The sequence below is a fragment of the Epinephelus lanceolatus genome, chromosome 21, assembly GCF_041903045.1.
Source record: "Epinephelus lanceolatus isolate andai-2023 chromosome 21, ASM4190304v1, whole genome shotgun sequence".
Classification (NCBI taxonomy): Eukaryota; Metazoa; Chordata; class Actinopteri; order Perciformes; family Serranidae; genus Epinephelus; species Epinephelus lanceolatus.
In genome coordinates, this window is record NC_135754.1 from 34240702 (window position 1) to 34350000 (window position 109299).

The following is a 109299-nucleotide window of genomic DNA, read 5'->3' on the forward strand; positions in this document are numbered from 1 at the left end:
ATTGTTTAGTTTAGTGTCGTTTCTTTGCATATTTTCTTAATACAATGAGGCACTTTTATTTTAATGTCTGTATTGTATCTTGTTTGTGTTGTATGTTTTTCTAACGAACTTCTAAACAGGTTATATGTTGTAAACAATGTGGTGATTGTTATCTAAGTATAAGAGTTGAGAAATTGTGCAGCCACAAAGCAGGAAATAGCCTATAAAATATCAATATGGTGCAAAAGTATAGGCAACACAGAATATAAGCAGGAATAATTTTGTTCATAAAAGATTAAATTGCTTTAATGAAATGTTGTGATTCCCCTCAGTAAATCAAACAACATCAGTTTGGATCTTCGCCTGAAAAGTGTTTTCTCTTCGTGCCGGACGTGTTGAGCACGTGGTACAAATATCCGAGGAGCACCTGAATGCATCAGAGAAGACAAGCGACGCTCGCGCTGGATGTTGGTAGTTGACGGAGTGTGACAAGTGACAGCTAACATGTAAGTTTTATGTATTTATGTCAATATTTCATCAAAAATGTGAGTTTGCTGAGACTTGTTGGAGTAAAAACAGTTGTGTGTGTTAAAGTAAACATTATATAACCGTTCGGGTGCGGTCTTTGTGACTCATTACTTTCGCTTTCTTTATTTCAACGTTTTAATTAAGCTAACATGAACGCTAACTGCCCTTTAAAAGTTTAGATTAACGTTAAATGGCGTCCGGAGAGAGAAGGCGGTCGTTTCAACATAAAGTGTAATGTTTTTAACGATGGGCACAGTGTTTTGGAGTTAAATATGACTGCGTAATCGAGTTGATGACAACTGAAAGTAAATTTCTAACGACGTCAAAACAACAACAGGAAAACGGAACTCTGTTAAAAACACCGGAGCTTCTTTCTGTCACGACACCTGCTGTCATCAGTCAGGCTCCTGCTGTGTTTCATCATCGCTCTTTATATGTGTACTGGCTGTAGTTCAGCATGGCAGAGGCAGATGACCCCACAGCGCGGATCTTCTCCCAGGTGGTGTTCACGGACACCCCTCAGACATACCCGCCTTCGACCCCCGTCACCTGCAGCTACACCCTCAATACTGCTTTCCAGCCAAACCCCAGGGACTGGGTGGGCATCTTTAAGGTGAGGAAACAATATCTGCTTTTATGTCTTTATGATGTGCTGAATGGGCCTAAGCAGGATTTCCTCAAGTACTGTCCTTAAGTGCAAATTTGAGGTTCTTAATGTGAGTATTTCTGTTTTATGCAATTTCATACTTCTACTCAGCTGCATTTGTCTCGCAGCTTTAGTTGTGTCCATACCTCTCCTCCACCACATATCTCCAGATGTACTGATTTTGAATGTTTGTGATTATCAGAATTTGATTTATTGCCAAGAAAATTTGATTAAAAGTAAGTCTGGCAAAAATCAAGACACATATATATAGGATATAATAAAGAAACAACAAAAATATGACAAAAAATACCATTAAAAATACGCACAACACAGGCTATCTGGATTAAAATATATATATAAATTAAAATTAACTGAATGATGAAGTGTTTCTGTATGTGTTAAGAAAATTCTCCGTCTTCTTAAGCGAAATAAACTCCTCAAAAACCCTCTTGGGTCAGCTGGAACATGCATCGTCACAAAGCTGAAAACAGCTGTTTTTGTGACACCATGAAACTTTTTAGAGATACATGGTTCTCACAGGGCAGCCACACCACAAGTACGTGATGATCTCATATGCATTGCTGTAGATTAAACTACCCTATCATATAATAATAAGTTAAAATTAGCACAACCTTTAACATTAACAGCAGTAAAAGGCAACGTACACATGAATGCAGCAGGAATAATAATCCAAAAACATCTTATATAATACTAAAACACTCACAGGAACATTTTACTGCACAACAAACACTTGTATTCTTTAAACTTAAGGTAAAGTCTGCTGATAATACTTTTACTTAAGCAACATTTACTGGATCTGACTACTTGTTCCACTACTGTCTACGTGGTGCCACTGCATCTGAGTTTTGTCTGACTTTTCTTATACAGGTCGGGTGGAGCACAACAAAGGATTATCATACCTTTGTGTGGGTGGAGCCGTGTCTGGATGTGGTAGGGCAGGAGTCAGCGACGAGGCAAGCTGTTTTTAAGGGTGAGAAATAGTTTCACTCTTACCGCAGAGTGCAAATGCTTGGTCATGTCTGCAGTGTACACTTCCTGTCACCTTTCTGAACACTCAGAGTGTGTAGTGTGTAAACAGTTTGAGCATAATTATTGACGCAAGCTGTTAAATCTGTTTTTATGAGCTGCTGTGGCATACTGTACGCCTGATCCTCTGGCTCAGTGTTGTTGACATCATATCAGCTGTGGTCAAATCCTCAGATTCAGATTTTGTCGAGGTGATCTGGCAATTTTAGTGACTTTTAGATAAATGGTCCCTGATCTTTTTGGCTTGTGACCCCCTATAATAAAGTGATGTCTACTCGTGACGTGTCATGACAGGTTTTAGCCCCAGTGTGGACCTGAACTGTTCATTTTCCTTCAGAGATAGTTTCATTTCAGGCCCCAAAGAGCTGAAGGTATTCAATGTCTCACGTGATAAAAGCAAATATTACTGGAGAGCCAGAAAACACAATGTTGTGTAACAGAAATCTATTTTTGCTTATCTTGTGACCCTTAACATTTATCTTGGAAGCCCCAGGACTGTCCTGGCCTCACACTGAAGATCATTTAATGACATTTGCTGCTCTAATGATATTTATAGATTCCACAAAGACTCCTGTAAACATCTGGATAAAGTATTTTGTCTGCTGCACAATGACAGAGATTTTTATATTATTTCTTAGGTTGCAGCTAACACAAATGATATCTCCTTGCAATATTTAAAAGCTTTATTATCAGTTATATTTTTCTATATTGATGCTACTTTCGATTTTTTTACATTTTCATACAGAATAAAGTCCTCATATTATTCTTGTGTCACAAAACTAGAAAGGAGATATGTTATTTCCAGCTGCTTAGATTGGAAATAGAGTCATAACTTGAGAAACTGGTCAAAAATGTCATCATGCAGGGGACATTATATCATTTAGATTATTAAAGGAGTCTTTGAGGATTCTGGAAATACTTTCAGAACAGAGCATCGTGTTTTAAACAATAGTCTGGGTTTTTCAAAGAGAGACCAGTATTTATTTTCACAGGAAAACAGATGTTTAGAGCTGGAACTCAAATGTTTTTTTAATAGATTTAATTTCTGAACTTTTAACACTAAGATCACACAAACACTGACATAAAAATACTGGACAGGAAAAAAAAGAAAAAGACGACAACAAAAAATAAAAAACAGATAGATGATATAATAATAATGATGATAAGAAATTCTAAGCAGAATGAAAACACACTGCCAGCCAGAGAATAAACACTACAATTATATGCCAGTTTGTAATGTTTTAATTCTCATACTTTTTACATCAAAATTATTCTCTTAATTAGTGCATTTTTTTTATACTCTTACTATCATGGTTGACTGATTTCACTGCTTTGAAAAGTCAAAATTTATTTATGCACATGAATTAAAAAAAATATATGTAAAATATTTAAAAAATCTAACAAATAATAAGAGAACATTTTCTCTATTTTTTAAATGTATTATTTATTTTTGTGATTTTTTTAGTACTATTTTTTCTATTCTTTTTTAAAATTGTATTTTATTTGAAATGATTGAAAATGTAGGGCAAGATAGTGGGTAAGGGTCAATAGGGAGAGAGGTATTGATACACGCGTGTTGATGTGTGATGTCAATGTGTCGTATCTGGTAATCAGTCCTTTGAAATTATTTTATATTTATCAGAATTAAACTTTGTTATCTTTCATATTTAAAACATAAAAATGTATGTGAGATGATAAAATGTGAAATTATCTCCCCAAAAAGGTTTAAAAAAAGGAAAAACATTTTTTCTATGCAGTTACATCCTAATTAGATGCTTAAGAAAGGCAGCTGCACCGGAAAGGACAAGTTAAGCCAACAGAATGTATCTTAAGATAAGATTTCTGATTGTAAGATGTGTGCACACCTGAATGTGTGACCAGTTTAAGACACAACATGGGTTTTTTAGATATTGTAATGGGCCCTTTTCACCATTCTCTGACATATTACACACTAAAAAACTGATTTATTGACAGTTTAATCAACAGTGAGGCCTGTGGTAGAATAATTTAATTGTTCCTGTCCCATCAGAGTACTACCTGCCCAAGGATGAGATCGAGTTCTACCAGTTCTGCTATGTTGACAGTACTGGTCAGGTGCGGGGAGCCAGCACTCCTTTCTGTTTCAAGAGCCCGGTGGAGCAAAGCATCGAGAGCAGCCCGGATGATGAACTCCTCGTTATTACAACACAGGTATTAAATGCAAAGGACAGATGTGAAGCTAAAGCCAGCGACTGTATCTCTAACTGCTCAACAGGGCGATAGCACCGTGTAAACAATCAGACAATAAATGACTGTGGAAATATTTGATAATAAACTCGTATTTTTAAACTCACAGTTACTGATTGATTGTGAAGCTCTGTGAAAAGATAAAGTGTTTATATGTAGTGAAACAGTCCGAGGGTGAAAGTAAATAAGGCTTTATATTGATTTAATGTGTTTTTGTGAACCCAGGAGCAGGTCGAACAGAGCGTACGTGAGAGAGCTGAGCTGCAGAAAGACCTGGATCAGATAAGAGAGGAAAATGAAACCCTAAAAACCGATCTACAGGAAAAACAGCAAGAGGCTGCAAGCTTGAAGGTTTGTTGAGAGCAGATGAACACATTTGCTCATTGCACAACAGAAAGAAATAGTTAAACAGACATTGAACTTTGATGTTTGACACAGTTTGATTTATTTCCACAGGGGCAGATTGAACAGAAGGAGAAAGAAATGAGTCAGCTGTCCAAAGAAATGGATCAAATCAAGGAACAAAATGAAGACTTGAAAAGCACTTTACAGCAGCAGCAGAAAGAATCTGACAACTTGAAGGTTTGTTTGCAGTTCAAGTGTGAAATCTAAACTCCGTATTACCGCATATGTGCCAAATCTCACTTTGATGTTCCTACCAGACGGAGATGTTGATCCAAAAGACAAAGCAGATGGATTTACAGCAACATGAGCAGAAACAACGGAGTCAAAGCTTGAGTGTAGACGGAGAATCAAAGCAAAATGAAGTGAGATAATGTTTTCTCTTTAACTGTTCAAGGCTCAGACAAAATCTTGTATTATCTACTTATTGTTTAATTTTTTTTTAGAAACAAGCTCAGGAGAAATACGACCGAGCTGTGATGAAGATCAACCTGCTCAAAGAGGAGCGTGAGGAGCTGAAGGGGAGGGTTGACTCTCAGTGTGTGGAGATCGTCACGTGAGTCAAATCTGCACGTTTAAGTTGAACTTGGTATGCAATTGTCTCTGGCAACTAATGGCTGTTTTTTGTGTGTTTTTTAGACTAAATTCCAAACTCAGAGAAAAACAGAGAGAACTGCTCAACATGAACGACAGCATCCAGCTCCTTCAGGTAAATCTACTTTGTAGTGCAACACGTTAAAGCATAAAGCTGCTGAATTCTATATTTTTATTTCTGTTAACAGACCTCAACAATATTAACCTGTCTTTTAAGACCTTCTGACTTCCATACACTGTCTTTAACGCTTAGCCCCGAGCCCATTGGTTCCTACTGAAGACAAATAAATGTAGTTTAATTTTTTCAAAGTCTCATCAATTTCCTGAAACAGTTGGGCGCTGTAGTTTTAGTCAGATGTTGATGAAAAAGGAGGAAATGGTGCATTTATTGGGGACTATCTGTGCGTCCCAATACCCACATTAACATTCTATTTAGTACACCAGAAAAAGATTTAGTGTGTCAAATGCAATATGGCAAAAATACCAGGATGTTCAACTACATCTGGTCCGATTTCACAGTATGTAAGCCAGCATTAGTTTCTGGCTAGTCTGACCCACAATCCTCTGCGCAGAGGAAGACACATCACACTGACTGAGCTGCAAACAGATGACATTTTGACAGGTAACTGACAGCTCTTAGAAGCTGTAATGAAGGATTACGGCACGTTCAAGTGACCGATGATCGGCTGAATAGTAATAATAGGGGTACGACAACATGACATAACTATGAAAATAACGATGACAGAGAAATTCCACTATCGTAAATGTAATATGTCAGAATCTGCAATGTATGCAGCTATAACTTAAAAGTTGAACTACATACAACGCCAAGTAATAACAGCAGAGCTCTCCAGGTTGATCTCAGGTTGTATGAACAAGAGGGTCAAAGTTCAGGGAGTAGTGTTATGAAGAAGCAGTATATCCTGATTGTGTGCATACTGCATGCAACAGTACGTACTTTTAAAGTACCTACTAAGACTAACAGTAAAAAGTGTGTGATTCACAATGCACCCTGTTGTCCACATTTGGTGCTCTAGTGAGTACCTGTGGCAGCAGGATGGTGTGTGTGGGACTGAGTCAAAATAAACTACAGTGTGTGTGTGTGTGTGTTCTTGATAATGAAGGAACATGACATCCTGTGCACCAGAGTGACTCATTGGTGTGTTTTTATGCCTGCGTGCCAGCATCCGTCATGGCTGGAGGCATTATGCTTTGGGGTTGTCCATCTCTTTCTCATGAACGCGATAACTCAAAAACGCCCTGAGGGAATGTCTTCAAATTGGCACAAATGTCCACTTGGACTCAGCTATGAACTGTTGAGAATTTGGTGGTCGAACGGAAAGGTAACTGTGACCTTACAAAACATGTTTTTGGCCATAGCTTAAAGCTATAGTGCGTAACTTGTACAGGTCAGTAAATGTCCGTTTCACCCAAGCCACTACTAGAGGAGATGACACAATGCTGATTAAATCGATCGGCTCCTCTAACATCTCGCGGGATTTTTCAATATATATCATTTTTAGTATGCGTGTCGACCGGCGACATTCCTGCGCTGGCACACAGGAAATGCTTCCTCACAACAAGAAGGGAGGGGGAGGAAGAGCGGAGAGTGTCATAGCAAGAGGTAGAGCACAGGTAGAAAGAGAAAGCAACATGGCGGAGAAGCAGCCGAGACACGGTTCAGAAGTGGATCCTACCACAAAGGCAAGTGTTACTCTGTGTACACGGAAGTGCCGCCGGCTTATTAGTTGTAATAACGCATTATCCGCTGGGAGGCGACAGAACTTACGCACTATAGCTTTAAGGATTCATAAACTAATTATGACAAAATTTCACACAAATGCCTAACAGGATATAATAATGAAGTGATGGCATTTTGCAACCAAATGGTCAAATGTCAACTTCACTGTGACATCAGAACGTGCAAAAACACTTTTCAGTCAGGTACTGAATCAGTGACATTAATCTTTGGTGTCCATCTTGATACTGAGCTGATTATATAGATCTTCTGTGTTGCCGGGTGGAAGATATGTGTGACGCATCCATGTTTTCACAGACATGGATGTAAATCATAAGTGCGACTCGACTGGTTCGCAGAGGTGTTCAACTGTGAGACGGAAATTCTAGTTAATAGTTTTTGGATGACAGTGGAGCTCTATGGCACAGAGGGAAGAAAATATAACAGGCTTTGATACACACTCAATATCTGTTAGTAGAAAACTACAGTATGTTAACAGCGTTTTCGATTAAGGAGGGATAGTAAAGGTAACAGCACAGACCATAACTTCTAACTACCCTGCCAGTCAATCAGACTGACATCACAAGTTAAATCGGCTCAGGAATGAAATGCATGTCATTATAAACACCATGACTGCTGCACTGACATGATCAATATAAGAAAAGGTCAGGTGAAGATGATCAAAACTTTGTTCCTGTACTCAAATGTGTGCTTTACCTTTGGCAGGTGGACCTTCAGACAAGTGAGAAAGAGAAGGAGAGGCTCTCTGCAGAGCTGCAAAAGCTGCAAAGCCTCACACACAACATGGAGGACATGAAGAGAGAGAACCAGGAGTTATGTAGGAGGCTGTCGCAGCAGGAGGCGGTGCAGAACTGTCCAGATGATGACCTGAGGGTAAAAGAAAAAAAGGCTTAAATTTTTTAAATAGAAACAATACTGACGTGACTTTTCCTTTATGTTAAATGCTTCATGTCCTCCTCAGGCGCGGTGTCAGACTCTCGTCAGCCAGCTACAGGACGCTCAGGCAAAGCTGGCGGCTGAGAGGGAGGAGACCAAAAACGCCAAGAGACAAGCTGAATATCTGGACAGAGACCTGCAGCAAGTCAGAGACCAGCTGGAGAGAGTGGTCTCATCGTTGGAGCAGGCAGAACGAAGAAGTGGCAAACGAGAGGTAAACTCAAAGGTGCTGTTTTTCAGATAATAGTGTGATTCCAACAGCTTGTGGAAAGGCCCCTTCCTGTTCCAACATGACAACGCCCTGTGCACACCCAAGCAAACTTTATGTAGTAATTTACAACAGAGAAGTTACAAGAAGGACAAAAGGAGGAAGTGAAAGAATGTAAGAAAGACAACAAAATGTAAACCAATCAGACAAAATAACAAAGATAAAGAGACAGTCAAAGACAATAAATGGGTTTTAAGATGTTTTTTAAATATGTTGCTTCTCTGAGACTCTGAGGGAGGTCGTCTAAACGTCGTGCACAAAGCCAGCTCCATAGAATAATGGTTTCGTATTTTTGTTGGTATTACAGAAACATGTTTCTTCACTGCAATTAGGAAATAACCATTTTTTATCCTAGGACAGGAATGTTTCTAATACATAACCATCCTAACTTAGGGATTTCACAAGTTATGACTCCTAAGTCAGGATTGCCTAGACCAGGGATACTCAACTTGCTTTGCCTGGGGGCCAACTTTTGCAAAATGGCAGGAGGCCAGGCACAGGTCAGGTATGTGCAGAGGCGATTCTAGGATTTGAGGACATTTGGGGCTTAGCCTGGGCTGCATTTTGGGATGTGGGGGATCCTCCCTTGGCACTTGTTTGATCAACAAGCTCTAATTTGATGCTTTTTAACACACTCTGGTGCCATATTTACATTTAAAGTACAGAAAATTTCCAGTGTTATTCAATTTATTTTCATTATGAATAAGAAAAGACCCCGAGGTACTTGAGGTCTTTTCTTATTCATAATGAAAAATGTCTCGGGGTCTTATTCACGAGTGAGGGTATACTGGAGCATGAGATGAATAAGCAGTGCTGCGGGAGCTGCCCTGGGATGTCCTGGTGAAGAGGGAGCTGAGCCAGAAGGCGAAGCTTTTCATTTACTGGTCCATGTACGTCCCAACCCTCATCTATGGTCATGAGCTCTGGGTAGTGACCAAAAGAGTGAGATCAAGGATACAAGCAGCCAAAATGACTTTCCTCTGTAGGGTGTCTGGACTCCGCCTTAGAGAGGAGCTCTGACATCCAGAGGGAGCTCAGAGTAGAGCTGCTGCTCGTTCGCGTCGAAGGCGCCAGTTGAGGTGGTTCAACATCTGATCAGGATCCTCCTGGGCGCCTCCTGTTAGAGGTGTTCCAGGGACGTCCAGCAGGGAGGAGGCCCCGGGCAGACCCAGAACACGCTGGAAGGATTATATATCTTGTCTGGCCTGGGAACGCCTCGAGATCCCCCAGGAGGAGCTGGAAAGCGTTGCTGGGGAGAGGGACGTCTGGAGTACTTTGCTCAGCCTGCTGGTCAAAAAAATGTGTCCATGTGTCGCAGTGACAGTGAAGATGAGGAACAATATGAACACTGGAGTATAAAGCTTGAAAGGCTTCTCAAACCGTATAATGACACTTTGAATTATAATAAATAATTCAAATTAATTAACTGATTAGAATTAATAATTTATTACTAGAATAATTGAGAAGCAAACTTCCCAAAAAGATGGGGTTTCCTCTCCTCCAACAGAAAAATAAAATTGAACACCTGAAGTTTTTTGTCCATGACAGCAAGTCAGTGACAAGTGCGAGCCGTTCTTATGGCAACTCCTATCAAAGACACAGGGATGATTTCTGAGATGAGATGGGACAAAGCCATGAGTTTAGGAACAGCTTCTGTAGCTGGAAGACCGTATTTTTCTTTTCTCTGAAAGTTAAGAAAAGATGTGCAGTTAGGATGTTTTTTCTCCCACATTTTAAAAACTATGGCTTTTTCCCTTCTTTATTTTTCAGCTGCAGCTCAGAGAGGCACATGAAGTCATCGCAGATAAAGACGGCCTCATGGAGGAGAAGGAACACATGATGCTGCTGTTGACAAAGGAGAAAGACGAGCTCGCCAGAGAAAACCAGGTACCTTCACACAAACGTCGTCTTCACTCAGCACACAGATCAACTCAAAGGGTCACATTGGTCATTAAACTGTATTTATCTTGTCAGAATCTCATGAGTGATATCGAGGGGCTGCGCAGAATTTGTGCCGAATTGCAAGCAGCTCCCCCGGCCGACACACCACACATGCAGCCTGAGACCACCTCACTAGCTACCACCACATCAACCACCCATGAGTGGCAGCAGCAGGAGACACCTGAGCAGTCTGGGGACCTGTATGAGAACATAGGTGAGTAACTGAAGTCACTTTCTTGCTGTTTTTATAACAGGAAAACACGATAAAAGATAAAAATCAGTGTGTTTTTCTTAAAAGGGACTATAAAAGGGACAAAGGGTACAACATTTTCCCACTTACCCCAGGTGGTGTAGATATTTTCTTACCTGAGGTTTGCAGATATCAGAGACTTCTGCCGTCATTTGTGTTCAATGGAAGTGAATGGATTTTCCATTGTAGAGCTTTAAGGAATGTAAAATGGTGATGGAAACACGTCTTTTCCAGGAACTTTGTTCTGGTTACTTGACATGAATCTTAGGTGATATGACGATATATACTGTCTACACTGTTTTTACTGCCAAAGATTTTGCCACACTCTCTATACAGAAGCAGCTTTAACATCTCTGGGTGAATTAGACCCAACTCAGTGAGCAGGGCTGCTTTGTGAACTTACACGACTAACGTGATGAAGTAACTCAACTTTTCAGGTATTTAATTTGTTGGATTTACTTAAAAAAAGACATAAGTAACGCTTTTTATCCATTCACTTTTTCCCAATTGATTTTCTAGAAAATTTACTGTATCACAATTAAGGCAGGGTGTTGTTTAAAAAAATGACGAAAACAGTACAAATTCCATTAACCTTAAAGTGATACCAACACCAATAGAGTTCCTTATTCGATACCCATCACCTGAATGAAAGAATTCAGTTGTGTAAAATGCCACCGGACTGGGTTGGGATCTGGGTACAAAAATGATCAATACTACTTGGTACTGGGTTATTTCTGCTGATACCTTAAAGACAGATCTTTTCTTCTGTCTGTCTATCTTTTGTCGTCTTCTTTTCTCTGTTGTTTGTCATGTATTTAGGGCTGCAATGATTAGTCGACTAATCGATGACTAATTGATTAAAATAATCGGTGACTATTTTAGTAGTCGACTAATCGGTCATTTTATAATAGGACAGTACTATAAAAGTACCCCAAAATACTCTTATTGCAGCTTCTTACGTTCTAATATTGGCAGCTTTACACACTCTCCCATGACGGTGAACTAAAACCCTTTGGCGTGAGAACGAAACAAGACATTAGATGACATCATTTTGGGGTTTAGGAGAGAGACCGATGTTTTTAAACATTTGACAACTAATCAAAGAAATAATCGACAGATTAGTCGACAATGAAAATAATCGTTAGTTGCAGCCCTATATGTATTTCTTTGTTTTTATTGAATATTTCTCCCGATTGGTTTGTTTTTCTGCTTATTCTGTTTGCTTCAATTTGTTTGTTTTTTCCTTTTTTGATATTGTTTTTCTTCTTAAGCCGAAGGGAGATGTATCACACAAGCTTGTGGCTTCTTGACCTCTCCTGACACATCTCTCATTTTTCCATTATCTGTATTTCATGCTGTCTTACATATGTGCAATAAAAGTAATTTAAAAAAAACATGGTGATACAAATTCATGTACATCCAGCTTGTCTACAGATCCCTAAAAAGTCTACAAATGTCTTAAATTCAGATTTGATGGGTCTTAAATATTTTCGGTCACATTACCGTGAAAATGAGTATTTACAATCATTGGACAGACCAAAGAAATTTCATATGAGGTGGCTTTAAAAAGGTCTTAAAAAGTCTTGGTTATATCTGTAGAAACCCTGATATCATGATGGAGGATTGCATCCATAATCACCCACTTCTCCTTAACACGTGCACATGAACAAATTATTCCCCCAAACAAAAAGTTGCAGTAACAGTAATTGTTTTAATAAATGTGGTGTTAACTGATTTCCCTTTCGTTGCAGGGAGAGCTCCAGACCAAGAGGAAGAGGTGAGACTTATCACTCCTATGACTGCTATCCAAATATGTCAGTGAGCTGTAGCTGCGCACGCTCTTATATTTTCCTTCTAATATTTCCACTCAGTGTTTGCTAAGAAGCACTTTACATGTTTCTCTGACACTAACAACAAATTGTAAAAAACAAAAAACAGTAGGAAATGGAAACTTGTAGCAGAGCCAGCTAGTTAACAATCAATTTAACACAACCTAGTATTGAAACAAACTAATTCAGATTAAAGAAGCTGGACTCAGGCAACTCTCAACTCCAAAACCTCCCTCCCCTCACTCTGGATATCCGGGCGTGACTCAGTTGTTTACTGTTTATTTTCGAAGGAGGACTTAAAACATAATCCGCTCCCTATTCTGTTACCCCTTCTGATCTCTATTTCTGTACCCCGGCAGGCTCTGGTGTGCCGTCACTGCCAGGAGAGCTTCCCCTGCATAACCCGACACGAACTGGAGCAGCATGAGCAGAGTCACCGAGTGTGTCCCTTCTGCACCATGATCTGCGACAACATGGAGCAGTCTGTGTTTGAGGATCACGTCTACGGGCACGAGCTGTGAGAACGGCACGCTTGAGTCATACACCTGCAGAAACCATGTCTTACAATGTTGGGTGGTCGTGTAAAAGGACCATGCCAATATTTTTGCACACCTTAAAGGCAAATTACATAGACTTTATATCATTGTTGATCGGTTTTCAAAGCATACTCAAGTTTTTGGGCTTTTTTCCAAGTCGTTAGTGTCCATCATGCTGAAAGAATCAGCTGGCAGAGACATTGAAACTGCCTTAGTAATATAATCCATCTCAGAGAACATCATGTTCTATTTTTTTATGTCAAATGTCATCTAATTTGCACATTAATGCACTTAGAAGTAAATTACCGCACAACATTTGGGCATCATTTGAAATGTTTTGACACTTTTAGAGTTTCTGTATCGAGACACAAAACCTGTGTTTTAATTTGACAAATGAAGCCAAAGTTCTAAAATGTTGAAGTTGGCCGTTGAATTCACAGATCTGGCGTCCACAATTTTTGTTTTACTAATAATAAATATCATTGGCAACAGTCCACAACGCGCACAGATGTTGCTGGTTGTGCTTCCCTCAGTGTCTGTGTGTATCAGAGATTTTATTGACCTCAACTTCCTCCCTAAATCACCACAACTCCTGCACAAAACAGTCTCCACCTGGAAGTCAAAAGTCTGTGCGTGTAGCATAGCCAATGATTCAATTAAAAGATTAAAATTTGTGAGCGCGCTAACGGACGTTTGCTGCTTGATGGCAGCGACATCAAATCTGCCTGGGTTTCACTATGTAATCCACCACAGTGAACATTGTGTCCTCATTTATTTTTGGTCAGATTATCATCACACAGTGATGCATTTAAAAGTGGAGAGGGTTTTGAAGCTCTGCAGTGGACTGCCACACAAGTGAAGGGGGTATCGTTTGAAATATTCTGATACTTGTGCTGATATAATATCTCTATTACGTCACCTTTATTTTCAAATGTTGAATGTTGTCTAAACACATATTTTGCCTCGATAAAATAGTCTTAAACTGGCCATTAAACTCACAAATTGGGCAAGCGTGAGTGATTTAAAGGACTTTTGCTCCTGAATGGCCCAAGTCCAGACCTTTGAATCTGCCCAGTCCACAGAATTGACAGTGCACTGCTTAGCACATAACGGTGAGGGCTGAAAGAGCTGTTTAAATCGAGTGTAATCTGTCAGCCAGCAGCAGCTACTAGCAAATGTTAGCTGACAAACCAAACAACTTCGGCGGCAAAAGCCACGGTTAGAAAACAAGTGCCTTCATGGACGGTAGTGTTCACAATATGACTTTATGCAAGCCTGAGTGACATCATCAGCTCTCTGTCTTATCAGTCTTCTTTGACTTGTTTGTATTTGTATGGGCCACGTGGTCGTGGTGACTTTAAAACACCGCTCTTGCTGCTGAAATTTAGCGGCGAAAGTGGCATTTCTGCCGCCTACCGTAACTGCCAAATGATGTGCATACTTTCCCTGCTTGGCGCGCTGCAGGTGTACACCGGAGTGCATAGGTGTGGACACATTTGCCCAGCATCGTGACACGAAACAGGCAGTTTCCACTTGAAATAAAAAGCAACCAATGAGTGCCATAAGGGGACTAACAATTAGCCAATCTGTGCCATGGGTGGGACTAAATGCCATAGTAAAGATGTTGTCAAGTGTTGTGCCATAGCCAGAAGAGTAATTACAACAATACCAAGTGCCATAGATAAAACAGACACTGCTATCAAAGCTGTTGTAAATCCATCTTCTCAATATTGAGTCTGTAGCAAGTGCTTGGGGAAAATCGAATCCCCCTCCCCCACGGAAATCTGTTAATGTGGCCGAGTGTAACGAGTTGACAATTGTGTCTGATATCAGGAAATATTCCTCCCTTTGTTTGGCATAAAGATGACAAATTTCCAGTTTAAGTCAGGAACTATTCGACCAAAGAAAACATGAACAAGATCATGAATTCGACCAGACATTTGACATCAGTTTTCAGTGTCATCTCTGTGGTTTGTCAGTGTAATGGACACATTTCAGTTACTACTGTAGTTCATTACTTTTATAAGATAACTTGTGATGTTAGCTACATTAAACGGGCCTCAAATTTCTGACAGCTGACTTTCATATTGCACTAAATTAAAAACCATATGGTATGCTTTGGAACATAAACAGCAGTGAGGAATATATGACGTGTAGTAAAAAGGCTAAAACATGCTCAAAGCATTAAATGCTTATTTAAATAGATGAAGTTAGAATTTAGAATAAGTGGCATGTCACATTTAAAACGTAATATATTAACCACAATTCTGTATTCTGCAATTATTGTGATCTAATATAACCAGATCATCCTATTTAAGTGCTTATGTAACTGCTGATTCCTGCTGCTTTAAAATGTGTATGAAGGAGTGAAGTGTTGATATGTGGATGAGCAAGGTGAGAAGTGAATCTATGTACATGATGTAATCAAATGATTAAATGTAAGTGCATTTAAATGATCCTGCTGATATAATAAAAATAAATCCGAACGCAGCTGATGTCTTTAGAAGTTATTCTTTATGCATCAAAATTTTAACAGTTCTTCTGTACATTTAACCATAAACCGCCCATAAACCGTGACACCAGCAACGCCACACTCAGGTTCACACACAGCGTAGTGTCTCATAGTGTGTGTGCAGTCGTTGCATGAAAGTAGCTGAGGAAAGTTTCCCCCTCCACGTGTCCAGAAAGTGATCTCAGAGCGAGTTCACCCCCGCCAACTCCGTCACATGAGCCTCCCCACCTTTTGGCACATTTTGTTTACCAACATGTCTCTAATGCTGTCGCCAGCTGGTGGTCCTAAGGCGTCATCTGATTGGCCTCCTCTGGTGTGACGTCACGGGAGGTGAGCTCAGAGAAAAGAGCGGGCAGCCAGTACTGAGCTTCTCCGGCTGCCTGAGAGTCCAACCAGGCCAAGCCTTCTTTCAGCAGGTGATCCTGGGAATATGGAGAGTGGAGGTCAACAGTGTTTCTGCAGAGTTAGAGTTTTGAAAACCTATTTAAAGGTCCAGTGTGTAGAATTTAGGGGAATATATATATATATTTATGTTCTCTGCTGCTGTCCTCTTTCCCTCCCGTATAGATCTGCCAGGTGTGCTGCATCAGTTAACAAGACGCATTGCACCTGGCATAGAGGAGGTGGTTAAGGGCTCCTGTGCAGCAGCAGAGGAGAGAGGCCTCTAGTGTGGGGACTGCTGGTCCTGCTGCCTGTCAGCGTGGCATTTTTGTTGTCTTGCTTGCTTGTTTTATTTGTAATAAATCCCAAGTGTTTTAAAGGTGTTTATTTTAGATTAGTGTTGTAGGGCCGCCTCAGGGTGAGGCGTAACAGTGTGATGTCTCCCAACAGCCCACAGTCACACATAAAACATTTTATAACCAACCACTGCGGGCAAGAGAAAATATTTAAGGCTATGTTAATAGAATCAAAGACTTTTAAACACTGAATACAGGGTTGTTTTTTATAGTGTTCTAGACCTGCAGATATCCTGCTCTAGAGCACAAGTAGCAGCATGAGTGACCTGAAACAAGCTGAGTACACTCACCAGGACGTGACAGGCCCGTTCCTTCTCCCATTTCAGACTGTCCTTGATCTCACTCACTGTGACGAACCCCTTTTTCTACAAATGGACAAAGAAACAGATATGACTCTGCACCAAACGGCCGTGTTCTCTCTATTTGGAATAAAAAGCCCTTTTCAGAGGGAAAATGTGTAAAAATATCTGTCTAGATCTCTGGTAAAATAATGGCTATGCCTCTGTGATTGTTTTATTCAAACATGACAGGAACATTACGGACAGAGCTGCAGAGCCCACAATATTTGGCACCTGATGGTGAGAGAGAAGAAGTCGTCTCCTCTGTTTCTCATCATGATGACACTACATTAAGCAGTAAGCTGGAACACAGCGACATCAAGTGGTAGAGTTGAGGACTTGTTATGCAGTTGAATTTCTTTTTCTGCCAGTAACTTATTCTTAAAGGTATACTATGTAATCTCTCTCAATCATCACTTATGACCCACTCTCAGTGTGTGGCTGTGCATTTTTCTGCACAGACTCTGCCCTCTGCCTGGATTCTTTATTTTCCTCTCATTTTCTGTGTACACCCCACAGCGCTCAGGTGAGGTTGGAGCTTTATAAAATAGTAGCGACCAGGTATCAGACCATTAGCAGCCAACATCCAAGAGACACAGCACTAAAAAAAACACACATGGCAAGGTGAAACTGCAAAGAAGAGTGACTCTGGCTTTGGCTTTTACTTTCATTAGCAAGCGCGTTTCCAAACAGTAACAGAAGCTGCATAGCAAACTCTTATTCATCACAACATGAAGGGAAAATCTAACTTTTTCTACCTTTTTTTCCCTTAAGCATAAGGGATGGAAGTTATTTCAGTGCTCTTTGAGGTTGCATATTTAATATTTCTCTCTTTATTTCATCTTCTGCAGCTGTAGCTTTAATGTTAATGACCAAAATATGACTCGGGGACTCGAACATGAGACCATTGTGTAAATGTGTTTGCAATTTTACATTTCAAAGTGCATGCCTGAAAAGGTCTTTCTACTAATGAAGACCACAGAGTCCTGAAAATGTCAGAGATAAAACAACAGGATTAATAAACCTGAGTGGCAAATTCATACTCAAAGCTAAGCTTATCTGAAATTATGTTGCTGTGGCGCTCACTATAATCATCAATCATCAATCATCAATGGATTTCCAAAGTTAAAAATATTTTTGATGATTGTGGTTTATCGTACTTATGGCATGACGCTGGACGGATGAACCCTAAATATTTAAAATTAATGATTGAACGTAGATTATCTGACATGGAACTACAGAGATGGCATGAGAAATTACAAAGTAACCCTTTATGTGATAGTTATAAATTGTTTAAAACTGATTTCACTTTTGAACCTTATCTGATTATGTTAAGACCTGCCGAAAGAGTTTGTCTAAGTTTCGGTGTGGAAATCATAAGTTACCTATCTCTGAGCGCAGGTATGATCGTGAAAATGTCCCCCGGAAATGTACTCTTTGTTTGACTGGCAATCGAGGAGACGAATATCATTATGTACTTGTGTGTTCTTTTTTTGATAAAGAGAGAAGAGAGTTGGTCGGACAGTTCTATAGAGCAAATCCAAATATTTATAAGTTTCAAAAGTTAATGTCATCTCGAAAAGTAAAGGTCTTGTCAAATTTGTTGAAACTTTTAAAGAAAATCTTGAATAGTTTCTCTTGATTTGCTTTGACTTGTATGTATGTACACAAATTCTGTTTTATTTATTTTGTTGTGCATTGGCTGCCGCCTGTCCTGATTTGTTAATGTTATTTTTTTTTTGTCTGCCCCTTATACCCCGGGGAGGGGTCAAAAGGAATAAATAAATGAAAATGAAAAAAAAAATCAACCCAAAAGCTGCGTCTTACCTCGGCCAGCTGCAGAACTACAGTGTGGTCCATGTTGAGCTCTGCTGGGACCGACTGCACCAAGTAAGAACCACCAACAGGAATCATCCCAAAGCCGTTCCCCATCACCTTCAGTTTCTTTATCGCTCTCATCAAGTCATCTCTGTGAAGCACATATTTTACAATTTTAATACATCACACAGCTTAAGACCGACATATAAATTATATAAACATGATTTTCTCTGACACATGAAATATTAGAGTAGTGACACTTACTGGCTCACATCCTGTGCGTATTTACCTCTTCCCTTCAGTACTCTCTGATGGAGTTCATCCAAAGTAATGAGCCCTGAAATAAAGAACACATGTCAACATTTAAAAGCCAGAGACATTATGAATCGTGCAGGTATCAATGACTCGATTAATTGTTAATTACTGTATTGTCATGCTCAGTTCCTCTGATTGCAGACATTTTTGTCACCTCTTTGTCACCAGTCAATCACAACGATTTCCAGAGAAATTACAAACCTCCATTTCTGTGTTTCAGGGCCAGACACACTTCAATAATCTGTACGCCGAGCTCATAGTAGAAGTCACCTACGCCGAGCATCTCAGACCAGAAACCTTTACCAGCTGTTGAAGATATGAGAAGTTATTTTCATCTTTAACACAAACACTCTTTTATATTTTTACAAATTATATTCCAACTGTTTCTCACAGGCAAGTGGGTCGACTCCAATGGTGGCACACATCTCCTGAAACTGAACCCTGAACTGTGAGTTCTTCCTGATTTCTTGTTTATGCTTGCTGGCAAACTCCTCCAGGTTGGACTTGAAGGTTTCCAGCTGCTTCGACATCTGGAGGAAAACAGAGACACTTGAGGAAATGCAAAGCAGGAGAATATCAACAGACAAAAATCGGGATACAGAATAAATACATGGCAAATGTACATTTGTAATGAGAGGAGGAGACTGTGTTAAAAATATTTTTATTGACTGTCTAAGAATTATTTGTTTGTTAGTTATGAATATGACATTCATCATACAGGCATTAATTATTATTTTGTTAATATAAACAGACAAAAACATTTTTTATTTGAAATTAATAAGTTTATTAAGCAACTAAAATTACTAGTTATTAATTTTAAATAAAAAATAAATTAATAAAAAAAAATGTTGCATGTATAAAAGTTTTCAATGCTTATATATCTAAAAAAACAAGAAGCAAGAACTCACTTGTACAATCTGGTCTTCTGCAAGAACAGTTCCTCTCTCCTTATATTTGGCCTGAACAGAACAAAAAGAACACAGGTGAGACACTGAAGAGTTTTCCTAAATAAATGAGTTAATGTAAAAACACAGAAATATTCATGAACTGTAACTGCACCTCTGCGAGCTTCTTCTTAGCGATAGCTCCCGCACCAACTCCTCTCCGATGCATCCTGCTGATGTGGCTCCAAACTTTTAATGAAGAATCCGAGCAACGACTGTGTTTACCGCAGAAATATGTCGGGTAAAACTATTTAAAGTCCACAGCTAGCTTAGGTTGGGACTAAGCTAACGTTAGCTGCGATGATATTCCTTGTTTTTCTCACTTTAGTTCACAATTCTCCCCAAAATGCGAACTTCTTCGACAACATCAGCCTTTAAAGTAGCTGTCCGCTACTACAGTTAACTTAAAAAAAGATGTTAATGTGTAATATTCCGTAAACATAGGAAAGTTAATGCGATATCTGAAGCTACTTTAGTACAACTGTTTCCATTTTGATTGCCAGGAAGTACAGTACTTCCGCGTCGGTGACGTCAACACTTACTGTTATATCGCCCCCTGGTGTCTTGGCGGGTACTGCAGGTCAGTGTGGGAACTACAACGGTAACAACAAAATACATCACTTTATAAAAGAGTCAAGAGACTTGGGAAAATAAATGGAACAAGTAAAATATATATTTTCAAAGGAAAATATACAAAAATTCCAGTTTATTTCAAAACAACAGCAACAGAGACATGAGGTAATGTAGGGACTTGGCTTTTTTGTCTAACTTTGGAAGATATTTTCCATCCTAAACTCAAATATGTGGATATTTTACTTTACCATTTTATTTGAGGGTGAGTCTTTGTCTTTGAATCAATTGTAGTCATTATACTTAAAACCATTTATTCCATCGCTTAAAATATTCCAGTTCTTGATTCCTGATTCTATAAGTTATCCTTTCCGTTTCTGAGATGTTGTCTACATTTATCTTCCAGCTGTTAAGTGAAGGCGCGGTGGATTTTAACCAGTTCCTTGTTATCTGCTTCATAGTTGCAATTCTAAGTATCCTATATAAGTATCTGTCTATTTCTGATGTGAGTTCAGGTGGTGATATACCTAAAATAATACTCTTTGATTCAAATGTCTGTTGAATTTGGAATGTTTTCATGATTGAAATCATAATTAATTGCCAGAACGTTTTTAGTATTGGGCAGAATAAGAAGACATGTGAGTGATTTGCATTCTTTTTGCCACAGCTTCTCCAACAGTCTGGTTTAATGGATATTGTAAATTTTGATTGCATTATTGGTGTGATAAAGAATTATTTTTTTTAGGATTTTTTTTTTTTTTATTTTCACCTCCCAAATTAGCTACTTAAATATACAAATGTATATTTTCTTGTTGATGTGTTGAAAGAAGTCTTTCAAACTGTATGCCTTGTTTTTTTAATTTAATTTCATTTCATTTCATTTCATTTTATTTTATTGTATTTTATTTAGTGCTTTGTTGTATGTTAGGTAGTCTTGTGTGACATCTTGGTCAAATGACTACACATGAAAAATAGCCTCTTGGCTAATTCTGGCATATTTATACCATGTGTATTTATTAATTTTCACTGTCCCATCTTAAATAAACTGAACTGAACCTGAAACTGAATGAACTTCATACTAAACAATACCAGAAATCATGAAGATTAGGTAAATGAAAATGACAATGTCACACCATATAATATTAGAAATGACTACTGCAGCACCAAAATTAGATGTCAGTGATGGAAAAAGTACTCACATCCTTTACCTGAGTAGAAGCAGAAATGCTATCATACCATCAAACACTGCATTACAAGTCAAAGTCCAGAATTCAAATTGTTACTTTTGCACAGAAGTGTTTATTATAATATTAAATGATATTGTTGCTCTCTCACTACTACTTTTTTAATGTCATAACTGATTAAAAGTGAAGGTAATTTTAACCACTTTATACACTGTTGGGTTGCCTGCTTTAATGTATAACAATAAATATAATTTCATAAACTTATTGTATTAAAAGTAATTTAATCTGTTAAACCTACTGCAAATAACATTTATGTAAGATATAAATGTTGTGGAGTAAAAATATGAAGCAGCATTCAGTCGGATAACTGAAGTAAAATACCTTGAAGACTAACTTTCCATCACTGATCTACAGTTCATCAGCCTTTAGATGCTGCTACATGTTTCTGGATTTTATTCTTTCACCAAATCTTTTCTTTCCAACCAACCAAGACCAAAAAAATCACAACTTTCCGGGTTTAATAAACTTAAATATTAGATATAAATATTAGTTTAACAGCAAACTGTGTTGCTGTTTGCATTTGTCTCGGTGTATAACAGCTTGTCAGTATCTATAAAGCACTCTGCATTAACCTGCATGAGAGGTGCTATACAAATAAACTGACTGATTTATGTAAAGATCATTCAGAGGAAAAGTGACTTATTCTTCTGTGTATTTTTGGGAAAATATAATTTAGGGTTTGTGAGACTGACCTCATCTCTTTAGGCTGTTTGCCTATGCGAGCAGCTCCATCAGCCAGAGGAGCACAGGTTCAAACACCACCTTCATAATGATCTTGACAAGACAGACATGTTTAATTAAACGAAAGCTGGTTAAGAAAAATGTCCTAAATACTTCTGTCTAAAAGCAGATGGGAAAATATAAATCAGCTTAAATCAAGTGTGTGAACAGCTGCACGAAATTAATTCTTAAGTACATTTCTTCACCTTTAAATTGAGATATCTTTAAAACATGCAATAAGAAATGCTTTAAGCTCCTTCCCCCGGTGGTTTTCCTTCATAAAACAGGCTCTAACACAGTTTTCTCAGAGGTAAAATGTGTCACTGAGATAGAAAACACATTTTAGTTCCAGCACATTGAAGCATCAGTGAAACACACATCCACAGGTGACTCCTGATGAGAGCAGCGCTGTCATAAATGTGCTGAGTGCTGGTTTTTACGTTCCTAAAGAGTTGGTGCTGAGTAACCAACCCACAGGAAAAGATTCATGGACCATTAAAGTAATGAAGAAGTGACACTTTAGCAGCAGATGAAAAACTAATGGTTTGTTGATAATACATGTGGATACAGATGTAGAGTGTTGGTCTAAATGCTCTACATGTTCAGTGTCAGGATGACTGACTGATGCTGATCTGAGGGGGAGAAACTTCCTACAAAAAAATAAAAAACAAGATAAAATAAAATAAATAAAATAAAATAAGAAGACTAAGATTAAATTAAATTAAATTAAATTAAATTACATTTAAATTAAATTAAATTAATCCATAATCTATCAGAGGTTTGGGTCAACAGCTAAATAAACACAATTCATCCATTACTTATTTTGCAAAAGAAACGACGGATCAGTCATGGGGCAGGATATAGGCATCATAGAAACTCATTATTCTCACAGTCAAAACTCTTAAATTTTAAAGATCTTGTGGAATCACAGACAGCACAAATAATATTTAAAGCACAATTAAACAACGGTTCTGACGGTTCATCCTCAGGAGAACATGACCGATGTTTCATCACAGTCCAACACTTGGTGACACATTTCAGTAAAAACCAGCTGCTGACCCGACCTCATGGTGGCGCTACAGGAACACTCAGGATGACACGCCCTCCAGGACGTTGTGATGTCATGATGACAACAGTTAAAACAAACTCAGCCAATCCCGGTGAATTCTGTGCGAGCTGCAACTTTGACCAATCACTGTAGCTTTACTGCAAATGTGATGTAACACAGGTCAGACCTGATGTCATCGTGGAGCTGCGTGCAGCGTTATGATTCTCTGCTCATCATCAGACCTCTGAGTGTCTCACAGTGTCAGAGCTAACTGTTAGCATCACGCGGCTAACGTTACCCAACAGTTATTAACGACAGAGTCAAGACGTTTTACCGGCAGATTAACGGCTCTGTGTCAGATGTTACCTGCCTCTCACAGAGGCGGTCCTTCAGCGCTGCATCAAACAGCAGCTGAACAGCGGTAACCCAACACATTATAACTCTGTGGCAAACACTAAATGTTCATAATGATCATAAGATCAAAAATCTGACAGGACGTCAAAATTGTTTTTGCAATTTTCACTCTATTTCCCTAATTCACTTTATTTTATGACCTCATCATGGAAGTTTGAAACACTTGAATATAAACATGAAAATAATGTGATGAATCAAACAGAACTCAGGATCCATTTAATGAAAAAAAAAGTTTATATTCTTTTATTTATTTGTTTGTATAAAAGCACGTGATGACGCAGCTGCACTGATGACATCACGACCAATAGGCGGAGCAGGTGAGGTCACGTGGTCACAGGTGCACAGGACAAATGACTGAAGCGTCTGATGAGAGGAGAGTCGGAGCTGCAGCCGGAGGTGAGTTCAGCCCTTCACACAGTCACTTCTTCATTCACTCATTCACCCAGTCATCCTGTCACTGATCCTCTCAGCTGTGTTCAGGCTGCAGACCGCTGCTGCTTCACCAGTATTTCCGGTGCAGATCGGTCACAGAAACACGTTTTAAATCCCGCAGCACGATCCGAGACCCGCACGTGCGTCGATGTGAGTGTGTTCAGAGTGTGCTGAACTGTGATGTGCACATGCACAGACTCTGTGAACAAAAGTGCGCGCGCTGTAAGAAACGGAACAGTTTTCAGTTTGATTTTCCTCTGACTTCATATGCTCATGTTTCATTCTGCAGAAACACTGATAAACAACACCAACAAAAAAGATGCTGATGATACTGATGATGATGATGATGATGAAGATGTCTGCTCAGATGTTCTTTAAGTGTGAAAGTTTGATTTTATGCTGAAACCTGAAATGAGTCAAACACAGAGCTGGTTCTCTTCTCACAGTTATTGTTCTATAGAGACATCAGATTAATATCTGAACTCAGCAGATAATAATGATGATGATGATGATGATGATGATAATAATAACCTTATTTATGCAGCGTCTTTAAATCAGACTTTACAGACACAGGAAGTTCTAAACTAAACAGGAAGTCAGAGGAGAGAAGGCGGGGCTGAGGGGATGTGATGTCATCTGTTTGGAACAATGAGAAGTCGAGTCAGATGTTTGAACTTTACCGTTAAAGATCAGACGCCGCTGAAGAGTCTTAAACTCAGTTTGTTCTTCAGTTTTAAAAAGTTTAAACTTCAGGAGTGAAAAATGTCATCTGATTAATGTTCGTTAGAAACAGTGACGGTCCTCAGTGAAGGTTGTCCACATTGTCCTCGTTGTCCACTACCAGACAGACTGCCAAAATAAGGCCCTGTTTACATGGATACTGATACAAATAAAAACAGATTTTTTATTTATCCCGTATAAAAATAATTCCGGGTTTACACGATCAGTTGTGAAAACGATATCCCTATTTACATGAAAACGCAAAAATGGCAGCTTTTTGCTGGAATTAGCCAGGCCAGTAGGTGGTGATACGCCATATGTCAAACACCATAGAAGAACGTTCTGCGCATGCACAGTGATTTGTTTTCCTCTTGGCGCTAGTGATAAAAACAATGATAAACATTTTAACCTTATGCAGCATAGTTAGCTGTTATACACTTACTAATATTGGGCACAGCAGACGTCTTTGTGCGCCGATGTAGCGGTGATGTTGATGCAGCAGTGCTAAGTTCATTTGTAAGCTCGTAAGTAGTCCCAAAAGTGCTAACAAAACGTAAACAACCTGGCATATATCTGCCATTGTTGTCGTGGTTCCCGGGCGCCTAATGGGCATGCACGAACTGGGTTGCAACATCATCGTTTTCCAAAATCTTTGTCTATCCTGTTTACACGTCTCCATAGAAACGGATATTTTTAAAACTTTCACTTTGGAAGCCGCTTTTTGAAAATCTCTGTTTTCGTTGAGAGTGTGTACATGATAGGTGCTAACGCAAAGATAAATACCTGTTTTAAGAAATATACGGAACTGTATAAACACGCCCTAAGAGTCAGGTAGTTGCAATGAAGACGGACTGTTCCTTTAATGTTGCAGAGTGAGGAGTAGGAGGAGGAGTAGGAGGAGGAGAGTGATGGGGGAGTCTCGGCTGATCGCGGAGGAGCTGCTGGCTCTTTGTCTCCAGAGGATCACCATGGAGGAGAACACTGTGAGCACAGAGCGAGGTGAGACGACCGATCTGATCCAGGGACAGTTTGTACCTCAGTCGCTGTGACATCATTATGACGTTCGTACGGGTGGAGGAGGTTTGAGACGTTTTTATGCTCCTGTGATAATCAGAGGAGTCTCCGATGTGTCCTCCTTTGTCTGTTTTATTTGTCCCTGTTTGTTGGAAGAGCACTGGCAGAGACACAGACAGGAAGTGATGAAACGATGAGTGGACTTCACCCTGTCTCATGTCTCCTGATCACAAACCTCCTGCACTGTCTCAGTCTGAGCATATGATGATGATGATGTGTCCGTCTGTCCCTCCAGAGATCGTTGACGTGCTGAAGAACTTTGAGACGGTCAGGAAGCGCTGGCTGCACGCCGAGCTGGAGCTGAAGAAATACAAAGAGCTGCTGGTGAAGTCTGACGTGGCCAAAGCTGCTCTGGAGGTCAAACTGAAACACGCTCGAAACCAGCTGGACGTGGAGATGAAGAAACGCTACAAGGTTGAAGGCGACTATCAGTACCTGGTGAGTCTCTGCACGCGAACACAGGAAGGCTGAGTCCAAATGTCCAGACGTCACCACACTGACAGACTCACAGACTTTATGGGCACGTTGGTCTGGGAGGGCTGAGGGCTCCAAACCTACGATTCCCGCAGTCCACAGGGGCCTGAAGTGGGTTTATATAGGGGCGCTGTCAGCACTGTTTCACTGTTCTCTGTGTCTCTGATTGGCAGCAGAGGCAGATGCAGCTCATGTGTGACATCCTAGTCCACGACAGTAAATCCAGCGCCTGTCTGAACAACGAGCAAAAGTCTCTGTTAGCGACGTTTGAACAGAAAGGAACAAACATGACTCTGCACAAGAGCAGCAAACGGTAAGACATCGTACGGTTAACTGTACTTCAGGGTCAAACCCAAGGTCACAGCTTGTCCTTTACCACAAAGTTAAATTAAAGGTCACAGTTTGCCCTTTACTACAGTGTCAAATCAAAGGTCACAGTTTGTCCTTTACTACAGTGTCAAATCCAAGGTCACAGTTTGTCCTTTACTACAGGGTTAAATCAAAGGTCAGAGTTTGTCCTTTACTGCAGGGTCAAATCCAAGGTCACAGTTTGACCTTATATTTGATCTGGTAGTAACGATCATAGTTTGTCCTTTACTACAGTGTCAAATCCAAGGTCACAGTTTGTCCTTTACTACAGGGTCAAATCCAAGGTCACAGTTTGTTCTTTACTACAGGGTCAAATCCAGTGTCACAGTTTGTCCTTTACTACAGGGTTAAATCAAAGGCCACAGTTTGTCCTTTACTACAGGGTTAAATCAAAGGTCACAGTTTGTCCTTTACTACAGGGTTAAATCAAAGGCCACAGTTTGTCCTTTACTACAGTGTCAAATCCAAGGTCACAGTTTGTCCTTTACTACAGTGTTAAATCCAAGGTCACAGTGTCAAATCCAGTGTCACAGTTTGTCCTTTACTACAGTGTCAAATCCAAGGTCACAGTTTGTCCTTTACTACAGGGTTAAATCAAAGGTCAGAGTTTGTCCTTTACTGCAGGGTCAAATCCAAGGTCACAGTTTGACCTTATATTTGATCTTGTAGTAACGGTTATAGTTTGTCCTTTACTACAGTGTCAAATCCAAGGTCACAGTTTGTCCTTTACTACAGGGTCAAATCCAAGGTCACAGTTTGTCCTTTACTACAGGGTTAAATCAAAGGCCACAGTTTGTCCTTTACTATAGTGTCAAATCAAAGGTCACAGTTTGTCCTTTACTACAGGGTTAAATCAAAGGTCACAGTTTGACCTTATATTTGACCTTGTAGTAACGGTCGCAGCTTGTCCTTTACTGGAGGGTCAAATCAAAGGTCACAGTTTGACCTTTACTGTAGGGTTAAATCAAAGGTCACAGTTTGACCTTTGATTTGACCTTGTAGTTAAGGTCACAGTTTGTTCTGTACTATAGGGTTACATCAAAGGTCACAGTTTGTCCTTTACTACAGGGTTTAATCAAAGGTCACAGTTTGACCCCTCAGACGTCACTGCATTACAAACCAACATGACTGTTTAAAGGTTATTACTACATGGGCCCAGGAACACTTTGGAAAACCACTGTCAATAAACACACCACTGCATCTACCAATGACAGTTCAGACTCTATCATGCTCCGCCCACTTCTCTGGGCCTGAGCTGACAAAGTGGTCTGATGAGTTCAGACGTCAGTAAAAGACCATTGGTTGGTTCTCCGCAGCAGTGACATCACATAATAATAAAAAGAGTAAACCTGTCGTTAGATCTCTGATGGTGATGAAATCTTTCTGTCTGACTCCTTCAGGTTGTGTGTGATCGACGAGTCATCTTTCCTGTCGCACTCTGACATCAGCTACGATCGGACAGACGATGACGTGGTACGAACTTTAATCTGAACACAGGAGGATGTATGGTTTAAACACCGTCTTCTTAACAACCAGCTGATTCAGAGATATTCAGATTAGATATCCTGAACAGAAGACAGACGGTGCGTCAGTGTTTCCTGTTGGTTCAGGAAACATGATGATGTAAAACGTTTCATTGTGTTGTAGGACCTGGACACGAGCGTGATCAAACCTCTGAGGTCTCGAGCCAGAGAGCGGAGGGTAACTGTGACACTTCCACCTTCACATGTTCCTCAGTGTGTTTGTCTTTTGTTCTGACGTTCTGATGGTTCTCTGCAGCGCTCATCGATGGGACCGGCTGTTGGCGCCGCCGCTGGGAGGCGAGGGAGAAGTGGGAACGTGTCTGCAGAGCTGCTGGATAGAAAAGCTGTGGTGGAAGAGGCCCTGAGACCTGTAACTAAAATCAAACTGCAGCTCAGTGCAGGAAAAACTGAAGCTTCACTTTGATCTGATCAATCACACACGACATGTCGGACATGTTCTGACTGTGTGTTTGTACGACTGTTCACGAAATGTTGAATAAGAATAATTTGCACATGAGTCATAAATGAAAATAACCGTTAGATGCAGTCCTGGTCTGCACCTTCTTAAACCTCCAGGTTCACGTTGTCGCAACAAAGACGCTCAGACTGACAGAAGTTTCTCCTGTTAAAAACATGACGGAGCCTAACGTTGAGTTTGTGTGTGACTCAGGAGGTGGAGGCGATTGTGAAGGCGTCTGTGATGACTCCTGAGACCGGAGCTCAGATCCAGACCCCTGAGCAGCCGGTCCAGCCCCTCCCCCAGGAGTCAGTCGGAGGAGGTGAGTCTCAAACTGTTGATCAGGGCTCAGTGGTTCGGTCCATCACATTGACAGGACTCTGACTGTTAGCATCAGATGCTGAAAACCACGCAGTTTAAATAAAGTTTCCGCTGATGGTCCACCTTAGGCCTGTGCTACAAAGCAGGATTTTAAGATTACAGTTCGTCGTTTACATCCGGCGCCACTGACATTTTACTGTCTCGTCAACAGACACTGACACTGGATGCACCAACTCTTTATTTTCTCCACCCGTCACGCTGCCTTGTGTCTCTCCATGTGGATTTTGTTTGATTAGAAGTCGATCTGTTTTTATTCATGCGCTCCAGATGATCCGACAGCAGGTCGCTCTTTGTTTCTTTAGCTCGCCTGGAGTAGGTCCTGTGTTTGTCACCTGTGGCGCCCTCTAGTGTTTATATACTGCAGCTGCTTGGAGTATTTCATTTTGTCTTCATGAATCAGCTGTTCTTCATCCACTGCTGAGCTTTCAGAGTAAACAGACACTGTTTTATTAACATAAAATTAAACTGGTTTAAAGTCGTACACCGGACCAACAAGACCCGACTCTAATCCAGCTGCAAGTCACTGAACTCTGAGCTGAAGTCTGTTTTTCTAAAAATAATGGTTGTATGTCTGAACTAAGAATTAAACCCTGTGTTCCTCAGACCAAACGTCCGTGTGGTTCCCCTCTGATGAGACGATGATGGAGCCTGAGACTGAAGCAAAGATGGAGGAGAGCACCGCCTTCAGAGCGTCGTACACCTGCACCACTGAGAAAACCCTGAAACATGTCTTCCTGTCTAAAACTGTATGAACACACACAGAGCAAGTGTTTAGGAGAGTTTATAAAAGACAAACAGCAGTTAACCTGTAGAGTCTGATTTGTAACTGTCAAATGTTGACGACTGATCCTTCAGTGTTTGTGTGAGTCAGAAATACTGATGTGAGTGAAGGTCGGTCAGAACATCACGTACCTGCTGGTATCTGTCAGATAAATGTAAATCTGTATAGAGGCGCACTGATCTGAGGAATAATGTTAATCATGTGTGATGATGTAACGGACGGAGATTACAGGTGGTCAGACTCAGATTAGGATCAGGTCAGACTTCAGTATCATTTACATCTGCCTCCCTCCAGGTGATCCGGCCAGAGACGTGCTCGCCGTGCGGTAAGAGGATCCGTTTTGGGAAGATGGCGGTGAAGTGCAGGAACTGCCGTGCAGTCGCTCATCCAGAGTGCAAACAGAAACTCAGTGACAGCTGCTCAGCCACAGCCACGACAGGAAGTTCAGCTCAGCAGGTACCTCCGAGATTTTTAACGCTAAAGCTTAAAAAAAAAAAAAAAAAAACCTGCAGCAAAGCCCCTCCCACCAGACGACCACGGGCACATGCACACACCTCCTACAGTAACAGTGTTTCCCATACATCAGTTTATTTCATTCTCTTTTTTTCCCCCGTTAAAGGGTAGTGCCCCTCACTCCCTTCACCTCACCCCTCCACCTCGCTCCCTCTGCCTCACTCCTCCACCTTGCTCCCTATGCCTCCCTCCTCCACCTCGCTCCCTCTGCCTCACTCTTCCACATCACTCCTCCTCACTCCTCCATCTCACTCCCTCCATCTCACTCCTCGACATCCCTCTGCCTCACTTCACCTCGCTCCCTCAGCCTCACTCACTCCCTCCGCCTCACTGTCCACCTCGCTCCCTTCGCCTCACTCCTCCACCTCGCTCCCTTCGCCTCATTCTCCACCTCGCTCCCTCAGCCTCACTTGCCAAACGACAAGAGGAGCAGGTTCACAGAACCACAGCAGGTCACTGAGTGTGTTTCTACCGTTTTTTTTCCCCGTTAAAGGGGTTTTTTTGGGGAGTTTTTCCTTATCCGCTGCGAGGGTCATAAGGACAGAGGGATGTCGTATGCTGTAAAGCCCTGTGAGGCAAATTGTGATTTGTGATATTGGGCTTTATAAATAAAATTGATTGATTGATTAACTTCATACGACCTTTGTTCTCCTCAGAACTCGTTGGAGAGTTTTGCCCCGCTGACCCATCCCAGAATTCCCAAACTGATGGTGGAGTGTGTGGCTGAGATTGAGAGGAGAGGGCTGGAGGAGGTGAGATCATCCTCACGTTCTTTAAGGCTGTGAGCTAACCTGTGTTGTTCCATCTGGTTCACGAGGAACGTCTCTGCTGTCTGCAGAGAGGACTTTACAGAGTACCTGGAGGAGAACGTCTGGTGAAGGAGCTCAGAGATAGATTCATCCAGGGGAAGACTCCACTCATGCTCAGTAAGGTCTATGATGTCCATGTTCTGTGCGGTCTCCTCAAAGACTTCCTGAGGAGACTGAAAGAACCTCTGGTCACCTTCAGACTGCACAGAACCTTCATGGAGGCCTCAGGTACAGAGACCGAGGCTACTCACAGAGTTAGACCATGTTTACTATCAGCCAATCAGCATGCTCTCAACCAATCAGCACACAGTGAACTCATGTTACATCTCAACCAATCAGCATCCACTTTTAGGATTTTAACTGGAATAGAGAACATGCCTGTGTAGTTAGGACACGCCTGTGTAGTTAGACCACGTCTGTGAAGTTAGAACACGTCTGTGTATTTAGAACATGTCTGTGTAGGTAGAATACGTCTGTGTGGTTAGAACACATCTGTGTAGTTAGAACACGTCTGTGTAGGTAGAACACGTCTGTGAAGTTAGAACACGTCTGTGTAGTTAGAACACGTCTGTGTAGTTAGAACACGTCTGTGTAGGTAGAGCAAGTCTGTGTAGTTAGAACACGTCTGTGTAGGTAGAACACGTCTGTGAAGTTAGAACACGTCTGTGTATTTAGAACACGTCTGTGTAGGTAGAATACGTCTGTGTAGGTAGAGCAAGTCTGTGTAGGTAGAGCATGTATGTGATAATATAATATAATGTCCCCTGTGTGGTTCTATGTTCTAGAGTTGGCCGATGAAGACAACAGAACTGCCATCATGTTTCAGGCGATAGCAGAACTTCCAAAGACCAACAGAGACACTCTGGCTTTCCTCATGCTTCACTTACACAAGTAAGAACCTTCAGCTGTTCTCTGTTGTTCTTGGATGGAACCAAACAAAAACAGGAGCTGTGTTTTATGTTGATCCATGAAATCTTTGTTCATGTGAAAGAACACCAATGTGCAGAGAACTGTCAGCATGTTCTTCAGTCAGAAACTCAGAAGTTTTAACGCTGACATCATCGTTATAAGAATGTTTTATTGAATATGTTCTTTTTGATCTGTTTGTTTGGGTTCCTTACCTTGAAGAACAGGAACAGGTTAGCAGGTACTGTCAGAATAAGAAGGGAACCTGCAGACACAGATCTGAACACTCTTTCCGAAGTGTAAAAAGTCAGTGATAAAGGCAATCTGGTCAGTTCTCTCTGATTTGAGTCACCTTTTGTTCACTGAGTTCAGGTTCCTTAATTCAGTCTCAGATCTACCAAGACACAGGACCAGTAGATTTAAGAACCCATTGATCTGTTGAAGAATATTATGTTACAGGGGTTATTTTATGTTCTGATAGTGTGTCACACACATCATGACAGGAAGTTAGTTTGATCCAGACTGTACCCGTTCTCTCTATTCTTCGGTTCTTCAGGGTGATGAGGAGTCCTCAGTGTCAGATGGACCAGAACAATCTGGCCAGGGTGTTCGGACCGACCATCGTGGGACATGGGATGTCTGAGCCGACTCCAACGACCATCATGAGCGACACCAACACTCAGCCAAAGGTTCGTCTGGTTCTAAAGGTCTCATTCAGAGAACATAGATCTTACAATAACTGGGTTTTATCATTGTGAGGTTTTTTTTTTAATGTCAGATAAATATTAAGAATGTTTGGACAGCGTGTTTCAGCTGAAGCAACAGCTCACGTTTCTTAGACAACCAAGAGGACTTAAACCCTGATCAGTGTTTACAAGGAGCGATCAGGTCCGTCTTTACCCTCAGTGGTTCTCTAAGTCCGTCCCTCTTGTCTCAGGTTGTTTGCAGCATGTTGTCCCTCCCTGAATCTTACTGGAGACGTGTCCTCACCGTGCAGACACATCAGACCTTGTCCTCCACCACTGTGACCTCCACCCAGGACAATGGACACGGTGGGTTCTGTTTCTAAATGATGTCCATTGTCCCTCCAGTGGACGAGTAGTTTTAATGTCCCTGTGTTGCTGTGTTTAATGTATTTTCCAGGTCGGCTGTTTAAACCTCTGACGTCTCCGGAGTTGAGCAGTTACTATAAAACTCAGAGCAGAGGATCTGTGAGAGGTCGGATGAGGAACCTGGGGAACGCTCTGACCAACACGTAAGACCTCATCAGACCAGCTCCGCCCTTCAGCGTCCTTCTCCACCTCCTGTTCCTCTGATTCTGTTCTGTGTTTGTCTTCAGGGGTCGAACAGAACCGGGCCGGAGGTTCTTCACTTCACCCAGCTGATCTCTGACCTGCTGACCGCAAACACATCCAGACCGCACACAGTGAGTACTACACACTCCCCCACCACACAGCACCAGCAGGTAGATCACCATCAGCAGGTAGAACACCACCAGCAGGTGAAACACCATCAGCAGGTAGATCACCATCAGCAGGTAGATCATCATCAGCAGGTAGAACACCATCAGCAGGTAGATCACCATCAGCAGGTAGAACACCATCAGCAGGTAGATCACATCAGCAGGTAGAACACCATCAGCAGGTAGAACACCATCAGCAGGTAGATCACATCAGCAGGTAGAACACCACCAGCAGGTAGAACACCATCAGCAGGTAGATCACATCAGCAGGTAGAACACCACCAGCAGGTAGAACACCATCAGCAGGTAGATCACATCAGCAGATAGAACACCACCAGCAGGTAGAACACCACCAGCAGGTAGATCACATCAACAGGTAGAACACCATCAGCAGGTCGATCATCAGCAGGTCAATCACCACCAGCAGGTAGATCACCACCAGCAGGTAGATCACCACCAGCAGGTAGAACACCACCAGCAGGTAGATCACCACCAGCAGGTAGAACACCATCAGCAGGTAGATCACCACCAGCAGGTAGATCACCACCAGCAGGTAGAACACCATCAGCAGGTAGATCACCACCAGCAGGTAGAACACCATCAGCAGGTAGATCACCACCAGCAGGTAGAACACCATCAGCAGGTAGATCACCATCAGATTTTACTGCAGTACAGCAGCTGATGTTTAGTGGACTGATGACATGATGTTTTAACTGTCAATAATAACACACGTCAGTTATTCATGATTGTTTGTCGTCAGCACCATCAGGGGGGACTGGTCAGACTGGTCAAAGTGGTCTGCCTGACGCTCACAGACGTCTGAACAGGAGCACCAATCACAGGACAGCTTCCTCCCGTAGACGCTCAGAACCAGTGAAATGTAAATCTGTCAGAACACTGTGTGACCCTGTGTGTGTGACTGTGTGTACCTGAGCAGTAGAACGTGTCTCAGGCTGTAAACTGGACTCTGATGTTCCTGAGTTCTGATTTAAACTGTGAAAAATAGAAAATGTTCTGTAAGAAACTTTAAATAAACAAAATGTTATTATTGTTGTTTTTCTGATATTGTTTGTTTGTTTACAGAGGGAGAGGTCACAACAGTAAGCAATCACCAGTAATGTTCTCCAGAGGATAAACCCTCCTGATGTTACAGACTGTTTTAAAACAAAATCTACATGTTGAAAGCACAGAATGTTCTCCAGGTTCTCCTGAAAATAATACCAGTCTGTAGAATCACCAACTCTGTCTGTCTGTCTGTCTGACTGTCTCCACCTGCCGTCTGTCTCGTTGTCTCCACCTCCTGGACTGCCGATGGACAGATTTGTCCCTCAGAGGCTGCCGTACTACAGCCAGAGGTAAACAGGAAGTAGTGTTGTCTTTGTATAGATGACACAAACATTTTATTCTTGTTTCAAAAAATAAAAACTAAATGTTTTCATCTTTAACAACAGGTCCTGGTTCCTGTTTATGATTTATTATTACTGCCACCTGGTGGTCACACTGAGACTTCATCAGTCAGTCAGTCAGTCAGTCAATCAATCAATCAATCAATCAATCAATCAATGAAACAGAGTGAGTAAATAAAGGTTTAATTTAAATGCTGAAATTAAAAAAAGCTGCTGAGACGTTTGTGTCTCTGGGATTTTTCCTGAAGACGTAAACAAAAACAAACTTTGTTTACTTCACTGATGAAAAATCAGAAGCCTCAAAGTGTTGAATCGTTATTGGTGGATCTGTAACACGATCAGTGACATCACTTCCTGTCGTTGGGCTGGATAAGGAGAGTTTTTGTCTCACTTTGCCACTCCAACACATCGTCCAGAGGACAGCGTCCATCCTGACAGAGACAGAGAGTCAGAGACATGAGTTATTGTGACGGTCTGAGCGTGTGCAGAACTGCAGCGTCAGACTCAGTGTTCATACAGACTGTCAGACCTTCATCATGTCTGTTCACACTGTGACTCACTGCTGCAGACACACTGTGGGCCCCGAGGCCCCGGAGGTCAGGGATCAGATGTCAGGGTTACCTGGTTGGTGATGTGTGTGTCGGCTCCGTGTAGTAACAACAGCTGGACGGTCTTAGATCTGTTGAGTCGAACGGCATCATGAAGAGGAGTGTCTCCCTCCTGAAACATGACATCACCATCATCATCATCATCACTTTCATCATCATCACCGTCATCATCATCATCACCATCACATTATAATCACTGTCACCATCCTCACCATCATCATTATCATCATCATCACCATCACCAGGTATATGAGTGTCCTGATACAGTTTATTAAATGATTGATGGAGCTCAGTGTAAGGTCAAACAGCTGCTCCCTGTCTTGAATCTTCAGAGTGAAATCAGAGCTGAGTGCAGTTTGACAGATGACCACCGGGTGTCACTGTCTCCACATCTACTGAGTCCATCAGGTGAGGACACCTGGTGGACATGAAGTGTATCACAGTATAAGAGTGATAGTGAGCTGATGGGAGGAGGAGACAGACTGAAGTCGTCTCTGCTGCTCTGAGGACACGTCATAGTGTGTCAGGAGGGACACGTGTGTGTGTATCTCTAATCGACCATAAACTTTCTCTCTGCTCCGTCTGTCTCACGAACTCTGTATCATCCAGTGTTTGGACAATGTTTCTCCTTCCTCTTTGTCTTTCAGCCATTCCTCCTCTGATGAAAAAGCAAACTCCCCCTCCCTCCATCCTCCCTCCGTCCTCCCTCCTCTGTGCTCTTCCTCCTCACAGTTTGTCTCCCCAGCATCTATCTTACAGGCCATACACATGCTGTGTCTTTAACCGCCTGGAAGACGTGAGGTCGGTGCTGGGTGCTACTCTTGTGACTTTTCTGCTTTCAAGAGTGTGGCGACAGGTTGTATCTGAGGTTGCTAAGCAACCATAACCAGCAGCGTATCACAGGCATGTGTTCCTCATCCTGAGACGCATCAGGATCCAGTCTGAACTTTAACACCAGAACTTCATCACTCAGAGTGATTCTGAGTACGACCTCTGACCTCTGACCTGTGTGTGTGTGTGTGTGTGTGTGTGTGTTTATTGGACCCACCCTGTCCTGCTTGTTGATGTCAGCTCCACAGTGAATCAGGTGTTCAGCACAGTCGTTATGTCCGGTCCTCACAGAGACATGAAGAGGAGTACTGTCCAGCTGACACACACACACACACACACACACACACACACAATCATATTACAGTTTATCTTTCTGTCAGACGTGTTGTTCCAACAGGTTCTGTAGCTCAGGTTCCTCTGCTGCTCCAGATTTGTCCTCAGTCACTGGTTCAGTGTCCACACAGGTTCGTGCACATGTTAACACACTCTGTATCATACGTGTGTTTGGACATGTTTTTTTTTGTTTACAGACAAAATCTTTGTGAGTCCCTTTCAGTCCGTTCAGTACCTGAGACCAACCAATAAGGAACCACCGCTGAGAGTGATGTCACTGTGAAATATGATGATGTCATAACAACCCATCAGAATGGTTGTTTATATTAAAAACTCCACGTCACCTATAAAAAAGAAACTCGACTGGTTTGTCTGTAGTCACCGAAAACAATCAAAGTTCAGGTTCCTTGTAGAACAAAGTTCAGATTACAAGGTTCAGGTTCTGTGTAGAACTAAGTTCAGGTTCTGTGTAGAACAAAGTTCAGATTACAAGGTTCAGGTTCTGTGTAGAACTAAGTTCAGGTTCTGTGTAGGACAAAGTTCAGGTTCTTTGTAGAACAAAGTTCAGATTACAAAATTCAGGTTCTGTGTAGAACTAAGTTCAGGTTCTGTGTAGAACAAAATTCAGGTTCTGTGTAGAACAAAGTTCAGATTACAAAATTCAGGTTCTGTGTAGAACTAAGTTCAGGTTCTGTGTAGAACAAAGTTCAGGTTCTGTGTAGAACTAAGTTCAGGTTCTGTGTAGAACAAAGTTCAGGTTCTGTGTAGAACTAAATTCAGGTTCTGTGTAGAACTAAGTTCAGTTTTCATGTAGAACAAAGTTTGAGTGTTACTGTGTGTAGTAGTTGTAGTGTGTGTGTAGTGTTACCCTGTCTGTTGCAGTGTAGTCTCCTCCATGGTTCAGCAGCAGTTTGAGGACAGACAGATGTCCTCCCCGACAGGCCGAGTGGACACAGGTGGACCACAGCTGGACAGAAACAGAACATTAGAACCACAATTGATACTGGATTAAACCATGTTCTAACAGTGGATTAAACATGCTCTAACAGTGGATTAAATCATGTTCTAACACTGGATTAAACCATGTTCTAACACTGGATTAAACATGCTCTAACAGTGGATTAAACCATGTTCTAACAGTGGATTAAACATGCTCTAACAGTGGATTAAACCATGTTCTAACAGTGGATTAAACATGCTCTAACAGTGGATTAAACCATATTCCACCAGTGGATTAAACCATGGTCCAACAGTGGATTAAACCATGTTCCAACAGTGGATTAAACATGTTCTAACAGTGGATTAAACCATGTTCTAACAGTGGATTAAACATGTTCCAACAGTGGATTAAACCATGTTCTAACAGTGGATTAAACATGCTCTAACAGTGGATTAAACCATGTTCTAACAGTGGATTAAACCATGTTCTAACAGTGGATTAAACATGCTCTAACAGTGGATTAAACCATGTTCTAACAGTGGATTAAACCATGTTCCAACAGTGGATTAAACCATGTTCCACCAGTGGATTAAACCATGTTCCAACAGTGGATTAAACCATGTTCCAACAGTGGATTAAACATGTTCTAACAGTGGATTAAACCATGTTCTAACAGTGGATTAAACCATGTTCTAACAGTGGATTAAACATGTTCCAACAGTGGATTAAACCATGTTCTAACAGTGGATTAAACCATGTTCTAACAGTGGATTAAACCATGTTCTAACAGTGGATTAAACATGCTCTAACAGTGGATTAAACCATGTTCTAACAGTGGATTAAACCATGTTCTAACAGTGGATTAAACATGCTCTAACAGTGGATTAAACCATGTTCTAACAGTGGATTAAACCATGTTCTAACAGTGGATTAAACCATGTTCCACCAGTGGATTAAACCATGTTCCAACAGTGGATTAAACCATGTTCCAACAGTGGATTAAACCATGTTCTAACACTGGATTAAACCATGTTCTAACACTGGATTAAGACAGAACCTTGTCTCTGCTGTGGACGTTGGCTCCAGCCTCCATCAATTTAGAGACGACCTCTGTGTGACCCTGGGAACTCGCTCTGTGCAGACCTGTACGCTCAAACTGTGATCAGAGGAAACAGAAACATGATGAGAACATGATTAGGAACATGATGAGGAACATGTTGAGAACACAAACATGTCGAGAACACGTTGAGGAACATGATGGGGAACATGTTGAGGAACATGTTGAGGTACATGTTGAGAACATGTTGAGGAACATGATGAGGAACATGATGGGGAACATGTTGAGGAACATGTTGAGGAACATGTTGAGAACATGTTGAGGAAGATGCTGAGGAACATGTTGAGGAACATGTTGAGAACATGACTGTTGTTTTCACACAGAACATGAACAGCAGCTGTCAGGAGGAAGTCGGGGGTTTATTTGAATAAACTGCATTTTTCAGAGCCAATAGAAGCGGCGGAGTGTTGATGACTCACCGAGTCACAGGCGTTGACGTCTCCACCTGTTGACAGGTACCTGTCGATCACCAGCAGCTGCTTCTGATCACAGGCCGTAAAGAAATCCTCTTCGTCCACATAGTACGGCTGAAAGACACCGACAGAGTCTATCAGTGACGACATCATTGAGCAACACACTCATTCACCTTCTGATGTCTCCACTTCCTGTTTCCTCACCTGTCTCCAGTTAACGAGTTAATGAGTCGTTAAACATGAAGCAGGAAGAAACAGAGACGGGGATGGAAACAGGAAGTTGTGACTGCTCATCTTCTTTGCTGTCTGTCGTCACCTGTACAGGTGTGCGTGTGTGTGCGTGCGTGTGTGTGTGTGTGTTACCACGGCAGCAGGAGGAGCAGCAGCAGCAGGACGAGTTCTCACAGCAGCTCTCTGCTCCCTCTTGCTCCTCCTCAGCAGCAGGAGGTTCTGGAGGTCAGCAGGAGTCTCCAGGAGGAGTCGACCAGATCGGTCCGTCTGGACGGGGACAAACAGACGGACACTGTGTCACATGGAGACACACAGGTACTGCACACACTACTACTGCTGAACACTGCCCCTGCTGGTACTACAGTGCTACTGCAGCTCTGACTGAACCACTTCCTGTGATGGTCCAGGTTCAAGTCCTGGTCCTGGTTCTGATTCTGGTTCAGGTCCTGGTTCTGGCCCTGGTTTCATATTTCAGATAAATGTAGTGTCTTTGGACTCACTGATCACCACAGTATTGATTATTATTGATCATCAGAATCAGATGAACCAGTTCAGCAGCAGCTGGTTTCCTGTTTCCTGTTGTTCATCAACTATCAGCCAATGAGATGACAGTTCTGCTCTGACCTTGAGTCTGATTGGACGATCCGAGTCCTGCTTCTCCTGAGAGACGGACGACTCGTAGCCTCCGTCGTTCACCTGCTGAGGACACACAGAGACGTCTTTATTCTGTGACTTTGAATCATAAAACTTTATTTAAAGTGTGAAACAGGAAACTGACTCCAGAAACAGAGGTGACCTCTGACCTCTGTCTTATAAAACTTTATTGGCAGCAGCCTCAGTTTACAGCTGAGTGTGTGTGTGTGTGTGTGTGTGTGTGTGTGTGTGTGTCTGTGTCTGTGTCTGTGTCTGTGTGTGAGTGTGAGTTGACCATGACCTTCTCTGGTGTCATTTTATTGGCCAATCACTTCCAAAAGGGGGCGGGGTCAGAGGTCAGCAGGGGGTCATGTGGTCTCGTTTTGAATCAAATTAACAGACTGAAAACTGTTTTAGTAAAATATGTGTGGACAGTTTGTCCTCAGACACACACACACACACACACACACACACTTCACTGTAGAAACACTTTAATCTCACTCACAGTTATTTTATTTATTCAGTTTATTATACTTGTTTTATATTTGTTATATTCAGTTTGTTCTTTATTATATTTATTATATTTATCCTGTCTGTTTCCTCCATCCCTCAGAGCATTAAATAAGACGTTGACCCTGAAGGAAGAAAAGACATGAAAACTTCCTCAGAGACACAAACAGACAGACAGACAGTTGGTTACCATGACAGCGACAGGTGGACTGGAGCCAATCGTTAAACTGCTGCTGATGTCATTTTATTATCCAGAGGTCAGAGGTCAGACAGCACTCATATTAATCATTTAAAATAAAAACTAAACAGCAGCTCGTTGATGTGATTGATCAGATTGATCAGCCTTTGAAGGAGTCAGATGTTGAACATGTTGTTTATAATAAAAACAACAATTATATTTAATTAATAATTTTTCCATGTTTCTATAAATCTGATGTGAAGAGAGGAAACAAAAAGAAGAAAAATATTAAAGTTTGATTCTCAGTTTAATAGAAAACACTTTTCCTTACCACCATCATCTCCTCCTCCTCCTCTTCCTCCTCCTTCTCCTCTTCCTCACAGCTGATCAGCTCAGATCTGACAGTAGAAGCAAAAACAATAAGGATCTATTAATTTCTACTGACATCAAACACACAAAGAATTCATCTTCATCCAGTTGCACCATCTTCAACCCCATCATCGTTATCATCACCATCATACAGATGATCAGTTATAGATGATCAGTTTATGGATTATCACAGATTCAGAATGAATTCTGAGGCTGATTTCTGAATTTAGAGAATAAAATCATCTTGAATTAAAGGTTGAACAAAAAAATTATTCAGAGATTAAAAAAAATGTTTCCATTGATAATGATGAAGTTTACTTTAGTTTAGTTTAGTTTATTTTGCACAGTTTAAAAATACACAAGAATAACAGATAAATAGTACATGGTGCAGGAAGAGACGAAAAACCCAGTAGGCTTATTTGAAGCCTCCACCTAAGTTTTAAAATTTCACAATGTTATGTAGAGCACGAAATTAACATACAAAAAATGATGATGGCAAACTAAATATACAAAATATATATAGTCATAAAAATAATAAAAATCAAAATAAATACATATGAACGTGAATGTGTGATGTGTGTGTTTTGAGTGGACTCATGAGCAAACAATAATGGTACATGTGAGTGACACAAAAACAAACAAATAAATAATGAAATAAATAAAGTAAAATAAGAACCAGATACATGAACAATAATACATTAGGGAAAATAGTTACAATACAGCAGTTAAATGATCTTTTAAACATCTTTTGTAACATTTTAAAGAGGAAGATTTTTTTACCAGGTGGAAAAAAACATTCCATAATTTAGTGCCCCTAAACCTTATTGAAAATTGACCTCTACGAGTGAGAAATTTAGGAGGATGAAGATCTGAGGAGTGGCGGGTTGAGTCAGAGTGAATCTGTGAATTTGAATTAAAGTAAATCTTAAACTGCTCAGGAATATTCCCTTCCCTTAACTGAATTTTATAAACAAAAACACATATTTGAAAAATATTAATATCATAAATAGTAAGAATCTGGAGTTTCTGAAATAGAGGAGCGGATGAGATGTGAGGCTGTGATCGAGTTGCAATCCTAACAAAATGTTTCTGGAGAACCAAAATTTTGTGGAGAGTAGTAGGAAAAGTATTCGCCCAAACTATATTACAATATGAAAGATAGGGATAAATTAAACTGTAATAGAGAGTAAGGAGACAGCCTGTTGTAACCAGATGACTAACGTGCCTTATTATACCAATAGATTTATTTATTTTTCTGGTGACCCAGTCAGTTTGTTCTCTCCAATTCAATTTCTCATGAACAATAATTTCTAAGTTTGAGTTATTGATCCTTTTATTGATCCTCAGATGGAAGTTTAACTGTTACAGCAGCACAAAATACACACACACACACACACACACACACACACACAGAAGGGGTTAGTTAATAATTAAAGGTTCATACAACTGATTAAAAAATGAAATGTGACCTTAACAGGCGACACCAGAGTCATATCTTTAACACATGATACTGTCGTCTGTATGAACACTGACATACATGATGTCATGATGAAGCAGTGACATGTTAACACAGTGTGATGTCACACAGCAGAGTTGTGAGTCATCAGGTCTACTGTCATCATAATATTAATAATATAATTTATAAAAAAAACTTGAAGGGAAACAAGATTTAATGATTAAATGTGGTTAAACAACCAACACACAAACATCATTATCAATAATCAATCATCAATAAATAAATGTTTTCTCACCTCTGTGGCTCCATGAAGAAAAGATTAAAGATCAGCTTCCTGTTTGGAGATCAGGACACAATGAGGAACGTCGCCTCCATCAGTCCTCCTTATATATGCACACACACACACACACACACACACACACACGCGTCTGTGTGTTGACCTCTGACCTGCAGGTTGACCTCAGAGGAGTCAGCTGATGACCCGTCTGCCCTTCAGTCAGCAGAAGAAGTTTTATTAGAGCAAACTGATCCTGTATCGGAGGATAAAAACAGAGCTGAACAGAGTCCAGAGATATTTAAACTTTATAACTGAAAAAATTAATTGTTCTAATAAGGTTGTGACAGGAGCAACAACAGACTGAGAAACACCTGTTACACACACACACACACACACACACACACACACAGTTCATCTCTGCATCTAAAAATCACAGTTCAGACTCGACCACATATCAACAACGTCCAGAAACAGCTCCGCCCACTTCTCTGGGCCCATCAGCTGTGATGGATGGAGGTGCATCATGGGTAACTTCCAGTCTGTGATGGATGGAGGTGCATCATGGGTAACTTCCAGTCTGTGATGGATAGAGTTGCATCATGGGTAATCTCTCAAGACAGATTCTGCAATTTACATTGTAGAATCTGTCGGCAGCCCTGTGTGAAAGACGACTGGGGGGGCTTTGAGTTTGAACGATGCTGTGCTTTAGCCAATCACAATGGAGGGGGCGTGGCCGAGACATGCAGGTGTCCCCAGGAAATTCAAGATTCAAGAGATTCAAGATTCATTTTTTAGTCCTGAAGGAAATTTGTGTTAGACATGCACAGGCTGCTACCTAGGACATAACACATAACATAAACAAGAAACACAAGCGCTAACAGTGCAGACATAAAGACATAAAGTGCGGTCGTAAAGTGCATACCTAAAGTCCATACCCACATACTCCGTACAGACATACAATCATAAAGTGCATACCTAAGTGCATACATACATACATACATACATACATACATACATAATTACCGGCCTGTGTTCAACAGGGTAATGGATAGTGGAATGAATGAAAATTTATACCTATTCAAAAACCTTTTTTTATTTTTTACTGGGATTCAGTAACGTCTGTCAGAGGGTAACAGTTCGTCTGCCAGAGGGTAACAGTTCGTATTCTGAATTTAACACATGAGAGGGGTCCTCAATTATTTTCCTGGCTTGTCTGAGTACAGTGTCTTCAAATACTGCTTGGATTGTGGGGTGCTCCCTCACCCCCATCACTTTCAGTGCACTGAGAGCTAGTCTGTTGATTTGGGACTTTAATTTCACAGTTAAATTTCCAAACCAAACAGAAATTGCATAGCGAAATATACTCTCAATCACAGCACGATAGAAAAGCAACATCACCTTCTGTTGGACACCAAACACCCTAAGTCTACGTAGAAAGTGAAGTCGCTGCTGGATCCTAGTACACACACTGTTCACATGGACATTCCAGGACAAACTGCTGTCAATATTCACACCCAAATATTTGTATGAATCAACCTGAGCAATATTGACATTATGAATGAGTAATGGAGTATGGTCCCCCACATGACCAGGGTCAAAGACTATTTCTTCTGTTTTCTTTGTGTTAATAGTGAGGTGGTGGTCCTCACACCACTGTACAAAGTTGTTTACCTCCTGCTTGTACACAGAGGTGTTTATTTCTGTATCCAGTAGACACAGGATGGCAGTGTCATCTGAAAATTTAATGAAAGAAACACTAGGGTGACTGCTGATACAGTCATTTGTGTATACCGTAAATAAAGGGGGAGAACTCACACACCCTTGAGGAACTCCTGTATTAATTGTTTTTGACTGGGATGTTGTCTGGTTCACTCTGACCTGTTGGGTCCTATTGGTTAAAAAAGAGTGATACCATCTGATGATATAAGGGTTAACAGACATCTGTTGAAGTTTACTAAGAAGGATGTGTGGCTGCACTGTGTTAAAGGCGGAGCTGAAGTCAACAAACAGTAATCTGGCATAGGCCTTGGGATTTTCAAGATGTTGCAAAATTGAGTGTGTTATAGTAAGAATTGCGTTATCAGTGCCACGGTTGTATCTATAGGCAAACTGATATGGATCTAACTGTCCGTGTAAGTTTGACTTCAGCTTCCCCACCATCAACTTATGTGCATCAAAATGTGTACCTACAGAAACAGCAAGCTCCGCGTCCATAGCGATCGCTCCACCCAAAACGCCATTTCGTCAACTTGAAAAAATTTTTTTTTTTCCAGCAGATGTCTGAGTTACAACATGACTGAGCTAACTGGAGTAGTTTCACATCGTATCCGACACCGGGAGGCTTTTAACAGATGACGTCCTGATGTTAGCTTTGCTAACTGTCCCTGTCAGCTGCAGCCACTGATGCTTTCTAGACATCGTGATTTCCCATAACTGAATAAATACCACACATAGCAACACAAAACTGCTTTGCTAGCTCAATCATGTTGTAACTAAGATATCCGCTTGAAAAAATATTTTATTCATGGACCGTTTATTGAGTTAATACCTTATTTTTATACAGTCTATGGTTATTACAGACACTGCTAACGGCTAACGTTAACAGCTAACGGTTAGCCCAGCTAATCTACGATGTTATTATTGTTATTAATTACAAAACGTGCACATGGAAATAGTAACGTTTGTTCAGTCATTGTGTTTATAAACTTAACAAACATCAGATTAGTCTACACAGTGATATAGTGACGTGGAAAATATGATATATAGCTAAACTCTGCCGGTTTTCTGCCCTAAGTATTTGTAAACAACAAGGCGATTCCCTGGGGGCACCGCCGGAAGTGAAGAGCGTGAGCGATCGCCGAGGCCCCTGCACTTCCGTTAGTTGAAAAACTACGGGCTGTGCCTCCAGAGGTAATGGAAGAAAAAAAAAAGGATTTTATTTATTTATTTATTTATTTATTTTTTTTTTTACCGATGGATTTCCAGATTGCATCATGGGAAACTTCCTGTCTGTGATGGATGGAGGTGCATCATGGGTAACTTCCTGTCTGTGATGGATGGAGGTGCATCATGGGTAACTTCCTCTCTGTGATGGATGGAGGTGCATCATGGGTAACTTCCTGTCTGTAATGGATGGAGGTGCATCATGGGTAATGTCACACCTGTGAAGGCTCCATGAATGATGAAAGGTCCATCCAGGTTTTGGAGCAACATATGCTGCCATCCAGACACTGTCTCTTTCAGGGATGTCCCGTCTTATTTCAGCGAGACAATGAGTCACATTGTGACGTGTTCCAACAGCGTAGCTTCGCAGTGACAGAGTGCAGGTACCAGACTGACCTGCCTGCAGTCCACACCTGTCTCCCACTGAACATGTGTGGAACATGATGAAGCGTCGACCCCGGAGAGGTGCATCATGGGACTGTTGAGACACTGAAGTCAGATAAACTTCAACACTCAGTGTCCTCACTTTGCAAACACTGACTGAGGTGATGATGTCACGCAGTGACAGGAAACAGGCTCCTGTTAATGATTCTTTAATCTGTTACCTGTTTAACTGAGGAGGGTCACACACAGGTGTTTCCCCCTCTGCTGTTGCTGCTGTCACAACTTTATTAGAACAATATAATTTCTCAGTTTGAATATTAAATGTGTCTGGACTGTACTTAAATGAAGCTCATCACAGTCTGTGTTTATTTCAGTTTCACAGACTGATCCAGAATGAGTGTTGAACCATCAGCAGCAGAATTAAAGACACTGAACTTGTATGAACACATGAAGTACGACTAGTGACAGTAGAAGAAGAAAGTGTGATCTGTGAGGTGAGAGGTGAGACTAAACATGAAGACGTACTGGTACAAATAATAATAATAATGATAATAAAGATGACGATGATGATGAAGCAGATGAGTCCTTGGTCTGATGAAGGATCACCTTTTTATTTTATATCAGCAGAAGAATAAAAACATCTGATGGTTGAATTAAAGCTGTTCTGACAGTATTCAGGACTACGTTTCCCATGAATCCTGTGTGTCCTTCTGTCCCAGTGGAGGGAGGAGAGTGGGAGGAGGAACAGGAGGAGGAGGAGGAGGAGGAGGACGAGGAGGAGGAGGAGGAGGGGGGAGTTTGGGAAAGAATGTGTGGAATTCATTTCCTGTTCTGCAGCTCAGAGTCAAAGTGGACGAGGAGTTGGAGTCATGGCCGAGTGTGAACACTGTGATCTGAGCACCATGAAGGAGCGCTGACTCCTCTGTGCTCCTGCTGGATTATCGTCTCCAGGACCTCCACCCTGAGGAGGACGGAGCGGGACGCAGGGAGGGGGGGTCCACCATGGCCGAGCCCCTGCTGAAGAGAACCTTCTCCAGGCTGAGAGGCAAAGACAGATCCAGGAGGAAGACGGACCCCAAAGAGAGCGGTGAGGAGCCCACAACACTTTATTCACTCTGTACACCTCCACCTTCATCTGTTGGGGTTAGTGACGGGGTTAAAGTTCACTGGTTAGTGTTAATGTTAGTGATGACTGTTAACTGTTGGTGAACCGAGCGTGAACGTCCTGTTTACTAAAACGTCTTCTCTCTGCTGATCTGAGGTCACATCAACAAACTAAACTTTGTTCCTTAAACAGATCAAACCTATGAGAGTCCCTCTGACCCTTTACTGCAGTTACAGTGCTGATGCCACAGTGTAGAGATACAAATGTTACTGAAGTAAAAGTACAACAGTATCACTCAGAGTACTCTTCATGTGGAGTAACATATACTGTATGATATTAATGTGTTATCATTACTGATGTGTTAACAGTTTGATGCTGCAGCTGCTGGAGCTCATTTTAATATTTCTCTGCAGTACTGCAGTACACGTATGAAGCAGCAGAACGTACAAGTACATGTTGAGCTGCTGTAAAAACCTTCATCAGACTCAGAGACAGAAGCAGAAATACTTTACTGATCCCTGAGGGGAGAAACTGTGGTTCGTTACATTCGCTCTGATGTAGAGAGTTATAGAAGAAGAAATAACAAGTATAAAGTACAAAGTGTGAAAAATATCAAATAAAACATGTGCAATGTGCTGAGGATGTAAAGTGAGTAGAACATATAAGAACATGTTCTGTATGCTATAAAACTACAATAATACAATATCACATTACTGATTATATAAAGTTAGAAATATAAAAATATGTGTATAATGTTAAAATGCACAAAACAATATTTACATAAGAAGGAAAAAGAAAAAATGAATACAAGATGTGCAGCATGTTAAACATTCAGGATGTATGTGGAACAGTCTGTGAGCTGAGGACGCTTAATGTGAATGTTCTCATGTGAAGGAAACATGAAACATTAAAACATGTTCTCATGTGAAGGAAACATGAAACATTAGAACATTACAACATGTTCTCGTGTGAAGGAAACATGAAACATTAGAAACATTAGAACATGTTCTCGTGTGAAGGAAACATGAAACATTATAACAAGTTCTCATGTGAAGGAAACATGAAACATTAGAAACATTAGAACATGTTCTCATGTGAAGGAAACATGAAACATTATAACAAGTTCTCATGTGAAGGAAGCATGAAACATTAGAAACATTACAACATGTTCTCATGTGAAGGAAACATGAAACATTATAACAAGTTCTCATGTGAAGGAAACATTAGAAACATTACAACATGTTCTCGTGTGAAGGAAACATGAAACATTATAACAAGTTCTCATGTGAAGGAAACATGAAACATTAGAAACATTAGAACATGTTCTCATGTGAAGGAAACATGAAACATTAGAAACATTACAACATGTTCTCGTGTGAAGGAAACATGAAACATTAAAACATGTTCTTGTGTTGAGGAAACATGAAACATTAGAACATGTTCTCATGTGAGGGAAACATGAAACATTACAACATGTTCTCATGTTGAGGAAACATGAAACATTAAAACATGTTCTTGTGTGGAGGAAACATGAAACATTAGAATATGTTCTCATGCAAAGGAAACATGAAACATTAGAACATGTTCTTATGCTGAGGAAACATAAAAAACAGAACATGTTCTCATGTAAAGAAAACATGAAACATTAAAACACGTTCTCATGTGAAGGAAACATAAAACATTAAAACAAGTTCTTATGTGAAGGAAACATGAAACATTAGAAACATTAGAACATATTCTCGTGCGAAGGAAACATGAAACAACATGTTCTTGTGTGAAGGAAACATGAAACATTAGAACAAGTTCTCATGTGAAGAAAACATGAAACATTAAAACATGTTCTCGTGTGAAGGAAACATGAAACATTAAAACATGTTCTCATGTGAAGGAAACATGAAACATTAAAACAAGTTCTCATGTGAAGGAAACATGAAACATTAGAACATGTTCTCATGTGAAGGAATCATGAAACATTAGAACATGTTCTCATGTGAAGGAAACATGAAACAGAACATGTTCTCGTGTTGAGGAAACATGTTACAGCTGTGATGTGTGTGTATGATGTGTTTGTGTTTGTGTATGATGTGTGTGTGTTTGTATGATGTGTGTGTGTATGATACCATGTTCAGCATCTGTCAGTCCTCCCTACAGACTGTGAGATCTGATCAGTCTGATAAGTTTAGTGCAGCTCCACTGTGTCACATGGATTGGATAAACATCATGTTTGATGTCTGCAGACTGTATGATGACGTACGGTGCCAACTGAGTCACACGCTATGATGTCACAGCTTCACACTGAGTGATGCTGCAGGGTTATTACTTCAACTGTGAAGGACAACAGAGAGGCTCATACTAATACATAACCTGAAGTTCTGTGGGTACGATATACTGCAGTGTGTGTGTGTGTGTGTGTGTGTGTGTGTGTGTTTGCTAGCTGCTAGGTGTATCACCTGGCAGCTGTAGCTCCGCCTCTATATCCTTCCATGCTTCGTCCTTCTTTACCCGATCATGGTCAGAGCTGGAGGACACGTCACAAGACTTCACAAGGTTTTCCTCACATTTCTTTTAGTGCTTCAGTTTTGCCTCCATGGCGAGCTGCTGTCCGTCTGTTTGTTTGGCTCATTTCATGCTGCATTTCTATTGGTTGGTTAGCAGATGTAGGTGGTAACAGCAGTCACACTGTCAGAATTTTATCCCAGGCTGTCTTTGATCACAGACCGTGATGACAACCATCCTTGAACCTCTCTGTGTGATGTAGGACCACCGTTTTAGAGCCGCCACCAAAGATATCGACACGTTTCTTTAACGCTGGTTGTCTTTAGTCTGCAGACTTTAGCTTAGCATGTTAGCATACTAACATGAGCTAATCATCAGTGAACACAGAGTCCAGCTGAGGTTGAACGTCGTCAGACTCATCAACATGTTTAACTGATGATGAAAAGTCAGAGTTATGATGGTTTGTCCTGAATGATGACATCACAGCGTTTCAGTTCATCTCTGCTCTCCCACAATGCAACAGTTCACATCTGGCCTAGAGACTCAGTCAGCTGCTGCTGTTGCTGTGGCAACCGTGAGTCAACAAACAAAGAGCTGAACTCTGTTGTTTGTTTTTTTCTGATTAGACCACTTTGGTTCTTGACCTGGTTCTGTTCAGAGTTCTGGGGACTTTGGTTCAGAACCACTGTAATCAGACGTGTCATCAGCAGAGGGAGGGACACAACAAGGTAAACAGTAGAAGCAAGATGGCGGCTGTCAGTGATCACCTGATGTTCAGTTGACCTGTAGAATATGACACGCCCATGATTCTCACTTCAGGTGTGTTCGGTTCAGGTGAGAACCGACCCCTCAGGTTCTGAACCAGGTTATTTTAGGTCCTAATGTTCTGAATGGTTCATGTGACAATAAGAACCAGAACCAGAACTGAACCGGTTCCATGTTGAGGAACAGAAGAAATCCTCTGTCGTGGTCAGAGCAGCTTCGTTGTCATGGATACAGCCATGAGCGGGACAAACAGACCTGTGTTAATAAAGTCAGGTACAGAGGCTGATGAGACAAACAGGTAGAGGTCATAGGTCAGATCAGACAGGTGTGTTTAACAGATCATGGAGTCCTCCTCTTCATCAATCAGTCAAATCAGAGTCATGTGATCAGAGTCACGCAGCTCATCTGCAGACACAATGAGACCTTTTCACTGAACTTCACCTCTAAAATCTGAACATTTAAACTCCACATCACATCACATCTGTGACATCACATCTGATCTGTGACATCACATCTGACCTGTCTGTGACATCATGTGACTGGTTTTCAGGAGGAAAACGATGCTGATTAAATGTCACTATTTTGAGCTCAGATTTTTATTTTATTTATTGATTTATTTGACTAGAGCATTCGTCAGCCATGATGTGTCCAAGGACCGTTGGAAATTTTAAAATCCATTGATAATTTCAGTTTTTCCAGTTCCTGGCTGATGAATTGGTCATTTCGGTGAATTTCAAAGAAAACAACTCCTCCTGCATTTTCTTCTTTACAAACTGGTGATAAGGTCTCAGTAGCTCAGTGGTTACAGTGGGCGTCCCACGTACAGAGACAATGTCCTTCTGCAGCAGCCGTGGGTTTGATTCCAGCCCCCCCCAAACAGTCCCTAAGTGGATCTGAAGAGTTATTAAATATAAGGAGATGTCTCTGAGCCGACACCGCTGCTATCTGCTCTTCTTCTACACATTTTAATGATCAACTTCCTGAAGACTAACTGGGTCACTTCCTGTCATTAGACCTGAGTGTGTGTGTGTGTGTATGTATGTGTGTGTGTGTGTGTGTGTGTGTATGTGGTCGCTTCCTGTTTATTGTTTATTTGAGTGTTGTCTTGTCGTAGTTAACAGTTTAAACTCAGGACTGTTTTACATGAAGAAGTCGACAAGTTTCAAACATTCAAAGATTCAAATCAAAGAAACAAAGATTCACTTTAAAATCTAAGACACTGAAAACAAACCCAACATTTAGAGAAGTTAGAGACGACTCCTAAAGCTGCAGGGCACACTGACACTGTCACACTGTTACACACACACACACTGGCACACACTAACACACTGTGATACTGTGTGTTAGTGTGTGTGTGTGTGTGTGTGTGTTGAGACAGTAATGAATAGTGAATAGTCAGCAGTGTGTGTTTAGTCTTAAATACAGAGAGTTCATTGACATCTGCAAACTCACAGCTGTTTATTCTTCACCTCCCCCCTCTACTCCCCCCACCCCTCCCTCCTCTCCTCTCCTTCCCTCCCCTTTCTCCTCCTCCCCTCCCCCCTCCCCTCAGTGATCAGTATTTCTCAGGCTTCTGAGAATTAAAAACAGATGCTTTATTATTAGCTCGCTCAGTCACACAGTCACACGTTCACACATTCACACAGTCTCAGTCCGCCATCAGCTCCTCTTTGGCTTCATTCAGACGACAGGAAGTGGAGGCCGACCTCTGGAGAGTATCACTTCCTGTCCAGTCAGAGCAGTTGTACAGACACAGTAAGAGACAGAGACAATCTGAGGTGTAGACGATTATCACTGATCACTGCTTCAACAGACGAGGTCGGTCCTGATCAGTTTATTGATCACTGATAAACCTCGTCTGACTCTGAACTCATCAGTTCATCAGTCCTTCTGTCCTCTGATTTACAGATTAAACCAAACTCTATTAAAGCCCATTCAGTCTGAACTCAGCTCCACAGCAGAAATATTGACCCCATATGAGTCAGTTCTCAGCCTCAGATCCTCAGGTGGGTTCTCCTGGTCTCCTCACCTGTGTTCAGAACAGCAATACTGAATCCATCCTGATCATCATCAGCATCATCAGCATGGTCTTCTTCTTCTTCTCCACCACATCATTGTCGTCATGGTTATAGTCGTTGTGTGATTCTTTAGGTTCTTGAGGATGTTCCAGGGGTCCTGGAAGAGGTCACAGTGGTTCTTTGGGTTCTTGCAGATGTCCCAGGGGTCCTGGAGGAGGTCACAGTGGTTCTTTGGGTTCTTGTAGATGTTCCAGGGGTCCTGGAGGAGGTCACAGTGGTTCTTTGGGTTCTTGAGGATGTCCCAGGGGTCCTGGAAGAGGTCAAAGTGGTTCTTTAGGTTCTTGAGGATGTTCCGGGCATCCTGGAAGAGGTCACAGTGGTTCTTTAGGTTCTTGCAGATGTCCCAGGGGTCCTGGAGGAGGTCGCAGTGGTTCTTTAGGTTCTTGCAGATGTCCCAGGGGTCCTGGAGGAGGTCGCAGTGGTTCTTTAGGTTCTTGAGGATGTTCCGGGGGTTCTGGAAGAGGTCACAGTGGTTCTTTAGGTTCTTGAGGATGTTCCGGGCATCCTGGAAGAGGTCACAGTGGTTCTTTAGGTTCTTGCAGATGTCCCAGGGGTCCTGGAGGAGGTCGCAGTGGTTCTTTAGGTTCTTGCAGATGTCCCAGGGGTCCTGGAGGAGGTCGCAGTGGTTCTTTAGGTTCTTGAGGATGTCCCAGGGGTCCTGGAAGAGGTCACAGTGGTTCTTTAGGTTCTTGAGGATGTTCCGGGCATCCTGGAAGAGGTCACAGTGGTTCTTTAGGTTCTTGCAGATGTCCCAGGGGTCCTGGAGGAGGTCGCAGTGGTTCTTTAGGTTCTTGCAGATGTCCCAGGGGTCCTGGAGGAGGTCGCAGTGGTTCTTTAGGTTCTTGAGGATGTTCCGGGGGTTCTGGAAGAGGTCACAGTGGTTCTTGAGGTTCTTGTAGATGTTCCAGGGGTCCTGGAAGAGGTCACAGTGGTTCTTTAGGTTCTTGCAGATGTCCCAGGGGTCCTGGAGGAGGTCACAGTGGTTCTTTGGGTTCTTGAGGATGTTCCAGGGGTTCTGGAGGAGGTCACAGTGGTTCTTTAGGTTATTGCAGATGTTCCACGGGTCCTGGAGGAGGTCACAGTGGTCCTTTAGGTTCTTGAGGATGTTCCAGGGGCCCTGGAGGAGGTCACAGTGGTTCTTTAGGTTCTTGAGGATGTTCCACGGGTCCTGGAGGAGGTCACAGTGGTCCTTTAGGTTATTGCAGATGTTCCACGGGTCCTGGAGGAGGTCACAGTGGTTCTTTAGGTTCTTGAGGATGTTCCAGGGGTCCTGGAGGAGGTCATAGTGGTTCTTTAGGTTCTTGAGGATGTTCCAGGGGTCCTGGAGGAGGCCACAGTGGTTCTTTAGGTTCTTGAGGATGTTCCAGGGGTCCTGGAGGAGGTCACAGTGGTTCTTAAGTGAGTGAACTGCTGATGTAGTCCAAAGCATCCATGTTGTTGCCATGGTTACCTGCAGGTTAGAGAAAGACAGCTGCCAGCCAATCAGAGAGCATCACCTGTATGATGTCAGACCAACTAACGTCAGATCCAGTTTTAACTGAAGTCAGAAACACACTGATAAATTCATTTGTCTCTGGTTTAAATACTCTGTGTGTGTGTGTGTGTGTGTGTGTGTGTCCTGCAGATGTCGCAGTTAAGGTCAACTCTGTCCTCCAGACGTCTTCATCATCACCATCGATGACAACAAATCCAGACCCTGACCCCCCCTCGCCACCACACAACCACATCACAGTTGCTAAGAAACAGTCGTGGGCACGACAGGGCTATGTGGCTCCACCCACCTCCTTGCCCTCAAGCTCCGCCCCCAGATACTTAGGAATATCCCAGGATGCATCTGGGCAGGCCTGGAGTCAGAGGCTGGCACAAGAAAAGGTACAAGAGAAGAAGAGGTTTAATATTTAATCTTAAAACACAAAGATTCAGTGTTTATGTCGCGTTCTTACAAATATCAGTCTGAACTGTCCTCCTCCTGCTGAGGAGACCTTATCCTGGTCCTCCTCCTGGTAGCCTGACCTCCTCCTCTTCCTCTTCTTCTTCTTTTCCTCCTCCTGCTCTCAGACAGAGCAGTGTGGCGACAGGTTGTGCGTCAGTCTCTCCTGGGATGCGACCAGCACCTCCTGTGTTCCTGTCAGTTCTCCCTCAGTCCTGCAGGAAGTCCCCCAGCCAGCAGGGGGCTCCTCTGAAGCTCCACCCACCTCCGTCAGCACCAAGCTGTCAGGCCAGCGTGCGTATCTGCAGAGCCTGGATCGCAGCAGCAGAGCCTGGGTGCTGTCCTCAGGAAAGACCCAGGCTTCAGATGAGGCCTGCGGCCTGCAACCAGAGAGCAGCAGCAACATCTGGTACAACCCGATCCCCGAGGAGGAGGATGCAGGTGCTCCGCCCAGGGAGGAGGAGATCTGGAGGAGAAGGGACGACAGGGAGGAGGGAGGAGCAGTAAGGAGGACGGGGCCAGGAGACACCAGAGTAGAATGTCCACTGGAGGGCGCCAATCCCAGTGTTAGCCACCATACTGATGACATCACAACAGAATCTATAGGTAAACCTGACTGACTCCGCCCACATTCTTCTGCTGATCTTAAATACATCCGCCACTCTGTGACCTGTCTTCAGTGTTCCTCAGTCTCTGTGTCTTTCTCCCTCAGACCCTGCCCCCTCAGACTCTAGCCCCGCCTCCCAAAAGAAAGGGGGCGTATCCGGTAGTGTGATTGACAGGCTGCGGTCTCCAGGTACGGTTAGGAAACTCTCCCTGAAGATGAAGAAACTTCCCGAGCTGCGCCGTAAACTCAGCCTTCGCTCCTCCTCCCGGGCCAATCGCCAGGGAAACGACGGCAGAGGGGGCGGTGACGAGTCGACCAGCAAGAGTGCAGCATCATCGTCATCGGCCTTGTCCAACCAGAACGTGATCAGCAGGTATCACCTGGATAGCTCTGCCCCTCCAGCCAGACCACGGAGACGATCATCAAGAGGACGATCGGCCAAAGGAGGTAAAGTTTTCACAATTATGGACAAAACAAAGACGAATGTACAAGTTCCATCTGACATGTCCTGCCCCCTGGCTGACTCGTCCTTTGAGTCTAAATCACTTGAGCTGTTTGTTTGTTTTTCTAAATGTAAAATGTTTGTAAACCTTTAGGTTACCTTAGTGATGGGGACTCCCCTGAACTGCTGCCACGGCAACAGGCTCCTCCCATCACCACTTCCCAGGAAACAGCGTGTGACGTCAGTTCGTTCCAACTGTACGTGGGCTGCGATCCACCACGCTGCAGCCAGCGGGTGACAGGTTTACTGACAGTTCACCTGATGGGCCTGGAGGAGATGAAGAGCAGCAGGTAGGAACACACCTGGACGAGTGACGGCAGAGTTACATTCAGGACTGTGACGGCAGAGTTAGGTTCAGGACCGTGACGGCAGAGTTACATTCAGGACCGTGTGAAATGATGGAGTCTTTGGTTCAGTGCTCTCTCGTCTGATTGGACGTCCCTGTTCTCAGGTCAGAGGGAAGTAAGGAAGTCTTTGTGGCCATCCAGATTGATGGGGTGACGAGAGCGAGGACTGCCCTCCTGACCCTGCGAGGCTCCGCCCTACCGTTGAATCACGCCTTCAACCTGGAGCTGGAGCGAGCGCGGCAGCTTCGCATAGTGGTGTTAACGCCAGGTACTGTTGTCTTCACTGATTACTACTGTTACTGCTGCTACCACCTGATGACCACAACCAGCCAGTCCTTTAACCCTTTAGATTTGTCCCTCATGTCTCCACTCTGACCAGTTAACCTGAGTGGTGCAGGTGTTGGACAGTAACTGGGAGGTCTGGATGTGGAGCTGGTTGAACTGGTGTGTGTGTGATTAGGTTCAATTTTGATGGTGTGTGTGTGTGTCTCTGCAGCAGTGGGAGTAGCTAAATCAGGGACGGATCAGACGTCAGGTGGTCCAACCAGAAACAGAGTCTGTGGACTGGGAGGCGTGTCCATCCCCCCACTCTTTAAAGGTACAGTACACACAGCACACACTCTGTACCTTCACTGTTTCAGTGTGTGTGACAGAGTGTGTGTTTTGTCTCTCAGGAAGTCGCAGTCAGCAGCTTTGTGTGAAGTTGGAGCCCCGAGGACTTCTTTATGTCAAACTGTCCCTGCAGGAGAAATGGGACACTCAGGTACACTGGAACACAACTACAATACTATGACTACAGTAACACTACAACAGTACTATGACTACAGTAACACTACCATAGCACTATGACTACAGTAACACTACTACAGTACTGCAACTACAGTAACACTACTACAGTACTATGACTACAGTAACACTACCATAGCACTATGACTACAGTAACACTACCATAGCACTACGACTACAGTAACACTACTACAGTACTATGACTACAGTAACACTACCATAGCACTACGACTACAGTAACACTACGACAGTACTATGACTACAGTAACACTACCATATCACTACGACTAAAGTAACACTACTACAGTACTGCGACTACAGTAACACTACTACAGTACTATGACTACAGTAACACTACCATAGCACTACGACTACAGTAACACTACCACAGCACTATGACTACAGTAACACTACCACAATACTATGACTACAGTAACACTACCACAGCACTATGACTACAGTAACACTACCACAATACTATGACTACAGTAACACTACTACAGTATTATGACTACAGTAACACTACCATAGCACCACGACTACAGTAACACTACCACAGCACTACGACTACAGTAACACTACTACAGTACTACGACTACAGTAACACTACCGCAGTACAATGACTACAGTAACACTACTACAGTACTACGACTACAGTAACCCTACCACAGCACTACGACTACAGTAACACTACTACAGTACTACGACTACAGTAACACTACCATAGCACTACGACTACAGTAACACTACTACAGTACTATGACTACAGTAACACTACCACAGCACTACGACTACAGTAACACTACTACAGTACTACGACTACAGTAAGACTACTACAGTACTACGACTACAGTAAGACTACCATAGCACTACGACTACAGTAACACTACTACAGTACTACGACTACAGTAACACTACCATAGCACTATGACTACAGTAAGACTAGAACAGTACTATGACTACAGTAACACTACCATAGCATTATGACTACAGTAAGACTACAACAGTACTACGACTATAGTAACACTACCACAGTACAATGACTACAGTAATACTACCACAGCACTATGACTACAGAAAGACTACTACAGCACTATGACTACAGTAACACTACCATAGCACTATGACTACAGTAACACTACTACAGCACTATGACTACAGTAACGCTACTACAGTACTATGACTACAGTAACACTACCACAGCACTACGACTACAGTAACACTACTACAGTACTATGACTACAGTAACACTATCACAGCACTATGACTACAGTAACGCTACTACAGCACTACGACTACAGTAACACTACTACAGTACTACGACTACAGTAAGACTACTACAGTACTACGACTACAGTAAGACTACCATAGCACTACGACTACAGTAACACTACTACAGTACTACGACTACAGTAACACTACCACAGCACTATGACTACAGTAACACTACTACAGCACCATGACTACAGTAACACTACCATAGCACTACAACTACAGTAACACTACTACAGTACTACAGTAACACTACTACAGTACTACGACTACAGTAAGACTACCATAGCACTATGACTACAGTAACACTACTACAGTACTACGACTACAGTAACACTACCATAGCACTATGACTACAGTAACACTACCATAGCACTACGACTACAGTAACACTACTACAGTACTACGACTACAGTAACACTACCATAGCACTACGACTACAGTAAGACTACCATAGCACTATGACTACAGTAACACTACTACAGTACTACGACTACAGTAAGACTACCATAGCACTATGACTACAGTAACACTACTACAGTACTACGACTACAGTAACACTACCATAGCACTATGACTACAGTAACACTACTACAGTACTACAGTAAGACTACCATAGCACTACGACTACAGTAACACTACTACAGTACTACGACTACAGTAACACTACCACAGTACAATGACTACAGTAACACTACCATAGCACTACGACTACAGTAACACTACCATAGCACTATAACTACAGTAACACTACCATAGCACTATGACTACAGTAAGACTACCATAGCACTATAACTACAGTAACACTACCATAGCACTATGACTACAGTAAGACTACCATAGCACTACGACTACAGTAACACTACCATAGCACTATGACTACAGTAAGACTACCATAGCACTATAACTACAGTAACACTACCATAGCACTACGACTACAGTAACACTACGACAGTACTATGACTACAGTAACACTACCATAGCACTACGACTACAGTAACACTACTACAGTACTGCGACTACAGTAACACTACTACAGTACTATGACTACAGTAACACTACCATAGCACTACGACTACAGTAACACTACCACAGCACTATGACTACAGTAACACTACCACAATACTATGACTACAGTAACACTACTACAGTATTATGACTACAGTAACACTACCATAGCACCACGACTACAGTAACACTACCACAGCACTACGACTACAGTAACACTACTACAGTACTACGACTACAGTAACACTACCGCAGTACAATGACTACAGTAACACTACTACAGTACTACGACTACAGTAACCCTACCACAGCACTACGACTACAGTAACACTACTACAGTACTACGACTACAGCAACACTACCACAGCACTACGACTACAGTAACACTACTACAGTATTATGACTACAGTAACACTACCACAGCACTACGACTACAGTAACACTACTACAGTACTACGACTACAGTAAGACTACTACAGTACTACGACTACAGTAAGACTACCATAGCACTACGACTACAGTAACACTACTACAGTACTACGACTACAGTAACACTACCATAGCACTATGACTACGGTAAGACTAGAACAGTACTATGACTACAGTAACACTACCATAGCATTATGACTACAGTAAGACTACAACAGTACTACGACTACAGTAGCACTACCACAGTACAATGACTACAGTAATACTACCACAGCACTATGACTACAGAAAGACTACTACAGCACTATGACTACAGTAACACTACCATAGCACTATGACTACAGTAACACTACCATAGCACTATGACTACAGTAACACTACTACAGTACTATGACTACAGTAACACTACCACAGCACTATGACTACAGTAACACTACTACAGTACTATGACTACAGTAACACTACCACAGCACTACGACTACAGTAACACTACTACAGTACTATGACTACAGTAACACTACCACAGCACTATGACTACAGTAACGCTACTACAGCACTACGACTACAGTAACACTACTACAGTACTACGACTACAGTAAGACTACTACAGTACTACGACTACAGTAAGACTACCATAGCACTACGACTACAGTAACACTACTACAGTACTACGACTACAGTAACACTACCACAGCACTATGACTACAGTAACACTACCATAGCACTACAACTACAGTAACACTACTACAGTACTACAGTAACACTACTACAGTACTACGACTACAGTAAGACTACCATAGCACTATGACTACAGTAACACTACTACAGTACTACGACTACAGTAACACTACCATAGCACTATGACTACAGTAACACTACTACAGTACTACAGTAAGACTACCATAGCACTACGACTACAGTAACACTACCATAGCACTACGACTACAGTAACACTACTACAGTACTACGACTACAGTAACACTACCACAGTACAATGACTACAGTAACACTACCATAGCACTATGACTACAGTAACACTACCATAGCACTACGACTACAGTAACACTACTACAGCACTATGACTACAGTAAGACTACCATAGCACTACGACTACAGTAACACTACCATAGCACTACGACTACAGTAACACTACCATAGCACTATAACTACAGTAACACTACCATAGCACTATGACTACAGTAAGACTACAATAGCACTATAACTACAGTAACACTACCATAGCACTATGACTACAGTAACACTACCATAGCACTACGACTACAGTAACACTACCATAGCACTACGACTACAGTAACACTACCATAGCACTATGACTACAGTAACACTACCATAGCACTACGACTACAGTAACACTACCATAGCACTACGACTACAGTAACACTACCATAGCACTATAACTACAGTAACACTACCATAGCACTATGACTACAGTAAGACTACAACAGCTAGTTGAAGTGATGAAATCATCAGAGACTCATCAGACAGGTGGAAACATGAAAATAAGTTCAGATGGACTCAGATGTTTGATTTCAGCACTGGCAGCTGTTAGTGTCTCCTTAGTGACATCACTTCCTGTGTATCACTGTGACTGTTGTCACTGATGTTAGAGGTGACAGGATGAGTTTGTCCCCATAGCCCAGCAGTGACTCTTCAGTACCTGCCAATGTGTTTGGGGTTGAACTGCACCACCTGGTGGAGAAAGAAGGATGTGCCGCTCCGATCCCTCTGCTGATCCAGAAGTCTGTGGCAGAGATCGAACGCAGAGGACTGAAGGTACGTTCACCAGCATCAGCTCACTGCAGGTCAGAACGGACCGGTCCTGTGGGACACAACTACTGTGAAGTTTGGACTCATTGTTAAAACTACAAGAAAATGACTCTGACTGCTGTTCGGGACCTGATCTGTGCCTTTGTCACTCTGCCCCCTGTCCGTCACTCTGTCTATCCCCCTGTCTGTCCCTCTGTCTGTCCCTCTGTCCGTCACTGTCTGTCCCCCGTCCGTCCCTCCGTCCATCAGGTAGTTGGTCTGTACAGACTGTGTGGTTCTGCAGCGGTGAAGAAGGAACTCAGGGATTGGTTTGAGAGGAACAGTTCAGCTGTGAGTCTCAGTGAGGAGCTGTACCCTGACATCAACGTCATCACAGGTCAGTGAAAACACCGCTGGGTGACTCGGACCTGACGACCTGAACCCGACAGTAACATGAACAATATGACTGTGGTGTGTGTGATTGTTACTGTAGGTAAGATGTGACACTGCAGTCGGACCTGATATCCACCTGATCTGGATCTAGATTGTATTTCCTGTCTCCTCCATCAGGGCGGAGCCATCTTACAAGCTGCTGCTGATGTCACGGGGTTGGTTGTTAACTGAGCGCTGAGTACAACATGGTACTTCAGATGACTTTAGTTTTTAATGTGATAAGTGTTATTACAGGAGTTTGACAGTTTTAACGAGACACAAAGAACCACAGACAGAGGTCAAACTAACTGACGAGGCTGTTTGAATCTGATAAATAGTCAGTGTGAGCTGTGGGGAGACGACCTCCAGTTGTTGTGCTGTTGTCTCACAGGATGTGACATCACACTGGCACGACATGTTGTATTTTAGTCTGGTGAGAGAGTGAATCACATTTAACAGACGTCTTCACTGTCTTCAATGTCACGTGTGTTTTCTCAGGTATTCTGAAGGACTACCTGCGGGAGCTGCCGTCTCCGCTCATCACCAGGACGCTATACCAGGTGGTCAGAGAAGCCATGACCCTACGACCCCCACCAGCTCCACCTGTGACCCCCGACCCCCAATTGGCCCAGGACACTGTGGAGCTGCTGTCCTGTCTGCCGCCTCCAGAGAGGGTAACTGAGTACTGATACTGCAGTAACTGAGTACTAATACTGCAGTACTGCAATCAGAGAGGGTAACTGAGTACTGATACTGCATTAACTGAGTACTGATACTGAGTAACTCAGTACTAATATTGCAGTGCTACATTGAGTCGTGTCCTCAGGAGGACAGAGACACAACTTTTTCTTTACTGTTGAGACGTAAATCTGGACAACGAGGACATTTTCTTTCCTCAGTCCAAGTTGAGGAGTATCTGTCCAACATTGTCTCTGTCTCTATCTCTGTCTCTCTGTTTGTGTCTGTCTGTCTCTGTTTCTGTCTCTGTCTCTGTCTGTCTCTGTGTCTGTCTCCGTGTCTGTGTCTGTGTCTGTCTCTGTGTCTGTCTCTTTCTCTGTGTCTGTCTCTGTCTCTATCTCTGTGTCTGTCTCTATCACTGTGTCTGTCTCTGTGTCTGTCTCTTTCTCTGTGTCTGTCTCTGTGTCTGTCTCTTTCTCTGTGTCTGTGTCTGTCTCTGTGTGTCTCTGTGTGTCTCTGTCTGTCTCTATCTCTGTGTCTGTCTCTATCGCTGTGTCTGTCTCTGAGTCTGTCTCTATCTCTGTGTCTCTCTTTCTCTGTGTCTGTGTCTGTCTCTGTCTGTCTCTGTGTCTGCTCTGTCTCTGTGTCTGTCTCTATCTCTGTGTCTCTCTTTCTCTGTGTCTGTATCTGTCTCTGTGTCTGTCTGTCTCTGTCTCTGTCTCTATCGCTGTGTCTGTCTCTGTGTCTGTCTCTATCTCTGTGTCTCTCTTTCTCTGTGTCTGTCTCTGTGTCTGTCTGTCTCTGTGTCTGTGTCTGTCTCTGTGTCTTTGTCTGTGTCTGTCTCTGTCTCTGTGTCTGTGTCTGTGTCTGTGTCTGTCTCTCTCTCTATCTCTGTCTCCAGGCCACCCTGTCTCTCTTGTTGGACCACCTCAGCCTGGTGGCGTCCCTCAGCTCGTCCAACAGGATGACGCACCAGAACCTCGCCGTCTGCTTTGGCCCGGTGCTCCTCACGCCAACCCAGGAGGCGTGGAGCGGGGGAGGAGGAGGAGGAGGGAGAGGAGGAAGAGGAGGGGGGAAGGGGCTGGGTCATGGCGAGGAGATAGCGAGTGCGGTTGATTTCAAACGGCACATCGAGGCATTGCACTACCTGCTGCAGCTGTGGCCAGGTGAGACAGGAGGAGACATTGACCACAAGCTCCGCCCACTTTGATATTCTGTTGTTGCTATGCAAACCAAATTACCTTCAGCACGTGTCACCTTGCTCAGTGTCTTACTCTACCTCCTCAGTGCCGACTCAGCGAATCCCAGCAGATGACCACCTGGACGTCTCCAAGCCTCCCTCCCCCGCCCTCACACACTCCTCCCTGAGCCAGCAGCAGCGGCATCCTGTGCTGCGATTGGCTCTGCCCTCCGAAGAGGAGGTGGTGGTGTCACGTCGGGGTCGAGGAGGCCTGGCTCGGCTGGAGAGTCCTCCTCCCATCAACCGGTACGCAGGAGACTGGAGCGTCTGTGGACGAGATCTTCTCTCCGCACAGGAAGCTGATTATGACGAGGTGGCAGGAAGTGACAGTGATGGAGGTAAACAGATGAGCAGGACGCTTTGTCCATTTCCTCCACCCAAACAAAAATGGCGGCTGTCTGTCCTGACGTTCAGGACCGAGTCTGTTTGTTGTTGAATGTGTCTGTTCTTCTACACCCAGAATCAAAGATGTGTTTTCAGACAGTTCTGTGTTACCGTGAACATGACTTCTGCTCCCGTAACTCATGCCTTCCTGTTGATGATCTTTCAGGCAGCGGGGATGAAGAGGAGGAAGAGGAGAAGAAGGAGGCATGGTCCTCAGAAGGAGGAGGAGCTCTGTACGTGGACGACTTCATGGACTTTGATGCTCCGTTTAACTGTCGACTCAGCCTGAAGGACTTCGACACTCTGATCCATGACCTGGACCGAGAGCTGGCCAAACAGATCAACATCTGTCTGTAGACCAGGAGAACCAGGAGGAGAACCAGGAGGAGAACCAGGAGGAGGACCAGGAAGAGGACCAGGAGGAGGAAGATCGTGACATCATTCTGCCATGTTTGATGAAGTTGTGTCTTGGTGTAAAACATTTACTTTATTGTCTGAACTTGAATTTTGTGAATCCAAATTTAATTTGGCTTCAAAAACGTTCCAAACTTTCCTCTGAAATTCAGACAGCTTTAATAATGAAAGGTTCTCAACAGAACCAAGAACAATCAGACATGTAGAACAGGATTATTTACTGTGATGGTGAGATCAGCTGTTAGTTTGACCTCTGACCTCCTCAGTTCCCTCTGATCTCTGCAGAATGTCAAAGACAGTCCTCAGAGAGGTGATGAGTCCAGCTCACAGTGGAACAGAAGGAATGTGGTTCTCATAGTTCTTGTAGCATCTCTGGATGTTTCCAGAAGTTTTAGAGCTGACACGTCAGAATCAAGCAGATTAATTTATTTCTGTGATCCAAAGGTGAACGCAGCATCAGCGTTAGTATGAAGGAGGAGGGTTCTCTGAGGTGTCACTGTTGAGGCACTACAGGAACCACAACTTTGAAACTACAGGTTCCAAAGATGGAACCAGCAGTGAGAGAACCACACTGTTGGTTCCACCCTCATGTCAGTATTATTATTATTATTATTGATGTTCTAATGATGAAGAAGTTTCCTAAGTTCTTCTCACAGTGACACCATCAGAGCATGTGAACTGAACTGTTGTTCTTCTGGGTATCAGGGTAGCATCCTGTCAGAACATGTTGGAGCTGTTTGCACTGTTGAAGCCATAATTTTTTTCAATTGTTGAAACTTTAAATTTGAAGTGAACAAGCTGTAGAACTCATCGCTCTGCTGCCTCTGACACCCACTGCTGGTGTATGTAGGTGTCTGTGGGTTTTTGTCACCAGCTGCAGGTGGAGCAGCAGAGCGCTGTGAGCTGCAGCTGCTCGTCAGTGTTTCCATGGTACAGAGTTTCTGAGTGTGATGAGTTTGTGAAGCCACAGAAGGAATACGATGCCATACTCAGTGTTATCAATGATGTTGTTGTTGTTTGAATCTGTTTCCCGTTTGTTGTTGTTGTTGTTTTGTTGACAGTATTATTTTGTTTTGCACAACGATAATAAGCACTTCCTGTTTTTTATTGATGATGACGATGTTTCTCTGCAGATGATGTAACCAAAGTGTTGAAGCACAGTTCCTGTTGGAACAGACCACAGCAGCCTTTCTGTACTTCCTATTAACCTGACCAACTATTAAACATATTATTATTATTATTATTATTATTATTATTATAATTATTAATGACTCTGAGCTGATTATTGATACAGGAACATGACATCTGATCACTTTAACAGCAGAGTCCAGGCTGAAGACAGACTTTATGATCAGGTGTTCTGAAGAGAGAAACGAGCTCAGCAGCAGCAGAGGTGAGTTTATCTGATCCTCTGCCTAATGTAAAAACTTGGGCAGAAGCTCTCAGCCTTTTTATAATGATGAAGACCTTTTCATTGTTTCTTGATGCAGAGGGGTCGGAAGTTTGGTTAAGCTAACAAAGCTACTTTGTGAAGGTGAGGACAAGATCGTGGTTGACGTGAGTCACAACCGTTGACTCAAATAACTAACAAGTGATTAACGAGAGACGAACAACTACAGTGATAAAATAACTGATCACTGACTAAGTCTCACATGGGACACAAACACTTCTCTCCTGATCAAAGGTATGATGAGGGTATATCGCAGGGTATGATGAGGGTATGATAAGGGTGTGATGAGGATAAATCACAGGGTATGACAAGGGTATATTGCAGGATATGATGAGGGTATATCGCAGGGTACGATGAGGGTATATTGCAGGGTATGCTGAGGGTATGATGAGGGTATGATAAGGGTGTGATGAAGGTATATCACAGAGTATGATGAGGGTATATGGCAGGGTACGATGACAATATATGGCAGGGTATGATGAGGGTAAGATGAGGGTTAGATGAGGGTACGATGAGGGTATGATGAGGGTATATGGCAGGGTATGATGAGGGTAAGATGAGGGTTAGATGAGGGTACGATGAGGGTATATGGCAGGGTATGATGAGGGTAAGATGAGGGTACAATGAGGGTTAGATGAGGGTACAATGAGGGTATGATAAGGGTTTGATGAGAGAATATCACAGGGTATGATGAGAGTTAGATGAGGGTACGATGAGGGTATATCTCAGGGTATAATGAGGGTATATTTCAGGGTTAGATGAGGGTACGATGAGGGTATATGGCAGGGTACGATGACGGTATATGGCAGGGTATGATGAGGGTATATGGCAGGGTATGATGACGGTATATGGCAGGGTATGATGAGGGTATATGGCAGGGTATGATGAGGGTAAGATGAGGGTTAGATGAGGGTACGATGAGGGTATATGGCAGGGTATGATGAGGGTAAGATGAGGGTACAATGAGGGTATGATAAGGGTTTGATGAGAGAATATCACAGGGTATGATGAGAGCTAGATGAGGGTACGATGAGGGTATATTTCAGGGTTAGATGAGGGCTTCAGTGTGTTTTCATATTCAGGTCTGCAGCACCTTAAAAGGTCACTGTGCTCCTTTTTACTATAGCAGCCTTATTGCCCTCAGTACGGTCTGACAGGACTGTATGCCGTCTGACCTGCTGACTCCTCCTATTGTTAAAAGACCTGTTTGAACAGTAGATGTTAGTCCAACAGACTCAGGGTGTCTCAATGTTATTTGGCCTCACTGATTCACTCAGACACTGACCGTTTGACCAATGAAGCTGTGTACCATCTCAGTGAACTGTTTTCCTCTGCAGCCACCATGAGTTCATCTGAAAGAGACAGAGATTTTCATTGTAAAAGATGTCGTCAGAAACATGAAGGAAGTTCTTCAAATGATATGAGATGAAATCTTCTAGTCTGTCATCTTACAACAGAAGAAGACGTAGAAACACCATAAATTATTTCCAAATATCAAACAAACAGCAAGACTTAAAGTTAATGTCGGTATGATTCTGTATGAATATAAATATAGAGTGAAAATTTTTGTTCTTTAGTTGGATGATGAAGAGACTGTGAACATAAAAACACTTGAACATGACGTCAGACTGAGTGTAAATGGTGACGTGTATAATCACAGGAGCTGATGGACAGTGTGCTGAGTTTTTATTTCCAGCTGTCTCATGTTGTCCTGAGCTGCAGGGATGAATCAGACAGTCAGCTTTCACTGTGGGAGTTAAATATTAAAATGCAGCTAAAAACATCATCATGTGTTGGTGTCATAAACAATCCCTCTGTCTGATTGGTCAGCGATGAGTCGACTGAAGTTCACCTGCTCCAGAGAAAACGAAATTTTATCAAAACACATCAATTCACAAACCTTATAGACACTAAAACTCTACGATATCAAACACCTCCTTGTACGAGCACCACGTTTTTCATCTCAGATTTAATTTTATCGTTTACAAACCTTATTTATGTAATGTAAATGTGTCTGTGAGTAAATAAAGTGTATTGTCATGAACATGTATCATTCATTAATTTAACTCATCAGAATAAACAGTTGTAGTTCCTTCTCTGTTGATGAACAGTCTGAGCTCAGTTCTGCCTGTCAGTCCAAACTCAGGGCTGAAACTCCCCACAGCCTTCGTCTGGAGGACAGGCTCCGCCTAGATGTGACGTCAGAGATGGACGTTTGTCTTGTTTTTGGCTCGTCTGTGATTGGCTGAGGGAGAGAGCAGCTGATGGTTTTGAGCTCTGATTGGCTGCTGTGTCTCTATCTGTCTGTGTGTCGGGAGGCGTGTCAGAGCGCGCGGACCTGCTGCAGCGTCTCCTTAAAATGGCTGAAAAATAAAAAACAAAACAAGTTAAAATAAATTAAAAAACAAACAAACAAACAGAAAGGTCTCGCGCTCTCTGCTGCTGCGGCACGTGTTGGATGACATCACGTTCTGCTACGTTCTACTGCGACGGAAACTTTTCAATGAACTGCACCAGGTGAGGGACTCTGACCAAACTGCGCCACAGCAGCTCCCTGTCCTGCACGAGGACAGGGAGCTGCTGTCCTCATCTCTCTGTCTGTCTCTGCTGTCCTCCTGTCTGCCCCTCATGTCTCTGATGGTTGTACTGGACCTGTTCCTCCCGGTCCTGGGTCTGGTCCTGATGAACCGACCTGAGATTAGTCTGAAACAACCCGAGAGGTGAAAAGAACAAAATGTCTCCATCACGTCATAAAAAACAGGAAACAGCTGATCCGAACAGCAGCTGTGATATTGTGTGAAATATTTTCTGCACTGATACTTAAACTTATTGTTCTTATGACGTCATTAACAGTCCAGAGGAGCAGTGACATCAGACTAACTTTAATCACTGCTCAGTAAATACACAGACCATCACTCAGTACAGGTACAGGTGACATCATCTTTCAGATATTTCCAGCTTTCTGATTCGACTCAGTGTCTTCTTCTTTTTGTTGTTATACTTTGTTGTTATTAGTGTTTTGTGAAGCTTTTTATTGCTGAATGAATCAATAATATTGATAAATGACTGATAGATTTGGAGTTGACTGTAAAGTGACAGAGAGATGATGTCATGATCCAGAGCTGCAGACAGTCAGAGCGCCACAGCAGCAGAGATGTGATGATGATGATGGTGGTGATGATGATGTTTCCTGTGAAGACGCCGCTGACCTCAGAACAGTCAAACTAAAGTTTAACAGCTGAAACACAAACTGAGGAGTTCTGCACCTTCAGCAGGTAGTTTAGTTGAGTTAAGATTAGTTTAGTTATTTTAGTTTATTTAAGTTATTTGAACTAAACTGAGTTGAATTAGCTTAATTTCATTTACTTTAGTTATCTTTAGTTAGTTGCTTATTTTAGTAAGGTCAGAGTAGTTGAGTTAAGTTATTAGTGTTAGTTAGTTTAGTTAGCCAAGTGTAATTTCACGTTCAGTTCATTTGTTGGGTTTACTTCAGTTAGTCGAGTTAAGTTGATTTGAGTTACTTAAGTATAATTTAGTTAATTTAGTTAAGGCAAGGCAAGGCAAGTTTATTTGTATAGCACAGTTCAACACAAGGTAATTCAAAGTACTTTACAGAGACATTAAAAGCAACAAGACACAATTTAAAACAATGAAAACAGTCAGTTAAAAAGGGAAATAGAAATTGAGAATGATATTGATAATAAAATACAGTAACATAACATAAATAAATAATGAGAATGATAGTGATAATAAAATACAGTAACATAAAATAAAAACAGGCTCAATACATTGCATCTAAGAGCGGTAAGAAGTAGAATAATTAAAGGCATAAATCAGCAGTGTGTAGTTAAAAAGTATGGGCAGTAGAATACAGCAGGTAAGTATTTAATCTAAGAGTACGCTTCAGTAAATAATAGTGTTTTTAGCCCTGATTTAAAGTTGAGTTAAGATGAGTTAGGTTAGTTTACTTAAGTAGATTTTAGTATAGTAAGTTTAGTGTAGTTTAGATCAGTAGAGTTAAGTTTAGTTTAGTTAGTGTAGTTAACTTGAGTCAGTAGTAGCTGATTGTTGGCTGAGTCGGTCCTGTTGACCCGGTCAGAACTAACTGTGTCTCCGCTCTGCGTCTTCAGGGTTCTCCACATCCTGAACCCTCGCCCCGGGGGTCCGTCTCCAATCATGCCCGTCGACATGGCCGTGAGGATCTGCCTGGCCAGCTCTCCTCCTCTGCGCTCTCTCCTTAGTAACTATGACAACCGCTGTCCTTCGTCAGCAGCCGCTCTGTTGAAGCGCTGTGAACCTCTGAGACCCTGTCTGTCCTCCGGCAGCTGCGGCTATGCCCTCAGCAATGTCGCCACGGCAACCACAACCTCACCGTCAGTAGCCACAGACGTCGGCGGCCTGGCGTGGCTGAGGAGGAAGAAGAAGAAGAGCGTGGTATTTGCAGACACACGAGGGCTGGCGCTCACCACGGTCCACGTCTTCAACGAGGCCGAGGATGACGCCCTGACAGAGCTGCAGTTCCACCTGACGGAGATAGAGGGCGCCGCCGCCAGACTACACCTCGGAGACAATAAAGGTAAGCTGAATAGTACTGAAGACGATCAGTCGATCAATTGATCAGTCGATCAGTCAGACGAAAGAATCGTTTCCAGCTCTTGTCAGTTTTCTCTTGTTTTCCTCTTCTTATACTGAGATAAATATTTTGAGGTTTGAATGTGTAGTATTCTGACCGCAGGTGTTTTCTGACGATCACTGTTCAGTATTTACTGATATTTTACAGACTAAACAAACGTTAGGACAAACTAATGTTTTTATAAATGCAACAGGAAGAAAAGAGACATAAACCCATGCAGTGACGTAGACTGATAGAATGAAGTTAAAGATCTGTTCTTCTTCCAGACGCTGCAGACTGTGGATCTGGTCTGGTTCTGGACTTCACTCCGCCGGCTGCAGACTACCTGGACCTGAGGAACCGCCTAAAAGCCCAGCAGGTTTGTCTGGAGACCTGTTCTGTCCAGGAGCATCTGCTCTCAGGCACCGTCCAGGTCCGAAACCTCTGCTTTGACAAGTCCGTCTCAGTCCGGATCACCTTCGACTCGTGGTGCTCCTTCCAGGAGGTTCCTTGTCAGTATCTAAACAACGTCTATGGCTGCCCTGACACCGACACCTTCTCCTTCTCCGTCTCTGTACCGGAGGTCCTTGAGCCCTCCAACAGAGTGGAGTTCTGCATCCAGTACCAGACTCAGGACCAGACCTTCTGGGACAACAACCAGGGCCACAACTACCGGCTGGTGGACCCAAACAGTACCTCGTCCCAGAGCACTGACAGTACCGCCGGGCTGGTGATCCGGAGAGACCGTGACAGAGAGAAGAGGGAAGAGATGCAGTTTGATCCATTTGGAAGTCCCAGGACATCAGCAGGGATCTTCCCTGAGTGGCAGAGCTGGGGTCGAGTGGAGACCAGTGCCCCCTACTGGTGAGACGTCACAGGATATTTTAAAATCACTCCTTGATTTTGTTCCCAAGATGTAAGAAATTCACAGGACCCTCACAAGAGCACCGAAACATTATATTCTCTGGAATTTATCCAGGCATGTTTGTAGGAAACACTACGGATTGTTGCTTTCGCTTGAGCCACTTTAGCTGCCCTAACGTTAACTATTTAATGTCTGGATGGAGATGAAGACTCCACATTAAAGGCGATTCAGGTCATCAAAATGTCTCGGCCAAACAGCGGTCACACTCTGGCACATCTGGGTATTCCTGGAACCCTGCTGCCCCTTTAGAGCCAGACCTGGTTCACATCTGGTCCTCCTGTACCAGAACACAGCCAGATGTGCCACAGTTGGCTTGATCAGCTGGATACCCTCATGGCCTCTTTAAAATGTTACAAAGGGACCTGTAGGTGCTTTTTAAAAGCATCCCAACAATTCAAGAGTTTGTACTTCGTCACTTTTTCAAATATGCAACTGACCACAAACTGAGACATTCACAAGAGATTCAGGAGTCAAAGGGCTTTTTAAAAGCATCCAACAGATTTAATAAGTTTGAAAAGGATCCAGGAGATGACCTCTAATGTTCAGAGGTCTTAAATGGACTCAAAAGTGCTTTCTTAAAACCTCCCAAAGATCCATAAAAGTTTCAAGGCCTTAAAGGTGTTTAAAAAAACCTTCACAAGGCTTCATCTTTCATCTGCGTTTCACAGAAGTGTAAATACAGTAAAGAGTTGTAAACATCGCAACACTTAGTGATCTCCAGCAGCACAGCTGAGTGACCGAGTCCTGTCTTTGACACATCAACAACACGAGGATGGCTGACTGATAGAGGACTCGTGCATTCTGTGATTTGTTTCTCAGCTCTTTGGGAAGTTCAGACCTTCCTTCAGTTCTTCTTTCTTTTTCACCATGACAGCTGATTCATGATTCTCATCAGAAGCCCTTCAGGACATTGAGCTCCTGAATCAGCTGTCAGAGAAGACCAGCAGTCTGAAACACTGAGTCCAGAATCCTTCTGACTCAGTGATGAAACCCTTCTGTAGTCTCTGCTCGACGTTGTTTTTACGGTGTGAAATCCTGTTTGTGTGTTAAACCTTGATGCCTTCAAGCTCAGTTCACCTTTGATTCATCCAGAACCTGAAAACCTACACAAGGCTGAGTCCAACTGTCAGGTCTCCCCAACACTCAGACTCGAGTCCTCATATGGACTCTGTGTCTGTGTGTGCAAGTCCAGAGGGGGGACATTTGTATTCAGTCCAACTTGAGAGGTTCCTCTTGGTCCTTCTCAGGTTCAGTAGGAACGTTCATTCTGAACACCTCGAATATTTGACATGTCAGTTTACCTGAGCAAATAAAGTTTAAATTTTAAACTGAGTGAATTCAGAGTGAACTGAGTCAAGTCCTGTCTCCATGTGAGACTAAACTAGAAACTTCACAGACCAAAACTTTGTGAAAAGAACCTGCGCTTTAGTTCATACTGTCCTCTTAGCTTTGGCCTCTGTCGTCAGTGGAAACCAGCCGGTCTTTTAGCTTTTACCTTTGGTATCAGATTATGTTCCTTTAAATGATGACGATGATGATGATGGCGATAATGATGTTACAGGGCTGTAATAAGAACATTTAAAGGAAAAGACTTTGGTTTTACAGGCGTCACAACTAAACACAGCTCATAACTCCTCAGCAGACCTTCATCTTTTTAACTGAGCACAACATGGAGACAGAACTGTAGCACTTTAAACTGTTTCCTCTGAACTCAGCCGCTGCTCTTCAAAGACAACTTGGAATTGGCTGGATATAGTGGGGGCTTTGACTTGGACTTCTCAGGTCCTTCTGGGTTTTTGACTTGGACTTGTCTTGGGTTTTGGGGGGCTTTTTGGACTTGGATTTGACTAATAGGAAATTTGTCTCTGACTTCTTTTTAATTGGATGTCTTTTTGTAGAAGTTTTGACTCAGACTTATCTCCGTTTTTTTGGAGTGTTGACTTGGACTTCTTGAACTTTGTTTTGTTTCTGATCTGATGTCTTGACTCGGAGCCCATGTGGACTCAGACTTGTCTTGGACTCTGCTTCACGTGGATAAAAACTGAGAGCAGCAGTGGTTAATCTGCTTCCTGTCAGTCTGAACTGAGGACTTCAAGGCCTCAGGGCCTCTGACCCTCAGCAGGTTCTCCCTGAGCAGCTGATGTGTTTGTGAATGCAGACAGAGATGGAGGCATGTAGACCACAATCACCAACTCCCACACAGAGACTGTGAGGAGGAACTGGGGGCTGATGGGTGCCGATGGGAGCCGATGGGAGCCAATGGGGGGCTGACTGTTGTGGGGCCAACTGTGTTTGAGAAAGTGTTGTGATGATTTCCTACATCTCCCACAATGCCTCAGTGATCTGGGGTGTATCTGATGAGGTGAAGAGCATCAGTGGTGTTTTTTCTCTGACGTGTTGTCGAGTGTTTGAAGGAAAGTTTTTGGTGACCAGGATGTGATCCTGACAGACGTGTCTGCTCCGACGGACTCATGCTAACTGTTCAGGAACACTGTGTGTCAGTGTTGCCCCTCCCCCAGCTTTCTGAATGAATTTATAATGGATCTACGTTGTGTTGCTCCTCAGCTGTCTAAACTAGTTCTGTTTTGTTTGTGTCTGGTCTGGTTGCCGAGGTTCTCCAGTAGTGGTTTCCTGTGCCGTTAGCATCCGGAGCTAATCCACCGAGCTAACCAGTACGTCCAGGTCTGAAAACAGCAGAAGTGCCCTTTAAAGGAGCTTCTCTTTTATTGGCCCGCCATCTGTGGTCTCAGTTGTCAGTATCCGTGTAGATTACAACTCTGCTCTGGCTGTTGACATGATGACAGCATATTAGGTCACTGCGTTTAGCTCATGCAGGTGGTTTTATTTCCTGATGCATGTGAATGCAGCATGAGGATGAGGATGATGAAGGTGGGAGGTTTTTGTTTCTTCTTTGTTATTAGCCTAAACTCACTCTCGTTAGCATGTGGCTAACAATCACTGGTTCCTCTGGTGACGGGTAGTTGTTGCTATGCATTCTAGCCACTGACTGTAGTCTTGTTGTCATGGTAACTGCTGTAGACGGAGAGGTAAAGGTGAACCCTGCACTTCCTGTTTGCTCCTGTAGCCAGTTTACCAGATTAAAAGCCCGTAATAAAATCTGTGTGTGTGTGTGTGTGTGTTGACGTATGAAGCATGTGACAGGAAGGTTTGAAGGAAATGTAAAGTGTATTTAAAGTGAATATGGGAGGAGTCGAGATGTTTGACTGCAGATGGCGTCGTGCTGCGTTCAAGTCACGTCAGATTTATTGTAAATACCAACGTGACCCCTGAAAAAAATGTGTTTTTATTTGGAATAAAACTGTTACCAACCGACTGCTGTATGTTATTAATAAGTTTGACTATTGAAAGTGAAGATAAACTCAAAGTTTGTTTCTGTTTCTGTGACCGATGAGAACAGTTTGTAAAACTGGTTCAGTGTTCAGAAAGCTGTAGTGTGTTCAGGTCTGACTCTGGTAAACAAAGTGTTCACACTCAGTTCAGTTCCCTTTTTGTCTGAAACATTATTCTAATTTTAAGTGATGAAATGAAAACATGGCCGCGTGTCGTAGCGTCCTGTGGGCGGGGCTAATCAGTGGAGATTCAGGCTAACTTTCAGAGTTAAAGTTCACTCTTTACTCCAACGTGACCTGAACGCAACAATTTAGCTAGCCGCCACATTAGCTTGTGCTAACAGACTTATAAATGCCATTTAAGTTGGCTAGCTAGCAAGCTAGCTGTCTGCTAGCATTAGCAGCTGTACTGTAGCAAGACTGTATTGTAAAGTGCAATGTAATGATGATGTCATGGCGTACTGCTGAAGCAGGAAGTGATGTAAGCAGGGAGTGACTGGCTGTTCCTTTTGTGTGTCTCCTTTCAGAATAAAAGTCTAATATTTATAGTGTTTGTTGTTTGCTCACTGTCTTTTGTTTCTCTTCTTCCAAACTTTATGACATCATCAGGAAACTCAGTGACATCACAGTGACGTATTGTAATCACAGGAAATGAGATTTAAAAATAAAATATGAGGTCGTATTTTGAAGGGAACCATTTCAGTGTGTTATTTTCCTGACAGTCAGTCAGAGTTAACCAACAGGAGCTGAAAACACTGTGACATCAAGCTATAAACACTGACATCACAGATCAGTTTTACCTCTGTCAGAGAGACGTCTCAGTCGTCAGGAGTAAAACATGTCTGGATTCTGTAAATGGACGTAATTCTCCTTTAATGTATCTGATCAGCTGAGTGAGTCTGTTTCAGTTTAACTTTAATACTCTGATGATACATCACTCTCTCACATTAAAGTCCTGCACTGACTCACATTAATACAGAGTGAATCATAGATCAGAGTGTTGTAAACACACAGAATTATAACTGAATCATATCGTATATCAGAGTGCTGTAATATTATAACTGTGTCAGAGTTTCCACAGAGCTGCTGACTCTCAACGCTTCCTATATAGTTTCAGTTTTTCTTCTTGTTTCAGTTGGTCTCCCTGTCGTCGTTGATCTGTGTTGTGGTGTAGTAAACACTGCTGAGTTCAGACCATCAGACTGATGAGATGCGACAGGCGGCAGAGATGATTAACATTCTTCTTCCAGATGACTGGGTGAACTGTGAACACATGAGCGCTACAGGAATCTGAATGATTAGAGAGCAGGCATAGATCACAGAGGCAGAAATAAAACACTCATTCATGGACACGAATAAACTGCATATACAAAGTTACTACACAGAAAATAAACAATATAACATTAGTGCACAAAATGTAACGTCGATAAAGAGAATTTAAATAGAAAATATAACTTAAATAAACAGATACATATAATAAAGCTCCAACATGTTGTGGAGTTGTATCATTGGCCCATATGCATGTTGTTGGACGTGTTGGTTCACTCAGCTGTGAGTGAACGTCACAGTGACATAGACAGTTTGACCTCAATGAGCCGCCTTATCTTTCTGTAATTAATCGATAATCTTGAGTCTTCAGATTCTGCAGCAGAGTGAGCGCTCTGAACGTTCACGCTGTTCTTTGGTTCAGACAGCTGCAGACACAGAGGACAAACTTTCCTCCGTCACACTTTATCGTCTCTGTCGCTCAGAAGATTCACAGATGTCTAATACGACACAGACTGAACATTTTCTTTGACAAAAAAGACTTGCTGTGATCATGTGACCCTGTGACTTGTTTGTTTCTGTCACAGAGTTTCCATTCACAGATTATAGAGTTATATAACAGGAAGAGACATCAGCACACACACACTAACTCCCCACAGGAAGATTAAAACATCATCATGTTGGTGCAGATCAGCTGGTCACAACCCAACTGTTGTGACATCACATCATCATAATGACATCACTGACTTCATCAGCTGTGACAAACACAGACAGACAGACAGACAGACAGACAGACAGAGTATTAGTGTTATATAACACTGAGAGAGGCCACACAACTGTTACATAACACACACATACACATAACCAGGCTGCAGGTCGGCCTCCATCAGAAGATCAACAGTTGGATCCCTGTCTTCTCTCCTCTCCTTATTAATAATAATAATAATGATGATAATACTAGTTACTAGTCCATACCCATTGAGTGCACAGTTGCCCACGTACAGTTTCACATGGTGTGTGTTTGGGATACAGGTCATAGGAAACTGCAGATTAAATAGTTGACTGAACCCATTAAGAAGAGCAATGTATTCAGACAGAGTTTTTGTGAATTTGATAGTACGATTGCAGCCACAGCAATCTGTCTCATTTTAGCCATTTTTCTGTTGTTATAGCGCCACCCAGTTGCCAATTAGAGTTAAATTTCTCCAGTCACCTTGAGGCGTCCTGTTCTACATATCTACCAAGTTTAGTAACAATCCATATGGTGGTTAGGCCTAGATAAGAAATGAGCTCTCTAGCGCCCCCATTTTGTTTGATGGGGTCAATAATGGAGGGGTCCCCTCAGATTATGTGTGCTCATATGCCTACAAAGTTGCGTGGTGATGGGTGAAACCCTTGAGATGTTATACACCTTTATGTGATGAGCCACGCCCTCCACAATATTCATTGCCTTATAGAAGCTCAGTTTTAGTAAGTTTTCCAACTTTTGCCAAGAGGGAACTTTAGATATTGGTCCCTAGATTATGTTCACCCAGTTTCATGCAGATCGCTCAAACTTCCTAGGAAGAGATCCATTTGAAGTATTTTTCAAAAAATTCAAAATGGCGGAAAATCTATATAAGCGGAAGTTATGGGTTCTTGAGGCAAATGTGTTCCTCATGAGGAGAGGCATCTCTGTGCAAAGTTTCATGTCTCTACGACATACGGGGCATGAGATATGCCCATTCAAAGTTTGACATTTCAATCGGCTGCTATAGCGCCCCCCTTTGGCCAATTGATGTAATATTGCTTCATTGGCATCCTCCCATGACCCTCTACCACTGTGCCAAATTTCACATGGATTGACCAAGTCAGTGAGGAGAAAAACGTGGAACAGACACACAGACAGAGTTTTCGTCATTATATAGTAAGATAATCTTGGTGGGTTCAGTTTGTCAGAGAGAATTAAGTTCAGACGTTCTGTTTTATTTACATATTATTGATTATAGATATTGATACATGTGAGTGTTTCAGTTTAGTTTTCTATTGGCTGAACAAACAGGATGAAGAAACTTCACCTTCCTCTGTGTGTCGTCTCCAGTTTGTCCACCAGATGGAGACAAAGTCCAGGTAATAACCACAGATCTGAACTCCACAGTGACCACAGCTTCATGTTCACACCCAGGAACAAGCCGAGGGTTCGTCAGGTCAGAGTCACTCACTGAGCCCAACACATTATTAAATATCTCAAGATATACAAGACAGAAGTTTGAACTTTAAGGGTAAATTCGAAGACTTTTCTTATAGTTTTGTCACAAGGAACAACTTTTAGTATGAGGACGCTTTGTGAATATGACCCCTGACCTTTAATATAAAATCAGGATGTTCAGCTGAGACCAGAACATAAAAAGCATCAGACCTGCTGTTAAGTTTTAAACTCTGTGTTGAATCAAAGATCCTAAATTTATACAACTGAAGTCTCAGTTTGATCCAGCAGAGGGCGCAACGTCTCCATCACACCAACAGCAGTCAGACCAACACATTTAAATCTTTATTATTTTTGTTATTATTATAATTATTATTATTAAATCAAATAATAAAGTATTACATAAATAAAAACAGACAAAATAAGAGACTATTATTATTAATATTATTCTTAAAGAAGGGGAGATAATAACTAAAATAAAACTCCTTAAACAAATAAAAATACCCTGATGAGAAGCTGTGATGAAGCAGAGCCGATTTTAGGAACGATGAGTCGACCTTTATCTGATGATCTACTCTGAATATGTCAGAGACACAGGAAGAAGCTGAACCATTAAAAACTATTAGAAGTATTTTAAAATCAATTCTTTGTTTTATTGGGAGCCAGTGAAGAGAAAATTAAACTGCTGCGTTCTGAACAAACTGCAGTTTATTTAACGTCTGAAAATGAACACGTGAAGCAGCTTCTCAGAGTCTGACTGAGACGAGAAACATCAAACTTCTGATTTATTTCTGAGGAGGTAAAAGGCAGTCGTAGAAATATTAGAGATGTGCTGAAGATCAGTGTCTAAAACCACACCCAGGTTTTTTAAAAGCTCTCATAGTTTTACAGACAGAGAGTTATTAACAGAGACTTTGGTCCGACAAACAGAATCTGTGTTTTGTCTTTATTAAGCTGTAAAAGATTCTTCACCATCACCAGTCTGAAAACTTCACAGACGTGTGTTTAAATATTATTCCAGGTTTAAATATTAATGACAATATTAAAGGTCACAGATGAACTCTGTTGTTTAAATTGTTCTCATCTGATTTATTTTTCACAGATTATTAATTTTCATTTTTTCACCTTCACAATAAAAGTCCGGAGACGTTCTTCAGTCCTGATGAAGAGGACAGAGGAGGAGGAGGAGGAGGACGCACCAGGTTTGGACATCTGGAGCCGCCAGTCAAAGCTGAATTCATTAACCTCCTCTGTTAATTAATTAAAGACACGTCAGCTTCGATTAGGACGCGTTAAAGAGCCCAGTGATTCTAATGAACCTCATCAGAGAGCTGCCTGACAGACCTCACTGAGGGCACAGCAGCTGATCGCACTCACCTGAGACTCCTGTGTTCACCAACATGAACACATGAACACATGAACTGCTCTCCGTTCATGTTGGTGGTGAATACGTGACTCTGGTTTTATTCCGGGTGAACGTTCAGCAGACATTAGTGTGGTTTATTAAGCCTTTGTGTTGGACAGATGACTGAATGATTGTGTTCAGGTGAGTGAAGTCATGTGTTCATCTGTCAGCTGACGTGTTTGCTGGTGAAGACAGGAAGTGCTGAGAGACGTTCTCTGGTCTCCACAGAGTCACCAGTTTGTGGTTTTAGTATCTGAGTCTCCCGATCACTCACTCACTCATTCACTCACTCATTCATTCAATCACTCATTCATTCTGCCTTGCCTTTATATCGCTGACTGTGTTGTCATGCCAGACATGGCCACGCCCTCCTGCCCTCTGTTGCACCATCTGACCTGCTCTGCCCACCAGCTCACCTGCTTCCTGTCTCCCTGATGACCTCAGCAGGAAGTCACTGCTCAGCTCTGCAGCTCTCCTCCCCTCACCTGTGTGATCTCACCTGGACTCTGCTGCACAGGTATGTTTTCACCTGTCTGTCTCTGTCCTCAGGTGTGTCCCATGTGCTCCTTTAAACATCAGACTGATGGTGTGAAGCTTTGTTGTAGCTCAGTGAGCACAAGCTTTGATCCAGTGTTCTCTGTGACGTACAGTGTGTGTGTGTGTGTGTGTGTGTGTGTTCAGATACCTGCAGTGTTAGTTTTGACTTCATCAGATGTGAATCTGTCTGAACTCTGACTCAATTTCTATTCCACTCACTATTTTTGTGTTGCTATGCTAATGCTGTGATCCATTTACATCGCTACGAGCGGTGAGACTCAAGATGATGTTATAAAATGTCGTAACGTCCTGTTTAAATTGATATGCGTCCCCGTTTGCGTTTGCACCATTTACGACCTAAACGTAAACAAAGATGAATGCCTCCAAGAAAGCAGTCGTCGCTATTGCAGTAGCAGAGCCTTTATCGTTAGCAACACTGCTAGCTACTATCACCAACACCAAGGTATAAACAACACATACACGACAGCCACTTACAGTAAGTATAGGGTGCAGCCATCTTTGCTTTCTTCAGTCTTTCGAAACTCGTAGTCCTCTGAGTTCGTACGAGGCCGCTACTGGTAGAACTGCCTCAAAGAGGCGTGTCATGTCGTGTTGCGTAATTTTGCGCAGCTTCCTGTCTTTCCTACCGTCTTACTAGCGGTAAGATCTATATGGAACGCCCCATAATCAACACGTTCAGGTGATGTCATCATAAACGACACCCTGAGAGCTCCGCCTCCTAGTTAAACGGGCGCTAAACAGGCTGCACCTGCAGCGGTTGCCGTGGCAGCAGGCTAACTTCAGAGATGACGTGAGCTTAGCGCTGTGAAGGAAACGGAACGACACAATCATCACGATCTTTATCTTCTCTCTGTCTTGTGGTCATGTTGTCTTTATGTGACGGGTGTGGACGGACGATGACTGGAAGAAATAATTTCTGGACAAAACTGTATTCAGAAGGAGAAACAGTGACACCTGGTGGACGAAGTATAAACGTGTGTGTGAGGTGGAAACTGAACCGAGACGATAAAAATAATTATGTTAAACAAGAAAACAGACTGCAGGAGACAACATGAGACATTAATGACCTTCTGATGACTTATCTCTGCACCTCTGCTTCAAAACAGGCAGAATAACAGGAAGTGGATGTTAAAAACTGCAGCACTTCCTGGACCATTCGACCTGCTGGAAACGGAAACAAAAAGTTAAATTAAAAAACATCTACAAAACTCAAACAGCTGGTTAACATGACAGAAGAAACGACACACACACGGAGGCAGTTTGCCTTGTAGGCCTTCTCTAGGGAAACCCTTTCTGACAGAAATCTGTTGACTTTAACTCAAACCACAACTTTTTTCCAAACTTTAACCAAGAGGATGTTTTCTGTCAGAAAGACGTCAGGAACATCGACCGATGAAACAGCTCAGCAGCATTTTTTAATAAGACTCTTTTTCAGTTATGTGAAACACACAGTGAGGGTCGGACAGACGAGCTACGGGAACAAAGGAGGTACAGAACTTGAGTCTGTCCACACATGATTCAGTTGTCTGAGACTTTTCCTTCGTTTGGATCCACAGTGAGCTGAGTCACAGAGAGTCCAGGTTTGTCATTGTGACTGAAGGTCAGTTTGGGTTAAAGGCTTCAGGTCGCACACGCACAGTTTAGGCCATGAAACTTCAGACATAAAACACTGACACATCAAAATCTGAATGTTAAAAAAATAACCGTGATTCAATTACAGATGATTTGATGTGAAACCCTCAGAGAGACTCTGGAGACGGTCTGAGGAGTCAAAAGGTCACCGACCTCTGATCCAGGAAGTGACATGATGTAACCAGGAAATCTGAGATTTGTGTTTGAAGTGTTACATTTAATATTTGGTCGTGTATGTGATGACCAGATCAGACCAGACCGGACCGGACTGGATCGGATCGGATCAGATCAGGTTAGGGTTCTGAGGGTCTCTGTGGTCTCGGTCGTGTCTTTATGATCTGTATCAGAGTGATGTGAACGTCAGTGACCTGCAGTCTGTCCAACAAACATTTTTTGCCGTCAGGTTGTTTCAGTCAGATGTATTCAGTGTTTCAGATGTGACAATGGCTCCTGGATGTTGAAAATGAAGCTGAGCTCAGCAGATCAAGCTCCGCTGGACTCTGACTGATATGAACTCTTTGCGTCTCTACAGGTGAAACACATCATACTGAACCCTCACACAGTCAACTGACACTGAATGTTTCCGTCAGGTCTGAACTCTTCCTCTGTGTGTGTGTGTGTGTTGAACATTAATGAGTGATGGTGGTATTTACATTTCTGCTTCACATGACAACACGTCACAGTCACTGTTCGGCCCGTCGCTCTGTGTGATGTGTTCACTGTCTCTCTGAGAACAATTTACAGAAGTGTGATTGTTGTAAACATATAAATCTAAATCTAAATATAAAACACATTTTAAGGAGCAAAGGAAAAAAACAAAGAATTCTGATTTTGATTTTTTTTTGTTCCCAGTCAGAAAAATAAAATCTGTTCTTTCATTTTTATGTAATATTCCATAAATATGATTATATCTTTTATTAAGGATAATAACCCACTGTGTGTGTGTGTGTGTGTGTGTGTGTGTGTGTGTGTGTGGTCCATTCTGCAGACAGAGTCCTGTCCTGTTAAGTGTAGTTTGACGTGTTGAACAGATTTATGAATCAAACAGACTCTGATTCCGTTGTTTTGTTTTTATTTTACATTTTATTCAATTTTAAAAAAAAAAAAAAAAATCCAAACAGTTAAAAAAAGAAAATCTGAACTAAAACAAAGAGATGTCATCAGATGAACTGATTGATACACACACACACACACACACACACACACACTGATAATGATCAGTGTTAATTATCAGTGTTAATAACTGATCACCATCACTGAGCTGCAGATGATCAGCTGTTTCTCTCCGTCTCCTCTTGGTGTCGCTCTTTCCTCGCTCGGACGTCTCTCTGCTGGGATGAAGGAATTCCCTGAACTGGGACGACTGGAATTCCCTCTGCAACACACACACACACACACACACACACACACACGCAGAATGTGAGAGTGTTTTTCTGTTTGCAGCTGAAGGTCGACCGCTTTGTTTCCTTTCATTTGATTTTCCAGGTTTCTGCTGTTTTCTACTAAGTCTTTCTGAAACACAGAGAAATGGAGACAAACAGTAGAGTCATAAAATAGAGATGCACAGATCACAATAAAAGCCAGTAGATGAGAACATGAACATGAAACAGTTAATTTATTTACAGTAAAAAAGTGAAGCAGAACAAAATGAATAAAACAGTAGAGTTCAGTAGAATAAAACAACAGAGTTCAGTAGAATAAAACAGAGTTCAGTAGAATAAAAGTAGAGTTCAGTAGAATAAAACAATAGAGTTCCGTAGAATAAAAGTAGAGCTCAATAGAATAAAACAACAGAGTTCAGTAGAATAAAACAGCAGAGTTCAGTACAATAAAACAGCAGAGTTCAGTAGAATAAAACAGAGTTCAGTAGAATAAAACAGTAGAGTTCAGTAGAATAAAACAGTAGAGTTCAGTAGAATAAAACAGGGTTCAGTAGAATAAAAGTAGAGTTCTGTAGAATAAAACAGTTGAATTCAGTAGAACAAAACAGTAGAGTTCCGTAGAATAAAAGTAGAGTTCAGTAGAATAAAACAGTAGAATTCAGTAGAATAAAACAGAGTTCCGTAGAATAAAAGTAGAGTTCAGTAGAATAAAACAGAGTTCAGTAGAATAAAAGTAGAGTTCTGTAGAATAAAACAGTTGAATTCAGTAGAATAAAACATTAGAGTTCAGCAGAATAAAAGTAGAGTTCAGAAGAATAAAACAGCAGAGTCCAGTAGAATAAAACATTAGAGTTCAGTAGAATAAAACAGTAAAGTTCAGTAGAATAAAACAGAGTTCAGTAGAATAAAACAGTAGAGTTCCGTAGAATAAAAGTAGAGTTCAGTAGAATAAAACAGAGTTCAGTAGAATAAAACAGTTGAATTCAGTAGAATAAAAGTAGAGTTCAGTAGAATAAAACAGAGTTCAGTAGAATAAAAGTAGAGTTCTGTAGAGTAAAAGTAGAGTTCAGTAGAATAAAACAGTTGAATTCAGTAGAATAAAACAGTAGAGTTCCGTAGAATAAAAGTAGAGTTCAGTAGAATAAAACAGTAGAGTCCAGTAGAATAAGACAGTAGAGTCCAGTAGAATAAGACAGTGTTCAGTAGAATAAAACAGTAAAGTTCAGTAGAATCAAACAGAGTTCAGTAGAATAAAACAGTAGAGTTCAGTAGAATAAAAACATGAATTCAGTAGAATAAAACAATAGAGTTCAGTAGAATAAAACAGATTTCAGTAGAATAAAAGTAGAGTTCAGTAGAATAAAACAGTTGAATTCAGTAGAATAAAAGTAGAGTTCAGTAGAATAAAACAGAGTTCAGTAGAATAAAACAGTTGAATTCAGTAGAATAAAACAATAGAGTTCAGTAGAATAAAACAGAGTTCAGAAGAATAAACATTAGAGTTCAGTAGAATAAAAGTAGAGTTCAGTAGAATAAAACATCAGAGTTCAGTAGAATAAAACAGTAGAGTCCAGTAGAATAAGACAGTAGAGTCCAGTAGAATAAGACAGTGTTCAGTAGAATAAAATAGTAGAGTTCTGTAGAATAAAACAGTAGAGTTCTGTAGAATAAAACAATAGAGTCCAGTAGAATAAAACAGTAGAGTCCAGTAGAATAAGACAGTGTTCAGTAGAATAAAAGCCAGTAAAATGTAAACAGAAGTCAAAGTGAGGACCTGACAGAGGACTAATAAGCAGTATCAGTCCTCCATCACCGTCCAATGAGACGAAAATCTGAGTCCACTTGTGATGTCACAATAAAAGGTTTCTGATTTTAATCAGAGTTCAGTTTGAGTTCAGATGAATTCAGAGATCATGTCTGATTTAAATTGATTGTTTCCAGGTGCAGTGTGACGGATTCAGGAGACAGACACAAGCTCATGTCCTCAGTGAGACTCAGGGAGCTCTGAGTTATTTCAAGGTGCGACATCACTGTATTTATTTTCCTAAAGCTAATTGACACAACTTGACTTTCCTAAAGTTAACCTACCTAATGTTACGTTCTCAAATGATTATTGACTATTTAAATGAATCTGATTGATGTGTTTATATTATATTATATTATATTATAGTTATTGTATATAATCTGTATCTCTGTCCTGGTTGATTCCAGCTGCTGGTTCACCTGAGTGGTTTTATACCTGTGCTGTTGTTCAGGCTGAAGGTGACTGAGTCTGTAAAGATCATCCAGCTCTGACTGAGCCTGATCCTCCCTGTGGTTCCTCCTCACCAATATACAGACAGAGAGACGAGCTGATGATGAAGATCAAAGTGACAGAAAACATGTAAGTAAACATCATATATCAGGCAAAAGTTTAACATGTCAGGGATAAAAGAAACAAAAATGAGAATAATGAAGCGTAAAGAGGACTGGGCTTCAAATGTGATGAAGCTTAAATAAAGACATTAATATTTGATGGAGGACTGATGATACACAGCAGAGATAACAGATGGATGTGTTTCAGAGGTGATCGAGGTCTGATGATACACAGCAGAGATAACAGACAAATGTGTTTCAGAGATGATGGCGGTCTGATGATACACAGCAGAGATAACAGATGGATGTGTTTCAGAGATGATGGAGGTCTGATGACACACAGCAGAGATAACAGATGGACGTGTTTCAGAGGTGATGGAGGTCTGATGACACACAGCAGCGATACCAGAAGGATATGTTTCAGAGATGGAGGTCTGATGATACACAGCAGAGGTAACAGATGGATATGTTTCAGAGGTGATGGAGGTCTGATGATACACAGCAGAGATAACAGATGAATGTGTTTCAGAGATGATGGAGGTCTGATGATACACAGCAGAGGTAACAGATGGATGTGTTTCAGAAATGATGGAGGTCTGATGATACACAGCAGAGATAACAGACAGGTGTGTTTCAGAGATGACGGAGGTCTGATGACACACAGCAGAGGTAACAGATGGGTGTGTTTCGGAAATGATGGAGGTCTGATGATATACAGCAGAGATAACAGACAGATGTGTTTCAGAGATGAAGGAGGTCTGATGACACACAGCAGAGATACCAGAAGGATATGTTTCAGAGGTGATGGAGGTCTGATGATACACAGCAGAGATAACAGATGAATGTGTTTCAGAGATGATGGAGGTCTGATGATACACAGCAGAGGTAACAGATGGATGTGTTTCAGAAATGATGGAGGTCTGATGATACACAGCAGAGATAACAGACAGATGTGTTTCAGAGATGATGGAGATCTGATGACACACAACAGAGATAACGGATGTGTTTCAGAGGGGATGGAGGTCTGATAATACAAAGCAGAGATAACAGATAGATGTGTTTCAGAGGTGATGGAGGTCTGATGATACACAGCAGAGATAACAGATGGATGTGTTTCAGAGATGATGGAGGTCTGATGATACACAGCAGAGGTAACAGATGGATGTGTTTCAGAGATGATGGAGGTCTGATGACACACAGCAGAGATAACATGGATGTGTTTCAGAGATGACAGATGTCTGATGATACACAGCAGAGATACCAGAAGGATGTGTTTCAGAGGTGATCGAGATCTGATGACACACAGCAGAGATAACAGATGGATGTGTTTCAGAGGTGATGGAGGTCTGATGACACACAGCAGAGATAACAGATGAATGTGTTTCAGAGATGATGGAGGTCTGATGACACACAGCAGAGAAAACATGGATGTGTTTCAGAGATGACAGATGTCTGATGATAGACAGCAGAGATAACATGGATGTGTTTCAGAGATGACAGATGTCTGATAATACAAAGCAGAGATAACAGATGGATGTGTTTCAGAGGTGATGGAGGTCTGATGATACACAGCAGAGATAACAGATGGATGTGTTTCAGAGATGATGGAGGTCTGATGATACACAGCAGAGGTAACAGATGGATGTGTTTCAGAGATGATGGAGGTCTGATGACACACAGCAGAGATAACATGGATGTGTTTCAGAGATGACAGATGTCTGATGATACAAAGCAGAGATAACAGATGGATGTGTTTCAGAGGTGATGGAGGTCTGATGACACACAGCAGAGATAACAGATGGATGTGTTTCAGAGATGATGGAGGTCCGATGACACACAGCAGAGGTAACAGATGGATGTGTTTCAGAGGTGACGGAGGTCTGATGATACACAGCAGAGATAACAGACAAATGTGTTTCAGAGGTGATGGAGGTCTGATGACACACAGCAGAGACAACAGTCACCAGTTGATGAATGTTGGTTCCAGTGAGCTTTACAGTATCCGTGAGACGTGACGTCGAGGTGCGGACTGTGACACGCCTCTTCTTCAGTGAGCGTTTAACTGTGTTCATGTTTTAAATGTTTGCTCGGTAATCATTCTGTTGGTGGTTTGATGTGATGACTTTATGACTTTGTGACAAGTTTGGTTCATGGTGTTTCACCAGTGTTCCCAGTATCCACAGTCTGAGTGTTCCTCCGCCGTTTGAGCCTGTTAATGGTTCCTATTGGCTGACAGATGATCGGTGAGGTGATGTAGGTCAGGTTGTTTATTGTTTGAGTTCTGTTTAAATAATGAAGGTGTGAGATCAGTGTCGGTTTAACACCAGAAAACACACACACAGTGACACACACACACACACACACACACACACACACACACACACGCATACACTGATTGTGGGTTTTGTTGCTGGTTAAAAGCTGCTGTAGTTTAAACTGACTAAATGAATGAATGAATGTTTTCCACCGAGTCAGCCGTGTGTGTGTGTGTGTGTGCGTGTGTGTGTGTGTGTGACAGCTGGCCCATCTGACTTTGCCGTGACATCTGGGAAACCCGCCGGTGTGCCGCCACGAACGCCGGTTGATGTCGCTATTTAAATGCAAATGTGTGTGTGTGTGTGTGTGTGTGTGTGTGTGTGTGTGGAGTGCTCGCACCGTCACACACACACAAAGGGAAACACTTCACACACAATAAAGACGAGGAGGGTTTAACACACACACACACACACACACACACACACACACACACACACGGAGCAGCGCTGCGACTCGTCTGTAAATCAGCCGATAACCTGCAGAAATAAAAATCAGTGATTAAATTAAAACTGACGTTTCTTCATTTGTTTAATATTTTTTATAAATAATTATCGACAGATTTAATTAATGATTTTATTCTATAATAATTTGACCTCTTTTGTTTCAGCAGCTCTGACGTTAATTTACAGATTAAAGATTTTAAATTCAGTCTCAACTAAAACTAAAAATATACATTAAATATTTTATTCAACATTTAAAATGAGACTTTTAATTTCTAATGTTTAATTTAAAACTAAAGTAAAAGATACAGAAACAATAAAAATATTTTGGAAGAAAGAGAAATAATAAACTTCTCATTAAATAAATATTGATTTTCATTCATTTAAATGCAGAAAATGAAGCTGATAAAAACAGTGTGAATTAAACCGGGGACAGGAAACAGATCAAGTTAAAGTCACAGAGGAGAAAAGATAAAGCAGGTAAATAATGAATCTGTGTTCAGGTGTAAAAGCAACGCGTCACATTGACGGATGAGCTGCGGCTGATGAATCCAGTTTGAAAGAAACATAACTCAGTTTGTCGTCATGTAAATGAGATCAGAGTTCAGCTGCAGCCGGACTTTAATCTGAAAAATAAAAAATCTGATTCTCAAACTGATCACAGATCAGTTACTGGGCGTGATGAAGATTTACACCTCCTTTCCTCTTCCTCACACTCCTCACAGACAGATTCATGGTGTCCAATAGAAATATAAATGTATATTCTTTTTTATTAATAAGTTAACATGATTCATTTTTCAGTTTTATTATGACCATATTTATAAAATACATAAAGCAGATTACAGATGAAGTGTTGATCACTGACTCCTCATCATATTTCATAAAACAAGATGCTGTAAATTTATCTTGTGTCTGAACTAAAAACATCAGAAGACAACATGAACAAATGAAAGAGAATAAACAGAAATAAAAATCTCAACATGAGTGAAATATTCAGAGAAGACAGGGAAAAGTAAACAGGAAGTCTGAGAATAAATAAAAATAAAAGCTGATTTTTAACAGAGGAGAAAAAACAAATGTTACAGAGGGGACGACAGCATCGACCCGCCGCTGCAGGTCGGGGATTTGTCCCGAAAGAACGGAGCCTCATTTGGAAACCAGATTGCCATCTCCTCCTCCTCCTCCTCCTCCTCCTCCTCCTCACCTCCACCCCTCCCCCTCCAGCACTCCAGTCCTCCTCCTTCAGACGGCTCATTTATTTATTCTACATTCAAATTAAATCATCAGCTTTTTACCACAGGAAAAGAAAACATCAGCAGAAAATTTACAGGATCGTTCTTCTTCTTATTATTATTATTAATAATAATAATAATAATAATGATATTATCATCAGGTCAGTGTATTGATCAGGTATTGATCTCTTCAGTCACTGTCTGAATTTTTTTAGTTTTTAAAATATGAAAAGAACGAGTAAAAAAAAGTTCAAAGAGGATGTTCACTTACCAGATCTTCATCCAGGAGGAGACGCTCCTCCTCCTCCTCCTCCTCCTCCTCCTCCTCTCCTCCTCCTCCTCCTCCTCCTCCTCCATTTAGACTCTTTCTCCTGTTCTTTATTTTTTCTCTGCGTTTCTTTCCCAGTTTGAATTTTCTTGCCGAAACAAAGAGTCCTCTTCTCTTCTCTCCTTTCTCTTTCTTTCTTTTCTCCTCCTCTCCTCTCCTCTCCTCTCCTCTCCTCCTGTTGTTTTTCATCTCCTCGGTCCACCCCTCAGAGCCTCGGAGGCCTTCGCCTCCAGAATACAGGAGCACTGTTACTCTGAGAAACCTGTCTCACTTCCTGTCTGTCAGTCAGAAATGTCCCGTCACCTGAGGACTTCCTGTTTCACAGACTTTTCTTATTCTCATTGTTATTCACTTCCTGTGATGTCATCAGCTGACAGGAAGAGACACAAAGTTTCTGTGTGATGACAACATGAATGTTTGTGTGTCTCCTGTGCAGGAAGTGACCTCACAGGATCCCTCACCGGCTTCCCAACAGCACGGCAAGTACCTTTAATCTTTAAATGATTCCGTCTTTGAATGGAGGACAGAGACATACAGAGACACAGAGACACAGAGACAGAGACAGAGACAGAGACACAGAGACACAGTGACAGAGACAGAGACAGAGACACAGAGAGACACAGAGACACAGAGACACACAGAGACATGGAGAGGACAAAGAGGACAGAGACACAGACACACAGAGACACAGAGACACACAGAGACACAGAGACACACCAGAGACACACAGAGACACAGAGACACACCAGAGACACAGAGACACACCAGAGACACACAGAGACACAGAGACACACCAGAGACACACAGAGGACAAAGAGAACAGAGACACACAGAGACACACAGAGATACAGATACACACCAGAGACACAGAGACACACCAGATACACACCAGAGACACACCAGAGACACACCAGATACACACCAGAGACACAGATACACACCAGAGACACACAGAGACACAGATACACACCAGAGACACACAGAGACACAGATACACACCAGAGACACACAGAGACACAGATACACATCAGAGACACAGATACACACCAGAGTCACAGAGACACACCAGACAGACACAGATACACACCAGAGACACAGAGACACACCAGACAGACACAGAGACACACCAGAGACACAGAGACACACCAGAGACACACAGAGACACACCAGAGACACAGAGACACACCAGAGACACACAGAGACACACACAGAGACACACCAGACACACAGAGACACACCAGAGACACACAGAGATACACCAGACACACAGAGACACACCAGAGACACAGAGACACACAGAGACACAGAGACACACAGAGATACACAGAGACATAGATACACACAGAGACACAGACACACCAGAGAGACACAGAGACACACCAGAGACACAGAGACACACCAGAGACACACAGAGACACACGGAGACACAGAGACACACAGAAAGAAAGAGAGTGTAAATGACTGCACAAGGACTCTCTTCTGTTTCTGGTTGGTCGGTTCGAGTGCTGCCTCCTCTCTCCTCCCTCCTCCTTCTCTCCTCTCACACACACACACACACACACACACACACACACACACACACTCACCTCTCCTATCCTTATATGGTCAGGCTCCGCCCCTGGCTGTGATGTCGTCAGCAGCTGGGAGGAAGACCCGTGGGGTTTTTGGGTTTTGGCGTCCAGTCCTGTGGGGCCGCAGGGCTGAGAGTTTCTCCTCTGCTCCTCATCCCTCCATCAGCGCTCCTGTTTCCTCTCCTCTCTCCTCTCCTGTCTCCTCCTCTCCTCTCCTCCTCTTGCCTCCTCTCTCCTCCTCTCTTTGGGGAAAAGAAAAAAGACACTTTGCTCGCGCTCGATTCGCCGTGCGGACTCGTCTCTGTTCTTCTTCTCGTTTTCTCGTCCTCTGAGGATTTTATTTTTCTTTTTTTCCTCCTCCTCCTCCTCTTCCTCTCCTCCTCGCCGGGTTTCAACCTGACGGCCGAGAATTTTTAAAAAGTCCTTTAAAAAAAAAGACATTTTTCTTTCAGTGTAAAAAGTTGAATGAAATGTAAAAAAAAGACAGAAAAAGTTGAATAAAACTCAGCTTGTCTTCCTCCTCTTCCTCCTCGTCTTCCTCGTCGCTGGCTGCTTTCGGCGTTTCGATGTTGATGAATTTGACCATCGAGCCTCCGTTCGTCCTCTAGAGCTCCTCTGGGTTTGGGTTTTTTTCTGGACTTTTTTTCCTGCTGATTTTTCTACTTGTTGTTTTGCCTTCGTGTTGTTTCGTCCTCGTGGTCGTGCGGTCACGGCGGTCGGAGCGTCGGGGCCCCGGAGATGTTTGGGATCCAGGACAACCTGCCCCGCGGGGCCACGGCCAGCATGAAGGAGGAGCCGCTGGCTGTTCGCTCCTGGATGCACTCAGCTGGCGTGGTGGACGCCAACACAGCCGCTCAGAGGTAAACTCTCCGCCGCTCGCTGCCGCCCCACAGGGATTCTGGGAGCTGTAGTCCCAGCGGACAGACGGCCGCTCCGCAGGAAGGTTTAGACGAGCAGGAGAGAGCTTTAAATTCAGTTTGTCTCCGGCTCTCAGAAACGATTCTCTGAGGAAAGTTTATTTATGAGGAAGAAAAACTCTCCAGATTTTCTCACAGCGACTCAGACGAAGAGAAAAAAAGATTTTCTGATCATCAGCAATTAAAGAAAATATATCTTCACATTGTTTTAAGATCAGGAAAAAAAATGTTTCAGGGTTTTTTATTTAAAAGATTTTCTTAAGTTAAAAATAACTTTCTGACTCACTTTATTAAATCAAAAATGTTTTAAAGATTTAAAATCAGATCAAGTCTGTATTTTATTTCCTGCAGCTCAGAACAAACAGAACATGTGTGAATCTGCTCGTCTTCATGTTTCATCACTTTGATTCATATGTTTCACGCTTCATTTTTCTCATGTTTCTGAAGCTGAAGGTCAAAAAAAAAAAATCAGCTTTGTGTCGAGGTGTAAATTAAAGATATAAATGAAAATGATTTCAAACTGAGGCTCGGAGAGAAAAACTAGAAATTCATTTTCATGTTTCTGCTCAAACATAAACTTTATTTATAAAGTGGGAAATTAACAAAATGTTTTCTGAAGGTCAAACCTGCCGCGTGAACGCCGGCCGACATCAGGAGGATTTATTCGTGTAGAAATATGGACAGTAAATATATGTTATTAATGATGGTGTTTCACGTCTGTCACAAAGTCACAGTTCATGTGTCTCAGAGCCGCAGATGAAACATGAACAATATGAAGTCATTAATATCAATCATATGTTTGACTGTATTATTCTAATAAAGCAGTTTAATAATCTGAGCATCAGATAAATATCTTTAATCTCATTTTAAACAGTTACAAAAGATCTGCTCAATTAATTTCAATATTCTTTAAATAATAAACAGTTATAATAACAGTTATTTTTATTATAAATAAAGTTACCTGAGAACTGATATTTGTCATATGATTAAATCTGTAAATAAAAACACACACAGTTCAGATTTATATGAAAGCATCAGTGAAACCTTCAGTTCATGTGCTGAGAATGAAACAGCTGAAACATCACTTTGTTTTTCAGACACAGATATTTGATTTAATTTGACTTTGAAAATATAATGTGTAAAATCAGTTAAATGAGCTTCAGGTTTTTAACAGACGTCTGTAAAGTGATAATATCTGTGTGTGTGTGTGTGTGTGTGTGTGTGTGTGTGTGTATGTGTGTGTGATCTCCGTCTCTCCGCTGGCATCAGGACGGAAAATAATTCCGACTTTATTTTTAACGTTTGTACAAATTTACAAATGTTTAGTTTAATGTGAAAAGTTTGAATGTCGTTAAAATGTCGCCGTGAAATTTATCAGCTCAAACTTTGTGTCTGATATTTAACAAATCAAAATTATTAATAATCATAAAGCAGCAGAATAAAACCAGCTGATGAGGTGAATCTGCAGAGTGTGTGTGTGTGTGTGTGTGTGTGTGCGTGTGTGTGCAGATTAAATGTTTATAATTTAAACTGAAGGTAAAATGGTTATTAATATCGGTGTTAATCTGAGGAGTTAAATAAAGCAGCAGCAGCAGGATGAAAAGTGTGAACGTCTGAAGTCGTGCAGAGAATCAGTGTCTGATTTATTAACATTAATTAACATTAATTATCATAAAGTTTGTGATGTTAGTTTTAGTCTTGGCTCCACAGCAGATCGTTTTTAATCGTTCCACAGATTTCATATTCTGCGCGTGTGTGTGTGTGTGTGTGTCGGCTGCAAGCTTCACTCTGAGCTTTATTTCTCAGGTTGATATTTAAAAAAATGTGAGAACATAAATCTGATAAAAGAAATGAAAGAGTTATTAAAATGAGGAGCTGCTGTGGGTCGGGGTCAGAGCTGCACTTTGACTTGTTGATGATGAATATTTATCTGACTCAGAGTTTGAACGTGTTGTTGGTGAGACGATTGATTCATGTGGAGGTTAGCGCCCGAAGCTTCGTGTCACTTTATGAATATTTAGTTATTCCTCTGAATTATTACCTTCGTCTTGTTTTTACATGTTTGAGGTCAAAACTTATTTCTGTCTTTCTCCTCACATACATGACGACGAAATTTTTTTATCATCGAGGTTTCTCTCCGTCTGTTTTTAAACTCTCACTCTCCTCTACACTTTGTCATTATTAAATATATATGATGTATAATTTCAGCGTCCTGTCACAGAGCGATGATTCAGGGATGTTTGATGCGCTCGCTGTCGGCAGTTGATTTTCTTGTGAGGAGCGTTTGATTTAAACTCCAGCGTGATGCAGAGTTTTAATGTATTAATGTTGGATTAATGAATGAATTAAAGATCATTTAGTTTCCTGATTAATAAATGTGTTAATGTTGTTGCTGTCAGCTGGAAACCATGTAGCTCCACAAATTGTTTTAACAATCATAAAAAAATATTCAGATGAACCGTTTATGTCTTTGTGGAGAGACGGCAGGTCGATGTCACACAGAGAAATGTTTTACATCATCTGAAATCTGAAGATTAATTTGAGGTGCAGCTCAGACTCTGTGAAGTTTCATGAATCTGTAACAAACATGGTGTTCTCTTCAGGCACTTTTTACAATTTGAGAAATGATTTAAAAATAAAGGTCAATAATCCCTCCAAAATCTTGTGTGACTTTTGTGAGTCACTGAGAGCTGCAGAAAAATCCACGCTGTGATTTCAAACTTTTGACATCTGGAGATTCTGTAAGATTCCTTTGCTTCTCCTGGTTGGAGGTTTAAGCCCTCGGCTGCTGCAGCCTCTCATAGACTGTCACGTCAGCTGAGCTCTGTGGGTCTGAAAGGGTTAAAACGTTCTCATGTCTTATAGAACATGTTTCACAGCCGGTAAAAGAACATCAGGAAAACCAGTCTTTATTAATGCACAGTCAAAACACCTCCCGCTGAAAAACTCTGATTTGTGTGTGGACTGAAAACGTTGAGTCCGTTTAGAAACGAGCGCTTCTTTTTAATCTTTGTCTCAAATATAAAATCAAATTAATTCACATCTCTGACGCCTTCGCTTTGACTTAGAATAATAACTGGGAATTACAAATGTTAAGTTTTGATTTCACAACTTTTTTTATTTCTTTTTAATTATGTTTTATATTTTACACTTTGTTCTAAACGTCGTCAGTTTATTTAATTTCTGCTGAAAAACAGCTGAAATTTTGAAAATGTTCATTCAGCTCTTTATTAAATGTTAGTAAATGTTAGAGGAAACATTGAAGCTGTGAACCATTGTGTCTCTGTTGTCCCTGATGTTCTTCTCATACATCTGTCTGTGTGTCCCTCAGCGGGGTGGGGTTAGCCCGGGCGCACTTTGAAAAGCAGCCCCCGTCCAACCTGAGAAAATCCAACTTCTTCCACTTCGTGTTGGCGCTGTACGACCGGCAGGGTCAGCCAGTGGAGATCGAACGCACCGCCTACGTTGACTTTGTGGAGAAAGAGAAGGTGAGCGCGGAGGGAGGAGCCGGGACACAAACCAAACACATCTGAACGCATTCTCTGAACAATCAGAAACCAAACGCACCTGCGGCGTTGAACCAAACAAACAACCCGAGTATTTTGTTAGAAACATGAAGATGACACTGAGGGAGACGCTGACAGTAAAAATCAAACACACCTGTGTTACAGCCTGCTGAGCCCCACCCCTCCAGATTAACCCCCGTGTTACAGTGATGTTTACACCTGTAGAAAATCAGTGAACTTTTTCTTTCGTCATGTCGGTGTAGAGTTGGTAGAAACAGTCAGGGAGAAGCAGGGATGGAAAACAAACACACCTCTGAGCTCCAGATCACAGGCCGTATCTGTAAAAAAAAAAAAAAAAGTTCTTCACATGAACTAAGTCTGGAAACCAAGCGCCTATGAGAGGTTACAACCAGAAACCAAGCGCACCCTCTCACACACCCATCACAAGTTTCAGCTACAGTTTAATTTCCGTCTCCACCCGGGTGGAGCTTAGCTGGAGGTCACAGAGGTCACATGATGTTTTGTGTTCAGGAGCCGAGCGGAGAGAAAACCAACAACGGGATTCACTACAAACTGCAGCTGCTCTACAGCAACGGTGGGTACGCTTGTTTTACTGCACGGCGCTGCTGTCATACCAGTCGCTGTTTGAATCTGATGAAGATGATTCTGATGAAGGTGTGTGTGTGTGTTCAGGTGTGAGGACGGAGCAGGACCTCTACGTCCGGCTGATCGACTCCATGACCAAACAGGTACATTACTGATTATTGATTACTGATGATCATCTGTTTAAAGTGAAGTAAAGTGAGGTGGAGACATGATCGATCAGCAGTCTGATCATGATCTGATCACATGATCATCAATAACTGTGAGACAGATTTCAAAATAAGAGACTTTATTTCCTCCTGCAGTCTGACCTGTCAGATTAAAATTCAGACCGACTTCTCTCTGACAGTCTGTGGTTTCTATGATCTGATACACTCCTCCTCCTCTTCTGCCTCCTCCTCTTCCTCCACCTGTCTATGACCACATTAACACACCTGTCTGTGACCACATTAACATACCTATCTGTGAACACACCTGTCTTTGAACACACTTGTCTGTGAACACATTAACAAACCTGTCTTTGAACAAATTAATACACTTGTGTATGAACACATTAACACACCTGTCTGTGAACACACCTGTCTGTGAACACACCTGTCTGTGAACAAATTAATACACTTGTGTATGAACACATTAACACACCTGTCTTTGAACACACCTTTCTGTGAACACATTAACACACCTTTCTGTGAACACATTAACACACCTGTCTGTGACCACATTAACACACCTGTTTGTGACCACATTGACACACCTGTCTGTGAACACATTATCACACCTGTTTGTGAACACATTAACACACTTATCCGTAACCACATTAACACACCTGTCTGTGACCACATTCACACACCTGTCTGTGACCACATTAACACACCTGTCTGTGAACACATTAACACACCTGTCCATGACCACATTAACACACCTGTCTGTGACCACATTAATACACCTGTCTGTGAAGACATTAACACACCTGTCTGTGACCACATTCACACACCTGTCTGTGAACACATTAACACACCTGTCTGTGACCACATTAACACACCTGTCTGTGAACACATTAACACACCTGTCTGTGACCACATTCACACACCTGTCTGTGAACACATTAACACACCTGTCCATGACCACATTAACACACCTGTCTGTGACCACATTCACTCACCTGTCTGTGACCACATTCACACACCTGTCTGTGACCACATTAACACACCTGTCTGTGACCACATTCACACACCTGTCTGTGACCACATTAACACACCTGTCTGTTACCACATTAACACACCTGTCCGTGACCACATTAACACACCTGTCTGTGAACACATTAACACACCTGTCTGTGAACACATTCACACACCTGTCCATGACCACATTAACACACCTGTCTGTGAACACATTAAAACAGCTGTCTGTGAACACATTAACACACCTGTCAATGACCACATTAACACACCTGTCTGTGACCACATTAACATACCTGTCTGTGAACACATTAACACACCTGTCTGTGACCACATTCACACACCTGTCTGTGAACACATTAACACACCTGTCTGTGACCACATTAACACACCTGTCTGTGAACACATTAACACACCTGTCTGTGACCACATTCACACACCTGTCTGTGAACACATTAGCACACCTGTCCATGACCACATTAACACACCTGTCTGTGACCACATTAATACACCTGTCTGTGAACACATTAACACACCTGTCTGTGACCACATTAAAACACCTGTCCGTGACCACATTAACACACCTGTCTGTGAACACATTAACACACCTGTCTGTGACCACATTCACACACTTGTCTGTGAACACATTAACACACCTGTCTGTGAACACATTAACACACCTGTCCATGACCACATTAACACACCTGTCTGTGACCACATTAATACACCTGTCTGTGAACACATTAACACACCTGTCTGTGAACACATTAACACACCTGTCCATGACCACATTAACACACCTGTCTGTGAACACATTAACACACCTCAGGAGTGACACGTTGAGACAATGAGGACCAGATATTGATGGTGTCCAGTTCTCCGGAGGATGAACCCGTCACATGTTAATGACTCCATGACTGGCGCCCCCATCAGGACAAACGTTACATCTTAATCAGTCATCAGGACGTGTGTTCACTGTGTGGCTGCAGTGACCTGAGCAGCCTGTAGGAGGCCCTAACAGAGCTGCGCTCACTGTGATGGAGACTGATCCAGTCAGCACTCTGTGTTGTCCACAGTGACACTAATGGAAAGCAGCAGCAGCAGTTGAAGCATTTAAATCTAACGAGTCATTCAATTAGTGAGGTTTTAACGAGCGTGCCCGTCAGGCGTCCTGTGATCCGGCTCCAGCTGTTTCATATGAATACATTAGATGTATAATATCTGCAGGCAGCAGCTGTAATCCAACATTCAGAGGATCAAATGTTTGCCCTCAGTCTGCTGCTCACTTCACACACAGCGCTCACTCAGGCTAATAGCTAATAATGACTCATAATTGAGACAAAGAAACGAGCTTTTAATTGAGTTGTTTCTGCTGGTGGATTCTGAGGGGCGGAGACGTTCACTGATCAGCAGCTTCACTCTGTCACCTGCGGCTTCACTCTGTCACCTGCAGCGTCACACACTGCTGGACACCAGGAACACCTGGACACGACTCACACCTGTGTCTCTGTGTTTCAGGCCATCATCTACGAAGGTCAGGATAAGAATCCAGAGATGTGCCGAGTCCTGCTGACACATGAGATCATGTGCAGGTAAGAACAAGCTGGTCCAAAAACACCTGAAGACCAGGTGTGACCTCATGAGACTGTCAAACCTTGTCAACCTCCTCCTCTGGACAATTTAAACAAGGTGGACCCAGAAAAATCTAAATAGACTGTCTATTCCAAATACATTTCAGAACAGTCACACCTGGTCTGAACAGACTCAGGAACAGCCACACCTGGTCTGAACAGACCAAGGAACAGTCACACCTGGTCTGAACAGACCCAGGAACAGTCACACCTGGTCTGAACAGACTCAGGAACAGCCACACCTGGTCTGAACAGACCAAGGAACAGTCACACCTGGTCTGAACAGACTCAGGAACAGCCACACCTGGTCTGAACAGACTCAGGAACAGCCACACCTGGTCTGAACAGACCAAGGAACAGTCACACCTGGTCTGAACAGACCCAGGAACAGTCACACCTGGTCTAAGCAGACCCAGAAACAGTCAGACCTGGTCTGAACAGACCCAGGAACAGCCACACCTGGTCTGAACAGACCCAGAAACAGTCACACCTGGTCTGAACAGACCCAGGAACAGCCACACCTGGTCTGAGTAGACTCAGGATCAGTCACACCTGGTCTGACAGGACCCAGGAACAGTCACACCTGGTCTGAACAGACCCAGGAACAGCCACACCTGGTGTGAACAGACCCAGGAACAGCCACACCTGGTCTTAACAGACTCAGGAACAGTCAGACCTGGTTTTAACAGACCCAGGAACAGTCACACCTGGTCTTAACAGACCCAGGAACAGTCACACCTGGTCTGAAGAGACCCAGGAACAGCCACACCTGGTCTGAGTAGACTCAGGATCAGTCACATCTGGTCTGACCAGACCCAGGAACAGCCACACCTGGTCTGAACAGACCCAGGAACAGTTACACCTTGTCTAAACAGGCCCAGGAACAGTCACACCTAGTCTGAGTAGACTCAGGATCAATCACATCTGGTCTGACCAGATCCAGGAACAGCCACACCTGGTCTGACTGGACCCAGGAACAGCCACACCTGGTCTTAACAGACCCAGGAACAGCCACATCTGGTCTGAACAGACCCAGGAACAGTCACACCTGGTCTGAACAGACCCAGGAACAGCCACATCTGGTCCGAGCAGACCCAGGAACAGCCACATCTGGTCTTAACAGACCCAGGAACAGCAGCATCTGGTCTGAACAGACCCAGGAACAGTCATACCTGGTCTGAACAGACCCAGGAACAGTCACACCTGGTCTTAATAGACTCAGGAACAGTCACACCTGGTCTGAACACATCCAGGAACAGTCACACCTGGTCTGAACAGACCCAGGAACAGTCACATCAGGTCTTAACAGACTCAGGAACAGTCACACCTGATCTGAATAAACCAAGGAACAGTCACACCTGGTCTGAACAGACCAAGGAACAGTCACACCTGGTCTGAACAGACCAACACCTGGTCTGAACACACCCAGCAACAGTCACACCTGGTCTGAACACACCCAGGAACAGTCACACCTGGTCTGAACAGACCCAGGAACAGTCACATCTGGTCTTAACAGACTCAGGAACAGTCACACCTGGTCTGAATAAACCAAGGAACAGTCACACCTGGTCTTAACAGACTCAGGAACAGCCACACCTGGTCTGAACCTTGTGTCCCAAGTGTGTCTGAGTGGATTCAGTTCAGGTTCGGAGGAGTTTTTGAGTCTGAAGAGAAATAAAGGTTTTTATTATTCTGTCTTTGTTTCAGTCGCTGCTGTGATAAGAAGAGCTGTGGAAACAGAAACGAGACGCCGTCAGACCCCGTCATCATCGACAGGTAGATACTGACACACACACGCACACGCACACGCACACGCACACGCACTGTATTAACATGCAGTGTGTGTTGATCTCTCCTGAATGTATTTCATGCTCTCTCACACACATTATTTTAATAGCAACATATTTCTCCTCTTCAGTGTGCGTGTGTGTGTGTTATTATAATTCAGACCTGATACATAAATCTGTGTCTTTATAAAACAACATGTCTGACTGTGTCTGAGCTGATACTGTCATCATCACTGTTTCACACAGACACACCGACAGTGTGTGAGATGATATTATTCTATATATATACACGTGTTTGTGTGTGTGTGTGTGTGTGTGTGTGTGTTTCTGTAATTCTCCAGGTGTGGAGTGCAGGTGCATTTGTCCCAAAATGCAGAAATCTGTCAAATCAAATAAAACAACAATGATGATGATGATGATGCACACATATAACACACATCTAACCTGGTCTTCATATTAATGCTGTAGAGCCAACCACATGACATCACTTCCTGTGTATCATTCATTCTTTCGTCTCTTTGTGAGAACATGAAGTTAACGTTCCTGAAGTTTATGTTCTGAAATCAATCAGCTGCTCGTCTGTTGACATGTTGAACCCACAGACGTCAGTGGGCTGATGGGAAATGGTGTTTGTTAAAGTCTGAGACACGTAAACATTGAATAAACAGTGATGTTGGATTTGAAAACACCTGATATGACTTTTGTCACACGTCGTGCTGCTGAGCTCAGGTTTGTTGGACGTTCAGTTGTTCATGTGATCTACATTGATATGAGTTTGTGTTTGTGCTCTCTGACGCTGAGCTGACTTCCTGTTTGTAGTGCTGTGAAGTTTATTCGTGATGACATCATCTTTTTTTTTTTTCTCTGTCATCAGTCAGAGAATTAAAGCAACTGTTGTGATGTCACTAAATGAAATCTTGACACACTTAGATCACAGACGTGGTCGACTGATACATGTGGTGCTTGTGGTGAAATGTGCTGTGATGTTCTCTGAGATGTGAGCAGCTTGCTGAGCTTTCAGTCGGCGTCCATGGTCATCGTTTAGAGAATAACAGTCTCATGTCTTGGTGAATCTTAAACAGCTCGTTTAGTGTCAAACACACTTTGGAAGAGACAGGTATTATAAAAAGAAGCTGCTGAAACAAAGGAGAGATGACAGGATGAGTGTGGAGCCGTCACCTCTGATAGAGGAGGAGGAAGACTCTACTTCATGTAAATGTTTCAGGTGATGAAGACGATAACAGTGAGATCGTGTCTTCGTCTCTTGGACTTCAACAACAAGGAAAAATAACATCATTCACAGAAATCCTAACTGCTCCTTCCCCTCCTCCTCCTCCTCCTCCTCCTCTCATCTCTGCTTTTACTCTCCCTCCTCCTCCCCTCCTCTCTCCTCTCCCATGAGGAATCATACGCTCTCCTCTCCTCTTTTCACCTCCCCCTCCTCCTCTCTTCACCCCTCCTCCTCTCCTCTCGTCCTCCCCCGGAGTATTAATCTCATTCCTCCCCCCTCCTCTCTTCTCCGAGGCTGTGGAGGGAGGAGGGAGGAGGGGAGATGGAGGGATGGATGGATGGATGTGACTGCTGCAGCCTTTTGAAAAGAGAAGTGGTGATATTACAGCAGCTCTTTTTTTCTCCCCCTGCCTGCTGAAATGCATGATGGGAAGGTCTCCTGTGTTTTCGGCGGCGTCCAGTGAACAGGAAACATGTCAGGGTCAGACTCTGCTGCTGAGAGCACAAACACTGCCTTTATTTAACAGGCTGGCTTTCACATTCACACTCACTTTAATCAGGACTGAAATAATGTGTCTGAGTGAAGTCATCGTTCCTGCAGCCGCTCACAGGATGTTTCTTTATCAGCCTTTAAGTCCTGATTTCACCGCAGCTCCTGTGATATTTAAATAATATAAATTATATATAAATGGAATATTTGAATATTTATTTAAAAATGAGGTGATTATTTGAGTCAGAATTAAACCACTCTGTTCGGAGCTGGTCATTTAAATATTAACGTGACCACTAACCTGCATATTTAATCTGACCTCGGTTCTTTCAGAACATATAAACGATCTGACATGACGCCCTCTGTCAAGGTGCTATTTCTGACTTGTTGTCCTCGTGTTTCAGTCACTCTGCGGCTGTGTCCCACGATAACGTTAGAAACGTGTTTGTGTTCCACGACATTTCACCCAGTGCAGAACATCTGGGAATCATCTTGAACCTTCTGCAGAAGTAATTTTTGATTGTAAATGTGAGACGTTCAGGCGCACCTCTGCGTCATCACAACCAGAAACAAGGACCTGAGTTTGGTGACATCGTTGACTGCTGTGATTGGTGAAACTCACAGGAAACTATAATTGGTGGATGGTTGAATTTGCATTAAGGGTCTGAATTATCATCAAATATTGTGATGAATCGACTTCTGTTTTCATAAATCTCCAAACCAGTAATGTCGATTTTACACTACGCGACATGTTTGTCTGTTCCTACAGTCTCTGTGTCAGATCAGTCATAAAAATCTGTCTGTGACTTGGCCGACAGACATGACAGACCACACGATGGTCCACACCAATCATCACTGGTCGTCTTCTATGACGTGTGTGATGTCATCGGGTTATTCTCGTCCTGTTTTTATTTTTATTATTATTATCTCAGTCACTGTGTCTGTTCATGTTCCAGCTGAACTATACTGTAGTGACGTATAAAGTGTCACCAGATGGGCGGAGCTACATTTGAAGTACCACATGAAAACTTTGACAGTCACTGAATCCTCCACAGGAAGTTCCTGCAAATGTTTCACAATAAGAGCTTTGTCAGAAAATGAAGGGATTCTCTCAGCTGAAATGATAAGGGGCTTTTAATTTGAACAGAAACAGGAAGTGTTGAGTTTGATTAAACTAAAAAAGAGTGCGAAATGAGGGCGTGTGTTTGAAATGAAGCTGGTAGCCTCTGCAGCTGTGCTGAGTAAAGGCCCAGACATTATCTGTGAATTTTATTCCTTTATATCCTCCATTATCAGGATTATGTCGGGACATTGGGGGGCATCCCAGACGTGGCGTCGGTTGTCGTTTACTATGACTATGTAGTCTGAACCCATCAGATAACCTAAAGACAGTTTAGGTTTTTATTCTGCTAATTTACTGTGTGAAATGTTTCTCAGAAGGTGTCACCTAATTTTCCACTTTAGGAGGAGTTACTGTCCTGTAGTGTAGAAGGCCAGAGATCTGTTGCTAACAGTTGTTTATGTTTGTGTCTTTTATCAATGACCACTGTCTTTCTTTTTAACTGAAATTTTATTTAATCTGTGTTTTTCCAAACCTCAACTTCACTATTTGACCTTCAGCTAACTGTGTAAACAGATCCATTAAAACCTCCATCAGGATTTAGATTTCTGGACACAGTATTGTAGAAAATTTGTTGTCAGCAAACATTTTTGCAGAAAACAGAAATATTTAAATATTAATTTAGGATGTTAAAAATGTAAATCAGGCAACACTAATGTAACATTAGAATAACAACACAATCACATTATGTCTCCTGTGAGACATATATGCTAACGCAGATTAGTTGAATGTTGTTTTTGATCAGACAGATTTCTCATGTTAATACAGAGCTGTGTCGTCTGCAAACATCATCACTTTTTAACAAACGTCATATTAATTCATGAGAATATTGCATACAACATCCCTCTGTCTTCGGACCCTCTGTCCTCAGACTGTCACAGCTGCTGAGGAAAAACTCCCCCCAAAAAAGTATCACCAGATTCATCAGTTTTTCTTTATAAACGTCTTGTTTCAGACTGTTGAAGATCTTTTTGTTCTTCTTTCTGTAAAAATGATTCAGACTCGTTTCGTCTCTGAACAGAAGTTTGTCTCTGATAAAACAGGACATGTTTTTGGTTGTTGTATTTTCCTGTGTACAGTAACACTTCCTGTTGTGTGACACGGTTGTTGTTGACAGGACAGAATTCAGTGACTGGCTTAAGTTTTTTATCTGGTGAGTTGTTGTGTTTCAGTGCTGTTTAACTCTCCTGTCGGCCTCCTGAAGGGCCCCATCCCACAGGTTGAGCCTCGCTGCTGTAAAGACAGAAGCCTTTGAGGGTCAGTAACGATGTGACAGTGTGACGATGTGACAATCTCCTGTCTGAATGCTGATGGTGAGAAAGTTTGAACTGGCTGATCTTCAGTCAGTCTCATAAAGACAAGATGTGAATCTGTCTCTTTGTGCCTGTTTGTAGTTGACGATGATGATGATGATGGTGATGATGATGATGGCCCAGCTCTCGCTCTGAATACCAGATGTGAGAATTTTTTGGGGGGTTACAGTCTCCTGTCTGCGAGTGTCTCTGGTGTGTGCAGCGTGGGATTATGGGAGGACGACGTGCTGTCAATCATTTAGCGGCGTAGGTGTGATTTCCCCTCTCATGCTGCAGGTCGGTTTTGGATGGAATCTCATTACTGGCCGTGTTTCAGGGTGACTGACAGCAGAATAATGTTTGGGGCCCCCAGAGGGCCCCGAGCCGGCTAAATGTTAAATGTATGAATGCATGGGAGTCAATGGAGAGATGAAGTGTAGCTGAATATTTTTTTTTCCTTCCTGGGAAACAGGGTGAGGAGTGTGACCCTGAACACACCGTCTGCTGCTGTTTGACTGCTCGAACACAACGAAACACTTCAACACACAAACACACTGCTGAGCTTCAGTCATCATCATCATCATCACCATCACCATCGTCATTTATCTGAAACATTAAAACATCACAGATGTTAAATTGAAGGTTTGTGTCACATTAACGATCATCAGTCTGATTCACAGAGACAGACCTCAGATCAGATCCTTGATTCTTTTAGACCAAGATCGACTGCGGTGATGTCACCTGATGGATCTGTTGCTCCAACTGGACAAACTGGTTTCTCACCAGTATCTGCTGGAACAGTCTCTGACCAAACCTCCTGCAACCTGAACGCCACATGACATGTTCACATACAGTGAAGACAGAATCATCTCCTGTCTGTGCACAACTAAGTGTGTTACTGTGTGTGTGTGTGTGTGTCAGAGGTGTGTGAGGTGAAGTATCGATCGTCTTGTTCATCATTAGACATCAGACGCTCTGATGGAGGAGACACTCTCTGACTTTACAACCAAATCTCTCCTCTCCTCTTTAACCTCACAGGATCAGACTCTTTATACTCCTCCTCATCTCCTCCTCCTCATCTCCTCCTCCTCTCCTCTACACACCCCCCCCCCGTTTCCCTCCACCCCTCATGCTGTCTTTATTTTTTCTTTTTCTCACATCCTCACACTGTTTTTCCTCCCTCACGTCTAACGAGGAGAGATGGAGTAAAAAACACTGGCAGAGATTCAGAGAGGAAGGAAGGAAGGAAGGAAGGAAGGAAGGAACTAATAGAAGAAGACAGCATGAAATAAATCTTCCTCCTTTAATTGGCATTTAACAGGTGTTTCTTTCTGCTGTGTGTGTGTGTGTGCGTGCGTGCGTGTGTATTGATCGTCAGTAAGCGTTGCCGGTAGCAATGGGTTGTTATTGATTTATGTTTTTTTTTTTGTTAAAGAAACGTGCGTGTGTTTATCTCTGCTCTTTACACACTGTGAGTGTTTCAGGATGAAACTTCATGTTGCATCAGACGCACTAATTAACCACACACACACACACACACACACACACACAGTGACACACACACACACAGTGACACACACAGAGTTTGACTGACAGCTGAGTGTGTGTTCTTTGTGTATTTGTTGTTTGTGTCAACAAGCTGGTCTGTAACGAGGCGTCTGTTAATGAGCTGATTGAACCGTGTGTGTTTCACCTCCTGTGATGATGTCATTGACTTTACCTTCAGCTCAGGTGTGTTTGAATCGTTCATTATGGACAGACTGTTGTTCCTGTTGTTCCACAGCAGAGAGTCACTAACAGAGTCCTGCTGCTGTAGATCTGTCATCAGGTCACTGCCCATGATACAGTCGTACTGTGGTTGAACACAGACCTGACTGTACAGTCACCTTAAACCTTTTAATATATTTGTGTCTGTCTGTCTGTAGTAGTAGTCATTGAAGTATTAGATGTGGTACTGAATGCAGTGGTATCATACAGATAGAAGTTGCTGAAGTTGCTGAGGTTGCTGGTTGACACAGATTGCTTTAGTCTCCTTTAATTCTTTAATACCTTTGTGTCTTTGTTTGTCTGCAGTAAATTAAAGTAGTTATAGTTTTAGTTGCAGTATTGCAGTGATATTATTCAGACAGAAGTTGCTGAAGTTGCTGGTTGACACAGATTGCTTTAGTCTCCTTTAAACCTTCTAATATCTTTGTGTCTTTAAATTAAATTGAATTTTGACGTGTTTTAAATGTTCCTTCCATCTCACTTCCTGTTTCTGTCCGTCAGCTGAGTCCTAACAAGAACAGACTTAATGAGATTCTGTCTTAACGAGAACATGACGGACTTAAAGAGAACCGTCTTTAATAAGGAGAACACTTCCACACAGTCAGACCCAGCTGTTATTTGATTGGTTGACACACAGGGCCGGAGTCTGATTGGTTCAGAGCCTCTGGCTGTAATCTGAAACCTGAGGGTGAGAGGAGGCAGCTTGGCAGGATGAGCAGCACTTAATTACATATGTTAATTAGGTTAATTAGATATGTAAATGAGCTCCATCACCCAGAGAGTGGACATGAAGGAGACACAGGAAACAAACACTTCCTGTTCAGTGATATTACTTCCTGTCTGTCAGATGAAAGCAGGTTGATCAAAGGTTGATTGGTCTGACAGTGATGGATTAATGAGCTGTATTGACCCACCTGGACAGACAGACAAACAGAGGGACAGACAGACAGACAGATGAACAGACAGGAGGACACTCAGCTGACAGAGAGCAGAGGAGCTGATTGTCATTAGCTGTGGGGTTCCTCAGGGTCCTACTGTTGGTCCCCTTTAACACCATTAAACCCACAGTCAGACTGAAACATGTCTGTTTGTCCCTCAGCACTGTCTGACTTCCTGTCTGTGTGTCTCAGCTCTGAGCTCATTGGTTCCTACTGATGATCTGTAAAAACATAAATCTAAAGTTTATCAGTGATTTAACAGCTGCTCGCCATCGTTTTTACCAAACAGGAAACAGTGACTCTGTTTGGGACTAGTTTCAGCGACAGATTTAGAAAATACTTTGCCTGTGGAATGACTTACTCGCCATGTGTTAAGTTCAGTCTGTGAAGAAAACTTTGTTCCTCTGATGTCTCCACGGTGAACGGAGAATCCAAACACGTCTGCACATACTGTTTACTCTACAGTCACAGGGTCTGTAGAGTTCAGCTGTTGTTCCCGTTGACTTCCACTCATCATCTGTTCACTGTTGAGACATCAGAGAGCAACAAAGGAGACATTATCATACAGTGATGATTTACAGGTGAAGTGTTTTTTTTTTTATCCAGATTTGGTGCTGTAGTGACTCATTAGTGTGTGTGTGTGTGTGTGTGTGTGTGTGTGTTGAAGGCAGATGTGACTCACTGATGTGTGTTTAACAACAGAGGATGAATCAGACTGTAGAAACTGTAACACTTCATTCACTCTTGGTTTGTAACGAGAGCATCAACAGACTCTTAATAACCTCCTCCTCCTCCTCCTCACTGTGATGAAGATGAGGAGGAGGAGGACTTGTCTGTTTTCATTTACTGTAACATGAGCAGGGAGAGATGATGGACTCCTCATTATCTCATTTAATTATCTCTTCCTCCTCCTCCTCCTCCCCTTCTCTCTACATCACACAGTCTGGAAATCCAGGATGAGACTCTCCAGGCCTGGAAAGACGTGTGTGTGTGTATGTGTGTGTGAGCAGTGATTGACAGCTGACATTAAGTTGTTTAGCAGTAAAATGTCAGAGTCTGAATCTCCCTGTCGCTCAGTTTGACCCCGTCTGTCTGCCGTAGGAAGTCAAATCTTCCTTCAGATCAGGCATCTGCTCGTCACACACTCAGACTGATCGGATAGAGTTTTACAGTAAAGATCATTTATTGATCCACCTCTGATTCAGAATGATTAAAGATAATTAATAAACAAACAGTTAAATAAATGAAGGTTAAATTTTCAGCAGGAACAAAGTGAAACATTTAATAATTCAAACAAATTTTACTGATAAAATGAAAAAATGAAAACTGTTCAGTCTTTACTGAGGGGTCAGTGAGCAGTGCACTGACGGGAATGAAGAATAAAGCAGGAAGTGGTGTCATAAAGAGGCAGGTTGGGTGTGGGTGACGGGTCACAGGACTTTGAACTCTTCCTCTGGACACT

At 42.2% G+C, this 109299-nt stretch overlaps 7 protein-coding genes across 16 annotated transcripts in view; 5 read left to right on the forward strand and 2 right to left on the reverse strand.

Annotated features, from left to right (window-relative positions):
- The first annotated feature begins 351 nt into the window (after positions 1–351).
- Positions 352–15431, forward strand: calcoco2 (calcium binding and coiled-coil domain 2). Its single transcript, XM_033611256.2, has 15 exons — positions 352–485; positions 959–1120; positions 2042–2144; positions 4230–4390; positions 4652–4777; positions 4883–5008; positions 5089–5193; positions 5275–5384; positions 5468–5537; positions 7887–8054; positions 8143–8331; positions 10156–10272; positions 10360–10540; positions 12328–12353; positions 12765–15431. The coding sequence occupies exons 2-15, from the start codon at positions 965–967 to the stop codon at positions 12924–12926; spliced, it is 1800 nt and encodes a 599-aa protein (XP_033467147.1). The 5' UTR covers positions 352–485; positions 959–964; the 3' UTR covers positions 12927–15431.
- Positions 15432–15441: 10 nt separating this feature from the next.
- snf8 (SNF8 subunit of ESCRT-II) lies at positions 15442–19964 on the reverse strand. Its single transcript, XM_033611257.2, has 8 exons — positions 19721–19964; positions 19570–19620; positions 19053–19191; positions 18863–18967; positions 18611–18683; positions 18356–18497; positions 16481–16555; positions 15442–15875 (listed from the first exon to the last, which is right to left on the reverse strand). Exons 1-8 carry the CDS (start codon positions 19772–19774, stop codon positions 15738–15740), a joined length of 777 nt encoding a protein of 258 aa, XP_033467148.1. The 5' UTR covers positions 19775–19964; the 3' UTR covers positions 15442–15737.
- A 3928-nt stretch (positions 19965–23892) lies between these two features.
- Positions 23893–34946, forward strand: LOC117246972 (rac GTPase-activating protein 1). 3 transcript variants are annotated; one of them, XR_013488420.1, is made up of 19 exons: positions 23893–23997; positions 25625–25752; positions 26063–26265; positions 26475–26614; positions 28071–28143; positions 28318–28371; positions 28450–28563; positions 28864–28972; positions 29635–29777; positions 30107–30268; positions 30982–31077; positions 31164–31362; positions 31920–32025; positions 32597–32729; positions 32978–33092; positions 33184–33295; positions 33380–33466; positions 34263–34382; positions 34586–34946. XR_013488420.1 is itself a non-coding variant. In XM_033611035.2 (18 exons), exons 2-17 carry the CDS (start codon positions 25662–25664, stop codon positions 33423–33425), a joined length of 1896 nt encoding a protein of 631 aa, XP_033466926.1. In that variant the 5' UTR covers positions 23893–23997; positions 25625–25661; the 3' UTR covers positions 33426–33466; positions 34263–34554. The 3 variants fall into 3 exon arrangements, 2 of the variants coding, with proteins under 2 accessions (XP_033466926.1, XP_078019645.1); XM_033611035.2 differs by lacking the exon at positions 34586–34946 and having other exon boundaries at positions 34263–34554; XM_078163519.1 differs by lacking the exon at positions 34586–34946 and having other exon boundaries at positions 26478–26614; positions 34263–34554.
- Positions 34947–35075: 129 nt separating this feature from the next.
- On the reverse strand, positions 35076–42911 carry LOC117246973 (uncharacterized). Of its 2 annotated transcripts, none has more exons than XM_033611036.2 (10): positions 42823–42911; positions 41034–41100; positions 40006–40077; positions 39514–39648; positions 39157–39264; positions 38678–38776; positions 37549–37647; positions 36565–36663; positions 35530–35628; positions 35076–35339 (listed from the first exon to the last, which is right to left on the reverse strand). In XM_033611036.2, the coding sequence occupies exons 1-10, from the start codon at positions 42834–42836 to the stop codon at positions 35256–35258; spliced, it is 876 nt and encodes a 291-aa protein (XP_033466927.2). In that variant the 5' UTR covers positions 42837–42911; the 3' UTR covers positions 35076–35255. The 2 variants fall into 2 exon arrangements, with proteins under 2 accessions (XP_033466927.2, XP_078019646.1); XM_078163520.1 differs by having other exon boundaries at positions 40006–40080.
- A 4083-nt stretch (positions 42912–46994) lies between these two features.
- syde1 (synapse defective Rho GTPase homolog 1) lies at positions 46995–65617 on the forward strand. Of its 2 annotated transcripts, none has more exons than XM_033612184.2 (14): positions 46995–47218; positions 54200–54447; positions 54634–55111; positions 55218–55559; positions 55709–55904; positions 56066–56229; positions 56458–56559; positions 56636–56724; positions 61113–61250; positions 61494–61620; positions 62154–62329; positions 63235–63499; positions 63621–63911; positions 64124–65617. In XM_033612184.2, exons 1-14 carry the CDS (start codon positions 47134–47136, stop codon positions 64312–64314), a joined length of 2892 nt encoding a protein of 963 aa, XP_033468075.1. In that variant the 5' UTR covers positions 46995–47133; the 3' UTR covers positions 64315–65617. The 2 variants fall into 2 exon arrangements, with proteins under 2 accessions (XP_033468075.1, XP_078019360.1); XM_078163234.1 differs by having other exon boundaries at positions 56461–56559.
- Positions 65618–68127: 2510 nt separating this feature from the next.
- On the forward strand, positions 68128–75259 carry LOC117247352 (protein phosphatase 1 regulatory subunit 3C-B-like). 3 transcript variants are annotated; one of them, XM_033611866.2, is made up of 4 exons: positions 68136–68338; positions 68895–69096; positions 69952–70397; positions 70721–75259. In XM_033611866.2, exons 3-4 carry the CDS (start codon positions 69998–70000, stop codon positions 71299–71301), a joined length of 981 nt encoding a protein of 326 aa, XP_033467757.1. In that variant the 5' UTR covers positions 68136–68338; positions 68895–69096; positions 69952–69997; the 3' UTR covers positions 71302–75259. The 3 variants fall into 3 exon arrangements, with proteins under 3 accessions (XP_033467755.1, XP_033467757.1, XP_033467758.1); XM_033611867.2 differs by having other exon boundaries at positions 68942–69096; XM_033611864.2 differs by lacking the exon at positions 68895–69096 and having other exon boundaries at positions 68128–68338.
- Positions 75260–91367: 16108 nt separating this feature from the next.
- LOC117246657 (transcription factor COE3-like) overlaps positions 91368–109299 on the forward strand; it is a 58624-nt gene continuing 40692 nt past the window's right edge. For all 4 annotated transcript variants that reach the window (XM_033610543.2, XM_033610545.2, XM_033610544.2 and 1 more), the window contains exons 1-6: positions 91368–92238; positions 95627–95783; positions 96333–96396; positions 96495–96550; positions 99101–99174; positions 100921–100989. In XM_033610543.2, the coding sequence (XP_033466434.1) occupies positions 92117–92238; positions 95627–95783; positions 96333–96396; positions 96495–96550; positions 99101–99174; positions 100921–100989 (542 nt within the window). In that variant the 5' untranslated portion in view covers positions 91368–92116. The remainder of the gene's footprint in view (positions 92239–95626; positions 95784–96332; positions 96397–96494; positions 96551–99100; positions 99175–100920; positions 100990–109299) is intronic.

Excerpts from the sequence above, each read along its gene's own strand:
- calcoco2 (XM_033611256.2), top strand. The coding sequence starts at position 965 with ATGGCAGAGGCAGATGACCCCACAGCGCGGATCTTCTCCCAGGTGGTG. Across the intron at positions 4,778-4,882 it reads AAGAGGCTGCAAGCTTGAAG|GGGCAGATTGAACAGAAGGA; the intron begins GTTTGTTGAGAG and ends TTATTTCCACAG. Across the intron at positions 12,354-12,764 it reads CTCCAGACCAAGAGGAAGAG|GCTCTGGTGTGCCGTCACTG; the intron begins GTGAGACTTATC and ends GTACCCCGGCAG.
- snf8 (XM_033611257.2), bottom strand. The coding sequence starts at position 19,774 with ATGCATCGGAGAGGAGTTGGTGCGGGAGCTATCGCTAAGAAGAAGCTC. Across the intron at positions 16,556-18,355 it reads TAGTTCTGCAGCTGGCCGAG|AAAAAGGGGTTCGTCACAGT; the intron begins GTAAGACGCAGC and ends GTCCATTTGTAG. Across the intron at positions 15,876-16,480 it reads AACGGGCCTGTCACGTCCTG|GATCACCTGCTGAAAGAAGG; the intron begins GTGAGTGTACTC and ends CCATATTCCCAG.
- LOC117246972 (XM_033611035.2), top strand. The coding sequence starts at position 25,662 with ATGGGGGAGTCTCGGCTGATCGCGGAGGAGCTGCTGGCTCTTTGTCTC. Across the intron at positions 28,372-28,449 it reads CTCGAGCCAGAGAGCGGAGG|CGCTCATCGATGGGACCGGC; the intron begins GTAACTGTGACA and ends GGTTCTCTGCAG. Across the intron at positions 32,730-32,977 it reads ACACCAACACTCAGCCAAAG|GTTGTTTGCAGCATGTTGTC; the intron begins GTTCGTCTGGTT and ends CTCTTGTCTCAG.
- LOC117246973 (XM_078163520.1), bottom strand. Across the intron at positions 38,777-39,156 it reads ACGTCAACGCCTGTGACTCG|TTTGAGCGTACAGGTCTGCA; the intron begins GTGAGTCATCAA and ends CTCTGATCACAG. Across the intron at positions 35,340-35,529 it reads ACACACACATCACCAACCAG|GATGGACGCTGTCCTCTGGA; the intron begins GTAACCCTGACA and ends TGTCTCTGTCAG.
- syde1 (XM_033612184.2), top strand. The coding sequence starts at position 47,134 with ATGGCCGAGCCCCTGCTGAAGAGAACCTTCTCCAGGCTGAGAGGCAAA. Across the intron at positions 56,725-61,112 it reads AGGAGAAATGGGACACTCAG|CCCAGCAGTGACTCTTCAGT; the intron begins GTACACTGGAAC and ends TTGTCCCCATAG. Across the intron at positions 61,251-61,493 it reads TCGAACGCAGAGGACTGAAG|GTAGTTGGTCTGTACAGACT; the intron begins GTACGTTCACCA and ends TCCGTCCATCAG.
- LOC117247352 (XM_033611864.2), top strand. The coding sequence starts at position 68,280 with ATGACATCACGTTCTGCTACGTTCTACTGCGACGGAAACTTTTCAATG. Across the intron at positions 68,339-69,951 it reads TTTTCAATGAACTGCACCAG|GGTTCTCCACATCCTGAACC; the intron begins GTGAGGGACTCT and ends CTGCGTCTTCAG. Across the intron at positions 70,398-70,720 it reads ACACCTCGGAGACAATAAAG|ACGCTGCAGACTGTGGATCT; the intron begins GTAAGCTGAATA and ends TTCTTCTTCCAG.